Raw genomic sequence first — 106,068 nt, 5'->3', positions numbered from 1 at the left:
CAGGTCCTATATATCACAATGTCATCTCCTTCTCATGCTGTTTATTTCTCTTTCCATTTTATTATTATTATTATGGGGTGAAAATCAGCAAGCATCAAGCAGTTCATCATCAAGCAGTTCATCATCATCCTCTGAATCCAGTAGCAGCTCTAGCAGTGACTCCAGAAACACCAGAAGCAGCAGCAGAGACAGAAAGCAGAAAGGCGGAAGGAGCAGCTTCTTGCGGGAGGTAAGTTTATAAAAGTGAAAAAGAAGTCATTGCTTCATTCCTTAGCTTAGGTCCAGGTTTCAGTCAGGTAATTAATCTACAGGAAGTGGCTAGCAGAGTTGTCAGTTTTTCTCCCTACTTTTATTTATTTCCTAAGTGCTTCTTTAAACTGCGATCTGAAGGCAGCCTTGTAATGGGAAGGTTTTTGTTTTTTTTAAAAATATTTTATTAAGGATTTTCTTGTATTACAGAAGTGTAGTGCCTCGTATTTTTTTTCCCATGTAACATTTTTACAAATCCGTTTCATTTGTTGAGGCATTAGGGGGAGAAGAAAAAGAAAAAAGAAAAGGGGGGGTGGAGAGAGGGAAGATGGATGGGGTCGGGGTCGGGTGGCGGTGTTTCTATTATGTTTAATGTATGTAGAGTTTGGTGTCAGCGTTGCTTGTGTTGTTCACTTGTGTTCCTTTGGTGGTGAGAGAGGTTGGGGTTGGCCTAGGGTGTGATTGTTTGCTTGTGATTGGCTGTGGTGATCTTTGTTTTCGTGTGTGAGGGAGGTGGGTGGGTGTTTTGGATCAGGTTAGCCATATTGATTTGTATGCTGTTGGTGGATTATTGTCATTGTCCTGTTGGGCTGTGTATGTGATAAATGGGAGCCATACCGGGGTGAAGGCGTCTTCTTCTGTTTGTCCCCGTTTCAGTTTCAGTTTATTAGTTAATTTTTTCTAGTGGGAAGTTTTAAATGTTTGATAATTTAGTGTGCTTTATAGACAGTCGTACCTTGGTTTTCGAACAGCCTAGTTTTCGAACGTTTTGGCTCCTGAACGATCGAAACCCGGAAGTGACTGTTCCAGTTTTCGGACATTCTTATGGAAGCCAAATATCCGACATGGCTTCTGCAACTTCTGATTGGCTGCAGGAGTTTCCTGCAGCCAATCAGAAGCCGCTCTTTGGTTTTTGAACATTTTGGAAGTCGAACAGACTTCCAGAATGGATTACGTTCAACTTCCAATGACTGTATGCTGTAAGCCACCCAGAGTGGCTGAGGAAACCCAGCCAGATGAGTGGGATATAAATAATTAAAGTTATTATAGTTGTTGTTGTTATTATTATTATTATTATTATTATTATTATTATTATTATTAAATACAAGAGGAAAGCATTTTCAAAACAGCTACAATTCTTGTTCATGTGTCTGTCCTAGTCACAGTGGAGGCTAGAATCTGCGATTAAACAAATGAATGTGGTTTCACTTGCCTTATGCTTTGGGTGACATCTGTAATATTGTTGCCATTTTTAATGCAGTGTGTGTGTAATCTTTATAAAATGTTTCAAGATTTCTCTTCTAATAGTAAGTGGTATAAAAATATTACTGAATAATTAAGAAAATGTTACTCTTCCCCTTCTATCTCTGGTTCACCCTTTCAATAGCACTTTCAGAAGTACAATCAAATCAACCGGGAGAAAGCTGGGTGGCAGAGCATAAGGAAATGGAAGCAGAGTTCAGTTCCCCCTCCCCACACACCCTTTTTAGTGTTAAAAGTGGACACACCCTCCCATTTTATAAATGAATGGGGCAGGCAAATAATTACACCTCTAGATAGACATCTGATTTTGCTCTTAGACAGCATGAAGTACATAAGGTGTCAACCACAGACTTCCTGCTACAGTTCCCGAAGTTTCCTGTAAAGAGATTTGATTGTTAAACCATGCTGGAAATTGTAGCTCAGTGAAGGGATTAGGGGCCTCCCAACATCTCTTAGCACCCTTAGCAAAGTACAGTTTCCAATAGCCTTTGGGGAAAGCCAGGACTGTTCAAAGTGGTATCACAGAGCTTGAAATTTATGGTGTGAATGTGACTCTAGTTGAAGGCAACTGATCATCATAGGCATTAAAATGGTGCCCTTTCATTTTTCTGTCTTTCAGGACCAGGACCAGGACCAGGACCATGGCGATTCACTACGACCTTACGTTACCATTGTGGCTGAGGCAGTTAGGAGTGATAAGAAAGAACAGGGCTACAAATTTTCAGTGTACATGAAGCATGACCGCTACAAAGCCCAGATGAAAATAGTTGGAAGTGAGCTTGCCAGAACCAAGTGGAGAGCATGTCTTGATAGTGTTGTGCAACCTTACACACTCCAGGTAAAAAAACAAAACATTTTTTTAAAATGTGCTTCCATTTATTTTTGTGGTTTGTAAGACAATTTTCAGCAATGCTTCTCTGAAGCTACATGTGATAAACTACTGAAATACAATAAAACAAATTTTCACTAATAATAAACATCGAATAGATTAAGAACCGAGGCAGAGCAGTTCTTATTTTTAAAGATAATAAAAAGCATTGTCCCACACTAGCTAGGGGGCACAGATTATTACAGGCAGAAGATCTGCTTAAAGTTGAAAGTTCACTAAACTTCAGAAATCAAAAAGCATCTCCTAGAATGTAGAGGGAGAAGTTGCCACATATTGGTGCAATAACTTGAAAAGAGAAGTGTTCCACACAAGCACAAACCATACCTATGCCAATCTCAACATGCAGGTTTGTGAGGGGCGAGATAGTTCTTTAAATATCCCTTACCAAGATCGTTTAGGTTGGCCAATTGCTTGCTTATGAACTGCCAACTCATAAGAAAAAATTAACGGTGGTCTACAAAACAGTTACTAAAGCACTCATTGGGTTCTGTGATAATAAAACACAGAGCAAATGGCCAGTCCCAAATACTCTCATTGATAGAACAAAAATATTTTCAGCATATAAAACAGGGGCATTCCCGCCCCCCATGCAATGAGGATGCCATTGTGATAGGATCCAAATGGGTCATTGGCTTTTCATCCCCATGGTATTAAATAACTTTTTTTTTTATTTCCTACCTAAGAATGAACTGAGCTGGGGTGACAACTGCAAAGATTACAACATTCGAGTAAAGGCTTCCAGTGGGCTGGTTGCAGAACGGGACGCATTCGAAATTGAGATGAAATGGACAAAGGTTCCACGCTATCTAGAGAAATGTGCTGCTTGGTATAGCATCTACCTCATTTCTTATTAAACCTAATTGTCGCACATATTGGGGGGGGGTTAATTTTAAAAAATCTGACTAAATCCTGTTTTGATTTCATCAAGGGTTATGGATCTCATTCCTGGTATTGCATACATGAAATACTTCACAGCGGTTTATCAGAAGAATCCTTCACGCCAGGTTCTGTTCAGAATAGTCCAGTCTTCTCCATGGACAACAGCTACAATCTTGAGAGTTCCCGGGGCATGTATTTGTTATCTCTTTTATTAAATATGGGTTATTAAATAAGTGTCGTTTGTCTTTGGGGAAGCAACTGGGTATAGAGAATATATATTTTCAGGTTTAATTCAACCACATACAGTACCATCAACTTCGGGTGGTACACTTAAAGTGGGTGATTTTGCACAGCAGGCCCCCTACTCCCTAAAAGCAGAGTTTTTTCCAAAAAAGAAAGTGATGTGAAAGTGTGGAATAAGAATTGCTTGGTTCAATGTCTTATACTGTATTGGCCCGAATATAAGCCACACCTTTAAAATTCCACAGGCACTCACATCCGTTCCATTTTACCGTATGTCTGTTTCAGCAGCGATATCACTAAAAGCCCTTTTTTGTAAGGTTGCAAATTTAAGCCGCACTTTAACATTTCACAGTCGGAATTTGGAAAAAGAAGAAGTGAGGCTTATATTCAAGCCAATAGGGTAACTTGCCCCAAACAAATCAAAATGGTTGCTCAATCAGCAGGCCCCTGGAAGCAATCTGTAGGTTGGATCCATATTCTGTTTGTGTCCTTTCCACAAACAGAAGGGATTCTTCTGTTTGAAGATTCAGTCAAGATCCAGGGAGGAAGGAGGGAGATATTTTCTCGGTGCAGCTGCCTATATTACTTTTCATGCTCCTCCCAATAGTCTCCAACCTGTGGAGAAGATTTTGAGGGGACACAGGGAACTTTAAGGGGAAGGAAGAATCGACAAAGATACCACCATCTCCACTTCCTCTAGTGAGAATAGAACTGCTGAGTTTAAATCAGTATGCATCCCTATGGGTTTAGAAAATTTGGGGGAAAAGAAAGAAAGATATGTTTTAGTTTATGTAGTTAAATGATAAATCAAAACACAAGCTTTGTCTACAGCCACATTGGTCCTTATACATTCATTCTTTGTTTTCTAGGAAACCTTTTACAGAGATGGCCTCTGTTTTCCATTTTCTTTACCCGCTTTCGAAACTCCATATTATCAATCTTCAGCAAAAAGGGCATATGATTTATTTGAATTAATGTCATGGGCACCCAAAGGAGGTGAAGGTAAATTAATACTTTACTTACATCAGGCAAGTCTTTAAATTTAAAGCATTGCCTGCTCTTAGCTTGTAACAGGACCATTTTGCAAGCATATTGTTTCTAACTTTAAGCCTTCTGTTTAGCAATTATATATTGTAAATGGATTTAGTGATTTTACACGGCTCATTTGATATATTTTTTAAATAATTATTATAAATTATGATGTTGTTCTTCTGTTTTGTAACCCACCTTGCAACCTTAAATACATTAAAATGAATAAATAGATAAATAATTGACAGCACAGTCCTATGAACGTAAACTCAGACATAAGTCCCAATAAGTGCAATAAGACATACGTATGCCCAGAAAGTGTATATAAATTACAACCACATTATCATCGATCAAACTGTCAGAAGGAGTTTTCTTGCTTGCTTATAGCCACAAAAAGGTCACTTATCCATGATCAGGGTGGGCAGCAGTTATGGCCTGGCGCAGTGCCCCAGGACCGGGGGGGCAGCCCTCTTCTCCAGTCTGGCTGCTGGTTTTGGCCTTGGGCAGCTGCAAGGAGTAATGGGATTGCCTGCCACAACTTTAAATTAAACTGGTCAATAGAGGCTGAAGGGGCAGATAGGGCCTAGGCAACGGACCAGAGTGAGCGAGTCTTTGTTCTGGTCCACCGCTGCTCTAGTTAAGCCACCTTGGACTTGGCAGCGCAGTCAGCAGAAGATCAATCCTTGGTGTAGCTTCTGAAGAGTAGGTTGAGTCCAAGCATTCCTCCATCCTCAGGCAGATACAATATCTCAGGGTATCCCAGTAAAGATGGCTGGATGGAAGCTTCTGTCCTAATGGCAGCCTGACGGGGGCCAGCTTAGTTGACCTACATCTTTTGTAAAAGTGGCAAAAGTCTGACAAAAACTGAGATCTAGTCGAACTGAGAGGCTTTTTTGATCAAACAGGCTTCCCCGGTTATTCATCCGAACTGCAAGAGATGGAATCTAAGTCTAACAAGAAAATGTACTTCCAGACATCTGCCTAAACATTGCAAATTTCTGGCTATCTTATGTTCACTGCTGCATCTGACTTCTTTTTTTGGGGGGGTGTCATCTTGCCAGCTGTATGTGAGGTGGACAACGAACGGATCATGACCTTTGATAACAAGGTATTCAATGTAACTACAACCAAACATGCCTGTGACCTTTTGGTAGTCCAAGACTGCAACAAAAATGAAAATTATGAACCACGGTTCCGTGTTTGGATATCAAAGTCCAGACCTGATAGTCCAGGAGAGGTTCACGTCAATATCTCTTCAGAGTAAGTTTTAACAAATACACAGCTTTTTCAGATAATAAAGGAAAAAATAAAGGTTTAACCTTTACAGTGGTACCTCAGGTTAAGAACTTAATTCGTTCTGGAGTTCTGTTCTTAACCTGAAACTGTTCTTAACCTGAGATACCACTTTAGCTAATGGGGCCTCACGCTGCTGCTGCGCTGCTTTCTGTTCTCATCCTGAAGCAAAGTTCTTACCCCGAGGTACTATTTCTGGGTCAGCGGAGTCTGTAACCTGAAGCATCTATAACCTGAAGCGTCTGTAACCCGAGGCACCACTGTATTTCTGTTTCCCCCCTTTAATGGGAACTGCATTAGAAATAATTGCAAACTGGGCCACAGGACCCAGACTGCAGAAATGTGCAGTTTTCTCAGATCTAAATGGAATCAGATCACAGTTATCCCATGCCATGCTGCTGATGCCTTGAGGGGTCTATAGCAACCAATATTGGGGGAAGAAATGCATTTGGTTTCAAATTTAATGTGAACCTACTTCCTTTCAAACCACAGCGAAGGCAGCATGAGGAGCCTCAAGGGGGAATTGGTGCAGTTTTGCAGTGCACTCGTAAATGACAACTATGGGAGAAAGATGGGCTGCTTCACACTGATTGTTAATATCAGTTTTTTCACCTTCTAACAAAAAGCATTCTCCCCCCCCCCCCCCCAGGATCAGAAGTTATATCAGAATCTTACCTACCATGAATAAGCTTTCTTTGTTATACAATGAGAATCGAGTCCTGCTTGACAAAAAGGAGTTTGAGGATGAGAAAGGTACTGCATCTGATATTACGCTTTTTCTTAAATCACGACACAGTTCCATTCACCTGAGTCAACTTAAATCCATGTACTCTGACTATTGGTTATATATTGGTAATCAATTTTATTTAAAAAAAAAAAAACCTTGAATAACTTGGGACACACCCACCCCGCATAATAATGAAAGAAAGTAAACATTGAAAATAAGTTAGTAAGCCTTGATCAGTAAAGGTGTGATGGGTTAGCTGAGTATCCTACCCATGAATTTGATTAAAATTTTTGTACACGGTAGTCAATACAAGCTGATGTCACAGAATCTCGCAGCAAAAATTGCTGTGTCTCTGGTCCCATTCTGTAGGCAAGACTCAAAAAGTAATGTAAAACAAATGAACAAAATGTGCACATTTCTATGTACACTGCTGAAACATGCTCTTGCTCTTGAAATAATTGGTAAGCCATTTTAAACCATCCCATCTCTCCACAGCGCACGTTAAAATGTGTAAAAATGAGACCACTATTGCTATTGAGGCACCACTGATAGGCCTAGTGAATGTGACGTACGATGGTGAAACTCTGATGGTAAGTCTGACAGCTGGCTGCTTTTTGTGCTAGGATTTCTTGCTCCATTCCTTTAATGCACTGCATTGTAAGGATACAAACACAAGCTTCTACAGTAAATATCCATTATCCATGCAGATTACAGTCGCTTCCAACATGAGAGGTAAAACCTGCGGACTCTGTGGAAACAATGACGGTGAAATGAGTAATGAAGCCCAGATGCCCAATCAAGAACAGGCATCAACCACTACAGAGCTTTTGCGTTCCTGGTCTTTGACGGATAGGTGTGATAGAGGTGATAGAGGTCAGTTAAATTTGGAAACTACATTCTTCATACAACTTCCCTAGGGAAAAAATGGCACAGCACCACATCATATCCCTCCCAGAGGCACTTGTAGCCGTGGATGGAATTGCCAGGCACTAGTCATGGTGGCAGCAACACCTTCTAGCCACTTAAACTGGTTTTTATCTGGAATTGGGGCAGTCTTTTAAGCTTTAAAGGCAGCCTTCAGAGCAGCCTGTAAAGTTGTAAGTAGCCTTCAACAAATATTAGGGGATGAAATTTTCGGTGAGAATGGAACAGAATAGACCTTGGTTTGTCCACATACAGAAGTGCCAAGGCTACCTGTCCATGCCTAATTCCCAACTACACAAAGTTGGGAGGGGACAATGGCAATTGTGTTGTCATTGATCTGCTATGCATCTCTCAGCTTGAAAGTTCAGGACTCTCTACTTTCTACCATTACTAAGGCTGCAAATGTGTCTCTGTGAGCAGAATGCATGTCCGAAGCAGAGAGTCTTTTAAGACAGAGGTGGATTGCCATATACCCCCTTCAACTGGGATCACAGCTGTGCCTTTCATAAGGCAAAGCTGACTGCCTCTGCAATGGAAGGAGGAAGGGAGAAGCGAGGCTTTGTACCATTAATGCAGACAGCTGGTGCAATTCTCTCCTTACTGAGTGGCCCTGTCCAGGGTTTGCCTCCCTTCTCGTTCTTGAAGAGGCTGGTTAGTTCAAACATATGTGTGCCTCTAGAAAATGTAACTTGAGAAAAGAGACATTGCACATACTTTTGTAAACCAAGAAATCATCAATAAAAAATATGTAAAAACAAAAAATGTACGCGTGACATTCAAATCCACTACACCATTGGGTTATCTGCCCATTAGTATTTCACACTTCAGAGCTGGATGTAGTTGCTTGATTGACTGAACTGATCTTTAGCATGTTGCCTTAATAGGATAACCCACATATCCCTGCAGAAGTTTTCTTTACCAAAAATAGCATTATTATTTGATTTTTAAAAATTCTTTTTAGCACTTGCCTCTTTCTTTGCTTCTTTCAGTTTGGATTTGCAACTGTATGTAAAAAACTGAAAGAATTACCAATTTTACGCTGTTTGTAGATGTAGAGACAAAAATTAGAATTGTATACAGCATTGTAAATATTCCATACCCATTCCAACAAATTATTTGACTGGGGGGTTTTGTTGTTGTTGTTAATTCAAGGTGGGAATGTCCACACTGCTAAAAAATATATCGCTTGGACTCTGTTGATTGATGGTGATTTTCCTTTTTTGACAGAAATGGAAGCAACGTCTGACTCAGAGGCTTGGGCAGCTTAGCTCTGAGAAGACTCCAGACTGGGTGAACATTACCCTGACAACGTACTTCAGATCAACCTTTCGATATCTCAAATTAACTGAGTTATCTCGAGAACCACCTTGGGGATGCCAGTGCTACATCAAATGATAAATATATTAATTAATGTTAATTGGAACTAAACTAAAATCAAATGCATTCTGCATTGTATGAAGTACTAAATAAAAAATACATTGTGCATTAAATAAATATGTGTGATCATTTTGTTCCTTTTCCACAAAGCAATTGGGCTGAAAATATTTTAGAGAGAGAAAGAATCATTTATTGTTGGTTACTGTTCAGCTGTCACTAAAATAACCTCAACATCTTTCATAATAAAAACATGCTAACATAGTCTACTAGTTAACAGCTGACAAATTAACATGCCATACAGGCACAACACAGAATTTGGATTTCAGAAGGTTTATTTCTTTATTATTAATGACATTTATATACCACTTAATTATTCACATTGCTAGGTGGTGTACAGAAAAACAATCCACAGAAAATGGGACAACAAAGCCTTCAAAATTTATCCTAAAACCAAATATTACCTTCAAATGCCTGCTGGAACAAGGAAGTCCTAGCCATGCGCCCAAAGTTCAGCAAGTGGGAGGGAGTTTCACCAGCTTGGATCCAATACTCTGACTCCATGCCTTCTAGTACTTATGAGTTGTATGTCTGAGCCATGGGGGAACGCCAATAGACTCCTCAGAGATTGCGGTGATCAGACAGGTCCTTAAGATATTCTAGGCCCAAGTTGTTAAGGGCCTTGTAAATTAGCAGAAGAACCTTGAACGTAGCTTGGTAACATATGGGTAGCCAGTGAAAGCTTCTAAGGACTGGAGTTGTGTGCTGGCAGTAGTCTGTTCCACTCAACAGTCTAGCAACAGCATATTGCACCAGCTGGAGCTTCCAGGCCAGACACAAGAGTAGCCCCACACATTGCAGTCATCAGGTGTCAAGGTTACCGATACCTGAATCACCACAGCTAGCCTATTCCTGTCAGAGTTGGCCAGAGTTGGTAAAATGCACTCCCAGCTGCTGAGGCTACCTGAACGTCAACTGATAAAGATGGATCCAGGAGCAACCCCACCTGTTCTTTCAGTGGGATAATATATTTGCCAGGGCAGGGAGACGGTTAGCTTCCCAGACACTGGAATTACACCCCCATGGTGCCTCTGTCTTCTTGGGATTTAAGCTCAGTTTATCAGCTCTCATCCATTCCACAACTGCATCCAGACAAGGTTTCAGACTATGCTTAGCCTCACCTGACTCAGAGGTTATGGAGAAATGGAGCTGGTTATCATCAGCATACTGAACACCCTTCGCCCCCAAACTCCTCTACATGACTCTCAATGGCTTCATGTAGACGTCAAAGAACATTCACAATGGGATTGTTCCCTGAGGCACACTGCAGCACAAGGAACAGGGAGCCAAGAGACAATCCCCTAATGTTATTCTCTAGACACTGTAAAACTGTATCCCCAGTACCCAGCCTACAACGTCGGTCCAGGAGGATACCATGGTCATTGACACCAACAGACTGAGAAGGTGGTACCCTGTCCCACTCTTGTTACAGGTTATCCATCTTGGTGACCAAGGCTGATTCAGTCCCAAAACTGTACCTGAACCAAGAGTGAAACAAATCCAGATATCCTCCAAGGACTCCTGTGTCTATTCTGTCAGAGTTCATCTCTGCCTAGTCTTAGAACCTGAGGTCTCCTTGGATAAGGATATGTCTCCGATTCACCCAAGATGTTTCAGTGATGCTTTCTGTGAGGAGAACCTGAGCTTACAGGGTTAAACAGCTCAGAGTGTACGCTCTGCGTACTGTGGAGAGGAGGGGGGAAATGCTGCGTCATTTCCGAGAGACTCAAGTCTTTGTTCTCTCTCTCTACTTTCGCTTTTGAGGAGAGAGGACGTGTTTTCGCGATGCTGTTCGCTGTGATAGATAATGGATAGTCTGCTGTAAATAAAACTGCTTCTAGCTGCTAAGATCCTGAGTGGACTTTATTTAAGCACACTGAAGAATGCACTGGAGTTTTTTGCAGTTTCCTCTTGCCGCTGTCGAAACTCTGCTATGCTCAGATGTCGGACTTTTGGAATGCAGAGGCCTGCGCAGGGAAGTGTGCCGGACGCTTATCTGAGCAATAAATCTATATACTCTAACAGGTTATGGAGGCAGTTAATGCAATTAGAGGAAGCCTGCCTTTGATGTGCTGTGTGCTTAAAAAGGCTGGAAAACTGAGAAGCTGCTGTTTTGCTGCCGGAAGGCAAAAGTCCTGCTTTGAGGCTTCGCCTGGGAGAAAAGCAGGGAAGCTGGCTGCAATGCTGTGTGCTGCAAAGAGCCACTGGAGGCCTCTCCTTTGAAGCTGGCTGGTACGCGTGAGTACTTCAAAGCCCCAATGGGAGCACTGGGGGAGGAGATGGCTGAGCTCCAGGACTTTTATGATGTCCCGTTTGAAAAGCTCACAACCCAGACAATTGGAAATTGCAGAGTTTGGAGAAAATGAAGGATAAAGTGCGAGACTGGTTACATTACGCTCAGATTAAAGAAGTTTTTAAAAATGTTAAGAAACTAGGGTTCCAGGTGGAGAAATCGAAACTAGAAACAGAACTGTTAGAACCAAAATCTAAGGTACTCTCAAGGATGTACAACTTGCTGTTAAAATGGAATACACAAGATGAAATGGTTAAATCGGCTATGATAAGGTGGGCGCAGGACATTGGGTATAATATCATGTTTGAGGACTGGGAAAGGTTGTGGAGTACTGGGCTGAATTTTACTGCATGCAATGCTTTGAAAGAAAATGTAATGAAAATGATATATAGATGGTATATGACCCCAGTCAAACTTGCAAAAATATACCACCTGTCTGATAATAAGTGTTGGAAATGTAAAGAGAGTGAAGGAACATTCTTCCACCTCTGGTGGACCTGCCCTAAAGTGAAGGCGTTCTGGGAAATGATTTATAATGAACTGAAAAAGGTATTTAAGTATACCTTCACTAAGAAACCAGAGGCCTTTCTTTTGGGTATTGTCGGCCAAGGGGTGGTAAAGAAGGACTTGACATTTTTTATGTACGCAACAACAGCAGCAAGGATACTTCTTGCAAAGCACTGGAAAGCTCAAGATCTACCCACACTGGAAGAATGGCAGATGCAACTGATAGACTATATGGAACTGGCCGAGATGACCGGCAGAATCCGTGACCTGGGAGAGGAGAAGATGGAGGAGGACTGGAAGAAATTCAAGATTTATTTACAAAAACATTGCAATTTGAGTGAATGTTAAGCAGGATGCTAGATCATAAATAACTGAGCACCACTAAATTGGATGATTTAAGATAATAAGTGAGATTGAGAAAATATAAATTTTTTCGAGAATTACAAGATTATAAATATACAGATGGGACATAAGAATGTAAATAAGATAATAAACTGCTGGCAAAAAGTTACAACGATGAAAGTGGGAGCGGGAGATGTGAGGAAGTCCAAAGAAAATGTGAAATTATGTTAAGACATATGTTATATTGTTTGTTATATCTATTTCTATTTGAAACCCTAATAAATATTTATTAAAAAAAAAAAATGAAAAGCTCACAACCCAGTCCTGGGATATCTGGGTTAGAAGAGTCAGGGGGTGGTTTTTGGCCACAGGGTTCTGGAGTATAACCCAGAAGGAGCCGGCCCCACCCATGCCAGTTGCTGCTGAAGAAGGAGGAGCAGAACTGGAGGCTGCACTCCTGGAAGATAGAGAGCTGAGAATGCAAAGGGAGCTCTGCATGTTGAGAGCAAGCGTGGACGCTATGCTGTTGCCCCACCTGGAGGGCATTGAGTCGGCTCAGGCCGCCTGGCAGGTGCTGAGGAGTCTGTGTGAGAACTCAGGAGCCCAGGGCCGGGAGAAAGCCGAGAGCAGGCAGGAAGCCGAGAGCCCAGAGGGGGCTGCTGGCCATGTTCCTGAAGTTACAGCTGGGAGTAGCTGCTTTGTCTCCGAGGGGCCGTGTGATGTTGAGGCCTACAACCAGAGTGCTGGGGAGCGTGCAGGCCCAGGCTGTGCACCCAAAGGTGGGGGTGCTGGGAACAAAGGAATGGCTGAAGAGGGAGCTGTGAGAGCTGTTGCTACGCGTCGCCGCTGTTATCGCTGTGGCTCCCCCTCCCATCTGGTGAGAGAATGTCCAGTGGAGGAACAGCCGAAGGCCGTCTCCCGTAGCAACCAGATAAAGGGCTCTTCTTCAAAGCGTGGGAAAGGCAAGCCGAAGGCAGCTGGCAGAGACACTGAACGTAAACATTTGGCAGCCTCTATGGCTGTAGTCAAGAGTTGTCAACAGGATGCTGTGCTGGCTTTTGTTATCGACTCAGGAGCGTCTCATAATCTCGTGCCATCGAGTGAATTCCTGGAGAACTGCACCTCTGTAAAATCTGGGAAGACTGTCTGTTTAGCAGATGGGACTCGACACCCACTCACGCAGACTGGCTCACTGTTTTGTTCTTTCTTGCAGGATTCAATCCAGGCTTTTGTTGTTCCAGGACTGTCCTGCGCGTTGCTGTCTGTCAGTGCACTTCTTGCTGAGAACTACAGAGTGTGTTTTGAGAACAATAAGTGTTCTATTTCCAAGAATGGACAGCACCTAGTCAGTGTTGAATGTAAAGACAGGTTGTTTGTGATAAATGCTGCTTTTGCAGGTCCAGATGACACAGATGACATGGAGGAGGCTCAAGCGCAGTGTGCCAATGTTCCAGTTCATGATGCGTGTTCCCACTTATGGCACAGACGCATGGCACACGTGTCGTGGGGGTCAGTGAAAAGGATCCCAGAGTATACGCAAGGGTGCAAAATGAAATCATGTGCTAAGTTTCTAGATTGCAGAGCGTGCAAGTCTGCAAAGGTGAAAACGTGCACATACCCAAGGTCTGAGAGGATGACCACTAGGGCTTTTCAATTAATTCATGCAGATTTGTCAGGTCCGTTTTCTGTGAGCAGTATGGGCGGAGCCAAATATGCGCTGGTTCTGATTGATGACCATATGAGGAACTCTTGGACGTTCACACTTCGGCGCAAAGATGAAGCTGCGCCGCTAATCAAAGACTGGATTGCGGCTGTGGAACTGCAGTTTTCCACACGGGTGCAAAACTTTCAGAGCGATCGCGGTGGGGAGTTCACCGGGTCTGCACTGCAAAGTTTCTTCCGCAAAAAGGGGATTCAACACAGGTTGACTTCTCCATACAGTCCCCAACAGAATGGGATCGCGGAACGCAGAAATAGGACTCTAGGGGAGATGTCCGCAGCTCTTTTGTTTGATGCCGGGCTCCCACAGCGTTTTTGGGGGGAGGCTTGGCAAACGGCCAACTTTATTCTGAACAGGTCGTTCAATTCAGTGGTAGGTGACACACCGTACTTCTTGCTCCATGGCGAGAAACCGAAGGTGCACTACTTCCGCGTTTTTGGCTGTGAGGCTTGGGTCCCCATACCAAAGGCCAAACGCAAGAAAGGTGAACCCAAGTCCCAAAAGATGATTTTTTGTGGGTATGAGCCAGGGACCAAGGGGTGGAGGTTTGCGTATCCGTCAGGGAATCAGTCCAGGATTCTGCTCAGCAACAGTGCTGAATTCTGTGAGCAGAGTGGGTGGGCAAGGATACATGGGAACCCTGACATCCTGTCAGAGAGTCTGCTAGACTCTGCTGATGAAGGAGAGGAAGAGGTTGAACCTGCTACTGAGGCTCAGAGTCCAGGCCCAGTGCAGGCAGAGGGGAGAACTTCTCCCAAGGCTGTGAAGATTGAGCAACGCAGTGCTCCATCTTCCCCCACAGGTTCGGCTGAGAAGTCCAGAAGGCGCAGTAAGTCAGAGAGGGAGCTCTCTGATGCCAAGGACGTTCTGGCTGGCCCTAGTGGGTCAGAGGGGGTTCCTGAAGTAGTGCTGCGCCGTTCAACGCGGACGACCAAGGGGAAACCTCCTGAAAGGTTTGCCGTCACTAGCGTGTGGGTAGGAATGGCACAGTGTGAACCTGAGAGTTTTGAGGATGTTCAGAAACTGCCTCAGGAAGAAGCCAGGAAATGGCATGAGGCGATGCAGAAGGAGATGAACTCAATGGAGTCTCTAGGTGTGTTCTCCCTCACGAAGTTGCCGGTGGGTGAAAAGACAGTGGGTAGCCGCTGGGTTTACCGTCTTAAGCCCACAGCGGCAGGACAACCGCAGTATAAGGCCAGATTAGTGGCGAGAGGATTCACGCAGCGCAGGGGGTTGCATTATACGGAAATTTATGCGCCCACGTGTTGGAGTGAGTCTCTACGCTTGGTCTTGGCCATCGCTGCACAAAGAGGTTTGCTGGTGCATCACTTTGATGTGGATGTTGCTTACTTGAACTCAGACCTCCAGGAGGATCTGTACATGCTTCCTCCTCCTGGGTTCGAGGGCAATGAGCGAGGTACTGTGTGGAAACTTCACAAGTCAATTTACGGCCTGAAGCAGTCGGCCAGGAATTGGAACTTGTGCCTGAATGAAGCTTTGGAGAAGCTAGGTTTCAGGAAGAGTCTTGCTGACAGTTGCCTGTTCCTTAGAGGATCAGGAGACTCACAGGAACTGGTGTTGTTTTACGTTGATGACATCATCCATGTTGGAAAGGCAGACAAACAGGTGCAGAAGTTTGCCAAAGAGCTTGGGAAACGGTTTCAGCTCAAGGACCTGGGTGCAGTAAAGATCTACCTAGGTGTCCAGATAGCGAGAACTGAGGATGGTAGCTTCTTGCTCAGTCAGAAAGGCAAGATTGAGCAGTTGCTGGAGAAGTTCAGAATGTCCGATTGTGCAGGAGTTCGGACACCCATGGAGACGAACTTCGTGAAAGATAGCCAGCAAGCAGAAAGTGCTGAGTTTGAGAATGCTGGGCTCTTTCAGTCAGCTCTAGGTAGTCTGTTGTATCTGTCTCAATGGAGCAGACCAGACATTGCCTTTGCTACCAACCTGCTAAGTAGGGAAGCGTCAAAGCCCAGTGTGAGTGCTTGGCACGGTATCAAGCGGGTACTGCGCTACCTGCAGCATACCAAAGACTTCTGTCTTAAGCTGCCAGCTGAAGGTGAGGCGAAGCTCACATGCTATGCGGACAGTGACTGGGCGAATTCGCAGGACCGCAAGTCTGTGTCTGGGTTGGTGATTAAGTTTGGGAAGTCACTAGTTGGGTGGAAGTCCCGGAAGCAAAGTCTCATTGTGCTGTCTTCTACTGAGGCTGAATTCAGTGCACTGTCAGATTTGTGCCGGGAACTTGAGTTCTATAGATGCTTGGTGCAAGAGATCTATGGGGATTGTAGCTTGCCCATCACGGTTTGGGAAGACAATCAACCTTGTTTGAAGTTGGCTGAATCTGCGCAATTTAAGGCCAGAACCAAGCATCTGGACATACGTTTCCAAAATGTGTGTCAGAGTGTTCAGTCAGGTTTGATACGACTGAAGTACTGTGCCAGTCACAGTAACCTGGCCGATGGATTTACCAAACCTTTAAGCTTCCAGCGTCATGGGGAGTTTTGTGGTGGTTTGGAGTTGGGGGTAAGTTCTGTACTTACTTTCCCCACAGTAGCGCAGAGCGAGAGGGGGTGTGAGGAGAACCTGAGCTTACAGGGTTAAACAGCTCAGAGTGTACGCTCTGCGTACTGTGGAGAGGAGGGGGGAAATGCTGCGTCATTTCCGAGAGACTCAAGTCTTTGTTCTCTCTCTCTACTTTCACTTTTGAGGAGAGAGGACGTGTTTTCGCGATGCTGTTCGCTGTGATAGATAATGGATAGTCTGCTGTAAATAAAACTGCTTCTAGCTGCTAAGATCCTGAGTGGACTTTATTTAAGCACACTGAAGAATGCACTGGAGTTTTTTGCAGTTTCCTCTTGCCGCTGTCGAAACTCTGCTATGCTCAGATGTCGGACTTTTGGAATGCAGAGGCCTGCGCAGGGAAGTGTGCCGGACGCTTATCTGAGCAATAAATCTATATACTCTAACACTTTCTTCTTCTTTTTTTTAATAATTTTTTTATAAGTTTCAATTCATTATACAACACCAAATATTAAGACAACAGAAAAGACAAAAAAAAGGGGGGAAAAACAACAAAGAAAAAAAAAACATTGCATAACATAAGCCACCAACAAATTAAACTTACAATAACCAAATAACTAACTCACACAACAATAATTGACTTCCCTTCAACTCGGTTTCGGAATATGTTACAAAGGGTTTTCTATCTGCAGTTTCGTTTTCTTAAAACTCCTTACGTCGCGGGCGTTACATCAAGCCTACTGTGATTTTTAAATTTTTTGCATCTGTTTCAATATATGTCATAAATTTGTTCCACTCATTATTAAACTTTGTACCTTTTTGGTTTCTTATTTTCTGTGTCATTTTTGCCAATTCTATATAATCAAATAATTTAGATTGCCACTCATTTATAGTTGGGATTTTTGATGTCTTCCAGTTTTGTGCAATTAGTGTTCTAGCAGCCACTGTTGCATATTGGAAAAGTGTTTGATCTTCCTTTTTAATTTCTTCTCCAATTATCCCTAGAAGGAAGGCCTCGGGTTTTTTTGTGAAGGTATATTTAAATATATATTTTTTAATTCATCGTAAATTATTTCCCAAAACTTTCTAATTATTTCACAAGACCACCACATGTGGTAAAAATTGCCCTCCTTAATTCTACATTTCCAGCATAATTTGTCTCCGGTTTTGTACATTTTTTCTAATTTTACGGGCGTGATGTACCACCTGTACATCATTTTTTCCATGTTCTCTCTACGTGTTGTACATGCCGAGAACCTCATACCTTCATTCCAAAGTTTCTTCCATTTATCAAACTCTATGTTGTATCCAAAGTCTATCGCCCATTTCACCATTACTTCTTTTATTTCTTCATCTTTGATGTCCCATTCAAGCAGTTGGCTGTACATTTATGATAGGAGTTTTGGTTTATTTTCTAATATTTCTACCTGGAATCTGGATTTTTTTTCGTTCATCCCAATCTTTTTATCCTCAGTCCATAAAGCACTGATTTGATGAAATTGGATCCAGCCTGTCAGTTTATTCTTTATCTCTTCATATGGCCTAATCTTCCATCCATTTTCTGTTTTTGCAAGCAAATCTTCATAAGTCCGTCTTTCTCCTTCAATATTTATTTATTTTTTTGTTAGGATGTCAATTGGTGATAACCACCAGGGGGTGTTTCTTTCCAAAAGTTTTTTGTTTCTCTCCCATACTTCCAGCAGTGGCCCTCTAATAATATGATTAGAAAATCCTTTGTGGACCTTTTCTTTATTACGCCACAGGTAAGCGTGCCATCCGAATCTTATATTGAAGCCTTCTAGATCTAACAAGTCTGTGTTTTTAATAGTAATCCAGTCTTTAACCCAGCAAAGGCACGAGGCTTCATAATACAACTTCAAATTTGGGACCGCAAATCCTCCCCTGTCTCTTTGATCCGTGAGTAATTTGAATCTAATTCTTGGCCTTTTTCCTTGCCAAATAAATTTAGAGAGTACTTTCTGCCGATCTTTAAATACCGAAGTTCCCCTGATTATAGGTATATTTTGAAATAAGAACAGCAATTTCGGTAATAGGCTCATCTTAATTGCCGCCATTCTTCCCGACCAAGAAAGTTTTATTCTGTTCCAGGTATCCAGATCCTTCTTTATTTCTTTCCATGTGTTTGAATAATTGTCTTCCATTAGATTTATATTCTTCATCGTTAGCCAAATTCCCATTTTTTAGTTACTTTAATCCCAGTCTGTGATTCAAGATGGTTTTTTAGCTCTTCTTTCATATTTTTAGTCATCATTTTAGTTTTTGTTCTATTTAGTTTGAAGCCGGATAGCTTTCCAAATTCTTCTAACAAATCTATCACTTACTAACACTTTTTTTTGGATCTTCCAACGACAACATAAGATCATCGGCATATGCTTTCAATTTATATTCTTTTACTCCAATTCTTATTCCGCGTATCTCTGAAGTTTTCCTTATCTTATTTGTAATTATTTCTAACACCATAATGAACAAAAGAGGTGATAGAGGGCACCCCTGTCTTGTACCCTTCGAAATTTCAAAAGATTCAGTTAAGTTGTTATTAATAATTAATTTAGCACTTTGTTGCAAATAAATTGCTTTTATTCCTTCCAGGAATGTGCCCTCTATCCCTGCTGTTTCCAGACATTTTAGTAAGAAATACCAGGATACTGTTACCATAAAGCACCAATGCTGGACTGTGTATGAACACGACAGACTTGCTGCACTGGAAGAAAAAGACAGGGGGAGGGAAGAACAGAGTTCTAATTCCCCCACTGCTGATGCTACTGGAAAGCATGGTGTAGCATTGAGTGCTGTCCGATGCTACAATTGTGGACAGACTGGGCATCTACAGCGAAACTGTAAGAAGCCGCGCCAGTCAAGAGGAGCGAAGAGCAGCTCTACGAAGCCTCAGGCGTCAGGCAAAAGCCGTACCAAGTGCCAGGTGAAACCTGCAAAGGCTATGATGGCGAAAGGAACCACGCCAGATGTTGGGAACTCGTTCATAATTGACACGGGCGCCACGGTTCATATGTGCCCGCACAGAGGACTATTTTCGACGTTGAGGAAGCAAAGCTTCACTGTGAAACAGGCCAACGGTCAGGAGTTGGAAGCGACTGGAATTGGGACTGTGTATCTTGAGAGTCTGAACCTGACTATAAGCAATGTTTACCTGGTTCCAGAACTGAGATTTAATCTGCTGAGCGTGTCGCAGATTGCAAAGAAAGGACTGAAACTGTCCTATGATGCTAAAAGCTGCAAGATCTACAAAGATGGAGAACTGTTTCTTACTGCCAAAGAGAAAGATGGACTGTATTTGTTGACTTTTGATCAAAGTGATTACATGAAATGTAATTCTTCTGTTTCTAACGGAATCTCTCTTGCAGGTGTGACCAGTGTGAGCACCAGGAAGGTGACTAAGACGAAGAAGGTCGACAGAGCATTTCAGCGGGTGTATGCTGATGTGATTGGTCCTCTAGAACCATCTAGAGGCAGTGCAAAGTTTTACCTTGTGTGTGTGGATTGTTTCACAAATTATTCTTGGGTTTATATGATGGAGAAACCGCAAGAAACTTTAGAAAAGTTTCAAGAGTTTTGTGACAAGGTTAAAAGTATGCATGATGCTAACATTGATTGTCTTTTCACAGATGACAAACAAGTTTTTCTGTTACAGAAGTTTCAGAAGTTCCTGGATGGAAAAGGGATAGACCACAAAGTGGCAGTTTCGCAAGAAGCGTGGAACAGGGGGGTCTGTGTAAAAGTGAACAAAGAATTGCAAAAGGGAATGAATGCGCAATTGCTGAGTTCACATTTGCCACATGAATATTGGGCCGAATCGCTAGCGTCCTATCTTCATGTATGGTTGAGAAAGGTCTCAACAGAGTTGGGATGTTCTCCTTTTGAGAAGCTGTTCAATAGAAAACCTTCTGTTGCCTATTTTAAGGTTTTCGGGTCTCATGTGAGAACAGAAGCTCCAGGTGGAGTAAAGAATGCCAGAGGCATTTTTGTGGGTTATGAAAAGGGTCTCTACAGAGTAATTTTGTCTGAATCTGGTCAGGTGATTCTCACAAAGTTCCTAGAGAGTGCTCCAGAGCAAGAGCGGGTTGTAGTACAAACGTTTCCCACAGAGGATGATGATGATGATGATGAGTTTGATCTTATTGAGTTCAGTAGTACTGATGATGACAGCGATAGCTCAGACAGCTCAGTTGTCACAGTCATTGAGAGGAAATCTCACATAATGGCTAGACCCTCAGAAGAGGAGGATGAACCATTGATTAAGCTTAGTACTGGTTCTCCAGAGAGTTCAGAGGCTGAACCAGAAAGCAGAGAAGAGCAGCAACGTTTGCGTAGGTCTGAGAGAGCAACGAGAGCACCTCTGGAAAGAAGAGGTGTTTTCCAAAGCAACGGAGCTCAAGGTATGCTGCATTTCGGGCTAAAAGTGTGAACGCAGGAAGATTAATTCCCTGGTTCACGGAGCTGCGTTTCAAAGAAAACAAAAGCTCCGGAGGAAGAGGCCTGCAGCTTGAAGGCTGAAGCCTGCATTCCACAAATTTTTGTGGTAGATAAGATGTCCTATTGAAATGCATTGTTGCTAGGTAACGGTCCTGGAAAGTTACTGGCAAAGGGGCTGGACTCTGCGTGTAAGCCTGGGAAAGCGAAACAAAACCAGAGAATGTTTTGGCTACAAGGTTTACGAGCTCTTGGAAGGGACTTTTCAATAGCAGCCTGAGTTTAGCTGCCAGGTGCAAAGAGCGTAAACAATTTGCAGTTTGCTGCGTGAGAAAGGAAAAAACAACTGTTGGATTTTACAGTTTGTTTGACATTGTGAGCTGGAGGCTTGGCTTCAAGATGGATGCCAAGAAAGGGGGAGGTTTGCCTTGCCCACCTCCCTTAACCAATGACCCTTAACAATGGTCTGTAAAGATGAAGGCCCTGCTGCAGAATCAGAGGCTTTTTGATGTAATTGAAAACCCCATCCCTGCAGCACCAACCAGAGGTTGGGAGTCACAGAATGTAAGGGCCAGGACTGCTATAATTCTGTGTGTCTCAGATGATCAGTTGGTGCATGTTCAGCATTTAGAAAATGCGAAAGAGGTATGGGACACGCTGCGTACAACGCATCAGAGAGATGCTGGTTCTTCAGCGTTGCTGTATTTTGAGAAATTGACCAATCTGAGACTTGCGCCTGATGGAGATGTTCAAGCGCACCTGACAGAAATGAAGTTTCTGCGTCAACAGATGGTGGAACGCAATTTCCGTCTTCAGGAGGAAGTGTTTTGCTTCATAATGATAAACAGCCTTAGCCGCACCTACAAGGTTGTTGCCAGTCAGCTTGGTTCCCTACCGGCCGCGCAGCTGACCGCGGAGAGAGTTTGTGCTGTGGTCCTGAATGAACACGACAGATGGACTGTATTTGTTGGCTTTTGATCAAAGTGATTACATGAAATGTAATTCTTCTGTTTCTAACGAAATCTCTCTTGCAGGTGTGACCAGTGTGAGCACTAAGACCAAGAAGGTCGGCAGAGCATTTCAGCGGGTGTATGCTGATGTGATTGGTCCTCTAGAACCATCTAGAGGCGGTGCACGGTTTTACCTTGTGTGTGTGGATTGTTTCACAAATTATTCTTGGGTTTATATGATGGAGAAACCGCAAGAAACTTTAGAAAAGTTTCAAGAGTTTTGTGACAAGGTTAAAAGTATGCATGATGCTAACATTGATTGTCTTTTCACAGATGACAAACAAGTTTTTCTGTTACAGAAGTTTCAGAAGTTCCTGGATGGAAAAGGGATAGACCACAAAGTGGCAGTTTCGCAAGAAGCGTGGAACAGGGGGGTCTGTGTTAGAGTGAACAAAGAATTGCAAAAGGGGATGAATGCGCAATTGCTGAGTTCACATTTGCCACATGAATATTGGGCCGAATCGCTAGCGTCCTATCTTCATGTGTGGCTGAGAAAGGTCTCAACAGAGTTGGGATGTTCTCCTTTTGAGAAGCTGTTCAATAGAAAACCTTCTGTTGCCTATTTTAAGGTTTTCGGGTCTCATGTGAGAACAGAAGCTCCAGGTGGAGTAAAGAATGCCAGAGGCATTTTTGTGGGTTATGAAAAGGGTCTCTACAGAGTAATTTTGTCTGAATCTGGTCAGGTGATTCTCACAAAGTTCCTAGAGAGTGCTCCAAAGCAAGAGCGGGTAGTACAGACATTTCCCACAGGAAACGATTCAGATGATGATGATGAGTTTGATCTTATTGAGTTCAGTAGTACTGATGATGACAGCGATAGCTCAGAGAGTTCAGTTGTAACAGTCATTGAGAGGAAATCTCACATAATGACTAGACCCTCAGAAGAGGAGGATGAACCATTGATTAAGCTTAGTACTGGTTCTCCAGAGAGTTCAGAGGCTGAACCAGAAAGCAGAGAAGAGCAGCAACTTTTACGTAGGTCTGAGAGAGCAACGAAGGGTGTACCACCCAAGAAGTATTCAAAGGAGTTTGCTAACCTTGCATATGTTGCTATTGTAAACGACCAAGGACAGATTGATGCTGTGTCTGAGTCAGAGACAAAGGCACAACAGAGAGTTGTTAACCGAGGTAATGCGAAGTCACACAACCAGAGAGGTACATTGGTTAAACCAGTGGCGGGTAGTTCCAAGGGTGGAACTGAAACAACAGGGGAATGTTATAAATATAACAACTGTTTGTTTTCTTCTCTGGATGACGCTTTGCTCGCGGCACACATTGATACTTTAGGGGGAGTATGTTACCATAAAGCACCAATGCTGCAGCAAGCAAAGGCTCTAGCAGCTCAGCCAGCTGCTTGTGGCTGGAAAGCCAGACAGGATGTTTGTGACTGTTGCCATGGGAACAAAGGGGCAGTCCATTCTGTACTGAGCACCGGATGTTAGCTCAGTGTGTGTGTGTCATATGACCCGTACTGGATGTACTTGGGAGGAGTTTCTTCTTGCTGTTGTTGAGTGCAGACATGATTCTCTGTACTGATGTAAGAGGCAGAAATAAATGATGTAAATAGTTTTCTGTCTGCTTCTTTCCCCTCCCTGGGGACACCAAAGGGGAGAGAGGAAGAACGGTGTGTTCCTCTCATACATCTGAGAAGAATCGCCGGACCTCGCCTGCTTATCAGCAGAGTGGAGACGCGGGGAGGTCGACAGGAATATCTGCCGGTGCCTACGCCGTGGCACATTCCTCTGACCCAGGTAGAATTCCAACAGATACATCATCAAAAGCCTTTTCGGCGTCAATGAACATTAATACCACGGGGATTTCATTTTTACATTCTAAGTATTCAATAACATAGAGGTGGTGCTAGAACTCCCAAACAGGCACCCCGTCAAGGTGGAGGGACTGCTAGATTCTGGCAGCTCGTGTAATTTCTTCAGCAGAGACCTCGCTCTGGAGCTCCAACTCCACCTGTTGCCACTAGATTTTCCCTTGCAGGTGACCACCATTGATGGCAGGGAGCTCCTGGGAGGGGAAGTGACACACCAGACACCGCCAATGTGAATGAGGGTTGCTAGGCACATGGAAACCATTGCCTTTCATGTGGCCATGCTGGCAGGACTCCCAATAATACTGGGAATGAGCTGGCTGGCACTACATGACCCAGTGGTGTCATGGCATCAGCGGTCGGTCACTTTTGGGTCAGCTTACTGCTCAGAACACTGTCTGGGAGGGAAGGAACCAAGGATGACTGTAGCCAGGGTGGCGGGGTTGGCCCTGGAGCAAAAAGGGCAGGTGCCACCACAATATGCTGATTTGAAGGAGGTCTTCAGTGAAAGGGAGGCAGACAAACTACCCCCCCCACAGGCCCTTTGACTGCCAAATCAACCTGCTTCCAGGGGCTCAGTTACCAGTGGGTAAGCTGTATGCCATGTCCGACCGGGAGATGCAGGAGCTGCGGCAGTTTATTGCCAAGAACCTGAAGAGAGGTTTCATAAGGGAATCTAAGGCAGTGGGGGGCAATCCAGTGTTCTTTGTGGACAAGAAAGAGACTAATCAGCCTAGGTTAGTCGTGAATTATAGGGCCCTGAATTTAGTATCAGAACCCGTGACTTTCCCAATGCCCAGGATTGACGATATTTTGACACGGGTGAGGCAGGGAAAGATTTTTACCAAGCTGGACCTCAGGGGAGCATACAATCTGATCAGGATAAGGGAGGGGGACGAATGGAAAACGACCATGTTCACCCCCCTGGGGGCTTTTGAGTACTTAGTGATGCCATTTGGATTACAATCGGGCTCAGCCTGCTTTCAAGCCTTCATGCACCATGTGTTGGGGCCCCTGCTGTACAAGAATTGCATAGCCTTTTTGGATGACGTCTTAATCTATTCGGACGATGAAAGGCAACACATCAGAGACATCAGGGAGGTGCTACAGAGATTGAAGAAGCATCAGTTGTGGGTCAAGCTGGAAAAATGCCAATTCCACGCCAGAGAGGTCGAGTTCCTGGGATACAGGCTGTCAGACAAAGGACTAGCCATGGATCCGGGCAAGGTAAAGGCAGTGCTGGAATGGAAAGCCCCCAAAAACAGAAAGGATGTGCAAAGGTTCCTAGGCTTCAGCAACTTCTATAGGAAGTTCATAAGGAACTTCGCTCACTTGACAGCGCCCATAACGGATTGTCTTAGTAGCAAAAAGAAGTTTGCGTGGACAGAGGGAGCGCAGCAATCCTTTGAAAAACTGAAGAGGGCGTTTGCCTCGGAAGAACAGCTCCTGCATGTGGATCCGGAGAAGCCCATGAGGCTGGAGACGGACGCGTCCGACCGCGCCATTGGAGCGGTCCTTTTGCAGCCCGGGGACAAGCAGAACTGGATGCCGTGTGCCTTTTTCTCAAGGAAGCTGAGCAAGTCAGAACAAAACTACACAGTGTATGACCGCAAGCTGCTTGCCATCTATGTGGCATTTCGGCAATGGAGACATCTATTGATAGGGGCGCGGCACAAGATCCAGGTCAGATCTGACCACAAGAACTTGGAATACTGGCGGACCGCGCAAGTGCTCAACCAGAGACAGATCAGATGGTCCCAGGAGTTCGCCAAGTTTTTCTTTGAGATCCGATATGTGCCGGGAGAGGAAAACGTAAGGGCAGATACTCTCTTCCGGAAACCGGAGTACATGGAAGGAGAGGGGCCCCCAGAGACCAGGCACGTGTTCCCCGAGGACCGGTGGGTGTGTGGGGGAGCATTGGTTGGGAAACGGGAACTGGCAGGGCTCACCAGGCACGATGAGTTTGCTCAGGCGAAAATCAGGGAACTCAGGGACGGAAGGGAAGTCAATGGAGGGTTCGAGGAAAAGGAAGGGCTATTGTACTATAAGGGGGCGCTGTATGTACCGGGGGAGACTTTGAGGGGGAAGGTACTTAAACAACTCCACGACAACCCAACAGCTGGGCACTTTGGACAGCACAAGACCATGTTACTTGTCACCAGGCAGTTCTGGTGGCCAAAGGTGAGGGAAGACGTAAGAGAATATGTAAGGGGGTGCGACCGATGCCAGAGGGCAAAGGGGGAAAGGGCTGCCCCCGCGGAGTTACTGGAACCCTTACCCACACCGGAAAGGCCCTGGGAGGTGGTGTCCATTGATTTTATGACAGATCTGCCCAAGTCGAGGGGAAAGACAGCGGTCATGGTAGTAGTCAATCTACTGACAAAAATGTGCCATTTCGTAGCGTGCTCACATGCAGCAACGGCAGAGGAGACAGCCAGACTGTTTGTGGATCACATTTTCAGACTGCATGGGGCTCCACTGAGGGTAATCTCGGATCGTGGGAAACAATTTACTTCCCGGTTCTGGCGGAAACTCATGAGCTTGCTACAGGTCGAGGTGAGCTTCTCGACGGCGAGGCACCAGCTTCTCACTTAGGCAACCCAGCCAGGTGTGGGCACCAGCTTACGCACAAGCAACCCCTTGAACCACTACATCTACCTACAGTACTAATTTAAATTACCATTTCCATGAAAAGTTAGCCCAGCAGGCAGAGGAATCGTAAAGATGGACAAAGGTGGGCTGAAAACCCCAGGGAAGGTCTTTGTGGATGGGGACAAATAATTGCAAGGAAATAGATGTATCCTGAACAAAGAGTGTGAATTTGGGGGCAAGGATTGGGGACTGGGTTTTTTGATCCTAAAATGCAAAAACATAAAACAAACATTAATCCGAGGGGAAAATGTGAGGCTAATTTCTCCAGCTTAAAAAAGACTGAAGAACTGCTCTGCTGCCCTGTTTTGTGAGATGCCCTTGTAGTACTGATATATTCAAACTTTTTCTTTCTTTCTTTCTTTCAAAAGAAATTTCTATCAAATAGTGGGTAATAAATACACAGCAGGGCAAACAGGACAATCCTTTCTATTTAGGGGACCAGGTTGTTTATGTATTTGCAAGATGCCGTACCTAAAAATCAGTCTTTCTCCCAGGTTTACAACAATGCCTTGACCATTATCTCACTCCTCCTCTTCTTCTTCTTCTTCATTCTACTTGTAAACTTTTGTGCATTTAAAATTGACTCCAGAATTTATTTTCTTTAAATCAGATGTTCAAATAATTTTGTGTGTGCATGCATAAGCATGAGCATTGGTGTATGTTAAGCGTGATCATATACTTGTACATATATGACCCAGCAGGGTAATTGTGTTGCGATGGAAAATTACAAATATTTATGGCCCTATCAGGCATCATGGATATTTACCTTCCATTTCCTTGTTTTTCCCATTACTTCTCACTGCACATTTTCTATCCCTCAAACTGTGGGGGGATACAGTCTTAGAATGGATTACAATGTGGTGAGAATATAGAGCGAACAGGAATGATATCGAGCTTCTTGTTCCTTCTCTGACATATATGATGAGAAGTCTGAGGTAAAATACCATTTTAATCACTGTAGCTTCCCCTGATCATTTCCATTCTTCTCAGAACACCAAAGTCACACCAGGACATGTTGAACTTATAGTATACAATTGCCTTTCAGGCATGCTCTGTATGTAGTTCTCAGGCCATATGCGGTTACTGTAAGGTGAAAAAAAAAACCAAAAAAACACCTAGCTATAGCAAATGCTTTAAAAATGAACTGCTTTTTTCCAACTTAATAGGAAACTGTTAACTATAATATTCACCTAGCCTACTGGAGTATATTCAGAGCAAGCCTTTGAAAGCAGCTTTGAATCTTCTCGTCTCCCCAAAATCTCTCCCACCATCCTCCTGAAGTGGAATTTTTGTTCTGTTTTACATCCGCTCTAAAATTGCCTCGAGCAGAATCCTACCAGATTGGAAGGAAGACAAGACTCAATTTATATGTCCCATAGTCATTTAAATAGGAAGGGTGACATGCACCCCGCCCTTGACATCACAGTACAAATGCCGCTGAAATGCAGCAGTGAAAACAGCATCCTTGTCTCGTCTCCTTCTTGTGGCTTTGACTGCCATGAGTTTGACTCTTTGCTTTCCCTCCTGCCACCTCGAATGGGAAACGCTATCCAGTGAGATGGTTCATTCAAAGGCCGGGCTGGTACGCTAGGAATGAATGCAACCTGGAGATCTCAGCAGCCGCCAACCGGCTCCGAAAGAGAGGTGAAGCAAGCATGCTGGGAAGAAAGGGAAGTGATGCAGCAGCTGTTTGGTTTTACCTTGGGTAGCACAGAGAGTGGCAGCCATTCATTCATAGTCAAGCAAAGTTCTGTTCCAAAAGCAGCTTCAAAAACTCTGGGAGTGAAGGATGGGGGGGTGCTTTTGTGAAAGGTGGAGGGACCGGCTTTTATTTCTTCTGTTCCATTCAGGACAGAGGTTAGTCAAGTTTCATATTATTTCCATTTTTAAAGAGCCTCTTTCATTTTTTTGTGTGCACGCATTCGCTATTCTGCAGACGACAATTCGCGTTCATTAGTGCCCCCATACTGAGATGGCTGAGCAACTATCAAAAGACAGAAGAGATACCCACCGATGCTCCTGGCTGTGAAATCCAAACATAATGAAATCTAGTAATGTGCCTTGAACTGGGTGAAGAAAAGAATAAACTCATATGAAAATCCATCTTCCCCAAAAACTTAAAAACCATATTAATGTTAGAAGTGTCAATACACAGGTGCTCCTTTCCCCAAATATACCACACACAGGCATCGGTTCCATTGAGACACATAGCAGGTGTTCAGACTAAAAAGTCACTGGAAATTATCCTTGATCTGTTTGAAAAAGTTATGCCTAAACTGGGTGTGGGGGGACTTCAAATGTATATTCCACAGTCTTCAGTACATACAGTACATATATATAAATTGCTGATTTTGTAGTGTTACTGTAAGGTACATATTGTGCATACTGTATTGTTGGTTTTATTTTGATTTGATTTCATAGAGAGGGGAAGCTGAATAACAAATGTAGGCCCCGCCAGACAATCTCTTTTCCTTTCACGAGCTATTTTGGATGTGATGGTTAGCAGGATCAGTACTGCAGCACTCCAGCTGGGCCATATTGATAATAGTTGTTTCTGTGTAAATACATCAATGGGACTCTTGCCCTAGGCTAGAAAGCCTACTCACATTAGTCTTAGGAGCAGGCGTAGACTGGATGAAGGATGATCTTGTATAGAAATGCTTTGCGGGGGACCCCACAAACCACTTCGCCACTGCCCCAAGCTCCCATGGTTGCTTCCTCCCTTCCCACTTTCCAGAAGACAATATAGGAGGGGAATAAGCAGAGGAGAAGAAAATGCCCCTTTTCCCTTTCTGATATATGAAAGAAAAGGGGTGATATTCTTTTCCCCCTCACCTTGATCACCACCTTAGCAAGATAGCAAGAAAGGGGAGATTCTTTTATTTCCCATAGCAGAAAGGGAAAGGGAACAATTCTTTCCTCTTCACTCTCCATCACCACAAAAGATTCTAGGAAGAAGCTGGAGAAAGAACAAAAAACTTTCCCCCCTGATGCTTGAAATAAAAAAGGACACCCGTTCTCTTTTCTTCTGCCCCACAACTGCCTGACATGAAAGTAACGGGTGGCGGGGAAAAGAATGAGTCTCTTTTTCTTCCATGTATCAAAGAAAGGGGGGGACTTGTACTTACCCCTCCCCACGGTTAATAATTGGGAGTGTGGAGGAAAGGCATGGGAATGCTTGCTACCACAGAAAGTGGCAAAGAAATCAGGCTTATAGCAGTGCCACCGTACAAAAAAGCAGCAAAGCAAAGGTAGCATCAATGGCTGGAATTGCCATCTTTGGTATTCAGCTGGTTTGTTCATACAATGCAGTGAGCTAAACCATGGCTAATCAAGACTGCATGAATGTACAGCCTCCTAGAATGGAGATCACAGCCAATCTGTTTCTCCCTGGTACAATTTACTGCCATGTCATGCTGAGCGGAGCCAAAACTCTGAACTGGGACTCTCTCGAGCTTGCTGTACTTTGTTTTGCTAACCAGGCCAATGTTTACCCAGACAAAGAAATTATTTACTCAAGTATTTTCTTCTCTCTCTTTACCTTCAGTATTCTGTGGCTCCTGCAAGTTCACTGTGTGGTTTGGATATTATTATTTTTTATTGCTTTTACTTTTAATTTACAAACTTACATACACCTGCAAATCTAGGAACTCACCTGAGCATGTAGAACTTTAGTGTTGGATCGCCCTGTTGTGCTTCCAAATTTGCCATAAGGAGGAAAGAGGGAATAATGGATGAAACACAGCACTTTCCTTCACGAGTACAAAAATAAACACATTTGTAGGCAGACCTGTAGATTCTTTATATAACCCCCCCCCCCTTGTGGGTTTTTATTATTAAATCCTGAACTAGAATTTCAGCCTAATAAAATAGTGTATGAGTATATGCACAGCTCATGCACAGTTCTGTTGGAGAGTTTGCATCCCATTTCTAAAAGACGGAAGAAAAAAATATCATTTAAAACCAAGGATGTGCCTGTTAACTCCTATTAAGGGGCTGTCTAAAGCAGAAGAGCTGCTTTAGCCCAGAGGGCATTTGGTACCATATTGGCCTGAATATAAGCCTCACTTTTTTTCCAAATTCCGATTGTGAAAAGTTAAAGTGCGGCTTAAATTTACAACCTTACAAAACGTGGCTTTTACGATATCGCTGCTGAAGCAGACATACGGTAAAACGGGTGTGAGTGCCTACGGCATTTTAAGGGAGCAGCTTATATTTGGGTAGTGTCTTTTTTCTTTTCTTCCCCTTGAATTTTAAAGGTGTGGCTTATATTCAGGTGCAGTTTATATTTGGGCTAATACAGTAGATCTAGAATGCAAATGTGAAAACTAAGAAATTGACTAGGATGTCTCAGAATCTCTGACTTACGGAGCAAGCAAGCATTTTTCCATTCTTTTCCCAAACACCCTTCCATAAAATAGAAGACTGGGGCTACGGCAGAAATTAGGCACTACAACTCAAAAGTATTTCTCCGCAGTTTTAAAAAATGCTAAATTATGATCCCTTTCTGCCATCTAGTGGTTCTGTTAGGTTATTATAGAGTGGCTCACTGTTCTGTTTTGCTGGTTGATTTCCAGGTTTGAAAGCATTTGAGGGAATGTAACACATATTCCCACCCATCTCTTTTCAATTCAGAAGCATGGCATTATAAATGCTGAAGATTTGCAAGCACCAATTTCCCATTATGTCTGTAAGTAAGCAGGCACTTTCTAGGCCCATCTTGTTTTGGTTATAGGATAACTAGAAATATATATCACTACCATTGCTAGCAGGGTTAAGGGCACAATTTTCTTGAAACCTATCCGAAGCTTTTGGATTCCCACATTAAAAGCAAGCAGGTTTAGAATTTTCTATACATTTCAAAAACTGTTTTTTGTTCAAGGATCTCATTTCCCAAAGAGGTAAGAAGTTCCAGGCAGGATTTCTGGCAAACTCCCTTGTGAAGAAATAGTACTAGAGGCTATTGTGACTATCTCTTTCAAGGACAAATCAGAACCGTAGGAGCTGTTGCTGGGGGGTAGCATTTGTTGTTCAGAATCATGTTTCTATCCATTACTGCAATCATTACTCATTTTATCCACAGCAAATGTTGGGTTTATGGGGCAGAACCTGTAAGAAAAATTACTTTGTCTGAACCCCCCTTTTTAGTGTGCGCAAGTCTATCTATAGCTGTTGGACTTGTGGCTATATAAAGCACCCACATTTAGAGACAGTGCAATTGCTGCTGAACAACAATTCCTGGGGAGTAGCAGTGGGGAGAAGCTTTTGCTTTCATGTCCTGTTTGTACATTTAAAACAGGACTGAAGCCCTAACAATTGGACATTCATGGTAGAGAGACATTTGTGGACAAAGAAGATCCCTGGATGGTTAAGTCTATAGGGTTGCGGCACTCATCTTGTTTTCAGGCCAAGGGAGTCGGCGTTTGTCCAGAGACAGCTTTCTGGGTCATGTGACCAGCATGACTATACCACTTCTAATGGAATGGGAACACCATGACAGAAACCAGAGTGCACAGAAACCCCGTTTACCTTTCTTTCACAGCGGTACCTATTTATCTCCTTGCACTGGTGTGCTTTCACAATTCTAGGTTGGCAGGAGCTGGGGCAGAGCAATGGGAGCTCACTTCGTTGCGCAGATTCGAACCACCGATCTTCCGATCGGCAAGCCCAAGAGGTTCAGTGGTTTAGACCACAGCGCCACCCACATACCAAGTCACAAAGTCACAGCTGGAATGGTGTTCTCGCTAGGAATAAAGAATAAAAACACTTCCTGCAGTAAGGCACAAGGCACAGGCTAAACTCTCAGGAGCTGAAGACTACACATAGCAAAGGGCTGTAGGAAATCCCCTCTTTTCCACAAGGCCGTCTCATTATTTCAGCATCAAGCCACTAAATTCAGTATGATTCAGAAGAGCACCTTATCTTTCTTAAATTGTCTGTATTGTTCTCCACTAGAGGGCAAACCTGGTCAACATTTAAAAACAAAACCCTGAAGCCAGACAAATACTAATAACAGACTTCGCCTCTAATTGTAATGAACATTTTATAACAGGAAAAACATCACACACAAAAAAATAACGTTTGCAGAAATATTTTTTGTTCAGATTTCAAGTCTACGTTTTCCTCCTAAGTAAGTTAGGATCAAATTGTCTTACATTTGACTAACACCAGGTATTTTGGCAGGGTAAATTATTGTTCAGGAAATACCCCCTCACCCCAGTTATAGAGGAAATGCATGCCTTCTGATGCATTGGCAACAATTCCTACAGTGGCCCCCTCGGCCAATCTGAGAACTTGAGCTGGCTGATATGGGGAAAGATATCTAAGTCCCAAGTTGCGCAGGTCTTTATAACTTTGCATGTTTACTATGGTGGCATCTCTGGAACATGCACCCAAACACGTTACTTTAAGTTGCAGATGTAAATGCACATGAAGGCAGCAATTCAGTCCTATATATCAAGGCTCAGCGTAACAATCCTTCGTGGAACGATTGACTGAAGGTTCGTCATCAAAGTCATCAAAGTAGTCTTCAGCTAAACGAAGCATCTGCCTCACTGCCATGAGTATCAGAATATCAACATCATTCCTCAGTTCCAGCTCCGAGGAATAATTTTTAACAGGAACTATATGAGACAGAGGGATGCCAAGTTTTGCTTCCATTAGCCGCATCTGTAAAGGAAATAAAATGTGATTTGTTACCAAGGAAACACTATTTTTATGCCCCTTTGGTCCCGCCAGCTGACACAAGGCCACTGCTGGCTGTATTAATTACATTTTTATGCCCCATATCCGTACACTGACCCCAAACCAAAAAATTTCAGGGCCACTTACAAGAAACAAGGTCCAGTCGATTTCCAGGTCCAACTTAAAAGTGTTGGTTTTGTTTTTTTTAAATGATATTTATTGAGAATTTAAAATTACAGAGAGAGAAAAAGAAAAAGGAAAAAGAAAGAAAAAAAAAGGAATCAAACAATACAAGTCAATAAAAAGAAAAAAGAGAACAAAACACACAATACATCAAAACCAAAAACAAAAGCAAACAAAAAATTAAAAACAAATCCAATATTCCCAAATCTTTATCTTTCGTTAACTTGTTTCATCGACCTCCTCACACCTCCCTTTTTTGTATTCTAGTTATTAATTATCACAGCAAATCCTTTCCATCTTTCACTATATTCTGTCATTAAATTGTCTTAATTTATTTTAACCTTATCTTACCATAAAAAGCCCTAAAACTTAAAACTTATTTGTACATAACTCCTTATAGCATTTCTACTAAAGCCAAATAGTTTCATTCCAACATTTTTTCTAACACTCATTAATTTTACAATAATTCTCTAAATGAATTTTTAAACTTTCTTCCAATCTTCCTCCACCGTCTCTTCTTCCTGGTCTCGGGTTCTGTCAGTCCTTTCTATCCATTCCATATAGTCCATCAACCTGGTGACCTTCTGTCCGGGGCTCTTAACTCTCTTTCATGTCCCTTCTGCAGATCTTCTTCATATTTATACCTGCACTTTACTTTGTCTTCTGCTGATCTTGTTCTTAATTTCCTTCCTTTATCACTGAGGAGTAGGTCTCGGGGAGACTCCAACCTAACAATGTCTTTATCCCTTCTCGACAGGTCAGCCCATTCTCCATAGTCAGCACGAAGATCCAAAAGGTAATTGGAGGCATGTTTCAAAGCCCCTCCAAAGTTAAAGGCCCCCACAACTCCAGACTCCCCTTGGCCCAAAACCAGATCCCAGAAGCCAAAACATCCCTGCATAGGGGGATCTATCCAACTTCCCATCTCCAAACCAGGCGAGACTCCATCTCTCCAAATCTGACTTTCTCCAGATTCAGTCATCAAAAACAACAGCTTATGTTCCTGCAAGGCCACGGCTCTCTCCACTTGTATTTCTTGAGATTCAACAGCAACCTCCTCCTTTGTCTTCTGCACAACTTGCCCTGTCAAAGCAGATTCCTGGGTCGGTTCCTGAGTGGTTTCTATATAGGTATTCACTGTTTGTCCAAAATTATTAACTGCAACAGTCATCAAATCCATCTTCTCATGTAGCTGTTCCAGTAAAGCGCTTGTTTTGCAAAAAGCAATCACTAAGGTTTCTTCTGCGCACATTCTTGTTCAAGGTCAATGTCTGGTTCTCACGATCTTTAATCTCTACAGCTGTAGAATTCCCCAGATCGACTCCAGCAACAGTTTCACAAGCTCCCTCTAGGGGAAACAATTTCTAATTGTATCCTTCCTTTTGAAAGCAGATCCAGCAACTTAAAAGTGTTGGTTTAATGCCCTATGACCTTTAATGCCCTAGACCAGGGTGAGCCTCTCTTTGACCCTCAGGATTTTCCTCAGGCCACACGCTCTCCAAATAACAAACCTCAACAGCCCTGCTTTGCACATCTAGAGTGCAAAGATGTTATGACAGTTTTTCATAATACAATGCAATAAAAAACAAACTAATCTAAACAGAAAGAGAAAGACAAATGCAGTGTCATCCCTCAAAGGTAGCTCTTAAACCTAGTCTCACACAGAAAGGGATGGACCTTCCCAGCCTCTCAGCCTGGGACCTCTTCCCTTCCCTGCCTCTCACACAGGGAAGGAATCTACACACATATTTAAAAACGCTGTGAAAATGCTTTAAAAAAAATGTTTTGAAAAATACAGCTCACTGTCGCCAGCTAGTGTCACATTGGTATATTGCACTTCACAAACCTTTTAAAATGTTTTATTTGCATCTGTGTAGCTGAGTCCAGGGACATTGATCAGCCAGCCATCACCTTCAAGTGTATATTCTCAGTAGCCCAGAGTAGAGGATATAAAAAAAACCCAAGAAGTATGAGCAGAAGCAAAACAAAACAAGGAAAGAAAAAGTAACAGAAAGATTAAAATATTAAAGAAAAGCCTGACTAGCTTTAAAGATAGCTTTTAATTTAACAGTTTACCTGCTTCTGAACAGCCATGCTTTTGTATACGTATGATATATCTTCCTCAACAATAGGACAAATCTGATCCACTTTAGTCAGAATAACAAGCTGTGGAACACCTGTAAGATTAGGTTATAAAAAAGGAGTACAATATATTTTTTTTTTCCATTTTGAATTGGGAATAGCCACCACAATTATTATTGTTTTTTTAGCAAAGAGCGAAGAACTATTTGAAGCCATTTTTTAGAATATGAAATAAGACAGCAACTACATTGTTCTTTTGGGGAAGACATTTACAGGCAGGGTGTCTTGTGCTTAAAGAGAAAATTGGTGGAGCTCGTATTTCCTGTGAATAATTCCTCTACATATTTGAAAGCTAATAGTTAAATCTCTAGGAATCAGTCCTTGTCTGGTAAAGCAAGTACAGTCATACCTCAGGTTACAGACGCTTCAGGTTGCGTTTTTACGGGTTACGGACACACCGAAACCCGGAAGTACTGGAACGGGTTATTTCTGGGTTTCGGCGGTCGCACATGCACAGAACCGCTAAATCATGCTTTGTGCATGCGCAAAAGCACCGAATCGCAACCTGCGCATGCACAGACGTGGCGCTGCAGGTTGCAAACATGCCTCCCTCATGGATCAAGTTCACAACCAGACCGTCCACTGTACAATGATCTAAGCCCTGGCTTATGAAGTCTCCTTCCAAGGGCCAATGGGCCACTGACAGACATCAAATAGGGAGAAGCGACAATCTGAAAATTCATGCAGTCAGGTATGCACAACTGCCTCCAACATATTCAGATAGTGGGACAATATGGTCTGCTTCTCATTGCTCCATAAAAAAGCTCTAATCATTTATCTTTGAGAAGGTGTGAGCTTTGAAGAGAAGTGTTAAATACTTCTCAGGAAACCAAGATAAGAAGTTCATCAACTCACAATCAATGGTCAGTGTTTCCTACATAGCTGAGGGACCATTTGAGCAATCAGCCTGCACGGGCAATGAAACATTAGTATTGAGGTTGATCAAAACATAAATGTAAAATAAATGTAAAAGACTGACCAGAACTGTTCGCTTTTCGACGGATGTCTTTCAGTTTTTCTTCCAGCTTCTCAGGAAGGATCTCAACCTTGGACCCATCAATAATGAATGCAACACAATGAATCCGGTCTTTTGGAGAGGGGCACTTGATATAGTTTGGCATATTGGGGCTCATAACACAGGATGGATTGAACTGAAAAGGGAAAGGGTAATAGAAGAAAAAATATAGGATAGCTGCAATGGAATCAGATTCCTATAGGGTTGTGTGAGAGACATAGGGATGGATGAACCTACATACAAAAAGATGACAGCCCCCACGTAGTGCTCATGGAGCAGCCATCTTTGATATGTAAAGTGACCATTTGTGCATACCGAAAATAACATGTAGTCAGTTGCCGCCCCATTTTGAAAAGCATTTTTACCCAGTGTGGTGAGGGTGTAGTACCTGAATTAGTACTCTGGTATTCTCAATCTAGTACTGAGAATACCATTACAACAATCAATTTCCCAAAACTCAACCTTGTTCAGGCTGCTCAGCATGATAAGCTGATCTGTGAGATATTTCCCAAATGGTTTCAATATTTTTTTTACTCAGAAGATGAGTTTTGATGGCATGGGCTGAAACTACCATGGCTCCAAGGTGAGCCAAATCACATGATCAGCTTTCCCCAAGGACCAGTCTTCTAGCAACTGTGTTTCCAAGCCATGTCATGGATTTGTGGATGTAAATCAGTCCTTAGCCTGGCAAACCACTTGGGAAAATAAAGCTGCGCTTGCTGTGGTGATAATGGCAGACCACAGGAAGTGTGATGTTTGCATTATATAAGTAAATTAGAAATGAAAAGCAGAGGTTCCTAAATGATAATCTCTCCATCTAAAATGAACAATAGAGGATGCATCTTACCGAGTACCGATCAGGAATATGGCCCTCCAATATGCTGCGCACGTCCTCAATGTCCAGACCAGTGTTGGGTTGAGCTTCAAGTCCCATGGTATCACAGAAAATGATTGGGAGTGGGGTTCTATCGCTTCCGCTTTTAAGATGGTAAGTCCTATACTATTTTTTTAAAAATGCAAATAACACCATATTGAAATCTATTCCTATCTGCTTTCCTTTCTGTTTTACATATGTAAATGACAAATTGCACCTACTAGTATATATACTAATCTACTGTAATTTTTGTGGCTCTGTATAAAACTACAAACTCCATTACACAAAAACAGGTTACGAAAGGTAAGTTAAGTATGGGTTTCAGGTCACGTCACGAGTCAATGGTGGTAGCTCCTCGCTGCCCTCCGTGGGCAGCGAGGAGGTTCAGGCAGAGGAAAGCCAGGATTTATGTGGCAAAAATACTAGCAATGTTCCCAGTGGAACATTGTTCCCAGTGGAAACGAAACCGTTCTTAACCTGAGGTGTGCTTTCGCTAATGGGGCTTCCCGCTGCTTCCGCGCAATTTCCGTTCTCATCCTGAGGTAAAGTTTGTAACCTGAGGTACTACTTCCAGGTTAGTGGACTTTGTAACTCAAAGTGTTTGTAATCCAAGGTGTTTGTAACCTGAGGTACCACTGTATCCTTTTTGGAGCTCTTCACTGCCAGCTTAGGATATCACCTCTGAATAATGTATCACCTACAAGTTTTACCGTCACAGCAGTTACCTCTAATGACACATGGTTTGTTTCAAAATGCAGCCACAATTGCATAAATGCAGTTATTTCCACTCAATAAGCCTTATCTACAGGGCTGCAGATTTAAAAGGCTTGTGAGGCATGAATTCTCTTTTCAAAATGGACATTCGTTATAGCTAGGATAAACAATATATTTTGAAACAATACGTGCATTTGAAATATTGGTTGAAAAATACTGAATGCATTTTAACTTTTGCTTAAGCAGTGCAGAGCTACCTGCTTTGTCAGACTTGTGGAATCGGATCCTGCTGCAGCTTGACTTGACACGTAGCCTCGGAAAGTTGAATTCACAGAATTGAAGAAACTGGACTTCCCCGCTCCAACTGGCCCAACAAGCAGAACCCGACACTGGGGCACAGCACCCAAGCAAGGTTTGTAAGTTCTTATTTCTTTCATCAGCGCTTCCCTTTTCCTACCAAGGTAGCAAAATACATCCTTCTATTAACCATATTAGCTTAATCATATGTACATATATGCTGGTTATACAGTGTTGAAGTTCAAAAGCAAAGCAACACTATTATGTTGAAGCCTGAGGGTTTAATTGTGAATCAAATGAAGATAATTTGTACAAACCTTCTGAAATTTAGCACAGAGTACCTACATGTTTAGTGACCTGGTGAACTGAACACATTTCAGACACAGCTGTTGAGAAATTGCTTAAATGCCACCTCCAAAAGCATTTCTCTTTGGAGACTAATTTCTGCTGTTTACCACCATTTTTAGCCTACTGCCCCATACAATATCTTCCTTCCCGGCCTGATTCTCCTAAAATAAGAAAATGCAAACATCTTTCTACATCCCTTCATGAAGTGATCAGCTTTTAAACTAATCTCCACTGGTGGGGAGCTGCAACTTGTGGGCCTCACTGGGCCTGGCAGCCTTCTCCATTTGACCTGCCAGGCTATTAGGTCCAAGTTACACCCAACTTCCCATCATCTGACACTATCTGAGGCCAAGGTCACGACAGGTAAAGCTGTAGCCTCAAATAGCATGGTGCATGCTTCTGTTTATTCCCCAGTGCTCCCTGATAGTCCACAGATGAATTTAGGTTAGCACGATAGATTCCAATGCACTTCATATTGGGTCGTTGTTTTGCAATATCAATAAATTCTATTTTGATGTTAAAATGGAGTCACTTTGAAATCAATCATTAATTTTATTTCTAGCACAGAGTTTTGAAAGGGGCCTGTCGGACCCCAGCAGCATAGTGATACCATTAAAATAAACGATGTGCAAGGGTTAAGGATGCTGTTCAATGAATGGAACAGGATTTCCTTCTGCACTGACTATAAGGCTGCCCTATAACTCTTCTTTTGGACTGAAGGGGGGTTGTTCCAAAACCACAACTGGAGGTCATCCTGAGATGGTAAGGTAAAGGTCAAGGACCCCTGGATGGTTAATTCAAGCTGAATTCGACTATGGGGTGCAGCACTCATCTCTGCTTTCAGGCCAAGGGAGCCGGCATCTGTCCACAGACAGGTTTTTTCCAGGTCAAGCGGCATGTTTCTGGTGCACAGGACACCATGATGAGTGCCAGAGTGCACAAAAACGCCATTTAGCTTCCCACTGCAACGGTATCTATTTATCTGCTCGCGCTGTTTTGCTTTCAAACTGCTAGGTTGGCAGGAGCTAGGACAAAGCAACAGGAGATCACCCCATCGCACGGATTCGAACTGCTGACCTTACGATCAGCAAGATCATGAGGCTTAGTGTAACGGTGTGCCTGAGATGATGGCTAGCCAAGGGAAGGAAATATAAGAAAGTGACACCTGTTAGAAGCAGGGGTTGGGAAACTCAGGCACAGAGGCCAAATGTGGTCCTCCATCTTACCTCTCAGAACTCTCCACAAGCCACACCCCTCACTTGGCCCTCACTGGTTAAGTGCTTTAGCCCAGCTGTAATGTGCTCTTGAACTGCGGTAACTTTGAAACCACTTGAAAATTATATGGATTAAATTGTATATAAATGCCTTAAATAAATAAATAAATGAAACAATGCCACTGGCTTGCCTAAATGGTGTGTGGGGTGGGGGGAAATGGGGTGGGAGTGTTTCTCGAGTCAGTAACCTACTCAGCTGTCCATGTCATCTCCCGCCATGGTTTTTCCAAAACGCTACTCAGCCCTAAGGAGAAAATAAAATTTGATATTAGCAAGAGGACAAATCAACAGGTTTCAAAAAATGAAATAACTTTTAAATGATTGTTTCAGCTCACCTTCAACTCGATATACTTCACATTCCAAAAGGACTTGGTCATTTCCATGTAGGTCTTCTGCACTGAGTGTGTAACTGTTAGTGTTAGCATCTGTGGTAACACTATTCTTGCTTTCTGACAGGAATACAAGTGTGTTAGCTCCAAAAGTAGGACCATATGCACTATTGTCAAGGACAGCCTCAACAGCGTTCTTGACTGGGAATTTTAGTATGCTGGGTTCCTGCCCTTTCCCTTTCAATCTAAACAGGAAAGCATTGTTATCAAATAGGTATTTCCCAGCTGAAGCATAACTCTGTTCAGTAAAGCCTCCAAAGATATAGCCACTTGCATTGTATCCCACAACTACAGTTGGGCCCTGACTGTTGCATTTGTAATGAAATGCATTGACATTGTAGGTATGCAAACTTGCTTTATAGAGAAGGCTTAGATGTTGGCATCCCAAAATATCCAGCAGCGCCTTTCTCTCAGTTTTGGTCAATCGAGATTGGGCCATCTTTAATCTGAAAGAAATGAGATATAGTAGGAATATAAATATTTCTGGAATTAGGAACAGCCAAACCTAGGTAGCAGAAGGTCCCAAGTTCAATTTATAGCATCTCAAGACAGGTTTAGGCGATATCCCTGTCTGAAATTCAGAAACCCACTTCCAGCCAATGTAGGCCAGGACTGTGACGATTTGCTACAAGGTAGGCGAAAAACCAAGTGGCTGGTTCCAATTTGCCAGTTGGATAAAAATTCCTACCAGGCCCAGGGTAGCGCCATCGGTAATGGCGGATTCCCTCTGATCCGGAGGGACTGGCTCCACGGGAAACGGGTCTGTTCCGCTATGGCGAAGCGGGGACCCTTTAAAAAATCACAGGCGGATGAAGCCTGTGACCATGGGACTCGGCGGGCACCTTTCGCGCCCCCCCCAATTCGTAAAGGAACCCAATTACAGGCTCCGGAGCAAAGAGGGGCAAGTGGCGCGGTGCTGAGAGTCAACTGCTTCTTCCGTGGAGCGAAGCCGCACAGCCGTTGCCGGAGAGCGCTACCTTTTTCCTGGGACAATTTGGCTACAAAAACAATTACCCATGAGCAGATCAAATTTGGACAATTGGACTTTAAACAACGATCTGTGAGTAGAATGGGAAATTGGATTAAGAAATTCCTCTTAATTTGGCACTGAAGCGGGAAGGTCTAAACAGGAAGTCAGGCTTCCGTTTCTTGTAGATAGATTAAAGCAAAGACATGGCAAACTAGAGTTTAGAAAATCGTTTCTAAAGGATCAACTTTCATCATCTAAAACTACTGAACCCCCTTCGGAAGCAGGAGAAGAGGGGGGATTTTTTCCGGACTGTTTAAACCTGCAGAAGAGAGTGTAAAGAAAAGTAATTTTTCCACCGTCTTGAACTTGGGAGCGGGGTGTCAGGACAGACGTTTTTGGGAAGTTCATTGGCTATAGACAAATGTTTTTGGCAGACAGTTAAAAGAAGAGAAACATAGTGATTCCATTGTTCTCTTTCGCATTTTAAAGGAACAAATATTGACAAAATATCTGAAAAAGGAAACTTTGTTGTTAGATCTGCTGTTAAAAAAAAAAAAAAAGAGATTGATACAAATAGAAGTTCTTCCCCTAGAGGGAGCTTGTGAAACTGTTATTAAATTTGAACTTGGGAGCTTCGCAGCTGCAAACAGATTAAGATCGTGGGAACAGACTTCTGACCTTGCATAACAATGTATTCAGAGGCTCTGGTGCGTGCTTTCTGCAAGACAAGTGCTTTATTGGAACAGTTACATGAGAAGACGGATTTGATGACTGTTGCGATTAGAAATTTTGGACAGGTAGTGGGTATCTATATAGAGCCCACCCATATAGAGGAATCAACTCAGGAGTGTGCTCTGACAGTTCAGATGAGGGAGGAGGTTGTTGTTGGACCTCGGGTGGCAGAGATGGAGAGAGCTGTGGCCCAGCAGGAACATGAGTTTTTGGATCTGACAAATGAACTTGGAAAAAGCCAGATTTGGAGAGATAGAGTTTTGTTTGGCTTGGAGATGGGGGGCTGGATAGACCCCCCTATGCAGGGATGTCTTGACTTTTCAAGTCTGGCAATGGGCCGTGAGGAGTTTGGGGTTGTGGGGGTCCTCAACTCTGGAGGGACCTTGAAACATGCTTTTAAATACCATATGGAGTTCAGTGTGGACTATGGAAAAGGGGCTGATCTGTCGAGAAGGGACAAAAATACTGTCAAGTTGGAGTTTCCACGAGTGAAAGGACCAGGAGACAAAGTAAAGTACAGGTATAAATATGAAGAAGATCTGCGGAAGGGACATGGTAGAGACTTAAGGGCCTCGGACATAAGATTACCAGGTTAATGAACTAGATGGATGGGATAGAAAGGACTGACAAAACCCGGGACCAGGAGGAAGAGACGTTGGATGAAGATTGGAAGAAAGTTTTTAAAAAAAAATTATTTAGGATGGTTTTGTAAAATTAATGAGTATTAGAAAAATGTTGGAATGAAATTATTTGGCTTTAGCAGAAATGTTAAAAAGAACTATGCAAGAATATGTTATGGTTATGAGAAATTGGTATAAATAAGTTTTAAGTTTTAGGGTTTTTTATAGTAAGACAAGGTTAAAATAGATTAAGGTAATTTAATGATGGAATATTATGAAAAATGGGAAGGATTTGCTGTGATAATTAATAACTAGAATACAGAAAAGGGAGGTGTGAGGAGGTTGATGAAATAAGGTAATGACAGTTAAGGATTTGAGAATATTGGATTTGTTTTTAAATTTTTGTGGTTTACTTTTGTTTTTTGATTTTGATGTGTTATGTGTTTTGGTTTTGCTTTTTGATTTTGATTTTTATCGATTTGTATTGTTTGATTGCTGTTTGTTTTTCCCTTGTTTTTTTTCTTCTTTGTCTTTTTGTTTTTTCTGTAATTTTAAAATGCTTAATAAATATCATTTTTAAAAAAAATTCCTACCAGGCCCCTTGGGCAACCAAGGTGACCAACCACAGGTCCATAGCAAGGTCAAGCACGAAGTGATGAACTAAAGGGAAGGGTGGGTGTGTGATCCGTTGAAACACGGCAGCGCAATGAGGGGCAGGAGCTGCCGCGGCTGCATTTGAGCGGCTAAACTCCGCCCCCAAGACTCCCCTTGATTGGTAGGCTGCCTGGGAGCGCAGTGCGGCAGCAGTGATGGCAAGCAGGGGCCGGAATGCCCAATGCAAAGCGCAGGAACAACTCCCGATCACAACTCCTCCCCTCCGGGAGGAGGAGGAGAGGCTCTTTCAAACACATATGCCACATTTCTCTTCAAACCTCCACAGGGTAAATGTTAAGACTTCAGTCCTACAGCCCCACCCAAGACATGCTAGGAGCTGGGGAACAAGCTTTGACAATAACAGCCTTATTTGATTCAACCTGCGCAGATTTGTGCTGCTGGTCTGTGAACTGCAACTGTGGTACTTAGGGGGCTAGGCCCCATTGAACATGCCTGAGTAAGCATGGGGAGGAGGCTTGTTCTGTGCGTGCCTTCAGCTTGCTGTATTAAATAGGCATCAGGTTTCGTGGTGATCTGCAAATATAAAGCAGCTTTCCCCCATCTACCGGTTGAAAAAACAGGAAGCACCACTAGATGGTGAAGAATAATATTTTTCTTTTCACATGGACAATACCAGCCGAGGCTTTCTGACTCCACCCAAGAGATTAACACAGTGCTTGTAGATAAAGTTAGCAAATTTTGGTGCCTTCCCAAAAGCTTCCCTTTCACTGAAGGACCAGATTCAGAAAATCTCTCACAAACATACATGCAAAGCAATTGTTAAGCTGAGCTGCTAAATCTCCAAAAACAGTATGGAGCAGCCAAGCAACTGTTAAAAAGTCCCCATTCTATCTTAATAGCTGCATGTGGCAGGAAAATATCATCATGACATGATCTTACCAGCTTTGGTGTATTTCCTGTGTCCAGAGCTCTGTTTTACCTGAGATTGGAAGCCCGGGAGCGTCTGCAAACAAGCCTCCTCCCTCTGAGAAGCAGCTCGTGTCTGCAAGGGAGAAACGAAAGTGAAAGTGCAGAGGTGCTCAGGAAGCAGAAACACGTGTTCTCGGGTTTCCTGGAGTCCGTGACTATGTAGGGGGAAATGCTCTTAGGGAGGAAGGTAGAACTAGAATAGAAATTTCTTGCAAGATACCTGACAGTAAGACAGAATCCTACATAAAGCTGAAATGACTGTGAGCATATGGGGAGGGGTGCAGTGGGTCTCAGCTTGTGCAAGAGCAAATGGCTCACGTCCCTGAATCCAGGCTGCAGAGATCCTGCAAATGGGTGGGGATGAATAGCTACTCTTGGCTGATAGAGGACCTGGCTAATGCAGGGAAGAGTCTGCTTTCCTTTACCTTGTGCAAGAGAGCATGTCCTCCCTCAAAGAGGGCACGTGTTGTGGTGAGACCTGGAGACTGACCCTCTGGTTGTGGGTAGGTACATTGGTCAGTCATAACACCCAACTGGTAGGTCCCTCGTTGCTGGGTTTAATCTGGCCAATAGGGTACTGTCTAAATGGATTGAGGGACCTATAAATACCTATGCATGTGACCCAGAGCTTCCTCTTTCGGCTTGTGCATCGGAGCACCCGCCCACCTCTCCCTATATTTAGGGCATTTTGCGATTGACCTTGCTATGCCATCATGTGTCGTCTGTCGTTGGGACAGAGGTATGGCAGGAATTTTCCCCACTTGACTGATTGGCTGTTGCCACTTGGATTTCGCCTGCCACGTAGGCGAACTTGTAAGGTTGTGGGTAGGCACTGGTTCAGGTGATAGGGATGGGGGAACAGTCTTGCCATCCCTATGTAAAGGATATTCTGTTAAAGTAATCCAGGGACTCAACTTGGTTTGGTCAACCCCTGAGAGGGAGTTGTGCCCGTGCCTGAGTCCAGGAGGGCATCTGGGGAGTGGACATAGTCCGTTCCCGGGCTTTCCGCCTACCTCAGATGTTCACCCTTGATAGAGCTCTGGCTCAGCACTACCTGCAAGGGTGCAGGGAGTTATTCGAACCAGAGCCTGTGCAACCACTCACTTTCTGTAATCAATAAAGTTGTGGCCTAAATTCTGCCAAAAACCCAAACTAAAATTTGAGTCAAATATGTTTTTATTTAGGGGTGAGGTCTCTGGGTCTGAACACGCAACAAATGGATGTATACCATATATCCTCAAACCTTACTTACTGCTGAAAAAGGCCTAGAGGTTGCAATGCTTGTAGTACCAGTACCGGAAAATGAGGCTGGTGTGTGTGAATGCGAGTGGGAAGAGTGACATTTGTCTCTGAACCCTAATAATGTCTCTTGCTTGCCTCGATTTAGGATGGGGGTGGAACGTAGAAACTAGTCTTCTGTGCAATAGTAACAAGCTCCCTGCAGGTGTTTGATTTCTGGCCTGACTGCAACCAGGCCAGTCTTGCATTAGTGTTCCTTTTGGGAATGAAGGAGTCATTCATCCCAATGAGCAAATAGATGTGTATCATATATCCTCAAACCTTACTTACAACAGGCCGGAGTGACTTACTTCTCTTCGTTACCAGGGCTTTTTTTTTTTTTTTTTAACCAGAACTCAGTTCTGGCACCTGCCAGGTGGGCTCCATTGCCATTTTAAGAGAACAAGGGAGTTGTTCATGGTGAGTTCCAGCACCTCTTTTTCTATAAAAATAGCACTGCTCATTAATGTAGTCAAAAAATAAAAAAGTAAAAGGTAAATGACCCCTGGATGGTTAAGTCTATGGGGGTGCAACTTTGGGGGTGTGGCGCTCATCTTGCTTTCAGAGACAGAGCACACCCCTGGATGGTTACGTCTATGGGGGTCTTGCTTTCAGAGACAGAGCACACGGAAACCTCGTTTAACTTCCTTTTGCAGCGGTACCTATTTATCTACTTGCACTGGTGTGCCTTCCCAATGCTAGGTTGGCAGGAGCTGGGGCAGAGCAATGGGAGCTCACTTCATTGCACAGATTCGAACTGCCAATATTCCGATCGGCAAGCCCAAGAGGTTCAGTGGTTTAGACCACAGCGCCACCCACATCCAGAGTCACAAAGTCACAGCTGGAATTGTGTTCTCGCTAGGATTAAAGAATAAAAACACTTCCTGCAGTAAGACACAGGGCACAGGCTAAACTCTCAGGAGCTGAAGACTACACATAGCAAAGGGCTGTAGGAAATCCCTTCTCTTCCACAAGACTATCTCATTATTTCAGCATCAAGCCACTAAATTCAATATGATTCAGAAGAGTGCCTTATCTTTCTTAAATTGTCTGTATTGTTCTCCACTAGAGGGCAAACCTGGTCAACATTTAAAAACAAAACCCTGAAGCCAGACAAATACTAATAACAGAATTCACGTCTAATTGAAATGAACATTTTATAACAGAAGATATCACACATATAAAAATAATGTTTTCAGAAATATTTTTGATCAGATTTCAGGTCTGTTTTCCTCCTAAGGTATGATCAAATTACAGTGGTACCTTGGTTCTCAAGCCACTTGTCTCCCAAACAAATTGGCTTCCGGAAGCTGCAGACCTGGAAGTCTTCTGGTTTGCAAATGTTTTTCAGAAGCTGAATGTCTGAAAGTTTCTGCTTGAGCGCAGGAAGCTCCTGCAGCCAATCCGAAGCCATGCCTTGGTTTTTGTGCAGTTTTGGGAGTCGAACAAACTCCCAGAACACATCAAGTTTGAGAACCAAGGTACCACTGTATGTTACATTTGACTAACACCAGGTATTTCAGCAGGGTAAATTATTGTTCAGGAAATACCGCCTCACCCATTATAGAGAAAATGCATTCCTTCTGATGCGTTGGCAACAATTCCTACTGTGGCCCCCTCGGGCAATCTGAGAACTTGAGCTGGCTGATATGAGTAAATATATCTAGGTCCCAAACTGCGCAGGTCTTTATAACTTCACACGTTTTCTCTCTGTGTGATTTGGTTTTGCTACTGTGAACATGCCAACAGATGCTAATGGTAAACATCCAAAAGGATGAAATACCATTTCCTCATTGAACAGCTTAAAAAGATAGAGAAGCTCCCAACAAGCAACCATGATAGAAAACACTACAAACTCTATTAGGGAAAAAAGCATTAAATAATTGCTTTGACCATGGGTTATGCCAGCCAGATTCCTGTGCCCAGCCAAGACTACGGTGGCATCTCTGGAACATGTACCCCAAACGAGTTCCTTTAAGTAGCAGATGTGAATGCACTGTTGATATTTTCACCCCCTCCCATTGCAAGAATCTCCTGATCTGATGTTTTGAGAAAGGAGGGGGAGAAAACTGCTCTTCTACTCTTCCGCTCCTGACTGACCGCCTGACTCTGTGTGTGGAGAGAGTCTTATCTATGTAGTGACTAGATGGCTGAGTGGGAGATGTGACACTCACGCAAGCCAATTCATTAGTTTGTAGTAGCTATTAGAAATTAAAGAAGTTATGCTTCACAGCTAGCTTCCGCGTTATTTATACTCTGCTGAGTCTGGTGCTCACAATGCACAGTTGTGAGTCCAGTGCACTGAGACCTGCTTTCCAGGATTGGAAGGTCTCTGAAAGTGCTCCAGTTGCCTAGCCCAGTCGGGGCAGAACCAGTTATTGATCCCAGTCGCTGACATCGGTTGAAATGCGTACTGACATGCACATGAAGGCAGCAATTCAGTCCTAAACATCCCTACAGTTCTGAGACACAAAGGTTATTGAACTTGAACTGCTGCATTGCTGAGATTATTAAAGGTAAAGGGACCCCTGACCATTAGGTCCAGTCTTGGCCGACTCTGGGGTTGCGGCGCTCATCTCGCTTTATTGGCCGAGGGAGCCAGCGTAGAGTTTTCGGGTCATGTGGCCAGCATGACTAAGCCGCTTCTGGCAAACCAGAGCAGCACACGGAAATGCCGTTTACCTTCCTGCTGGAGCGGTACCTATTTATCTACTTGCACTTTGACGTGCTTTCGAACTGCTAGGTTGGCAGGAGCAGGGACTGAGGAACGGGAGCTCACCCTGTCGGGGGGATTCGAACCGCCAACCTTCTGATCGGCAAGTCCTAGGCTCTGTGGTTTAACCCACAGCGCCACCCGCGTCCCGCTGAGATTATTAGCCAAGCAATTATTAGCATGCCCCCAATATGAGCAACAGTTTCAGAAAAATCTATCCACAGCAGCACTATGTGCTCTTACGGGGATAGTTCTTTTCCTGCGATTTACAGCAACAGGTTAACTGTCTACCCTTCCTTTTCCTTCTTCCTTTCCCCCTTTTTCATGATCCTCCAAGTTGAGTAAGGACTTCAGGGACCAGGGGTGGCATATTTTGCAGCTGGTAACCTCAGAATTCATTCATACACTGAGTTTCACATGCATTTATTTATTTGTTTTAAGGAAGCAGTGACATTAAAAAGATACAAAACACCTAAAATATTTCTCATCAACATGGAAATCCATTTTATACCTCGTAATTTATTGATCTGGCATATCATGTGAGAATCATCAACCCCTCTATATAAGCCCCCCTCCCTAGTATCACATCTATAACTTGAGGTTGCACCACTTTCTCAACTTTTCCAAGGCCTCTGGTTAATGGCTTAGTTACCCTCTTGTGCTTGCTCATAGCAAAACTGGTTTTCCTGGCAGCTGGTATTTTTTATTTCTCTTTCCCTTCAGATCACATCTCTAGTGCACACACCAATCTGGTTTGTAGCCTGGAGTCGCAGTGTAATGGACTTCGTGCGAGCTACCTATATAGTATTATTGTCTTAATTATTGTCTTATAATAGAAACAGAATTTTAGGTTTGGAAAGGATGTTGGAGGCCTAAAGAACATAAAAGCCTTGCAGCTCTACAGTTAACCTGTCCATTAGCCACATACATACAGCAGGAGCAGCAGCAAGATACTGAGATTAGTATGTAAGAATGTTTCAAATCTGGAATGGCATCTCCCTAAATGGAGAATAAACTTGGTCACTTTTATTAAAAATCTAAAGCATAAACTAGAATTCTAATGGGCTTCAGTAAATATATCACGGCTCAGCATAACAATCCTTAATGGAACGATTGACCGGAGGTTCGTCATCACAGTCGTCGAGGTAGTCTTCAGCTAAACGAAGCATCTGCCTCACTGCCATGAGTATCAGGATATCAACATCATTCCTCAGTTCCAGCTCCGAGGAATAATTTTTAACAGGAACTATATGAGACAGAGGGATGCCAAGTTTTGCTTCCATTAGCCGCATCTGTAAAGGAAATAAAATGTGATTTGTTACCAAGGGAACACTATTTTTATGCCCCTTTGGTCCCGCCAGTTGACACAAGGCCACTGCTGGCTGCATTAATTACATTTTTATGCCCCATATCCGTACACTGAACCCAAACCAAAAAAATTCAGGGCCACTTACAAGAAACAAGGTCCAGTCCATTTCCAGGTCCAACTTAAAAGTGTTGGTTTAATGCCCTATGACCTTTAATGCCCTAGACCAGGGTGAGCCTCTCTTTGACCCTCAGGATTTTCCTCAGGCCACACGCTCTCCAAATAACAAACCTCAACAGCCCTGCTTTGCACATCTAGAGCGCAAAGATGTTATGACAGTTTTTCATAATACAATGCAATAAAAAACAAACTAATCTAAACAGAAAGAGAAAGAAAAATGCAGTGTCATCCCTCAAAGGTAGCTCTTAAACCTAGTCTCACACAGAAAGGGATGGACCTTCTCAGCCTCTCAGCCTGGGACCTCTTCCCTTCCCTGCCTCTCACACAGGGAAGGAATCTACACACATATTTAAAAACGCTGTGAAAATGCTTTTAAAATAAATGTTTTGAAAAATACAGCTCACTGTCGCCAGCTAGTGTCACATTGGTATATTGCACTTCACAACCCTTTTAAAATGTTTTATTTGCATCTGTGTAGCTGAGTCCAGGGACATTGATCAGCCAGCCATCACCTTCAAGTGTATATTCTCAGTAGCCCAGAGTAGAGGATATAAAAAAACCCAAGAAGTATGAGCAGAAGCAAAACAAAACAAGGAAAGAAAAAGTAACAGAAAGATTAAAATATTAAAGAAAAGCCTGACTAGCTTTAAAGATAGCTTTTAATTTAACAGTTTACCTGCTTCTGAACAGCCATGCTTTTGTATACGTATGATATATCTTCCTCAACAATAGGACAAATCTGATCCACTTTAGTCAGAATAACAAGCTGTGGAACACCTGTAAGATTAGGTTATAAAAAAGGAGTACAATATATGTTTTTTTTTTCCATTTTGAATTGGGAATAGCCACCACAATTATTATTGTTTTTTTAGCAAAGAGCAAAGAACTATTTGAAGCCATTTTTTAGAATATGAAATAAGACAGCAACTACATTGTTCTTTTGGGGAAGACATTTACAGGTAGGGTGTCTTGTGCTTAAAGAGAAAATTGGTGGAGCTCATCTTTCCTGTGAATAATTCCTCTACATATTTGAAAGCTAATAGTTAAATCTCTAGGAATCAGTCCTTGTCTGGTAGAGCAAGTACAGTCATACCTCAGGTTACAGACGCTTCAGGTTGCGTTTTTACGGGTTACAGACACACCGAAACCCGGAAGTACTGGAACGGGTTATTTCTGGGTTTCGGCGGTCGCACATGCACAGAACCGCTAAATCGTGCTTTGTGCATGCGCAAAAGCGCCGAATCGCAACCTGCGCATGCACAGACGTGGCGCTGCGGGTTGCAAACATGCCTCCCTCATGGATCAAGTTCGCAACCAGACCGTTCACTGTACAATGATCTAAGCCCTGGCTTATGAAGTCTCCTTCCAAGGGCCAATGGGCCACTGACAGACATCAAATAGGGAGAAGCGACAATCTGAAAATTCATGCAGTCAGGTATGCACAACTGCCTCCAACATATTCAGATAGTGGGACAATATGGTCTGCTTCTCATTGCTCCATAAAAAAGCTCTAATCATTTATCTTTGAGAAGGTGTGAGCTTTGAAGAGAAGTGTTAAATACTTCTCAGGAAACCAAGATAAGAAGTTCATCAACTCACAATCAATGGTCAGTGTTTCCTACTTAGCTGAGGGACCATTTGAGCAATCAGCCTGCACGGGCAATGAAACATTGGTATTGAGGTTGATCAAAACATAAATGTAAAATAAATGTAAAAGACTGACCAAACCTGTTCGCTTTTCGACGGATGTCTTTCAGTTTTTCTTCCAGCTTCTCAGGAAGGATCTCAACCTTGGACCCATCAATAATGAATGCAACACAATGAATCCGGTCTTTTGGAGAGGGACAGTTGATATAGTTTGGCATATTGGGGCTCATAACACAGGATGGATTGAACTGAAAAGGAAAAGGGTAATAGAAGAAAAAATATAGAATAGCTGCAATGGAATCAGATTCCTATAGGGTTGTGTGAGAGACATAGGGATGGATGAACCTACATACAAAAAGATGACAGCCCCCACGTAGTGCTCATGGAGCAGCCATCTTTGATATGTAAAGTGACCATTTGTGCATACCGAAAATGACATGTAGTCAGTTGCCGCCCCATTTTGAAAAGCATTTTTACCCAGTGTGGTGAGGGTGTAGTACCTGAATTAGTACTCTGGTATTCTCAATCTAGTACTGAGGATACCATTACAACAATCAATTTCCCAAAACTCAACCTTGTTCAGGCTGCTCAGCATGATAAGCTGATCTGTGAGATATTTCCCAAATGGTTTCAATATTTTTTTTACTCAGAAGATGAGTTTTGATGGCATGGGCTGAAACTACCATGGCTCCAAGGTGAGCCAAATCACATGATCAGCTTTCCCCAAGGACCAGTCTTCTAGCAGCTGTGTTTCCAAAACATGTCATTGATTTGTGGATGTAAATCAGTCCTTAGCCTGGCAAACCACTTGGGAAAATAAAGCTGCGCTTGCTGTGGTGATAATGGCAGACCACAGGAAGTGTGATGTTTGCATTATATAAGTAAATTAGAAATGAAAAGCAGAGGTTCCTAAATGATAATCTCTCCATCTAAAATGAACAATAGAGGATGCATCTTACCGAGTACCGATCAGGAATATGGCCCTCCAATATGCTGCGCACGTCCTCAATGTCCAGACCAGTGTTGGGTTGAGCTTCAAGTCCCATGGTATCACAGAAAATGATTGGGAGTGGGGTTCTATCGCTTCCGCTTTTAAGATGGTAAGTCCTATACTATTTTTTTAAAAATGCAAATAACACCATATTGAAATCTATTCCTATCTGCTTTCCTTTCTGTTTTACATATGTAAATGACAAATTGCACCTACTAGTATATATACTAATCTACTGTAATTTTTGTGGCTCTGTATAAAACTACAAACTCCATTACGCAAAAACAGGTTACGAAAGGCAAGTTAAGTATGGGTTTCAGGTCACGTCACGAGTCAATGGTGGTAGCTCCTCGCTGCCCTCCGTGGGCAGCGAGGAGGTTCAGGCAGAGGAAAGCCAGGATTTATGTGGCAAAAATACTAGCAATGTTCCCAGTGGAACATTGTTCCCAGTGGAAACGAAACCGTTCTTAACCTGAGGTGTGCTTTCGCTAATGGGGCTTCCCGCTGCTTCCGCGCAATTTCCGTTCTCATCCTGAGGTAAAGTTTGTAACCTGAGGTACTACTTCCGGGTTAGTGGACTTTGTAACTCAAAGTGTTTGTAATCCAAGGTGTTTGTAACCTGAGGTACCACTGTATCCTTTTTGGAGCTCTTCACTGCCAGCTTAGGATATCACCTCTGAATAATGTATCACCTACAAGTTTTACCGTCACAGCAGTTACCTCTAATGACACATGGTTTGTTTCAAAATGCAGCCACAATTGCATAAATGCAGTTATTTCCACTCAATAAGCCTTATCTACAGGGCTGCAGATTTAAAAGGCTTGTGAGGCATGAATTCTCTTTTCAAAATGGACATTCGTTATAGCTAGGATAAACAATATATTTTGAAACAATACATGCATTTGAAATATTGGTTGAAAAATACTGAATGCATTTTAACTTTTGCTTAAGCAGTGCAGAGCTACCTGCTTTGTCAGACTTGTGGAATCGGATCCTGCTGCAGCTTGACTTGACACGTAGCCTCGGAAAGTTGAATTCACAGAATTGAAGAAACTGGACTTCCCTGCTCCAACTGGCCCAACAAGCAGAACCCGACACTGGGGCACAGCACCCAAGCAAGGTTTGTAAGTTCTTATTTCTTTCATCAGCGCTTCCCTTTTCCTACCAAGGTAGCAAAATACATCCTTCTATTAACCATATTAGCTTAATCATATGTACATATATGCTGGTTATACAGTGTTGAAGTTCAAAAGCAAAGCAACACTATATTATGTTGAAGCCTGAGGGTTTAATTGTGAATCAAATGAAGATAATTTGTACAAACCTTCTGAAATTTAGCACAGAGTACCTACATGTTTAGTGACCTGGTGAACTGAACACATTTCAGACACAGCTGTTGAGAAATTGCTTAAATGCCACCTCCAAAAGCATTTCTCTTTGGAGACTAATTTCTGCTGTTTACCACCATTTTTAGCCTACTGCCCCATACAATATCTTCCTTCCCTGCCTGATTCTCCTAAAATAAGAAAATGCAAACATCTTTCTACATCCCTTCATGAAGTGATCAGCTTTTAAACTAATCTCCACTGGTGGGGAGCTGCAACTTGTGGGCCTCACTGGGCCTGGCAGCCTTCTCCATTTGACCTGCCAGGCTATTAGGTCCAAGTTACACCCAACTTCCCATCATCTGACACTATCTGAGGCCAAGGTCACGACAGGTAAAGCTGTAGCCTCAAATAGCATGGTGCATGCTTCTGTTTATTCCCCAGTGCTCCCTGATAGTCCACAGATGAATTTAGGTTAGCACGATAGACTCCAATGCACTTCATATTGTGTCGTTGTTTTGCAATATCAATAAATTCTATTTTGATGTTAAAATGGAGTCACTTTGAAATCAATCATTAATTTTATTTCTAGCACAGAGTTTTGAAAGGGGCCTGTCGGACCCCAGCAGCATAGTGATACCATTAAAATAAACGATGTGCAAGGGTTAAGGATGCTGTTCAATGAATGGAACAGGATTTCCTTCTGCACTGACTATAAGGCTGCCCTATAACTCTTCTTTTGGACTGAAGGGGGGGTGTTCCAAAACCACAACCGGAGGTCATCCTGAGATGGTAAGGTAAAGGTCAAGGACCCCTGGATGGTTAATTCCAGCTGAATTCGACTATGGGGTGCAGCACTCATCTCTGCTTTCAGGCCAAGGGAGCCGGCATCTGTCCACAGACAGGTTTTTTCCAGGTCAAGCGGCATGTTTCTGGTGCACAGGACACCATGATGAGTGCCAGAGTGCACAAAAACACCATTTAGCTTCCCACTGCAACGGTATCTATTTATCAGCTCGCGCTGTTTTGCTTTCAAACTGCTAGGTTGGCAGGAGCTAGGACAAAGCAACAGGAGATCACCCCATCACACGGATTCGAACTGCTGACCTTACAATCAGCAAGATCATGAGGCTTAGTGTAACGGTGTGCCTGAGATGATGGCTAGCCAAGGGAAGGAAATATAAGAAAGTGACACCTGTTAGAAGCAGGGGTTGGGAAACTCAGGCACAGAGGCCAAATGTGGTCCTCCATCTTACCTCTCAGAACTCTCCACAAGCCACACCCCTCACTTGGCCCTCACTGGTTAAGTGCTTTAGCCCAGCTGTAATGTGCTCTTGAACTGCGGTAACTTTGAAACCACTTGAAAATTATATGGATTAAATTGTATATAAATGCCTTAAATAAATAAATAAATGAAACAATGCCACTGGCTTGCCTAAATGGTGTGTGGGGTGGGGGGAAATGGGGTGGGAGTGTTTCTCAAGTCAGTAACCTACTTAGCTGTCCATGTCATCTCCCGCCATGGTTTTTCCAAAACGCTACTCAGCCCTAAGGAGAAAATAAAATTTGATATTAGCAAGAGGGCAAATCAACAGGTTGCAAAAAATGAAATAGCTTTTAAATTATTGTTTCATCTCACCTTCAACTCGATATACTTCACATTCCAAAAGGACTTGGTCATTTCCATGTAGGTCTTCTGCACTGAGTGTGTAACTGTTAGTGTTAGCATCTGTGGTAACACTATTCTTGCTTTCTGACAGGAATACAAGTGTGTTAGCTCCAAAAGTAGGACCATATGCACTATTGTCAAGGACAGCCTCAACAGCGTTCTTGACTGGGAATTTTAGTATGCTGGGTTCCTGCCCTTTCCCTTTCAATCTAAACAGGAAAGCATTGTTATCAAATAGGTATTTCCCAGCTGAAGCATAACTCTGTTCAGTAAAGCCTCCAAAGATATAGCCACTTGCATTGTATCCCACAACTACAGTTGGGCCCTGATTGTCGCATTTGTTATGAAATGCATTGACATTGTAGGTATGCAAACTTGCTTTATAGAGAAGGCTTAGATGTTGGCATCCCAAAATATCCAGCAGCGCCTTTCTCTCAGTTTTGGTCAATCGAGATTGGGCCATCTTTAATCTGAAAGAAATGAGATATAGTAGGAATATAAATATTTCTGGAATTAGGAACAGCCAAACCTAGGTAGCAGAAGGTCCCAAGTTCAATTTATAGCATCTCAAGACAGGTTTAGGCGATATCCCTGTCTGAAATTCAGAAACCCACTTCCAGCCAATGTAGGCCAGGACTATGACGATTTGCTACAAGGTAGGCGAAAAACCAAGTGGCTGGTTCCAATTTGCCAGTTGGATAAAAATTCCTACCAGGCCCGGGGTGGCGCCATTGGTAATGGCGGATTCCCTCTGATCCGGAGGGACTGGCTCCCCGGATAACGGGTCTGTTCCGCTACGGCGAAGCGGGGACCCTTTAAAAAATCACAGGCAGATGAAGCCTGTGACCATGGGACTCGGCGGGCACCTTTCGCGCGCCCCCAATTCGTAAAGGAACCCAATTACGGGCTCCGGAGCGAAGAGGGGCAAGTGGCGCGGTGCTGAGAGTCAACTGCTTCTTCCGTGGAGCGAAGCCACACAGCCGTTGCCGGAGAGCGCTTCCTTTTTCCTGGGACAATTTGGCTACAAAAACAACTACCGGTGAGCAGATCAAATTTGGACAATTGGACTTTAAACAACGATCTGTGAGTAGAACGGAAAATTGGATTAAGAAATTCCTCTTAATTTGGCACTGAAGCGGGAAGGTCTAAACAGGAAGTCAGGCTTCCGTTTCTTGTAGATAGATTAAAGCAAAGACATGGCAAACTAGAGTTTAGAAAATCATTTCTAAAGGATCAACTTTCATCATCTAAAACTACTGAACCCCCTTCGGAAGCAGGAGAAGAGGGGGTATTTTTTCCGGACTGTTTAAACCTGCAGAAGAGAGTGTAAAGAAAAGTAATTTTCCACCGTCTTGAACCTGGGAGCAGGGTGTCAGGACAGACGTTTTTGGGAAGTTCATTGGCTATAGACAAATGTTTTTGACAGACAGTTAAAAGAAGAGAAACATAGTGATTCCATTGTTCTCTTTCGCATTTTAAAGGAACAAATATTGACAAAATATCTGAAAAAGGAAACTTTGTTGTTAGATCTGCTGTTAAAAAAAAAAAGAAAGAAAAGAGATTGATACAAATAGAAGTTCTTCCCCTAGAGGGAGCTTGTGAAACTGTTATTAAATTTGAACTGGGGAGCTTCGCAGCTGCAAACAGATTAAGATCGTGGGAACAGACTTCTGACCTTGCATAACAACGTATTCAGAGGCTCTGGTGCATGCTTTCTGCAAGACAAGTGCTTTATTGGAACAGTTACATGAGAAGACGGATTTGATGACTGTTGCGATTAGAAATTTTGGACAGGTAGTGGGTATCTATATAGAGCCCACCCAGGAATCAACTCAGGAGTGTGCTCTGACAGATCAGATGAGGGAGGAGGTTGTTGTTGGACCTCGGGTGGCAGAGATGGAGGGAGCTGTGGCCCAGCAGGAACATGAGTTTTTGGATCTGACAAATGAACTTGGAAAAAGCCAGATTTGGAGAGATAGAGTTTTGTTTGGCTTGGAGATGGGGGGCTGGATAGACCCCCCCCCCTATGCAGGGATGTCTTGACTTTTCAAGTCTGGCAATGGGCCGTGAGGAGTTTGGGGTTGTGGGGGTCCTCAACTCTGGAGGGACCTTGAAACATGCTTTTAAATACCACATGGAGTTCAGTGTGGACTATGGAAAAGGGGCTGATCTGTCGAGAAGGGATAAAAATACTGTCAAGTTGGAGTTTCCACGAGTGAAGGGACCAGGAGACAAAGTAAAGTACAGGTATAAATATGAAGAAGATCTGCGGAAGGGACATGGTAGAGACTTAAGGGCCTCGGACATAAGATTACCAGGTTAATGAACTAGATGGATGGGATAGAAAGGACTGACAAAACCCGGGACCAGGAGGAAGAGACGTTGGATGAAGATTGGAAGAAAGTTTTTTTAAAAAATTTATTTAGGATGGTTTTGTAAAATTAATGAGTATTAGAAAAATGTTGGAATGAAATTATTTGGCTTTAGCAGAAATGTTAAAAAGAACTATGCAAGAATATGTTATGGTTATGAGAAATTGGTATAAATAAGATTTAAGTTTTAAGTTTTAGGGTTTTTATAGTAAGAAAAGGTTAAAATAGATTAAGGTAATTTAATGACAGAATATTATGAAAAATGGGAAGGATTTGCTGTGATAATTAATAACTAGGATACAAAAAAGGGAGGTGTGAGGAGGTTGATGAAATAAGGTAATGACAGTTAAGGATTTGAGAATATTGGATTTGTTTTTAAATTTTTGTGGTTTACTTTTGTTTTTTGATTTTGATGTGTTATGTGTTTTGGTTTTGCTTTTGATTTTTATCGATTTGTATTGTTTGATTGCTGTTTGTTTTTCCCTTGTTTTTTTTCTTCTTTGTCTTTTTGTTTTTTCTGTAATTTTAAAATGCTTAATAAATATCATTTAAAAAAAAAAATCCTACCAGGCCCCTTGGGCAACCAAGGTGACCAACCACAGGTCCATAGCAAGGTCAAGCACGAAGTGATGAACTAAAGGGAAGGGTGGGTGGGTGATCCGTTGAAACACGGCAGCGCAATGAGGGGCAGGAGCTGCCGCGGCTGCATTTGAGCGGCTAAACTCCGCCCCCAAGACTCCCCTTGATTGGTAGGCTGCCTGGGAGCACAGGGCGGCAGCAGTGATGGCAAGCAGGGGCCGGAATGCCCAATGCAAAGCGCAGGAACAACTCCTGATCACAACTCCTCCCCTCCGGGAGGAGGAGGAGAGGCTCTTTCAAACACATATGCCACATTTCTCTTCAAACCTCCACAGGGTAAATGTTAAGACTTCAGTCCTACAGCCCCACCCAAGACATGCTAGGAGCTGGGGAACAAGCTTTGACAATAACAGCCTCATTTGATTCAACCTGCGCAGATTTGTGCTGCTGGTCTGTGAACTGCAGCTGTGGTACTTAGGGGGCTAGGCCCCATTGAACAGGCCTGAGTAAGCATGGGGAGGAGGCTTGTTCTGTGCGTGCCTTCAGCTTGCTGTATTAAATAAGCATCAGGTTTTTGTGGTGATCTGCAAATATAAAGCAGCTTTCCCCCATCTACCGGTTGAAAAAACAGGAAGCACCACTAGATGGTGAAGAATAATATTTTTCTTTTCGCATGGGACAATACCAGCCGAGGCTTTCTGACTCCACCCAAGAGATTAACACGGTGCTTGTAGATAAAGTTAGCAAATTTCGGTGCCTTCCCAAAAGCTTCCCTTTCACTGAAGGTCCAGATGCAGAAAATCTCTCACAAACATACATGCAAAGCAATTGTTAAGCTGAGCTGCTGAATCACCAAAAACAGTATGGAGCAGCCAAGCAACTGTTAAAAAGTCCCCATTCTATTATAATAGCTGCATGTGGCAGGAAAATATCATCATGACATGATCTTACCAGCTTTGGTGTATTTCCTGTGTCCAGAGCTCTGTTTTACCTCAGACTGGAAGCCCGGGAGTGTCTGCAAACAAGCCTCCTCCCTCTGAGAAGCAGCTCGTGTCTGCAAGGGAGAAACGAAAGTGAAAGTGCAGAGGTGCTCAGGAAGCAGAAACAAGTGTTCTCGGGTTTCCTGGAGTCCGTGACTATGTAGGGGGAAATGCTCTTAGGGAGGAAGGTAGAACTAGAATAGAAATTTCTTGCAAGATACCTGACAGTAAGACAGAATCCTACATAAAGCTGAAATGACTGTGAGCATATGGGGAGGGGTGCAGTGGGTCTCAGCTTGTGCAAGAGCAAATGGCTCACGTCCCTGAATCCAGGCTGCAGAGATCCTGCAAATGGGTGGGGATGAATGGCTGCTCTTGGCTGATAGAGGACCTGGCTAATGCAGGGAAGAGTCTGCTTTCCTTTACCTTGTGCAAGAGAGCATGTCCTCCCTAAAAGAGGGCACGTGTTGTGGTGAGACCTGGAGACTGGCCCTCTGGTTGTGGGTAGGTACATTGGTCAGTCATAACACCCAACTGGTAGGTCCCTCGTTGCTGGGTTTAATCTGGCCAATAGGGTACTGTCTAAATGGATTGAGGGACCTATAAATACCTATGCATGTGACCCAGAGCTTCCTCTTTCGGCTTGTGCATCGGAGCACCCGCCCACCTCTCCCTATATTTAGGGCATTTTGCGATTGACCTTGCTATGCCATCATGTGTCGTCTGTCGTTGGGACAGAGGTATGGCAGGAATTTTCCCCACTTGACTGATTGGCTGTTGCCACTTGGATTTCGCCTGCCACGTAGGCGAACTTGTAAGGTTGTGGGTAGGCACTGGTTCAGGTGATAGGGATGGGGGAACAGTCTTGCCATCCCTATGTAAAGGATATTCTGTTAAAGTAATCCAGGGACTCAACTTGGTTTGGTCAACCCCTGAGAGGGAGTTGTGCCCGTGCCTGAGTCCAGGAGGGCATCTGGGGAGTGGACATAGTCCGTTCCCGGGCTTTCCGCCTACCTCAGATGTTCACCCTTGATAGAGCTCTGGCTCAGCACTACCTGCAAGGGTGCAGGGAGTTATTCGAACCAGAGCCTGTGCAACCACTCACTTTCTGTAATCAATAAAGTTGTGGCCTAAATTCTGCCAAAAACCCAAACTAAAATTTGAGTCAAATATGTTTTTATTTAGGGGTGAGGTCTCTGGGTCTGAACACGCAACAAATGGATGTATACCATATATCCTCAAACCTTACTTACTGCTGAAAAAGGCCTAGAGGTTGCAATGCTTGTAGTACCAGTACCGGAAAATGAGGCTGGTGTGTGTGAATGCGAGTGGGAAGAGTGACATTTGTCTCTGAACCCTAATAATGTCTCTTGCTTGCCTCGATTTAGGATGGGGGTGGAACGTAGAAACTAGTCTTCTGTGCAATAGTAACAAGCTCCCTGCAGGTGTTTGATTTCTGGCCTGACTGCAACCAGGCCAGTCTTGCATTAGTGTTCCTTTTGGGAATGAAGGAGTCATTCATCCCATTGAGCAAATAGATGTGTATCATATATCCTCAAACCTTACTTACAACAGGCCGGAGTGACTTACTTCTCTTCGTTACCAGGGCTTTTTTTTTTTTTTTTAACCAGAACTCAGTTCTGGCACCTCCCAGGTGGGCTCCATTGCCATTTTAAGAGAACAAGGGAGTTGTTCATGGTGAGTTCCAGCACCTCTTTTTCTATAAAAATAGCACTGCTCATTAATGTAGTCAAAAAATAAAAAAGTAAAAGGTAAATGACCCCTGGATGGTTAAGTCTATGGGGGTGCAACTTTGGGGGTGTGGCGCTCATCTTGCTTTCAGAGACAGAGCACACCCCTGGATGGTTACGTCTATGGGGGTCTTGCTTTCAGAGACAGAGCACACGGAAACCTCGTTTAACTTCCTTTTGCAGCGGTACCTATTTATCTACTTGCACTGGTGTGCCTTCCCAATGCTAGGTTGGCAGGAGCTGGGGCAGAGCAATGGGAGCTCACTTCATTGCACAGATTCGAACTGCCAATATTCCGATCGGCAAGCCCAAGAGGTTCAGTGGTTTAGACCACAGCGCCACCCACATCCAGAGTCACAAAGTCACAGCTGGAATTGTGTTCTCGCTAGGATTAAAGAATAAAAACACTTCCTGCAGTAAGACACAGGGCACAGGCTAAACTCTCAGGAGCTGAAGACTACACATAGCAAAGGGCTGTAGGAAATCCCTTCTCTTCCACAAGACTATCTCATTATTTCAGCATCAAGCCACTAAATTCAATATGATTCAGAAGAGTGCCTTATCTTTCTTAAATTGTCTGTATTGTTCTCCACTAGAGGGCAAACCTGGTCAACATTTAAAAACAAAACCCTGAAGCCAGACAAATACTAATAACAGAATTCACGTCTAATTGAAATGAACATTTTATAACAGAAGATATCACACATATAAAAATAATGTTTTCAGAAATATTTTTGATCAGATTTCAGGTCTGTTTTCCTCCTAAGGTATGATCAAATTACAGTGGTACCTTGGTTCTCAAGCCACTTGTCTCCCAAACAAATTGGCTTCCGGAAGCTGCAGACCTGGAAGTCTTCTGGTTTGCAAATGTTTTTCAGAAGCTGAATGTCTGAAAGTTTCTGCTTGAGCGCAGGAAGCTCCTGCAGCCAATCCGAAGCCATGCCTTGGTTTTTGTGCAGTTTTGGGAGTCGAACAAACTCCCAGAACACATCAAGTTTGAGAACCAAGGTACCACTGTATGTTACATTTGACTAACACCAGGTATTTCAGCAGGGTAAATTATTGTTCAGGAAATACCGCCTCACCCATTATAGAGAAAATGCATTCCTTCTGATGCGTTGGCAACAATTCCTACTGTGGCCCCCTCGGGCAATCTGAGAACTTGAGCTGGCTGATATGAGTAAATATATCTAGGTCCCAAACTGCGCAGGTCTTTATAACTTCACACGTTTTCTCTCTGTGTGATTTGGTTTTGCTACTGTGAACATGCCAACAGATGCTAATGGTAAACATCCAAAAGGATGAAATACCATTTCCTCATTGAACAGCTTAAAAAGATAGAGAAGCTCCCAACAAGCAACCATGATAGAAAACACTACAAACTCTATTAGGGAAAAAAGCATTAAATAATTGCTTTGACCATGGGTTATGCCAGCCAGATTCCTGTGCCCAGCCAAGACTACGGTGGCATCTCTGGAACATGTACCCCAAACGAGTTCCTTTAAGTAGCAGATGTGAATGCACTGTTGATATTTTCACCCCCTCCCATTGCAAGAATCTCCTGATCTGATGTTTTGAGAAAGGAGGGGGAGAAAACTGCTCTTCTACTCTTCCGCTCCTGACTGACCGCCTGACTCTGTGTGTGGAGAGAGTCTTATCTATGTAGTGACTAGATGGCTGAGTGGGAGATGTGACACTCACGCAAGCCAATTCATTAGTTTGTAGTAGCTATTAGAAATTAAAGAAGTTATGCTTCACAGCTAGCTTCCGCGTTATTTATACTCTGCTGAGTCTGGTGCTCACAATGCACAGTTGTGAGTCCAGTGCACTGAGACCTGCTTTCCAGGATTGGAAGGTCTCTGAAAGTGCTCCAGTTGCCTAGCCCAGTCGGGGCAGAACCAGTTATTGATCCCAGTCGCTGACATCGGTTGAAATGCGTACTGACATGCACATGAAGGCAGCAATTCAGTCCTAAACATCCCTACAGTTCTGAGACACAAAGGTTATTGAACTTGAACTGCTGCATTGCTGAGATTATTAAAGGTAAAGGGACCCCTGACCATTAGGTCCAGTCTTGGCCGACTCTGGGGTTGCGGCGCTCATCTCGCTTTATTGGCCGAGGGAGCCAGCGTAGAGTTTTCGGGTCATGTGGCCAGCATGACTAAGCCGCTTCTGGCAAACCAGAGCAGCACACGGAAATGCCGTTTACCTTCCTGCTGGAGCGGTACCTATTTATCTACTTGCACTTTGACGTGCTTTCGAACTGCTAGGTTGGCAGGAGCAGGGACTGAGGAACGGGAGCTCACCCTGTCGGGGGGATTCGAACCGCCAACCTTCTGATCGGCAAGTCCTAGGCTCTGTGGTTTAACCCACAGCGCCACCCGCGTCCCGCTGAGATTAGCCAAGCAATTATTAGCATGCCCCCAATATGAGCAACAGTTTCAGAAAAATCTATCCACAGCAGCACTATGTGCTCTTACGGGGATAGTTCTTTTCCTGCGATTTACAGCAACAGGTTAACTGTCTACCCTTCCTTTTCCTTCTTCCTTTCCCCCTTTTTCATGATCCTCCAAGTTGAGTAAGGACTTCAGGGACCAGGGGTGGCATATTTTGCAGCTGGTAACCTCAGAATTCATTCATACACTGAGTTTCACATGCATTTATTTATTTGTTTTAAGGAAGCAGTGACATTAAAAAGATACAAAACACCTAAAATATTTCTCATCAACATGGAAGTCCATTTTATACCTCGTAATTTATTGATCTGGCATATCATGTGAGAATCATCAACCCCTCTATATAAGCCCCCCTCCCTAGTATCACATCTATAACTTGAGGTTGCACCACTTTCTCAACTTTTCCAAGGCCTCTGGTTAATGGCTTAGTTACCCTCTTGTGCTTGCTCATAGCAAAACTGGTTTTCCTGGCAGCTGGTATTTTTTATTTCTCTTTCCCTTCAGATCACATCTCTAGTGCACACACCAATCTGGTTTGTAGCCTGGAGTCGCAGTGTAATGGACTTCGTGCGAGCTACCTATATAGTATTATTGTCTTAATTATTGTCTTATAATAGAAACAGAATTTTAGGTTTGGAAAGGATGTTGGAGGCCTAAAGAACATAAAAGCCTTGCAGCTCTACAGTTAACCTGTCCATTAGCCACATACATACAGCAGGAGCAACAGCAAGATACTGAGATTAGTATGTAAGAATGTTTCAAATCTGGAATGGCATCTCCCTAAATGGAGAATAAACTTGGTCACTTTTATTAAAAATCTGAAGCATAAACTAGAATTCTAATGGGCTTCAGTAAATATATCAAGGCTCAGCATAACAATCCTTAATGGAACGATTGACCGGAGGTTCGTCATCACAGTCGTCGAGGTAGTCTTCAGCTAAACGAAGCATCTGCCTCACTGCCATGAGTATCAGGATATCAACATCATTTCTCAGTTCCAGCTCCGAGGAATAATTTTTAACAGGAACTATATGAGACAGAGGGATGCCAAGTTTTGCTTCCATTAGCCGCATCTGTAAAGGAAATAAAATGTGATTTGTTACCAAGGGAACACTATTTTTATGCCCCTTTGGTCCCACCAGTTGACACAAGGCCACTGCTGGCTGTACTAATTACATTTTTATGCCCCATATCCGTACACTGAACCCAAACCAAAAAAATTCAGGGCCACTTACAAGAAACAAGGTCCAGTCCATTTCCAGGTCCAACTTAAAAGTGTTGGTTTAATGCCCTATGACCTTTAATGCCCTAGACCAGGGTGAGCCTCTCTTTGACCCTCAGGATTTTCCTCAGGCCACACGCTCTCCAAATAACAAACCTCAACAGCCCTGCTTTGCACATCTAGAGCGCAAAGATGTTATGACAGTTTTTCATAATACAATGCAATAAAAAACAAACTAATCTAAACAGAAAGAAAAAGACAAATGCAAAGTCGTCCTTCAAAGGTAGCTCTTAAACCTTGTCTCACACAGAAAGGGATGGACCTTCCCAGCCTCTCAGCCTGGGACCTCTTCCCTTCCCTGCCTCTCACACAGGGAAGGAGTCTGCACACATATTTAAAAACGCTGTGAAAATGCTTTTAAAAAAAATGTTTTGAAAAATACACCACACTGTCGCCAGCTAGTGTCACTTTGGTATACTGCATTTCGCAAACCTTTTAAAATGTTTTATTGGCATCTGTGTAGCTGAGTCCAGGGACATTTATCAGCCACCCATTACCTTCAAGTGTATATTCTCATTAGCCCAGAGTAGAGGATATAAAAAAACCCAAGAAGTAAGAGCAGAAGCAAAACAAAACAAGGAAATAAAAAGTAACAGAAAGATTAAAATATTAAAGAAAAGCCTGACTAGCTTTACAGATACCTTTTAATTTAACAGTTTACCTGCTTCTGAACAGCCATGCTTTTGTATACGTATGATATATCTTCTTCAACAATAGGACAAATCTGATCCACTTTAGTTAGAATAACAAGCTGTGGAACACCTGTAAGAAGATTAACTTATAAAAATAACTTATAATATATGTTTGTTTTTTCCTTTTGAATTGGGAATAGCCACCACAATTATTATTGTTGGGTTTTTTTAGCAATGAGCAAAGAACTATTTGAAGCCTTTTTTAAAAATATGAAATAAGATAGCAACTACATTGAGGTTGATCAAAACATAAATGTAAAATAAATTAAAAAGACTGACCAAAACTGTTCGCTTTTCGACGGATGTCTTTCAGTTTTTCTTCCAGCTTCTCAGGGAGGATCTCAACCTTGGACCCATCAATAATGAACGCAACACAATGAATCCGGTCTTTTGGAGAGGGGCACTTGATATAGTTTGGCATATTGGGGCTCATAACACAGGATGGATTGAACTGAAAAGGAAAAGGGTAATAGAAGAAAAAATATAGGATAGCTGCAATGGAATCAAATTCCTATAGGGTTGTGTGAGAGACACAGCAGTGGATGAACCTACATACAAAAAGATGACAGCCCCCACGTAGTGCTCATGGAGCAGCCATCTTTGATATGTAAAGTGACCATTTGTGCACACAGGTACACCGAAAATGACATGTAGTCAGTTGCCACCCCATTTTGAAAAGCATTTTTACCCAGTGTGGTGAGGGTGTAGTACCTGAATTAATACTCTGGTATTCTCAATCTAGTACTGAGGATACCATTACAACAAGCAATTTCCCAAATTCTCCTCCAAGGGCTTTTCCACATTTCCTCTTATTCCACTGATTCCCCGTACCGCTCTCCCCCGTGGGGGAGGGGGACTGCTCTTTGGTGGTCAAAGAGAGCAAATGGCTATTTGGGTTTTCCCAAAGAGAGAGGTCTAACATGCACATCCAATCAATTGAGGGGAAACTAAAAACCCAACCTTGTTCAGGCTGCTCAGCATGATAAGCTGATCTGTGAGATATTTCCCAAATGGTTTCAATATTTTTTTTACTCAGAAGATGAGTTTTGATGGCATGGGCTGAAACTACCATGGCTCCAAGGTGAGCCAAATCACATGATCAGCTTTTCCCAAGGACCAGTCTTCTAGCAGCTGTGTTTCCAAAACATGTCATGGATTCGTGGATGCAAATCAATCCTTAGCCTGGCAAACCACTTGGGAAAATAAAACTGCGCTTGCTGGGGTTATAATGGCGGACCACAGGAAGTGTGATGTTTGCATTATATAAGTAAATTAGAAATGAAAAGCAGAGGTTCCTAAATGATAATCTCTCCATCTAAAATGAACAATAGAGGATGCATCTTACCGAGTACCGATCAGGAATATGGCCCTCCAATATGCTGCGCACGTCCTCAATGTCCAGACCAGCGTTGGGTTGAGCTTCAAGTCCCATGGTATCACAGAAGATGATTGGGAGTGGGGTTCTACCACTTCCGCTTTTAAGATGGTAAGTCCTATACTATTTTTTTAAAAATGCAAATAACACCATATTGAAATCTATTCCTATCTGCTTTCCTTTCTATTTTACGTATGTAAATGACAAATTTCACCTACTAGTATCTATACTATCTACCGTATTTCACTTACTAGTATATATAATATCTACTGTAATTTTTGTGGCTCTGTACAAAACCACAGAAGTTCCATTACACAAGAAACAGGTCAGAAAGGCAAGTTAAGTATGGGTTTCCGGTCACGTCACGAGGGCAGCAAGGAGGTTCAGGCAGAGGAAAGCCAGGATTTACGTTGCAAAATATCCTGGCAATGTTCCCCAGTGGGATCTGGGGAGCTCACTGCATCCTGCTGTGCCAAGCAAGCCTGTATCTGGATGTGTGTCCCTGCCGTGGACGAGCCCCTATCTCCAGTGTTATTTGGTTCCTCTATAATTTGGACAATTGGCATTAATCAAGAGGCGCTTCTGAGCCGACATATGCTTATGGGCTACAATCAGTCAGCTGCCAAAAGGACTGGGCTTGGCTCTTTGAAGGTATCTGAATGTTTTCTTTGCAGCTTGAAAATCCTTACAACAGCTGGGAAAGGAAGGGGGAGGACAAGGTGTTTTGTGATTTATGGTTTTCAAATGGTCTCCTAGCAAGGGCTGATGGGAGTTGTGGTCTAGGAACCCTAGTTGAAGTATATATTGAATCTTATGTTGCCATTAGTTATTGGCCAACATGTTTGGAAATACAGCGATACCTCGGGTTACGAACTTAATACGTTATGGTGGCCCGTCCTTAACTTTTGCTTTAGCAGTGCAGAGCTACCTGCTTTGTCAGACTTGTGGAATCGGATCCTGCTGCAGCTTGACTTGACACGTAGCCTCGGAAAGTTGAATTCACAGAATTGAAGAAACTGGACTTCCCTGCTCCAACTGGCCCAACAAGCAGAACCCGACACTGGGGCACAGCATTCAAGCAAGGCTTGAAAGTTCTTATTTCTTTCATCAGCGCTTCCCTTTTCCTGCCAAGGTAGCAAAATACACCAGTCTATTAACCATATTAGCTTAATCATATGTATATATATCCTGAATTATACAGTGTTAAATTTGAAAAGCAAAGCAACACTCTATGATGTTGAAGCCTGAGGGTTTTAATTGTGAATCAAATGAAGATAATGTGTACAAACCTTCTGAAATATAGCACAGAGTACCTACATTTTTAGTGACCTAAACTGGCCACATTTCAGACACAGCTGTTGAGAAATTGCTTAAATCCAAAAGCATTTCTCTTTGGAGACTAATTTCTGCTGTTTACCACCATTTTTAGCCTACTGCCCCATACAATATCTTCCTTCCCTGCCTGATTCTCCTAAAATAAGAAAATGCAGACATCTTTCTACATCCCTTCATGAAGTGATCAGCTTTTAAACTAATCTCCACTGGTGGGGAGCTGCAACTTGTGGGCCTCACTGGGCCTGGCAGCCTTCTCCATTTGACCTGCCAGGCTATTAGGTCCAAGTTACACCCAACTTCCCATCATCTGACATCTGAGGCCAAGGTCACGACAGGTAAAGCTGTAGCCTCAAATAGCATGGTGCATGCTTCTGTTTATTCCCCAGTGCTCCCTGATAGTCCACAGATGAATTTAGGTTAGCACGGTAGACTCCAATGCACCGCCAATGCATTTCATATTGGGTGTGGTTTTGCAATATCAATAAATTCTATTTTGATGTTAAAATGGAGTCAATTTGAAATCAATCATTATTATATCATTATAATATATCAATCATTATATCCGCAATGCATGGAACAGGATTTCCTTCTACACTGACTATAAGGCTGCCCTATAACTCTTCTTTTAGACTGAAGGGAGGGTGTTCCAAAACCACAACTGGAGGTCATCCTGAAATGGTAAGGTAAAGGTAAAGGACCCCTGGATGGTTAAGTCCAGCTGAATTTGACTATGGGAGCAGCTTTAAGGCCAAGAGAGCCAGCATCTGTCCACAGACAGTTTTTTTCCAGGTCACGTGGCCAGTTTCTGGTGCACAGGACACCATGACGAGTGCCAGAGTGCACAGAAATGCCATTTCACTGCAATGGTATCTATTTATCTGCTCGCGCTGTTATGCTTTCAAACTGCTAAGTTGGCAGGAGCTGCGACAAAGCAACAGGAGATCACCCCATCACACAGACTCCAACTAGTGACCTTATGATCAGCAAGCCCAAGAGGCTCAGTGGTTTAGACCGTGTACCTGAGAGGATGACTAGCCAAGGGAAGAAAAGATAAGAAAGTGACACCTGTTAGAAGCAGGGGTTGGGAAACTCAGGCACAGAGGCCAAATGTGGTCCTCCAGGCCTCCATCTTACCTCTCAGAACTCTCCACAAGCCACACCCCTCACTTGGCCCTCACTGGTCAAGTGCTTTAGCCCAGCTATAATGTGCCCTTGAACTGGGGTAACTTTGAAACCACTTGGAAATTATATGGATTAAATTGTATATAAATGCCTTAAATAAATACACTGGTACCTCGGGTTACAGACACTTCAGGTTACAGACGCTTCAGGTTACAGACTCTGATAACCCAGAAATAGTATCTTGGGTTAAGAACTTTACCTCAGGATGAAAACAGAAATTACGTGGGGGCGGCAGCAGGAGGCCCCATTAGCTAAAGTGGTACCTCAGGTTAAGAACAGTTTCAGGTTAAGAACGGACCTCCAGAAAGAATTAAGTTCTTAACCCGTGGTACCACTGTAAATGAAACAATGCCACTGGCTTGCCTAAATGTTGTGTGGGGTGGGGGAAAATGGGGTGGGAGTGTTTCTCGAGTCAGTAACCTACTCAGCTGTCCATGTCATCTCCCGCCATGGTTTTTCCAAAATGCTACTCAGCCCTAAGGAGAAAATAAAATTTGATATTAGCAAGAGGGCAAATCAACGGGTTGCAAAAAATGAAATAACTTTTAAATTATTGTTTCATCTCACCTTCAACTCGATATACTTCACATTCCAAAAGGACTTGGTCATTTCCATGTAGGTCTTCTGCACTGAGTGTGTAACTGTTAGTGTTAGCATCTGTGGTAACACTATTCTTGCTTTCTGACAGGAATACAAGTGTGTTAGCTCCAAAAGTAGGACCATATGCACTATTGTCAAGGACAGCCTCAACAGCGTTCTTGACTGGGAATTTTAGTATGCTGGGTTCCTGCCCTTTCCCTTTCAATCTAAACAGGAAAGCATTGTTATCAAATAGGTATTTCCCAGCTGAAGCATAACTCTGTTCAGTAAAGCCTCCAAAGATATGGCCACTTGCATTGTATCCCACAACTACAGTTGGGCCCTGATTGTCGCATTTGTTATGAAATGCATTGACATTGTAGGTATGCAAACTTGCTTTATAGAGAAGGCTTAGATGTTGGCATCCCAAAATATCCAGCAGCGCCTTTTCCTCAGTTTTGGTCAATCGAGATGAGGCCATTTTAATCTGAAAGAAATGAAATATAGTAGGAATATAAATATTTCTGGAATTGGGAACAGCCAAAGCTAGGTGGCAGAAGGTCATAGTTCAATTTCCAGCATCTCAAGACATGTTTAAGAGATGTCCTTGTCTGAAATTCAGAAACCCACTTCCAGCCAATGTAGGCCAGGACTGGGGAACGTCTTGTCCAGACATGTTCCTCTAAGCCTCCCATGTTGCACATGAGACCATTTTCATAAAGCAATCCCTACCTGCCCCATATGACATCAGATGTGGAGCAGAAAAGGCAGCATTTCAGAGGAACAATTGGGAGCATAAAGTTTTGATGGAGCAAGTCATGCTTCCACATAAATGGATGGGCAGCAGCAGCATGCTGGAATCAAGGCTTTCAAACACATATGCCACATTTCTCTTTCAAACCTCCACAGGGTAGTAATAATAATAATAATAACAATAATAATAATAATAATAAATTTTATTTATATCCCGCCCTCCCCAGCCGAAGCCAGGCTCAGGGCGGCTAACAACAATCAAATAATCCAACATTCTAAAAACATTTCATTCTAATTAATTAAAATCAAATTGATGGCAACCGTTAAGCAAAATTCTGTGCAGATTGCCAGAGGAGGGAGTCAGGCTGCACCCTGACCAAAGGCCTGGTGGAACAGCTCTGTCTTGCAGGCCCTGCGGAAAAATGTCAGGTCCCGCAGGGCCCTAGTCTCTTGTGACAGAGCGTTCCACCAGATTGGAGCCGCAGCCGAGAAAGCCCTGGCTCTAGTTGAGGCCAGCCTAACCTCTCTGAGGCCTGGGACCGTCAAGATGTTTTTATTTGCAGACCGTAAGTTCCTCTGTGGGACATACCAGGAGAGGCGGTCCCGTAGGTACGAAGGTCCTAGGCCGTATAGGGCTTTAAAGGTTAAAACCAGCACCTTAAACCTGATCCTGTACTCCACCGGGAGCCAGTGCAGCTGGTATAGTACCGGATGAATGTGATCTCGCAGCGAAGACCCCATAAGGAGTCTCGCCGCGGCATTCTGCACCCGCTGGAGTTTCTGGGTCAGTCTCAAGGGCAGCCCCACGTAGAGCAAGTTACAATAATCCAGTCTGAAGGTGACCGTCGCGTGGATCACAGTGGCTAGGTCAGGGCGAGAGAGATAAGGAGCCAACTGCTTAGCTTGGCGGAGATGAAAAAACACCGCCTTTGTTATAGCTGTAATCTGTGCCTCCATAGAGAGGGAGGTATTGAAGATTACACCCAAACACTTAACGGACGGTACTGGCACTAATTGCACCCCCGCAAGAGATGGGAGTTGCCCTCTCAATACCATATCGTCCCATCCCAGCCAGAGGACCTCTGTCTTCGAAGGATTTAACTTCAACCAGCTCCCACGTAACCATCCAGCCACAGCTTCCAGACATCTGGTCAGTGTATCTGGGGCCGAGTCAGGATAGCCATCCATCAACAGATAGAGTTGGGTGTCATCGGCATACTGATGGCAGCCCAGCCCAAAACTCTGGACAAGCTGGGTGAGGGGGCGCATAAAGATGTTGAAAAGCATCGGGGAGAGTACCGCTAAATGTTAAGACGACTTCAATCCTACAGCCCCACCCAAGACATGCTAGGAGCTGGAGAACAAGCTTTGAAAATAAGAGCCTCATTTGATTCAACCTGCACAGATTTGTGCTGCTGGTCTGTGAACTGCAGCTGTGGTACTTAGGGGGCTAGGCCCCATTGAACACGCCTGAGTAAGCATGGGGAGGAGGCTTGTTCTGTGCGTGCCTTCAGCTTGCTGTATTAAATAAGCATCCGGTTTTCGTGGTGATCTGCAAATATAAAGCAGCTTTCCCCCATCTAACGGTTGAAAAAACAGGAAGCACCACTAGATGGCGAAGAATATTATTTTTCTTTTCGCATGGGACAATGCCAGCCGAGGCTTTCTGACTCCACCCAAGAGATTAACACGGCGCTTGTAGATAAAGTTAGCAAATTTCAGTGCCCTCCCGAAATCTTCCCTTTCACGGAAGGATCAGATTCAGAAAATTTCTCACAAACATACATGCAAAGCAATGAGCTGCTGAATCACAAAAGCAGTATGGAGCAGCCAAGTCCCCATTCTATTTTAATAGCTGCATGTGCAGGAAAATATCATCATGACATGATCTTACCAGCTTTCGGGGGGGAAAATTTCCTGTGTCCAGAGCTCTGTTTTACCTCAGATTAGAAGCCCGGGAGCAAACTAGCCTACTCCCTCCGAGAAGCAGCTCGCGTCGGCAATTGGGAAACGAAAGTGGAAGTTCAAAGGTGCTCAGGATCAGTAACACGTGTTCTCGGGTTTCCTGGAGTCCGTGACTAAGGGGAAATCCTCTTGGGGAGGAAGATAGAACTAGAATAGAAGTTTCTTGCAAGATACCTGACAGTAAGACAGACTCCTACACAAAGCTGAAATGACTGTGAGCATATGGGGAGGGGTGCAGTGGGTCTCAGCTTGTGCAAGAACAAATGGCTCACGTCCCTGAATCCAGTCTGAGGAGATCCTGCAAGGAGAAAGAGCAACTAGGTGTTTGGGCAGCAATGCAAATGGGTGGGGATGAATGGCTGTTCTTGACTGATAGAGGGTCTGGCTAATGCAGGGAAGGGTCTGCTTTCCCTTAGTCTGGGGGGGGGGGGAGAAGAGTGTTGGAGCAAAGCAGTCCTACAGGTACCACATTCACATGAGAGGCAGAGAGGGGGAAAGGATCGCATCAGTTGTGTTGTAGCCAAAACTCCCCCTTTCTTACATGTGTGGGGCACTGGCAGCCCAGTCAGCGGTGGGCCTGTGTGTAGGGACAGGCAAATCTGTCAATTTCAGTTCCATGCAAATTCAGGTTAGAGTTGTTTTAAAATAAATAAATAGATGGAATTTGACTGCATTTTTGAAGTTGAAAAAACTATTGATAAAATTAGAGTATGGTCTGTTATGCTTCCTTCTCCACCCTGGAACAGTCAGAACTAAATCCAGTTTAAATTCACCATTTTGTAACTATGAATTAGAGCACTTCTTTTACAGCAGAAATGTGTGGGGGGAGAGTTAATCTTATTAGAGCGTCCCCATGTTAATCTGTAAAACGTTATGATTTTGGCCCTGCCGTTGCCCTTGCCCGCTGCTGTCAGCCCCTGAGATAATGCAGCCTTCAACAGAAAAAAAGTTGTGTGTCGAGGTCCCCAGGGCCACCCCAATAACTCACACATCACACAGAATTTTTGTTTAAGATTTTTGGCATAATTTTGGCCACAACTTTATTGAAATACAAATTTGTGAGTGGTTGCTTAGGCATTGGTTGTGACTATCTGCCCCCACCTGGGGGACAGACTGACATTCCGCACGATGCGAAAGTCAGAATAGGGGAATACACTTGGGGGTTACGCGGAGCAGGGAACCTGCCCTCACCCCAAATGCAACCAGGAGCTCATTGCTATGGCCCGAGCCCCCTTGACAGAGTGGACAAGCAATAGTTAGCCCCCAATTCCTTTAACGGCAGCATTAGAGGGGCAGGCACTCAACCTACCAAGGGCAGGCACTCAACCACTTCCCCTCAACCAACCAAACCATAAACCAGTGCCTAACCGCAACCTTACAAGTTGTGACGATTTGCTACGCAGTAGGCAAAAACCAAATGGCCCCAGCCAATCAGCCAGATGGACAAAATTCCTACCAGGCCCCTGCCCCAAGAGCAGACAACCCCATGACAGGCATAGCAAGGTCAAAGCGAACAACCCTAATTCTAGGGAGGGGGGGACGGGCAATCCGATGCACTGTCAAAAAGAGGAAGCCCTAGCCTCGTGCAAGGAGTTTTAGCATTTCTGGCTGTCAATCAACAAATGGCAACATTAACTTCTTCCCAACAACAAGGGAAGTCCCAATCGCATCAGTGGCCAATGAACAATTAGCCCGCCCCCAACTTTGGAGTGTCCTGGCGGCCCCCACCGCAACACGTGCTCTCCATGAAGGAGAACACGCTTTGCCCACACCAGCTTCCAAAGCTGCATGACAGACAGAAAACCAACAGATGGAGCCCTCCACATTTCTGCAGCTTTACAGTTGGTGCTGACAGTCCAACCATACCAGGGTTAATGTTTTCCATTAGTCATTATTGGGATTCATGCATTTGAAATCAGCACAAGAATAGTATAGCCTAATTCTCTTTTCCTATAGCACTTGGGGAATAAGCGTAGTCAAATATTAGAACCAGACATCAGGGATGATGTGCAACCCTTTTAAAATGAACCACCACCTGATAAATAGATAAAACAGGAAGTCCAAGCACAAAGCAACGATTGTGTGAAATTCAACAGCATGTGTGTGTTTTAGCTATAGTTCTGTATATATAGCTAAGTTTACAATAAAAGTTTAAAATATTTGAAGGCCAATGTATGCTACACCAATACAGACTGTTATGTTGCATTTTGATGTTTTCTTGCTCTCTTACATTTTTTCTTGGGTACAGAACATCATGTATTTCTCAAATCTTCAGCTTTCATTTCCTTGTTCAGATGTCTTTGTTTGGAGCTAAGCACTGAGCCATCTCTGCTTCCTCTCCTTATGAAGTTCTCAAGCTTATTCATTATTTTTGAGATTATATATATATATATATATACACACACACACACTATAGGTGAGTCAAGGTAAAAGTCATACAAAGCTTCTCCCCACAAAATATAATAAGCAGAGACAGCATGTTCTTGTTCCGTGAACATATATCATCAGAACATTCAGGAATCATAGTCTCTAGTCCATGGATCAGTTAATCATACATCTTTTTCTGGGAGTTATTACTCCTATTACAAAGGAGGCATGTCGAAAGAACAAAAGAGCTATTCTTTGCAGGCTTGTGCAAAACAGTTGCACCATTGTTCAGGTGTACTTCAAGCATTGCGAGTTTGCTAGTTATTTTCTCAGCTCTGTGGCAGTAATCAAAACTGAACTTGCATTACCCATTGGAAAGAAATGGTAGATGCACCAATTTATTCCTCTGTACCTTTTCTCCCTCCTCACATAATCTCTGCTCGATAAATAGTTGTTCTTATGGCAACTGAGTGTGCTCCAGATCACGTATTTCATCATGCATATAACGGGGTATCTACACCACTCGGAAGTAACTAGGAGGAGAGGGAACGCCTGTGAATTTCTTTCAACTTATCAAGAGGCTTTACAACAAAGGGTTTCCTGAATTGTGGTGCCACCGCTAGGAAAGGGATTGGCTCGCATGAAAGAGAATGAGAGGACACAGCTCCTTCCTCCACAGCTGATCCGACTTCTGGTGTTGTTGGCCAATGCCCAGCAGGGTTGCTGGTGGTGGCGACGGGGAGAGAAGGTGGGGGTCAAGAGCAAAAACCAACATGAGATCACACTGCACAATCTCACGAGACCCACCTTTTCAAGTCCACTTTGGTGCAGACACAGTATTGTGGCAACAGCCCTTGCTTGCAATCATTCAAAGCCATAATAACAGATTCAGTTGTACTTTGCCCTCTGCAATGCAAGAGGAAGATACCTGGAATAAGTTTCCCATATCTTCTGAACAGGTGCCTGGTTATCTGCTTGCTGGGCTGCTAGTGCTTTTGAGGTCCTTAGCAAGTGTCCAATTTCATTTTTTCATTTTGCTATCTCTAAAATGGGAATAAGATGTGGCTCCTCCTTAAGAGAAAATTTGCTTCAGAATCTGTTCTGTGCTTTGGATAACAGGTTGCTTCAGTGCTGGCATCTCACTTTGGTTTATTTTCCAAAATTATGGAGGTCTCCACATTGACTATAACTGGGAAATCAACAAATGACTATGATTTTTAAAAATGATAATGATGGCAAACTCAGATGAAATCTGCAGGAAGCCCCTCCTGAGGTGAGTGAGCTACTTTCAAGTCCTGAATTCAGCTGCCAAGTAACATGCAGAAGTTGTGCCTTAGAACACAGACTATCACAAGCTCACTCCAGGTGTGAAGACGGAGCTCATGGAGTTGTGGTTGACAGCAAAAAGAAGTCTGCAGTGATTTTGGAGATGGAATGGAGGAACTATGCAGTCAAACCTACAAACAAAGGGACTAAGCTTGTGAACCTGCCCATTCACTATGCCACAATATTTTTATTTGACTGTATGCAACCTTTAATAACTTTTTTTTAAAAAAAGTATTGCATTCATTAGGTATGTGTGGGTAAAAATCCCAACACCACACACACACCACCACTGCCCCCAAAATGAGTTTTAACCAGGTCTTCTGCAGTGAAATTGGTAATGATTTCCAGCATGAGTTGTAAAAGCGGCAATTAAAAAAATGTTTTCCATTATACATGGATTTGCAATGCCTTAATCCATTGATCTAATTTTCCTGATCATGGCATAGGTGCAGAAGTGTACATACTGGGAATGAAATACTAGAATAAAAAGCAGTCACGCTGTTCAAGTCTATGGGTGTTTAAAAGGTAAAGGTAAAGGAACTCCTGACCATCAGGTCCAGTCGTGGCCGACTCTGGGGTTGCGGCACACATCTTGCTTTATTGGCCGAGGGAGCTGGCGTACAGCTTCCCGGTCATGTGGCCAGCATGACTAAGCCGCTTCTGGCAAACCAGAGCAGCACACGGAAATGCCGTTTACCTTCCTACCTATTTATCTACTTGCACTTTGACGTGCTTTCGAGCTGCTAGGTTGGCAGGAGCAGGGACCAAGCAACGGGAGCTCACCCCGTCACGGGGTTTCGAACCACCGACCTTCTGATCGGCAAGTCCTAGGCTCTGTGGTTTAACCCACAGCACCACCCGCGTCCCTCCTATGGGTATTTACTTAGAAGTAAATGCACTAGCTTACTGCCCAGGAAAAATGCATAGCATTGCAACCTGCTCAGGTTGATAAAATATATGCCACTCAACATCTCTCACTGAACTCATGGATCCATACAGAAATACCAAATCCTTAATCTGTAAATCAGATGTGTCTGGCTTTTGGTAAAGCGTGTTCTCCCTAGCAGAGAGCACGTGTTGCGGTTGGGAACAGGCCACCCTCCAGTGACTAGGCAAATTTAGTTGAATCCCGACCATTTAAATGGTTAAACTGGGTTGCTGGGGTGTTTTGATTCTTGCCAATTCGGAGGAGGGGTCAGAGTCTATATATACAGGGGCCAGACGTTGGCACGGCCTCTTGGCCGTTTTGCATCGGATCACATGGAGCACTTGGACAATCTTCTCATTGTCTGGTTACATTTCTTTATTTCTTTATTTTCCCCTTCTTTTTAATCCTCTCTAGTCCCTTAAATAATTTAATTCCCCCCTTTTCCTGTTCAATTTCCCACCCCACCCCTTACCCTACCCCGTAGGAAGATTCTCCCTGTATCTGTGGCTTGCCTTTCCCAATAGGGAGAGAGCCCCCGTTAGGGGCTTTCTTTCGCAAAAAGGTTTCCCCCATTTCTCTTGTTGAAATTGTGGGGCTAGTCAGGGCTGTTCCCAGCTTAGCTGGTATCACTTTCGTTTATAGTATCCCCGAAGGTTGGCTTTATGGCTCCCTGTGCCTCCAAGGACTATGAGCACTCTGTATATGCTCTTGAACTATGCTGTTTCTGAACAAGTTTATTTTCTTTAAGTTTGTTTTGCCCTGATAGTGGCGACTGCCATTTTAGAGATGAGCCATTGTGGCTTAGTGGCTAAAGTGTAGGACTAGGACCTGGGAGACAGGGTTCATATACCCCTCTTAGCCATTGTTATAACAAAACAAAACAAACTGCTCCTTTTGGGCTATTCTGTTGCTGGGTAGTTCGGCCCATTTGTGATAAAAGAACTTTGGGTTTCTTGAAGGGGTGCTTCCCTCTAAAAGGGCAAGCAGGGGTACCTGGACAAGCTGTGGGCTACCTCAACTCTGCTATTTCACTGGAAACATTTATGCCTGGCCTAGCAGGTGACCCTAGGGCTTTGCCCTAGAATTCGATGGCCTGGAAGCGTTTCCGGCCTCAATAGTGTCCCCATGTGGTCCATGAAGCATTGGTTTCACTGGGTCAGCGGATAGTGCCGGTAATGCCTAGGTTGCAGGATTGGTCCCTGTATGGGACAGCTGCATGCTCCCCCATTGCTCTACCTGGACACTTAAGTCCTTTTGGTGGTTACCTCACTGCGAGGGATGTAACGGGCGCCATGTTTGCAATATGCAACTGGGAGAAAGCACCTTTGCGTGCGTTGCAGAGCACGGCGCTGCACGGGCTGCAATTGCATTGCATTGCTAGGAGATTTGCAGTTGCATTGCACGGAGGGTGTGTGCATTGCATGGAGGGTGTGTGTGCATTGCACGGAGTGTGTAGTTGCATTGCACGGAGGGTGTAGTTGCATTGCACGGAGTTTGTTGTCTCATTGAACAGAGGGTGTGCAGTGCACGGAGTGTGTAGTTGCATTGCATGGAGTGTAGTTGCATTGCATGAAGGGTGTGTGCATTGCAGGGAGTGTGTAGCTGCATTGCATGGAGGGTGTAGTTGTATTGCACAGAGTGTGTTGTTTTGTTTTGTTTTTGCATTGCACGGAGTGTGTGTGCATTGCACAGAATATGTAGTTGCATTGAACAGAGGGTGTGCAGTGCACGGAGTGTGTAGTTGCATTGCATGGAGTGTAGTTGCATTGCACGAAGGGTGTGTGCATTGCAGGGAGTGTGTTTTGCATTGCACGGGGTGTGTAGTTGCATTGCACGGAGGGTTTGTGTGTGCATTGCACGGAGTGTGTAGTTGCATTGCACAGAGCGTGCTTTTTTGCATTGCACGGAGTGTGTAGTTGCATTGCATGGAGAGTGTGTGCACTGCACGGAGTGTGTTTTTTGCATTGCACAGAGTGTGTGTCTGAAAAGGAAGCTGGCTTGGCGGCAGCTTGGTTGGGACTTCTTTAGGGGTTCTGGCCAGCATCGGCCCTGTAAATTTACATATCATGATGGCAGCACAAGATGCCCCCTGCCCAAGCGGGGGCTGGAAGCTGGCAAGCAATAGCTCAATACCTTTTGCCCATATTCCCATTTTTAGGGATCCAGTTGGATATCGTTGCTAAAACATACCACTTGGCTATGGAGAAGCTGTCTGCCTTGAAGGAAGTTAATTTGTAATACTTCCTCTGTAGCAAGTGATGCTTCACCAGATCCGATCTTGCTGGGTCACTTAACTAATCTTCCCACTAGGCCAGGCTGCCTAGATTTCACCCCTCCCATATCCAAGAATCTCCTGAGGAGTCTGCTGATTCTCCAGAGAGGAGGAGGCGTGTTCTGGTCTCTACTTATTCTGCTCCAGCACCAAGTCAGTCAGTCAGTCAGTCAGTGTCGGAGAGGGAGAGAGACTGAGTGTTAGAGATCATGTGTAGAGATAAGGTTGCTGCTAAGGGCAGCTGCAGACACTCAGTGCAGTGCAGCATTTATTTATACTTAGACCTATTAAGCTCTGTATATAGTTTGTATAGTTGTAGATAGAATAAAGAAGATATTCTACAGAGCTGCTCTCCGAGTTGTTTATATACTCTGCTAGACTCTGCTGTACTCTGCTGTGCGACGACTGTCCTTTTGTTGGAGTGAATCCGGTGCTCACAACTCTAAGCTGTGAGTCCACAGCACTTTGACCTGTTCCTGTGCAGAAGGTGGTCTCTGGAAGTGCTACCCAGCTCGCCTAGCCCAGTTGGGGCTGAAGTGGATGAGTCCAGTTGGTGGCACTGGCTCAAGGGCGATGCTGACAGAGGTCCCCTTACCTCTGTGTATGCCTACCAAGTGTGGTGAAGGCAGATATCAGGCGATGGTAGCAATTCCTGAATGTATGCAATAGTAGTTCGCCATGGCAGGATACCTTGAACCCGCTCAGGGATTTTCAGGTTCATGCTGGTGCTGCTGGATCTTTGCCCTTTGGTTTTATTTCAAGGGCTGCTGGTGTGCAAAGCTATGGCCTCAAGCCTGGTGTGGTGAGGCAATCATGTGACATAACTTTTCTTGAGTTTTCCCCATTGTAGTAGCAGTTCACGTGGCCCGAGGAGTTCAGTGACCATCGGATCTGCTTTTGGTCTGATAACCAGGTAGTGGTGAGCGTCTTGGCAAAACAGTCCTCATGCTGTAGCACAGTCTCTGCCCCTCCGCTCATGCTTTCGAGCTGCGCCACTTAAGGTTTAATATTGTGCTTTCTACTCTCCAAATTACGCTGACACTATTCGATTTTCAGATGAAGCGCTTCAGATCCTGGGCTCCAGACTCAGCTATTGCCAGACTTTTCCAGACCTGTGGCATTTTGACAACAATTAGTAATTTCAGAGAGCGGCAGCTTCCATTTCCCCTTCTGCTTTTACCTCTTATGGGAAGGCCTGGATGGATTTCTTAGCCTTAAGCTGGCAGTTCTCGGCCATTCAGAAGAATTGGCCCCCATCCTCTGAGCAGATCCTGCAGTATTTGGTCCACCTGCTGCAGATTGGGCATGCGGTTATAACTATCCGAATTCAGTCCGCTGCAATGTCTGTTACATTGAAGCTTTATTTTTCAGAGACCCTTGTATAAAGTTTGCAGTGCGCAGGGCCTTGGAAGGTTGGAATAGGCTCCAACCTCATAGGACAGTGGGCAGGAAGTCGGTCAATTTTTACCTATGCAGTATCTGCAACAAGTTAAAACTTGTCTGCGGGTTAAAGATCAAGGTGAGACTACTTTCAGGAGTCCATTGCATTTTCGCACTGAGGGTTGGGGAAATGGTTGTTGGAGCCAGCACGGGGCTGAAAGTCTGGAGGCTTATTGCTTCAGGACTTTTCCTTATCCTTTGGAGCTTGTCATTAGAGTTGGTAACTCTAAAACAGACTTAGTGGGCAGGAGTGCCACAATCAGGCTTCCCGCCACAGGTGAGGAGGGCCCTTGCCCGGTTATGGATAACAGAATATTTGGCTTTTTATTCCCTGGGGGCTGGCCCGCTCCAGTGCATGAAAATGGGTTCCTGTTAGCCCGGCATCAATGTGCTTACGTCGTGCACCAGTTATTACAGCCTGCGGCTTGCTTACCGCTGTACACTCCTCATTCCTTACGATTAGGTGCTGCTGCAAAGGCTGCACACTGGGGGCCTGTCAGTAGACAGGATTGTGAATACGGGTCATTGGAAGTCTGACGCTGACAAGGGTTATATCAGGAAGTGTCACAATGATGTCTGTGCTGATGCTTGTCTGTTATTTCCTTTTTTCATAGGAGCAGCTGTGCACATTTGAGCCACAGCATTGTACACTAGGCTGGCAAGCATGTTGACGAGTTTGGACTGGGGCGCCATCTCAGTCTTCCTGCCCATGTGAACATATACTGGATGTCCAGATGGGGAATGCTTTGGGAGGAGATCCTTCCTTTGGTGCGGTCGAGTGTGACCTGTGCAGGTCCTCCCGCAGTGCTGGTGGTACAGCTGGGCGAGAATGTTTGCTGTCTTCCTCCAGCATAAGTTTGCATTCCTGCATGCAAGAGGGCTTGGATTGAGTTGATGGCAGCTCTCCCTGGACTCAAAATAATTTAAGGCATTGGTTCAAGGTGGTCTGGAGGGGGGGTTGGAGCACCTGTCCCCTCCAATGCGCAAAGATGTTCCATTAAGGGAATCCAAGGATTCGCCATGCTTTTGTCGACCCCTTTTGAGGGGTAAGGCCATGCAAGAGTCCCTGGGAGCATTTGGGGTGAGCTTGAGTCTGATCCTGGTTCATTGCTCCCCCATGCTGTTTACTGGAACTGACGATATGGTGGGGCCCAGTCGTCAGTGCTGCCCTGCTGAGGTCAGGTGCAGCTAGTCGGGAACCAATGCCTAGACAAACTACCACCGAGCAGGCCTGAAAGCATGTTAATAAGGCGGTGGATAATAGAATAAAATAAATAAAGTAAATAAAATAACAAATAAAATAAAATAGGTCTTTGCTTTAGGTGGTTCTGTAATATTGCACCCTCCTAATTTTCTTCAAGGCTATTGCCCTCTTTAGGGCAGATGGGGTGCATCTTTCCCCTATGGGGAACGACACCTGGCGGGATGCGATTGCCTTGGGATTCATTGCTCCCCCACAATGTTTGCTGGTACTGACGATATGGTGGGGCCCAGTCGTCAGTGCTGCCCTGCTGAGGTCAGGTGCAGCTAGTCGGGAACCAATGCCTAGACAAACGTACCACCAAGAAGGCCGGAAAGCATGTTAATAAGGCAGTGGAAATAAAATACAGGTCGTTGAAATCGAATGCATTCAAAGATTATGTTCGTTAACATTATTGGTGTCTTACAATTTTTGCTTGTTTTATCTTATTTATCAGGTTTAGCGGTGACCCGTGTTTGGATTGTGGGGCACAGTATCGTCCATTGGGCTGGCGTCGCAGCACGGCAATCTGGATTGGGTCCAGATTTTGGCTTTCCTCCACATATTCGCTTGTCTTGGCTGTCCAGACGTGGGATGCGCTGGTCGGAGTTCCTGCCAAGTATCCGGAGGCAGTTGCTCTTGGAGGGGCCGCCACCTGCTATTGTGGTGCAGCTTGGTGAGAACGACCTGGTGCCCATGGACTGTTTGTCACTACGTGCTGCAATTTTGGGTGACCTGGAGACGCTGCGTGCAATGGTGCCGACAGCGAAAATTTTTTGGTCAAAGCTTTTGCAACGCTGCGTTTGGAAGGGCAGTCGTTGCCCGGCTGCCACTGAAAGGGCCAGAAAACGCATCAATTCTGCTGTGGTCAAAAAAGTTTTGGAGCTGGGTGGCGATGCAATTTCCCACCCCGAGATTCTTTTTGAGAGGCCATCCTTTTTCCGAGCTGATGGCATGCACCTTTCCGCTTCAGGGAATGAGGCTTGGATTGGTGCGGTGGTGACCAAGCTGAGGTCTTGGTTGGGGCTGTGAGTGGTTTGGCGGTGAGCTGAGGGCTCCATGGCGGTTAGGCATTGGTTTAATTGGTGCTTGGAGGGGTAAGTGCCTACCCCTCCAAATGATGCGAATGGGAATTCCGTTAAAGGAAATCCAGGGGCTTGCCATTCTTTCGTCCTTGTCCCCGGAGTCGGACTTGGGCCGTGCAAGCCCCACAGGAACATGAGGGTGAGAAGTAATGGTCTGGTGCCCAGCTTTATTTCTCACCCAATACTTGTTTCCCACGCTGGCTTCCGCTGGTGTCCGGAAGGCCAGCTCTGTCCCTGAGGGCAAGGACAGATAGTCATAACCAATGCCTAAGCAACCACTCACATTTTTGTATTTGAATAAAGTTGTGGCCAAAATTATGCCAAAAACCTTAAACAAAAATTGATGTGTGAAGTGTGAATTATTGGGGGGCTACTGTGACTCAACACGCAAAGCGTGTTCTCCCTAGCAGAGAGCACGTGTTGCGGTTGGGAACAGGCCACCCTCCAGTGACTAGGCAAATTTAGTTGAATCCCGACCATTTAAATGGTTAAACTGGGTTGCTGGGGTGTTTTGATTCTTGCCAATTCGGAGGAGGGGTCAGAGTCTATATATACAGGGGCCAGACGTTGGCACGGCCTCTTGGCCGTTTTGCATCGGATCACCCGCCCTCCCTCCCTTGTTTAAGGGGGGTATTGAAGGATTGCTTGACCTTGCTATGCCTGTCATGGGGTCGTTCGCCTTGGTGCGAGGGCCTGGTAGGAATTTTGCCATCTGGCTGATTGGCTGGTGCCATTTGGTTTTTGCCTACTGCGTAGCAAATCGTCACAACTTGTAAGGTTGGCGGTTAGGCATTGGCTTAATTGGTGCTTGGAGGGGTAAGTGCCTACCCCTCCAAATGATGCGAATGGGAATTCCGTTAAAGGAAATCCAGGGGCTTGCCATTCTTTCGTCCTTGTCCCCGGAGTCGGACTTGGGCCGTGCAAGCCCCACAGGAACATGAGGGTGAGAAGTAATGGTCTGGTGCCCAGCTTTATTTCTCACCCAATACTTGTTTCCCACGCTGGCTTCCGCTGGTGTCCGGAAGGCCAGCTCTGTCCCTGAGGGCAAGGACAGATAGTCATAACCAATGCCTAAGCAACCACTCACATTTTTGTATTTGAATAAAGTTGTGGCCAAAATTATGCCAAAAACCTTAAACAAAAATTGATGTGTGAAGTGTGAATTATTGGGGGGCTACTGTGACTCAACACGCAATACTTCCATTTGCCACGAGGTGGCCCTCTTAGTATAGTTTTGTACTTCAACACATACTTCCAACATGAATTCCAAGGTAGATTGTATCATACAGTATTCAATGAAATCGATCTGCATTTCTATCTCCAACACATTTCATCTCCCATCTTCTTGCCACCCTTCCCTCTGTATTTTCTCCTTCACCAGGTTCTGGAACATGCTCGTGTCAGATGCCTTGTGTAGACAACACCAATTATATAACTAAGCAAAATTTCATTTCACAGGTGTATAAATGACATCTGTGCTCATGTTTTCTAGTGATGTCATTATTCACCTGGATTTATTTTTATTTATTTATTTTAAGCATTGGACTCTAGCTTGTTGAAATGCCAAAATATGTTGAATTACTTTCAGAAATGCTGAAATATTCCAAAAAAATGAAATGCTGAGAAAAGTGTGGTTGATACATTTATGGTTGCCTTAAGATATAATTCGAGTTATAAGAGGATACGACAACAACCAAGTTTGGATTTTCAGCTAATAAATGAAATGTTTCTTCATATAGTTGACCTGCTTGCAATCTGTCATCAGAATAGGAATGCTGAGTTCAGAAAGCATGCTTTCTTTTTTTTTTTCTTTCTTTTTTGAGATTTGAGCAATACAGTGGTACCTCGGGTTAAGAACTTAATGCATTCTGGAGGTCCGTTCTTAACCTGAAACTGTTCTTAACCTGAGGTACCACTTTAGCTAATGGGGCCTCCTGCTGCTGCCGCGCTGCCGGAGCACGATTTCTGTTCTTATCCTGAAGCAAAGTTCTTAACCGGAGGTACTATTTCTGGGTTAGCGGAGTCTGTAACCTGAAGCGTATGTAACCTGAAGCATATGTAACCCGAGGTACCACTGTATTCAGAATATCATTGTATAAAGTGAAACCATCAGGTTGCAGGCAAGTATGCCATTTTATCTCATAATATTCAGATGATCAAATATTGTAATAAAGAAGAATAAAGCTGGACTGCTGGGAGGACAAAAAGCAATAACATTTGGGATTACAGGCCTTTGAGCTGCACAAAACTGTTCATCTGATGGTGATGCTCTTAAGCAAGGATTTTAGTTCTGTATTCTAATAAAAGGTAAAAGGTGACCAGGTTGGCAAAATTCCCAAATCCGGCAAAAAAATTTTTGAACCATCCGAAATGTCACAGAATACAAAAGCTTTCAAGTTCTCAAGCACTGACAGATCATTTTGCAATATTTTGCTAGGCCTACTAAAGGTATTGTCCTAAAATGGATTTTGGATTATTTTCCCTTTGTAATATTTTGTTTGTGATATAGAGAGGGAAGGAGCACATAGGTCTGTTGGCTGCAATACTGTGCCGAGAAATGTACTTCTATTTAAATGGCAATAATCAGTTCTAAATGTGTGCCTATGCGAATATGTTAGCATATGCAAAATTTATGCAAATTGCTATCCTCTTTTGCCCTTTTTTTGATGATGCATTTCATCATCATTGACTTTGCTTAATTGGACAGCTTAAACCAGTCCACCTGAACCTCAAACAAGCTTTGGAGGCAGAAAGTGTGAGATGATGAAGAAGGGGAAAGGGGACACACACCAACTTGCAGCTTCTCACTGCTTTCCCATAGACTTCCAAAACCATTAGATGAAAATCTCTAATAAGTCATCGTGTCCAGTACATTTCTTCTTTTGCTCCTTCTTTGACATTTATTTTATTGTTAATATGATGGGATGTGTACATTGCGTAGCATAACTGGCTTCTTACTTGCACTCTTTCTTTCTTTGTCTTGTTTGCACTGCTGGGGGAAGATGTCCAAAATGGCAGCTGCACATTTCCCTGTGAGCATTATTTTTATCCTGTTGATCCTTTATTGCTGGTTATTTAGTGCAAAAGGCTCACCTGGCCTCTAAGAGAGCAAAATGTGTTTGCTGAGTTCGCCAACATATGTCCTTTTCTAAATGGAACACTTCTGATGAGCAGCCATTAGGGGCACAATTAAAATGGCTCCCACTTCTGTACTTCTGTATCCTATTGGTTTCAAGTGTGGAATTCTCACAGGGATCAATGAGAGCAAGCACTGGAAAACACTACTGATTATGTCCTGTGAATCATGATTCTCCCTCTCATATTCTCCCTCTCAGGCCCCTAACAAACCTGTTTAGCTCATTTCATCAAGCAGACACTGATTAGACAGAAAACAGTCATTTCTAATCACACAGCCTGATTGTTTTCGTGAAGTTCATTGTCAGCTGTTTATACCAGCTTTCAGTTGAGTTTTAAAGCGTGGATGATGGATGAAATTATTTCCCTTCATCCTTTAGCCTTTTTCTTGCAGTATGAAAAATAAAATTAGCATTTGTAATTGTGAAATATGGAAGATGTCCACCCATTTCAGGTGAAAAAAAGACTCATGAGACATCTTAGCTAAATATGGATGGGGACATCACTTTTCTTTCTTTCTGTGTATGTCATCTCTCTCTTGGTGCCACACTTTCTCTCACTCTACTTATCCCCCTTCTCTCATTTTGCAACATCATTTTCTTCTTTCTTTCTCTTGCTTTGTCTTTGAGAAGGCACAACTATTCTAAAATCTCTAGGGTGTTTTAAAAATGGCAGCAACCTGACTTTCTTTCCTTACCCCATCAGTCTTCCAATGGGCTATGTTTATTTTCTTGCAGACAACTCCACATTATTGCCAAGTCTCTCTCTGTTTGTACTCAATTTGCACTCTCTAATGGTTGCTGTAATACACTGCTGGGCAAAGGGCTTGAGTGAAGCAGGAAAGATGAAGGTTGAGGCCAGACTACAGACAGGATCAGAGGTTTTCCATCCCTGATATACAGCAGTGGTATAAGACTAACAATCAATGCTGCTCTACTCACCTCCTAAGTGCTTTTTTATTCAGTAGTTGATCGTTAAGAAACAAAGCTGCAATGTGTTTAGAATAATAGGAACATTTTTAAAAAACAACAACATGTAAATTGATTCTATTGTGCATAGACATATGGCAATGACTTGGGGAATATTTGCCAATATTTGAGTAGCTTAGACGAAAAGCAACTTCCATCACTTCTATCTCCCTGCCAAAATACGTATTTCCAATCCAAGCCTTTAGGCACTGGGTTATTTCAAAGCAGTTTCCCCATATGATTTGGATCTTTCTTTAAAATGGAAACAAAAGGTGACTTTACTGTAACATGCATGGTCAAATCACAAGAAATTAGAACAAGTTCTAATACTTAGAATAAACGCACAAGGCTCCTATCCACTTCGCTCCTCCCTGTTCATTTCATGGCTGCCCTGCATTGAGTAAAGCCATCCTTTGGCACAGCATGTTATCTGAACGCAGGTTCATGGTTTAGCTCTCCTGAGAAACGTTGAACCATAAACCATAGGGCAAGCCATGGTTACAACTCATAGAAAGAGAGAGAAAACCTGGGTTCAGATGACATACTAAAGCAAACTATGGTGCAGCCGCAAAGCAACCAGGGATAAGCAAAGCAACTGAGATTTCCTCCCATATGCTTGTTTAAGCTATGGTTTGGCTTAGTGTGACATCAACAGTGCCAGATTTACGTATAGCTATAGCTTAGGGCCACACTCTCTTGGGAGCCAAAAAAAAAAATTGAAGGGGAAAAACTGGATGTACATTTCCAAAATATAAGATAAAAAACAAATAAAATAAAACCTACATACAGCAACAGTGTTTTGTGTTGTGTAGGCTGCTATGATGTAAGTAATGGGCCCCGCCTGCTCCCCAAAATATCACTGGTTTACTCATTTCTATATATAGGGTGCCTATATTCTGCATGTGAAATGGCTTTAGATACCTATTAGGTCCATAAATTACCATATAGCATATATTCAACACACAAAACAGTGTCAATTTGTTGTTGACGAAGGACAGCTGGACATATAAAGGGCCCCATTACCTTCAGGAACTTAGGGCCTCATCAAACCTAAATCCGGCCCTGGACATCAAACACGCATGGAAATAAAACAGACCATGCACCATATTTTCATATTGCCCCATGTCAACATAAGTTCAATGTTTATAAATTGCACTAGTTCACAAGTTGATAATGATGATGATGATGACGATGAAAGTACCCGATTGTATTTCATGAGCTGCTGATCAGATGAGGCACATCAAGCCCATCCTCTGAAGGACCACCCAAATGTTGTTTCATGTGGCATGGCTTCTGACATCTCTTCAGCAGCCCAGGATGGAGTCACACTATAAACTGCCCTCAAAAGTCATGTGAAAAGGATCCCAGTGTTCTTGTAAACATCTTTCAGAAAAGAATACATTACCACCTACTTCTTGTACTTATACATTGTTGAACTATGGACCGGTTAATCCGTCTGTAATCTAGTATTCTAGTTTTGAGGTGAAAAATCATAAGAAGGAGAGTAGGGGGTCACCAGAAGTCATAATAATAATAATAATAATAATAATAATAATAATAATAAACAACAACAACAACCCTTTATTGTCACTACACCACCCGTGTGCAGTGACATTAAACACACCCCCAAAATGGGATATAGTGCCTTTAAGATGATATGTTTCTCTGGACACAAGAAATAATTGCTAACATGCCAGCATAGCAGATATGAATGCTACAGAAAGACAGTTTTGTTGTTGTTGAAAACTTAAATTGTTTAAATGTTTTCTCCTCAAGCATGCATGTTTCCTGAGCTTTGAATGAATGGATTTCAATTGTGGCAAAGATTTCCTGATAATGTCTCAACATGGTGAAATGTTCCAATGGTTGAGTGGTTTCTATCCTTTAATTTTCTGTCCACAGGATCATGCTTAAATAAAACAAGATAGGGCCTCCTGTCATGTAGCAACGTGAAAGGGAGTGAGACACATATTTGGATCTGAGTCGTTAGAAAGGCTTAAAATATTGCCAAGTTGATGCTAGCTTCGGGATGAACAATATTGCTCTGCAAAAGTTTCTGAGGCCCTGTAATAACAGGCACATTTCAAGAGCATGGGGAAGCAAATCAGCGCAACACCAGGGATAAAGGGGGGCAGATGGGGGAATCGGCGAGAGGGCTCCAGGACTCTTCACCAGACACCAGCGGGGAGAGCACGGGTCCTCCGCTACCCACGCCCTCCCTGCACAGAAGGCTTCCGCGCAGGGAGAGTAGGAGGAGACTTGGCGTCAAACAACTTTTATGTTGGAAAAGGTTTAAGAAACGCCCACTGACGGATTCTGCTAGCGGATTCTGCTTTCCTCAGTGACACCAGAAGTAAACAGAATTGGCTTTGTGCTTGTAGGTCTCCCTGTGGTTTCTTCATTTTTATGTGTCATGTTGTCCCTGTCATTTCACAGCAGACTGCCTATGTTGATTGAAATCATCCTGTAATGAGTATGGGTTGCTCGTGCGTAAGTTGCCGCCTCTCCTGGCTATGTTGCCTTGTTAAACCATTCTGTCTGGACAGCCCTTCACTTCGTGGCTGCCTCAGTCGCTAGCAGAATCCGTCAGTGGGCGTTTCTTAAACCTTTTCCAACATAAAAGTTGTTTGACGCCAAGTCTCCTCCTACTCTCCCTGCGCGGAAGCCTTCTGTGCAGGGAGGGCGTGGGTAGCGGAGGACCCGTGCTCTCCCCGCTGGTGTCTGGTGAAGAGTCCTGGAGCCCTCTTGCCGATTCCCCCATCTGCCCCCCTTTATCCCTGGTGTTGCGCTGATTTGCTTCCCCATCTGCTGAGCTGCCTCTCTCCCTGCTGGGCCCTTCTCCAGCTTCATTTGAGAGCCTTCCCTCTGCCTATAGCTCCAATGTCAGTTCCCTGACACATCCCTACCAAGGAATTGGAGCAGACGTCCCTTATTTCTGTTTTGTCCTTAAAATATAATCAGCAATGGATTACCCTCTGTGATGCTCTTGAAATGTGCCTGTTATTACAGGGCCTCAGAAACTTTTGCAGAGCAATATTGTTCATCCCGAAGCTAGCATCAACTTGGCAATATTTTAAGCCTTTCTAACGACTCAGATCCAAATATGTGTCTCACTCCCTTTCACGTTGCTACATGACAGGAGGCCCTATCTTGTTTTATTTAAGCATGATCCTGTGGACAGAAAATTAAAGGATAGAAACCACTCAACCATTGGAACATTTCACCATGTTGAGACATTATCAGGAAATCTTTGCCACAATTGAAATCCATTCATTCAAAGCTCAGGAAACATGCATGCTTGAGGAGAAAACATTTAAACAATTTAAGTTTTCAACAACAACAAAACTGTCTTTCTGTAGCATTCATATCTGCTATGCTGGCATGTTAGCAATTATTTCTTGTGTCCAGAGAAACATATCATCTTAAAGGCACTATATCCCATTTTGGGGGTGTGTTTAATGTCACTGCACACGGGTGGTGTAGTGACAATAAAGGGTTGTTGTTGTTGTTGTTGTTTATTATTATTATTATTATTATTATTATTATTATTATGACTTCTGGTGACCCCCTACTCTCCTTCTTATGATTTTTCACCTCAAAACTAGAATATAGGATCAACTACTCATCATCTGATAGGGGGGAGGGGGTTCAGTCCTGCCCAGTTCGGCTGTATGCTCCAGTTCACTACAGAGAATTGGTGCATGGAACTGACCCATGCAGAAAGCAGGATAGACCTCCATACAACCCTTGGAGGTCAATCTTTCCTTGTTTGGGTGCTTGTGCACTTCTGTGCAAGGGATTTTAACAGGTGAACAGGATATCATATAAAACATCATCTGATGTTTTAATGACATCATGTGATTGACGGGTGGCTTGCCCCACTGACTTGTCAAATTTGACTTGCGGATCTGGCCCACTGAGTCAAAAATGTTCCCCACCCCTAAAATAGATGGTTTCAAATAAAAGACTCTCATTTGTCAGTCTTCAACTAGAGGACTATCCTCTGTAAAGTAGACCACATGGCCACCCAAACTGAGCACCAGAGAAAAGGACCCAAAGCCAGGCATCAGCAGTGTTTCCTGACAATATGCTGAGACCCTGCCACTTACTGAAGATGTCAGTGACTGGTACTTGCCATGCTGTAACTTCTCTGATGAAGGGAGAAGTGGGGACTTTCCCAAATGCTTGAACAAGACAGATCAAAATGGGATATTAGTTCAGGCAGCTCCTGAAACGAATCTGGTATGTTCTGCAGTGACAACTCCTTGCAACCAAACATATCCTTTGTGATTTTATCCAACTTTCCTGGTACTCCAAGGACATCCGTCCCTGAAAAGACCGTTTAATGAAGCGACTAACCAAGTTCTGAAAGCAACAATCTTTTAAAGCAAACGCTCAGAAAAACTGGCTGACAATTCTTTGACAACTTTCATTTATGTCTTGGGTGAGAGGTTCTGTACAGAAGTGGCTGTCATAAATATAAATGAGACATTCTGTTTGAATTAAAATTGCAGTTCTGTGGTGTTATTTTTTTATGAAAGCTATTAAATTCTGTTTTAATAAGCAAAACTTAATGGGGGGAATTTTGAGGTTTGATTTTGTTTTTGCTTTGTTACTTGCAGACAAACAGTTCCAGAATGTATAAGCGTGTGGCATTCCAGTTGCTTAATTGATTTAGATTTATAGATGCTTCTTATCTGAAGGCTCCAGATGACTAGCTATATTTCCTAATGAGGAACTGACGTGGAAAGAGACGGACTTATTCAGAGACATAAATAAATCCGTGGGCAAGCCAGGATTTGAATTCCACCTATCCACATCCAAGTCAAATGCTTCACATGCTGAGTTATGTGTCGAAGGGTCTGCCAAACGGTTTCCAGAGCAATTGGGTTGGGGATGCAATGCTACTGAAACATAAATGATCTGTATATTGTGTGAGAGAGACAGTGCCCACCAGAATAGAGTACCATCACCTCTTATTTTTCTTATTTTTCCTGTTCATGGCAGCCATTTTGTGCTGGCGCTCACAGCACTCTGCTTTCCTTTGGACCAAATCAGCAAAGGCAGGGAAGGGGCTTGTCTAAGAAGCCCAGGACCTCCATACACACTGCTCAGGCTTGTGCCCCAGGGTGATCACTTTGGTGCTGCTAACTGCACCCCCAGAGGTACACTCCATTGTCTCTTGAGACAGGCAGATGCCAACAACAACAGTACCATTACCTCATTTCTTACCAAAAAAAGAGTTTTGGTAAGAAATTACATCCCACAAACAGGGAGCCACTGCAGAAAAGGTCCGTTCTCATGTTGCCACACTCTGGACCTCACATGGAGGAGGCACACGAAGAAGGGCCTCAGGTGATGAACACAGAGTCCAGATTGGTTTATATGGGAGAGGTGATCCTTGAAGTATTGTGGTCCAAAATCCATCCCACAGGGCAGCTGGTGGCTTATCTGTGTTCAGGTAAGCACAGGCTCTGGCTTTCTTGGGTTGAGAAAAGCTTGGGGTGTGCAACATTGGCCCTTGTGAGTGACAAGACATATATTGAAGCCTCTAGAGTGGCTGGCCCTGGGATGAATGCTACCTTCTGCTCTGCCTTTGTCTGATCAATAGAATCTGGCCCAAGTCCTGCCTGCTATATTTCAGGCCATAGTTCCCTCCTTGAGCCGATTATCTCTGATGCTATTCCACCCTTTTAAACAGTGTTAATTTTCCTTTTCCCTCAATTTTCCAGAGTAATGGAAATTATTTTGTTAAAACTGTGATGAAGAAATTGAGACTGACTGAAGGAAAACAACTGACAGTAAATAAAAAAACTGTTTTATGGAAAGTTTGATTGCACACAATCTTGGACTAAATATTTGATTTTTGTGAAGAAAAACTTTTTTTTTTTTTCTGGAACAAGTCAAAGAGAAAGGACAGTGTTCCAAGGATAGATTACACAAGAGGGTCTAATTTGTTCTCCTCTTTTAAACCCCATGTGGTTTACAATCTCTGTCTACCTAAAGGCAGTGCTTTTTTCGGGGGGGGGGATGCAGAGGTACGCATACCCCTAAACATTTCGTGAATCTGAGTTTGGCCTCATTGAGGGGCAGTATTTCAACATGAGTAGGAAAATGAGAGTACCCCTAAACATTTTTTTAGGAAAAAAAACACGGCCTAAAGGGATCTGCACAAGTACTACTAAGTTTTATAGGTTTCTTATTCTTCACTAAGCTGACACTTTTGTCATTAACTTCAAAGCTACAGCAGCGACAGTTCTGGTAATAAGCCAAGCTGCTAACATCTTATCATTGTCTCCTTTCACTTCCCTGAATGGCTCCCGTCTGCGGATATTTTTCCTGGTGTGCCAAAAGGCAATGATCTGTAGTTACTCACCAAATGGAGTGATTTGTGCACCCGCTTCATGCATTCAAGTTATCAAGTACCCCACATTTCATACCAATGTGTGAACTCAACCTCACTGTGATAATTACAACTGGAAAAGAAAACCTGCAGGTGGAACAGCTGGGACAAAAGCCAGATCTGAGTCCAACATAAAAAGCAGCAGAGTCATAAACAACTGAATAGGGGGTTATGTAACTATGCCAAGACTATGGAAAGATAAGTAGCTCTAATTAAGAAGATGACTATACCAGCGAATCCCTTCTTCCCACCAGGGAGAGGAAGCTGGTCACACATTTGGATGGTGATGTTCCTTTCTGGTCGCCACTGCAAATTGTCACACAGCTAATGTCAGGTTGATTCTGCTGTGTGAAGGTGGAAATCTGAAGATCTTCAGCAAACGGGTGGGTAACATGATTAAAGCTAAATGCTTATAAGTATTAGCCTTCCTGAGGAAGAATCAGCATGGCTTCTGCAAAGGGAAGACCCATCTTCTCAAACTTTCAGATTTCTTTGAGAGTTTCAGCAAACACACGCCATACGTGCCCACTTGACCGCTTCAATCAGGGGCAAGTTTTCATAATCAATTTAGCAAAGCTCATACAATATTCTAATCAAAGTTCTTGCACTATATTTGGGATTTCCTGCCTTTTACCAAACTATATACAATGTGATGTTTTTAAATGTTGCATAAGCAACCTTTGTGTGCTTTTAATAAACAATAGCTAAGAACTATTGTTTTTTAATGATCCTTTATCAGTTTGCTTAAAGGAAGCAAAAGGAAGAACCAGCAGCCCAAATCTGCTAGAACCACCTGCCAGTTCAGGGGGAATGGAAAATGTTCTATCCATCATTAGCCAATTTTTGCCACATGAGTCAATAGGATACATGTGGAGCTAAAATCACAGATTTGTGTCAATTGGGGAAGGCCTTATGTAAGATAGCTCCCAGCTATATAACATGAATACAGGATGTAGTAGAAAATACAGAGATGTTATCACCATGGAGATTTCTGCCTGCCTCTTCATGAAATGGCCAGGCTCATCCCACTTTCTGTTATTAAATTGCACTTTCTTTTCTTACAGACTTTGATCTTATTCTCCAGTTTACAACAGAGGGCAGCCCACATGTCCTCAGCCCATGGACACCATTGATGCAATCCTCCCCATGCATCTGCCTTTAGTGAGAGCACGGCAAGGGTTCTTGTGATAACATGCCTTGCCCCTCAAGTACCATTATATCACTATGTTATCTTGTCATCTAAGGAAACATAAGAGCTCTCCATGCAGGACGTGGTCTGCCATCTTGATTTCTGATTTTCTGTGCTTTTTCCCAGTTGTGCATTAAAACAAGCCAGCCAAAGAAAAGAATATACAATATACAATATAGCGGGAGGCTGACAACACTACACTTTCTCCTGTGTGATCTGTGCAAGGGTAGGAATTTCCACATCTACCATGTGAACCAACCAGACAGGCTTTGTGCAGATCCCAGTTGAATTATAGATAAGAACAAAAGAAAAACCTTCCAGACCCTCCAAGTGTTCCTATTTTTCAGGGACAGTCCCAGATTTACAGAAGCCATCCCAGTTTGATCTTGGAATGTCCCACTTTTCCCTAGGACATCCTTATTTTCATCTGAGAAATTTTGGAGGGTATGGAATAGGATGTTCCTATTTTTGTTGGAGAAATGTTGGAGGGTATGACCTTCTGGATAGAGCCAATGCCTTTTTTTAACCCAGCATCCTATGTCACAGGGGCTGAAGAGATGCCTGTCTAAAGCCCATGAACAGGACCTGAGCACAACAGCCCTCTTACCACTTCTGAAAGCAAACAACTGGTAATAAGAGACATACCATATTTTTTCGTGCACACCCTCGTGTATAAGACAACCCCAATCGCACACCTCGCCGAAGCCACCAATCATCTTCCCACTCGCAACCAGCAGCTGCCAATCGCACGTCAAATTGCCGCAGTCACCAATCACCCACCCATTTGCCACAGCAGCAGCCAATTGCCAGCAGGCCTTGCCACAGCCACTAATCACTCGCCCAATTGCCACAGCAGCAGCCAATTGCCAGCAAGCCTTGCGGCAGCCACCAATCACATGCCCAATTGCCGCAGCAGCAGCCAATCGCTAGCAGGCCTTGTGGCAGCCACCATTCACCTGCCCAATCACCACTGACAATCTTCTGCTCACGACTGCCACCGATCGCCCGTTCCCCCCTCTGCACTATCCATGTATAAGACGACCCCCAATTTTTAACATTTTTAAATAATAAATAAAACATCATCTTATACACAGAAAAAATGTGGTACTTTCTCCAATAGTGGAGGCAGAACCTTGAAATTGTGGCCAGTAACCATTGATAGACTTATCCTCCACTAGTTTGCCACTAATGCCTATAAGCAGGTAGCAAATATTCCATGTGAGGTGTGAATTGGAGGTAATCATCCTAATAGCTTGAGCTTAGCTCTTCTGTTTGTATTGGGAAGACAGATTTTGAGAGCCTGCCATCTGTTTCTTTTGATGCTTTGGATGTTTCCTAGCATGATATTGGGGAGTGAGATGCAGGGAGAACAAGGTCTTACTTCACCCTGTTACTGTAAAATGGGTTGCATGTTTTGTACTTACCCATGTGCACATAGTAAATATTTTGTTGTTATTATTTATTCTAGTTATGTTCAGCCTTTCTTCCAGTGAACTAAAGGCAGCATACAAGTGATTTCTGTCCAGACACTGAACAGAGCTCTAACCTTCCTTTCAGGGGGATTCTAACCTCACTTGCCTGCAGACCATAATCAAAAAGTGGCGTCATTCCAGGGGGAGAGGGCTATGCATTTGCCAGCTACTCTAAAAGGCACCTTGGCTAGGGGAAAGTGTTATGGAAACATACACATTGTGGTCTGCTTTTGCCTTGTCAGAAACAACTTGCCCTTCATTCCTAGTTAATTGCAGCTGCTAGCAGCGAATGCACTGTATATTATTACAGTAGCACAAAAAGAAAAGCATAAATAACCTGAGACAATGGGCAAGCAATATCTTGCAGTCATATAACTGCGTAATGGAACTGTTGGGTTCATTTTCACTGATTGTGGCCCATGACTCAGCGCGACAGAGATGCGTAGAGCCTGTAATTCTCCTGTGTACAAAGGATACTAGTGTGGCAGCTAAGGTGTCTGGGTTGTAGAAGAGGTGACTGTTAGTAATTTGGGTATAAGTGGTTGATTGTCAGAAATACTGTCTGAAGTAATGAATGGTTGCAGTGGTTGCAGGACTGGATGGTGAGACTGTGTGAGTGATTGTGTAAATAATGTGTTTTTATGCTGGTTGAGCGTTTGTTTCATGCTCCCTACTAATTTTCTCTTATCTTAGCTTTATGGATAAGATGTTGATGGATATGAATAATGTATACTTAGATTTTTCTTAATGTATATCATTTGATATCATGCTTACTATATAGACATCTATTTTGACTATTTTCTTTTTTATTATTATTGCAAAGCATTTCAAGATCTTTGGCTAATAAGCAGTTTATAAGTAGACTAAATAAAAAAATTGTTTTTTTCTTTAAGAACATTAAAGACTTGTCAATTTATTAGGCCTGTATCAGATGGGATTGCTAAGTCTGCAACACAGTATTCTTCATTTTCATCTTTCCTATGCTGAGAAAGTTTCATCTATGCCTGTACATTCGCAGCAAGTCTCCTATTTTACTTCAGAATTTTTTAAAAGGAAATACAGATTTGTTTTTGGTTTTTTGGCATACAGATTCTCCATTTGCCCATGATCAGTAAAACAATTTATTTGCCCAGGAACACACAAAGTGTACTCAACTGGAGGGTAATTTAGATTCTTTCAAAATGACTGCTTCATTTAATAGATCTAATGTTTTCCTCAACGCAGGGTGTATGTGTATTTGCCTGTGACTGAAGAAGTGATGAAAGTGATGAAGTGATTCTATAAGGGATTAAGCATTGCTTTTGTGGGTTATTTAAAAATGAAAACATAGAACTATATCAAAATCAATCTACCCATCCGTACTGGATGCAAGAACTCTCAATTTTCAGTAAAATAACATCTCCGACAAATTATTTCCAGAAGACGCAGCTAAGACACCTTCTTTCTGATGGATATGCCTTCTGGGCACAAAAAAATCATGGGTAATTTATAAAGGTTGGAACTTGTATAACCATGTCTGCATTCCTTTTTAAATCATGGACTTCACAGAAGCAGCCATGGGAACCAAGTCTGTCTTCTTGTATAATTGTATGTTTAGTTCTTTCAGAGGTCAGAACTCTGAACTCCAGATACTTGAACCAGAAGTGCTTATAACTTTTCAGTACCAAGTTTTCATTTCTCTTACCAAATCCAGTTTTCCCCTCATAGGTCATTAGAATTGCTATTTAAAATCCAATAATATTTTGACTCAAAAACAGAAACTGTGCGTCTGTGTGTGTTGCCAGTTCTTGAATGGTAGTGATATCTCTGCAAAATTACCTATATCAGACAAGCTCTGTTTCAGACAACCATAATGGCGTCTCCTTTTAACATGGGAGAAATTATACAAAAAGGGGATGATGACCCAGCAGCAAGATAAACCAATTTCAGGCTAAAATCTTTCAGGATGAAATATTACACACTTGGGAACTCAAAGGGACTTCTGAGTCGACATGTGTAGAACTGCATTGTATAGGATTGCTTGCTCCAAAGTAAGTGTGGATAGGATTGTATCTTTTGCGTTGAATTGAATTTGTACCTAATATTCCTGCACATTCACAGTGAATGATGAAGTCAATCAATCTTACAGAATCACACATGGCCGGCCCAAGACATTTTGCTGCCTGAGGCAAAAGATAATGTGGCACCTTCCCATTCCACATTCATGAGCCAGCTCGAATGGCAATTGAATTGTGGTCCTCTAATACACATGAGAAGGGACGTGGGTGGCGCTGTGGGTTAAACCACAGAGCCTAGGGCTTGCCGATCAGAAGGTTGGCAGTTCGAATCCCCGTGATGGGGTGAGCTCCCACTGCTCGGTCCCTGCTCCTGCCAACCTAGCAGTTTGAAAGCACAAAGTGCAAGTAAATAAATAGGTACCCCTCTGGTGGGAAGGTAAACAGCGTTTCCGTGTGCTGCTCTGGTTCGCCAGAAGCAGCTTAGTCATGCTGGCCACATGACCCGGAAGCTGTACGCCGGTTCCCTCGGCCAGTAAAGTGAGATGAGCGCCGCAACCCCAGAGTCATCTGTGACTGGACCTGTCAGGGGTCCCTTTACCTAATACACATGAGAGTAGCAGGGTACTTATGGGGGTGCATGAAAGGCTGCATGGCACATGCAGCTCTGTCCTCCAACATAAGGTGATGCCTAGGGAGCTCAGGAGGATCAACTGGGTCAGGGGAATCTCCACTGCTGTCCTTCCACATCTGATGCCACTTTGCCTAATGATAGGGCTGGCCATAGACTCACAGGATATAAACTGAACGTAACTGTATCAAAAGTACAAAGGTTTAATAGTTGCTTTCGGCCTTTCCACCAACTTAGATTACTCATCTGAAACGCTGATTATTTTTGTGTAACTCATCCAAATAGAATAAGCACAGATAAAGGTTAGAGAGGCTGCTGACAACTTTTAAAGGTGAAGTTATAAAGTGCATTCAGATGTCCAGTTATTGAGTTCATGGCAGTGGTAAAGCATAACAGGAAGACCTATTCAGACAGAGAGGTGTGAAGTTGAAGAAAAACACTGAGAACTGAATAAAGGAAGCAAGAAAGGACTGATATTCCAGAAGGGGAAAGTGTGGTAAACAGAGGTTAAAATGCCCGAAAAGTACTGGCATTCACAAGGCTACTGGAGAAACAGAAACATTAGCATCTCATAATTTATTTGATCTTTTTACATCCCAGGAAAACATCTGGTACAATAAGTAGGTCTCAACTAAGTGGAAGCAACTAAATAAATACTTATATTATACTAAACAAATAGTTATCTTGTACTAATTTAATTTCCAGCAGGTATTTTGGTGCAGAAAAATCACACTGCAAAATCCCTTATTGTGTTAGAAATCTAACCGTTTCTTTTTTCAATTGAAATTTTGGCATACATGCTGGACCAATTGCTATTGCAAAGCTCTTAGGTATCTGAAGCCTCTGCTTCCAAGCAATGTGTTGGGGTGTTCCTCCCAAATTTTGTCAGTTTTATTGGCTGAGTATCGGCTAGGCAGAGGGGAGAAATTCAATTCAGTTTGCAGTTAAAAGTGAACCTATCTAATTCACCTTTTCCAAAAAAATACGCAAACCATAATATAGCCATCCTTCAAAATCTGCACTTGTCTGAATCTTCCAATAAAGTTATTCAGCCACAAAATGTGTCCAAAAATGCTTATCATGGGATAAAGCGTGTATATATTTGTGAAAAGAGCATTTTTTAAAAGCCTTATATCTGGCTGCATATAAGTGCAGAAGCGTGCACTTAGACAAAAATGCATACAAAAATGTTGGTATTTAGGAGAAATTTGCACTGAAATGCTGATGGATTTTCAGGTGTGCTATAATAATCATAATGATAATAATGATGGTGGTAATAATAATAATAATAATAATAATAGCCACAGCAGTCTGGAAATGTGGAGAACAGACCTTAAGCCTGGAAATACTGAGAAATGGAGAGAAACTAAAACTAACAGATTCACCATTCCCTAGTAACAAAATAATTTTTCACGGTCACCTACTAAATTTCTTGTTGAGCTGAGGTCATTGTAAGAGAACTGTCAGGGCATGCTCTCTGCTCCATCTTCTAACCAATAACTGGATACGGTGAACACCGTATCAAAACTGTGCAATAATGAAATTCCTGCTGGAATACAAGAAAGCCAAAATCCCATGCTCATTGCTTTGAAATAAAAACTATTCACACCAATGGAAGCCATATAGTGTGTTTTGATTCACATTAGTCATATGCTTAAAATAAAATGACCATTAGGATTAGGCTGCAATAAGTGCATTGACCAGGGACATTGAACGCAGTTCTTTTGTCAGCAAGCATACTTAGGACCACATTGATGATCTGTTGAAAGTAGGTAATATTTGCGAGTGGCAAGCTGGAAAGATAAAGTATATTCTCTCTTTTTTTAATTCTGGCTCTACACACTTTAATAATCTCTGCAAAACACAAAGATATCTTGCAAGAAAACTGGCTCTCATCACTGCTATTCAGGAATGAACCACAAGACTGGAGATGCTCTCCTGCTCTTAGGAATTCCTCCACAATGCCATATAAAAATGTTTAATATGATATCTAGTTGAAACCAACAAGGCCAGGGAAAATATCCAGTTTAAGCCAAAGCTTACATCTTCTAATACATTTCCTATTTCAAAAAGCTGTTGTCCAGCTTAACTTTCTGGAAAACTGGGAACTTATTATTTAAAGAGAGTTGAAATCTGGATACTAGCTATATCCATTATGGACACTGGATAACAATGATCTATGTATCCGGAGAATTACAGAAAAATCTGTGTAAACTCTTCTAGCCACTGAAATTTATCGTTCTTGTTTCAGACCCAACTTATCCTATTCTCTGTTATGAAGTCTGATCCCAGTACAAATTACAGCCCAGCCAATTCTATCTGTCTCAGCTGTTCTCATGCTTTTAAAATGTATTTGTTTTAGAATAGGAAGATGTGGATTTTGGTTGTTATGCATGTTTAGGCCTGGCACTGCAAAGACTCACTGATGTTTTGATTCTTGTCTTTTAACTGATGGCCTGGTTACCAGGAACCTATAATTGACCTCCTGTTACTTAACTCTAAACAAAACAATATTAGTGTCGAAACTTCAAGCTTTTTAACAGAATAAATGTCACTGCCTTTTCCAGATGGTGTTCTTGAATTGCCCTTGTGCATGCTTCAGAAGAATCATAAAAGGAAAACATTTGGCACGTAAATAAAACTTGGGGATTCTTACCACGGAGAACCCACATTCATCTCCCACTTGAGCAACTCAAGCTCCAATCCTGTTGCTTTACAATCTTTTCCCAGTGTAACTACCTGGGAAATGCTTTTGATGTGACAGAACTCTGTGATTTAGCAGTTCTCCATTTCCATTGTGCAGATGTTGAGCTGATCATTATGATTTGCCCAAGGCTTCCCAAAGAATCTACGGGCATACTGGGTCCCAATACAACCCTATTTACTGAATCCAGTACCTGTTCCAAGCTGTCAGGTGCCCTAAAGGAAGATCAGAAGTGATGTTAGGCTCCTGCTAAGACCCACACCAATTCACTGCTGATCCCTGGGTTTTCTTGGCCCTGCTCCTCTTCCTTCTTCTCTTAACTGATGCTGTTGCTCACTTGTCCTCTGCTACAATGCAAGTAGTGACAAGAGTGAGGAGATGGTGCATTGTCCTTCACCTGCCTTGCCTCCTGTCTATGAGCAGGTGTGAAAATGTGACTAGCACATGGAGAGAAAGAGGATGGGTCATTCAGAGAGTGAGGATCATTGAGAGCATCTTGTCCAAGGGGCTCCAAAAAACCCAGAGTAGGCCCTGGGCAAGACAGCACAGATGGTAGAGCATGAGACTCTCAATCTTGGGGTCATGGGTTTGAGCCCCATGTTAAGTAAAAGATTCCTGCATTGCAGGACATTGGACCCTTGTGGTCCTTTCCAACTCTACACTTCTATGATTCTAAGATGCTCTTAGTAGGCCCTGCTCTTGAGTGTGCCCAGCTCTTCCTTGGTACTGTTGCCAGACACATCATATTCTCTTATCTTTTAGCAATCATTTTCTGACAAGGAACTTCTGACTGCTCCAGCTATTATGCTGTGTTCTTGTTCTTCCTAGGGAAGAACTGCTGCGCTGAACATCCAAAGTAATTTTCGTGCCATCTGTTTTGTAATAGTCTATAGTGCCATAATTTCTGACCATTATTTTGTGAGCTTAATTGAACTCTCTCAATCAGATGTTAATTTAAACTGATATTAAATCCTGAACTATTAGTGGATACCCCAGAACTGGATTAATAAGTACACACAAGACAAAGCAATATGTCCTTGCTCATTGTGACTGAGTGTGCCAACTAATATGATGTTCTAACTTTCAAGGCATGGAAGAAAAGATCAGAGGAGAAGAAAGACAGCTCACTTGTATTGACGTGATCCTAGAACATGCATTATCTGTATGAATTATTGTTTGCTGATTTGTCTTGACTAAGCTCATTGTGGGCAATTGATGCTTTAGTGCTCATAGCCCTTCCCCTTTCCCAACGTGGTTTCATAATCATTCCTTCTTCACAGGGAACTCTGGAAATTGTAGCTCTGTGAGGTAACTATGGGTCTTCTAACAATACTCAGCACCCCAAACAAACTGCAGTTCCAGAATTCTTTGGTGGAAGCCATGACTGTTTAAAGTGGTAACATAGTGCTGAAAAGGTATAGTGTGGATGTGACCAAGGTCTCATTGTTGGCATCCTCTGTTTTGGGAGACAATGGAGAGGTGTGCCTTTGAGAGCATTTGAGAGTTACAGAGCCTGCTGTGGCTGTAGAGACCAGCACAGGATAGTCATGTTTTGTTGCAGCTGGGGCAGATGAAGGCATCCTGTTGTGCTGCTGCAGATGCACCATGGCGTTTCTTCTCATTGATCACTATATTTAGTCAGGACTTGAAGTTTATTTCCTGTCTTAAGTTCCTTGCTAAGCATATAAAGTCCAGCAGTTCAAAAGACCCACAGCACTGCAAAAGGATTTAACAATTGGTTTTATTTCTGCTTGATTACTTGTATGTTGTTTTGCTTCCAGTGGGCTGTGTTTGATACAGTGAAGCAGAAAAAATGCATGGTTTAACCTTCACAAATGGTTGACTTGGGGATGTTACTGACAGCATCAGTTTCATAGAAAGAAAGCATCTCAGTGCATATCAAGGGAAATATAGCATGTTGTATTCTACCCCATGTTCTTCATTATATATCCCCATGGCTCATGTAGGAAATTGGTACAAATTGGACTAGTGGGATGGAATCAGTTAGAATGGTAAAGGCAAAGCAAACCTGACCTTCCAAGTTATTGTGGTTTCCACAGTACAAGCAATTCAAAATGTCGTAAGAAAGAGTTACATACCATTGTGATTACTTGTTTGTACATCATAGCCTTTGGAGTCATCTTCAAGTTTACAGTAATTCAGGGAAAACAATGCAATCAAATTATTCTTAACAATGCTGAACATGCAACTAAAGATAATTTGTTAAAAGGTTTATGTAACTAATTGTAAATGGAAATATGAGCTGATTTATGAACCAAAGCCAACATGGCTGTCTTCACTTCTTCTTCTTTTATTTCTTTTATTTTAGAGGACAAGGAATGTCAAAGACACGTAAACCCAGGCAAAAGCCTTTCTGTTAACTCTTGGTTTAAAATTTTAATCCAAACTCATGTTTGACATGGCTGGTCTGCTTTATTGTTTATAGTTAATTTATTGCTGCTTTCAATTGTTTGGATATGTTTTATGTCCTCTAAACAGCACTGAGAAGTCTGCTATCAAGGGATATACAAATATAATTAAATAAATGACTAGTGACAATTCAATCACTCGAATAAAACAAAGAAGGGAAGAGAAGCAAAGCGAGGGAATCTTTAAAATGTGTTACTGCAGCCACTAAATCTTAAAACAGTGAATTAAGAGTAATAATCATTTGAGAATTCAATAAAAGATAAATTGAAAACTATTAATAATGAACCTTCATACTGGTGCACATTTTTGAAACAAATATTGGGTAGATCCAAGCCATACATTTTAGAGCATATCCAATGCATACTTAAAGCTCATTACTTCTCCCAAAGATTCCCAGGAACTGTAGCCATGTGCATTAAATGTGTGTTGGGAGTCTATCTTCTGTAATAAAGTCTATTGGAGGTCTTACACTTCAGAAGCTGAGCTTAGTGAGACTTATAAGATTGTAGCCTTAAAGTATTTTGATTGGTTTATCTTGGTGCTGATGTCAGTAAGAAATGCATAGGCCAACTCATAGGAGGATTCCTGTAGGAACACAGTGATAATTAGATGCTTCATAAGGCAATACAGGACCCAGACAATGTGGGGCATTTTCTCTGGTCCCAGGCACTTCATCCTCCCTATGCAGTTTTGGACCTGAAAGACCAAGGAAAAGTGTGGGTTTGTATAAGCAAGCACAATGTGTGTCATTGCACAACATCATTACTGATTATGGAGCATCAGCATTAGATTCCAGTTTTCCAGTTTTTGTGCCAAGATGAGAGAGCCAGCATACAAAATGCATTGGGGGAAATCGCTTGCTAAGATGTATCATTAGGCAAACATGCACACACAAAAAATGTGTATATTTGGGGGGGGGGGGATCACTCTGTTCATTTGGGTTTTTAAAAATGGAATTTACAAACTGATGTGAAGAACTGGACTTAAGAAAAATGAGAAACTGATTCACCCATTCCCCACCTCACCTTCAAACTGAGTGGCTTGAACAAGTAGTTCAGTGAATGCAGAAAATTATGGCCAGTCCTTCTAAAGAGAAGAGAGTTCATAACAGTTCTAAACCGCAGAATTCACTTTCCAGTAAAATACCAAAAGCAGGGGAAAGAGAATTTGCAAACAAAAAAGTAGGAGAATGTTAACAGAAACTTATTCTACAAACATGGTTTCCACTGAAAAAAAATGCCTGTGGATATATTTTTTAACCACACTGACTCAGTAAGTCCAAGGTCTTTCCAGTATACCGTTACAGCAAACCGAAAACTACACTGCAAAGGAAAGTCAGCTGCTGGCCAAATGGCATGCTACTCATTCAACCAAGGCTGCCAATACCAGACTGAATTCATTTTGAATCCTTTTGAAACCAAGTCCCAGGGTGCTTAACACCTTCTCCATCAAAACAGTTTAAAAGCAGCATGCACATCCAATCCCCCTCTTATTTTAGCTCCATATTTAAAAACTTTTTTTTACATATTTTATTAGGCAACAGCTGGTTTGGGAGATGGCAAATATCATTTACAGCAAGACAGTTTCTTTCCAAGACCTCCTTAACAATGTAGTCCTATGAGTGTCTACTCAGATGTGAGTCCCACTAAGTTCATTGGGACTTACTTACATATAATGTGTATAGCTCAGCATTCTTAATTGCCATTTTAAAGCCTCAAGTTACTGCCATCCTGATCCTATATAAAGTAGCCAATGCTTTTTGACCTCATGGCCACATCCACCATTTTTCAACTTCTGAGGCCTGCATGCCCTCACGTATGAAAATTCCACATGCACAAGCACACAACACAAAAACAGAACTCTGCTCAGTCCAGCACTGAAACAGGAATGCAAGCTGTGCCTTTCCCATTAATAAGATTAAGGAACGATGCAACAACATTTATTCAGCTTATGGGTATGCAAATCACTGCCTTCCAAAGTTCCAATCAGATTCCAA

The 106,068-nt window shown here is 43.1% G+C and overlaps 4 protein-coding genes across 6 annotated transcripts in view; 1 reads left to right on the top strand and 3 right to left on the bottom strand.

The window, feature by feature from the left end:
* The window catches only part of LOC308479541 (vitellogenin-1-like), a gene marked incomplete at its 5' end in the record, with an annotated part of 35,312 nt that extends 26,322 nt beyond the window's left edge, over positions 1-8,990 (top strand). Inside the window, 10 exons of the mRNA XM_081010245.1 lie at positions 89-229; positions 2,132-2,350; positions 3,085-3,227; positions 3,330-3,468; positions 4,393-4,525; positions 5,614-5,812; positions 6,495-6,598; positions 7,068-7,162; positions 7,280-7,445; positions 8,724-8,990. Of these exons, the coding sequence (XP_080866371.1) occupies positions 89-229; positions 2,132-2,350; positions 3,085-3,227; positions 3,330-3,468; positions 4,393-4,525; positions 5,614-5,812; positions 6,495-6,598; positions 7,068-7,162; positions 7,280-7,445; positions 8,724-8,764 (1,380 nt within the window). The 3' untranslated portion in view covers positions 8,765-8,990. The remainder of the gene's footprint in view (positions 1-88; positions 230-2,131; positions 2,351-3,084; positions 3,228-3,329; positions 3,469-4,392; positions 4,526-5,613; positions 5,813-6,494; positions 6,599-7,067; positions 7,163-7,279; positions 7,446-8,723) is intronic.
* Positions 8,991-32,326: 23,336 nt separating this feature from the next.
* On the bottom strand, positions 32,327-44,147 carry LOC308478962 (interferon-induced protein 44-like). Its single transcript, XM_081009169.1, has 8 exons — positions 44,048-44,147; positions 40,118-40,617; positions 39,975-40,026; positions 38,121-38,316; positions 37,123-37,275; positions 36,240-36,411; positions 35,195-35,295; positions 32,327-32,920 (listed from the first exon to the last, which is right to left on the bottom strand). The coding sequence occupies exons 2-8, from the start codon at positions 40,608-40,610 to the stop codon at positions 32,708-32,710; spliced, it is 1,380 nt and encodes a 459-aa protein (XP_080865295.1). The 5' UTR covers positions 40,611-40,617; positions 44,048-44,147; the 3' UTR covers positions 32,327-32,707.
* Positions 44,148-48,552: 4,405 nt separating this feature from the next.
* LOC308478704 (interferon-induced protein 44-like) lies at positions 48,553-72,811 on the bottom strand. Of its 3 annotated transcripts, none has more exons than XM_081008735.1 (8): positions 72,464-72,811; positions 55,158-55,657; positions 55,015-55,066; positions 53,159-53,354; positions 52,161-52,313; positions 51,278-51,449; positions 50,231-50,331; positions 48,553-49,360 (listed from the first exon to the last, which is right to left on the bottom strand). In XM_081008735.1, the coding sequence occupies exons 2-8, from the start codon at positions 55,648-55,650 to the stop codon at positions 49,148-49,150; spliced, it is 1,380 nt and encodes a 459-aa protein (XP_080864861.1). In that variant the 5' UTR covers positions 55,651-55,657; positions 72,464-72,811; the 3' UTR covers positions 48,553-49,147. The 3 variants fall into 3 exon arrangements, with proteins under 3 accessions (XP_080864861.1, XP_080864860.1, XP_080864862.1); XM_081008734.1 differs by having other exon boundaries at positions 72,418-72,802; XM_081008736.1 differs by lacking the exon at positions 72,464-72,811 and adding an exon at positions 59,090-59,201.
* On the bottom strand, positions 63,514-70,257 carry LOC308478703 (interferon-induced protein 44-like). The gene is made up of 7 exons (XM_081008733.1): positions 69,759-70,257; positions 69,616-69,667; positions 67,603-67,798; positions 66,645-66,797; positions 65,579-65,750; positions 65,269-65,369; positions 63,514-64,398 (listed from the first exon to the last, which is right to left on the bottom strand). Exons 1-7 carry the CDS (start codon positions 70,249-70,251, stop codon positions 64,186-64,188), a joined length of 1,380 nt encoding a protein of 459 aa, XP_080864859.1. The 5' UTR covers positions 70,252-70,257; the 3' UTR covers positions 63,514-64,185.
* Positions 72,812-106,068: the final 33,257 nt, after the last annotated feature.

The sequence above is a fragment of the Podarcis pityusensis genome, assembly GCF_964106645.2.
Source record: "Podarcis pityusensis genome assembly, chromosome: 6".
Taxonomy (NCBI): domain Eukaryota; kingdom Metazoa; phylum Chordata; class Lepidosauria; order Squamata; family Lacertidae; genus Podarcis; species Podarcis pityusensis.
Note: the sequence above shows the minus strand (reverse complement) of the source record. Positions and strands in the feature narration are given on the sequence as shown.

What these genes read in the sequence shown, in the direction of transcription:
- LOC308478962 (XM_081009169.1), bottom strand. Translation starts at nt 40,610, where the DNA reads ATGGCCCAATCTCGATTGACCAAAACTGAGAGAAAGGCGCTGCTGGAT. An exon ending in CCACAAGTCTGACAAAGCAG is followed by an intron (nt 37,276 to 38,120) that starts GTAGCTCTGCAC and finishes TTAAAAAAATAG; the next exon opens with TATAGGACTTACCATCTTAA. An exon ending in ATATTCCTGATCGGTACTCG is followed by an intron (nt 36,412 to 37,122) that starts GTAAGATGCATC and finishes TTCCCTTTTCAG; the next exon opens with TTCAATCCATCCTGTGTTAT.
- LOC308478704 (XM_081008735.1), bottom strand. Translation starts at nt 55,650, where the DNA reads ATGGCCCAATCTCGATTGACCAAAACTGAGAGAAAGGCGCTGCTGGAT. An exon ending in TGAAGTATATCGAGTTGAAG is followed by an intron (nt 55,067 to 55,157) that starts GTGAGATGAAAC and finishes TTTTCTCCTTAG; the next exon opens with GGCTGAGTAGCGTTTTGGAA. An exon ending in ATATTCCTGATCGGTACTCG is followed by an intron (nt 51,450 to 52,160) that starts GTAAGATGCATC and finishes TTTCCTTTTCAG; the next exon opens with TTCAATCCATCCTGTGTTAT.
- LOC308478703 (XM_081008733.1), bottom strand. Translation starts at nt 70,251, where the DNA reads ATGGCCTCATCTCGATTGACCAAAACTGAGGAAAAGGCGCTGCTGGAT. An exon ending in GAGATGACATGGACAGCTGA is followed by an intron (nt 67,799 to 69,615) that starts GTAGGTTACTGA and finishes CTACCTTGGCAG; the next exon opens with GAAAAGGGAAGCGCTGATGA. An exon ending in ATATTCCTGATCGGTACTCG is followed by an intron (nt 65,751 to 66,644) that starts GTAAGATGCATC and finishes TTTCCTTTTCAG; the next exon opens with TTCAATCCATCCTGTGTTAT.